We start from the raw sequence: 144,179 nt of genomic DNA on the forward strand, positions 1-144,179 counted from the left end.
AGGTTCATTCTTGGGCCAGTGAGATCACAAGCCCACCAGAAGGGAGAAACTCTGGACACACTGCCTTTAAGAACTGTAGTACTCACTGTGAGGGTCTGTAGCTTCATTCTTTTAAGTCAGTGAGGCTAATGAGTCCCCCACTTCTAGACACAGTGGAGTGGGACCTGAACAGGTTGCTACTGATTCAGGCAGCCTGCTTTTTTTTTCCTTTTATCTAGCTTCACCACATCCTGCTGGTTGCTCTGCTTTACAGAGCTGATTGGTGTGTTTACAATCCCTGAGCTAGATACAAAGTTCTCCATGTCCCCACTAGATTAGCTATACACAGAGTGTCAATTGGTGTGTTTACAAACCCTGGGCTAGACACAGTGATGACTGGTACATTCACAATCCCTTAGCTAGACATATTCTCCAAGTCCCCACCAGATTAGCTAGATAGAGTGCCAATTGGTGCATTCACAAACCCTGAGCTAGATACAGGGTGCTGATTGGTGTGTTTATAAACCTTGAGTTAGATACACAGTGCTGATTGGTGTGTTTATAATCCCTCAGCTAGGCAGAAAGATTCTCCAAGTCTCCACCAGATTCAGGAGCCCAGCTGGTTTCACCCAGTGGATCCCGCACCGGGGCTGCAGGTGGAGCTGCCTGCGAGTCCCGCGCGGTGCGCCAGCACTCCTCAGCCCTTGGGTGGTCGATTGGACTGGGCGCTGTGGAGCTGGGGGTGGCGCTTGTTGGGGAGGCTCAGGCATGGTAGGCTGCAGGTCCCGAGCCTTGCCTTGCCCCACAGGGAGGAAGCTAAGGCCTAGCGAGAAATCAAGCACAGCAACTGCTGGCCCAGGTGCTAAGCCCTTCACTGCCCGGGCCGGCTGGCCGCTCCGAGTGCGGGGCCCGCCGAGCCCAAGCCCACCCTGAACTTGCGCTGGCCCGCAAGCGCCGCGCGCAGCCCTGGTTCCCGCCTGCGCCTCTACCTCCACACCTCCCCGCAAGCTGAGGGAGCCGGTTCTGGCCCTGGCCAGCCCAGAAAGGGGCTCCCACAGTGCAGCGGCGGGCTGAAGGGCTCCTCAAGCGCTGCCGGAGTGGGCGCCAAGGCCGAGGAGGCCCCCAGAGCGAGCAAGGACTGCCAGCACGCTGTCACTTCTCAGAGCTACCAGGGCCGCTGTCCCTGCTTTGAGGTGACTGTACCTTGCAGAGTTCTCCACTGACTCAGCATAATCTCCCTCCCCTACTTTGAGGCACCCTTTCATGAGTTTCAAATGAGACCTGCTCTGAGCTTGTTGATGTCTGACAGGTGTTTTGACAAATACATCCTTCTGTTTAACTTGCTACTCTCTCCTAACACCAGAAACAATTGATGGGAACTGTAATAGATGGTGAAGTTACAGACTTCATGCTGTACTCAAAATCACACCTGCTCTCCATCACGGCACCACCGTGTCTTACTGGCTTGCTTTCCCCATTCAGAGGACTGATTACTGAAGGGGACGACGTCTCATTCTTTATGGTAAAGAGATTCCTAGTAGGTCTGTCTCACCGGTTCTCAGATGTTTAGACGTAGCCTGAACATGTAAGGATAATTTAGTTTAGGCTTAACCTGTGACTTCCATTCCAATGATGATGTCATCAATCGATTACTATCGGATTTTATTTGGGACTTGAATTTTACACAACAGCTACTATTGGTACAACAGGAAAAATAAAGTATGCCTACTCTAGATATTACTGATGTGATGAATTTAGGGAAAATAACATGTAAACAGAAAACAGACCTGTGTGACTGTCCAATTAGTATTAAAAAATGACAGCTGTGATCAAGGAAGTAAGGGGCTCACCCTGACCAGTGTGCTCACCAATTCTGCATCACTGTGATCCACATTCTTCCCGTAATAAGCAGCTTTTCCTTGGTGCCCACCCAGAGCTCTCTGCCCTACTTGGTTCCAATCCTTAATTTATGGAATTATGAATTCCATTTACTAATTTATTTAAGTCTTTCCAAATCTTTCCCCATGTCTGCACCAATCTCTTTGAAGGGATTTCTTTTCAGGGAATATTCCATATCCTGGTGACTCTCCTTCATAGACCTCAGACAAATCCATAGTTGATTCTCCACATCTGTCATTTCATTCCCTTAGAATGTGTAAAAGCAGAGGATTCTTTCCCTTTGATTACTTAAGATTTCCCTCCACATCACTCACAAATGTGTTTGTTAAGTACTAGTGTTTGTTCTTTTATACCCCCACCAAGTAACTGTGTGGCCGAGAAACTCCCTCATGTCCTTTATTTTATTTTTTTGAGATGGAGTCCTGCTCTGTCACCCAGGTTGGAGTGCAGTGGCACAATCTCGGCTCATGGCAACCTCTGCCTTCTGGGTTCAAGCGATTCTCCTGCCTCAGCTTCCAGAGTAGCTGGGATTACAGGCACCCATCACCACGCCCGGTTAATTTTTGTATTTTTAGTAGAGACGAGGTTTCACCATGTTGGTCAGGCTGGTCTCGAACTCCTAACCTCAAGTGATCCACCCCCCCTCCCCTCGGCCTCCCAAAGTGCTGGGATTACAGGTGTGAGACACTGCGTCCAGCCGCTCATGTCCTTTAAATCTTTGCTCAACTGTCACCTTCTCAGTGAGGCTTACCTTGACCTCTGCTTTAAAATTCCAACCCTCCTGCCCCCACATTCTCCATTCCCCTCTGTTCTCCTCTTGTTCATAGTACTGGTTATCTCCTCTCACAATATAGTTCAGCCTGTCTCCTGTTGGTCACCTGTGAACATCTTGTGGCCAGGGAGTTTGTGTCTTAATGTTATAGAAGGGTGCCTGATACCCAGTGTGAACTCAGTAAGTATTTGTTGAATCAATGAAGGTATAGTGTTGTTACAAGTCACATCTTTCCTCCATAAATTTGAACCCAAGTTTGATTGTAAACCTAATAAGAAATGAAAAAACATTGAGTAAAAAACCCCAGAAACATTATGTTTATTATATATAAGCAAACGCTTAAGCATTCTTTCATGTAGCAAGGGCTAAAAAAAAAAAAAAAAAAAGAATTAGCTTTTGTGAACTATACCTCCAAGGAAAAAAACTCCTTTATGATCCTTATGAAAAGAGGGCACTATGGGAAAGGAAACAAGAAATAAGAACGACTTTAAAGGGAGTGCTGGCTCTCCAGCCCACCTCCTCACTTAGGAAGGCCTCCAATCCTTCCCCAGCACATACTTCATAGAAAAGAACAGATGAAGTCATAACTACCTGATCAGTCACCACAAGAACCCCCACTTACTTGCATCCTTGTGCTCAGGCTCTGCCTTTTTTTTTTTTTTTTTTTTTTTTGAGATAGGGTCTGGCTGTGTCTCCCAGGCTGGAGTGCAGTGAAACAGTCATAGCTCATTGTAACCTTGAACTCCTGGGTTCAAGTAAATCCTCCTGCCTCAGCCTCCCAAGTAGCTAAGACTACAGGCACACCACCATGCCCAGTGAATTTTTTTTTTTATAGAGATGGGGTCTCACTATGTTGTCCAGGCTGGTCTCCAACTCCTGGCCTCAAGCAGTCCTCCCACTTTGGCCTCCCAAAGTGCTGGGATTACAGGTATGAGCCATCAGTCCTTTCAGTTACAATAAAACGATGTTTAGAGGCCCATCAAAGGCCAACCACCATTTGTGGTTTAGATCCCATCTCCTGCTCAAGGACATGAGATTCTGAAAATAGCCCCCTCTTTTCTCCCTCACAATACATTTCTACTTCTCTAATTCATTATTTGAACATCAACAGACAAATATAATATTCTCTGTCTTTAAAAAAAAAACTCTCTCTTGGCCTTGGTTCCCCTTCAGCAATAGTCTAATTTCTCCGCTCCCTGACACAGTAAAGCATCAGTATTTTACCCCTCCATTTTCTTCTCAGTCTATTCCAACTGTGCTCTTATTTTTAACACTTCATTAAAATTTGCTAGGTCTAATGGCCCTCATGTGAGCCTTTCCTCCTCTCATTCTTGAGCACTTGTTTCTCGAGGCTCACCGACATCCATGCTTCTGGTTTTCCTTCCACCTCAGTAACCCCTCCTTCTTCTCTGCTTGGCACCTAAATATAGGCCTGCTAGAATGGGCACACTGTCTACTCTCTGTGTCTACAGGTTCTGTATTCTTGGATTCAACTGACTGCAGATCAAAAATATTGGAAAATAAAAATCACAACAATAAAGATACAAATAAAAGTATATTATAACAATTTACATAGCATTGATGCTATGTTAGATATTATAAGTAATCTAGAGCTGATTTAAAGTATATGGAAGGGTGTGTGTAGGTTATGTGCAAATAGTATGTCATTTTTTTTTTTTTTTGAGATGGAGTCTCGCTCTGTCTCCCAGGCTGGAGTGCAGTGGCACCATCTTGGCTCACTGCAAGCTCCGCCTCCAGGGTTCACCCCATTCTCCTGCCTCAGCCTCCCGAGTAGCTGGGACTACAGACACCTGCCACCATGCCTGCCTAATTTTTTGTATTTTTAGTAGAGATGGGGTTTCACCGTGTTGGCCAGGATGGTCTCGATCTCCTGACCTTGTGATCGACCCGTCTCGGCCTCCCAAAGTGCTGGGATTACAGGCGTGAGCCACTGTGCCCGGCCAAATAATATGTCATTTTAAGGAACTTGAGCACCCGCAGATTTGGGTATACATTGGGGGTCTTGGAACCGGCCCCCCTCAGATACTGAGGGATAACTGTACTACATAAGGCTGGGAAACTCACCTGCTTATATTCTGTAAGAGGCCTTAGAGGACACTCCATTTACCAAAGCGATGAGAAATGCACTGGTGAGAGGGGCTGAGAAGAACATTGGTCAGCTGTGCTCTGGAGGTCTGGGCTCAGGGCAGGAGATGCCGTAATGGAACTGCACTGACAGCAGTGGGAGTAAGGATGGGAATGGAGGCCAGACGGCAACACCTAATGGTCAGCAACAATGTGGGCACACTGCTCACAATTCTGCAGGGTCAGAATAGGGGAGAGAGGCTGGGGAACGGGCAAGGGGAGTAACCTGTAGAGAGTTATGGTAATAGCTGATAAAACACCTTCCTAGAGGCAAGACAGATGGGCACCCAACGACAGCATTGTTTAGTTTGTACAATTAAATAAATCAAGAGGCCGGGCGCAGTGGCTCACGTCTGTAATCTCAGCACTTTGGGAGGCCAAGGCAGGTGGATCACGAGGTCAGGAGATCGAGACTATCCTGGCCAACATGGTGAAACTCCGTCTATACTAAAAATACAAAAATCAGCCGGGCGTGGTGGCACGTGCCTGTAGTCCCAGCTACTCGGGAGGCTGACGCAGGAGAACTGCTTGAACGTAGGAGGTGGAGGTTGCAGTGAGCTGAGATTGTGCCACTGCACTCCAGCCTGGAGACAGAGCGAGACTCCATCTCAAAAAAGAAAAAAAAGAAAAAAAGAAATCAAGAAAAACCAGGAGGCTGAGGGCAGTCATCCCAATAAAAAGTTTTGATACTGCTGTGGTCTGAATGTGTCCCCTAAAATTCACATGATAATATTATAAGAGGAGGAGCCTTTCGGAGGTGATTAAGTCTTGAAGTCAGAGCCCTCATGAATGAGATCAGCAACCATATAAAAGCTCTGGAGAGAACTAGCTAGGCCCTTTTTGCCATTCTTGATTTTTTATTATTATTAGTTTTTGAGACGGAGTCTCACTTTGTCACACAGGCTGGAGTGCAGTGGCACGATCTCAGCTCACCACAACCTCCGCCTCCCAGGTTCAAGTGATTCTTGTGCCTCAGCCTCCTGAGTAGCTGGAATTACAGGCATGCGCCACCATAGCCAGCTAATTGTTGTATTTTTAGTAGAGACGAGGTTTCACCATGTTGGCCATGCTGGTCTTGAACTCCTGACCTCAAGTGATCCACCCACCTCAGCCTCTTGAAGTGCTGGGATTACAGGCACAAGCCACTGCACCCGACCTGCCATTCTTTCTGCCATGTGAGGACACAGCATCCATCACCTCTGGTGGCCACAGCAACAAGGAAGCAGAGAGCAGCCTTTACCAGACTCCGAACCTACTGGCACCTCGATCTCAGATTTCTAAACTCTGAGACTGTGAGAAATAAATTTCTGTTCTTTTTTTGTTTGTTTGAGACAGAGTCTCACTCTGTAGCCAGGCTGGAATGCAGTGGCTCAATCTCGGCTCACTGCAACCTCTGCCTCGCTGGTTCAAGCGATTCTCCTGCCTCAGCCTCCTGAGTAGCTGGGACTACAGGCATGTGCCACCACGCCCAGCTAATTTTTGTATTTTTAGTAGAGACAGAGTTTCACCATGTTGGCTAGGATGGTCTCCATCTCTTGACCTCGTGATCTGCTTGCCTTGGCCTCCCAAAGTGCTGGGATTACAGGTGTGAGCCACTGCGCCCGTCCTAAATTTCTGTTCTTTATAAGTTACCCAGTCTGAGGTATTTTGTTACAGCAGCAGGAACGAATTTAGACAGCTCCCCTTCCTCCACTGGGCCTGACCCAATTATCAATCCCAGAACTGAAGCAGAAGTCAGGTTCCTATGACAAAGAGCCCTGAAGCACCACCACAATTGCCATTTAGTATTGAATACCACCACTACTCCCCTCCCCAGCCAAAATTAAAAATTAAAAATACAAACCAATCACATCAGTGGGGAATGGTAGAGGTGTGTGTCACCTTCAAAGGGGTGGTGGTCTGTGTTAAATCCCAGTTTAATTTGCCAGGTTGCCCCTGCAAAAACTAGATAGTTCATAGAAGATGACAGAAGAATACTAAAACTTTCCCAGGTAGCAGCCCCGATGCCTCAAGCTCAAACACAGCAGTTGATCACAGTTTGTCCTACTAACCCTTCTCTTGCATGTTCCCCAGGAAGAAGATTGATCAGAATCCTTGGAAAACATGGGGCGGGAGCAGTGACGGACTGCAAATAGGATGGAGGAAATTTGGGGATGGGGTGATGGAAATATTCTAAAACTAGATTGTGGTGATTATTGCATGACTGTATAAATTTGCTAAAAATCACTGAATTGTATACTTAAAATAGTTGAATTTTACAGCACATAAATCATCCCTCAATAAAGGGAAGAGTATATAAAATATATTTATTAGTTGTAATAACTTGTGTATTTATGTACTATAGTTTTTATGCCTCTTCTTCCAGTTACCAACACTCTTTCATTAGGGGATCAAATCCTCCCATCAAACAAGTGGAGACATGCCCAGTGGAGCAGCTTTGCTGTGAAATTTTGAAAATTGAAAACTCTTCTCCCAGCACCTTCTTTGGCCCTTGGCCCCATTTATGATAAGAATCCTCCACTGTATTATAGTGTTGAATTTTTACCATATTGTGCTCACTAGACTTTTATAAAAATATATTCTAATTGTTCTTCATGCACGTTTAACCTTGCTAAATACAGGATGATCTTTGTCCAGTTTCACACCTTACCCCCAAGGTGCAATCATAATTCATACTAACTCCCAAAGTCCTTTGCAGTTTTTTTCAGACTGGATCTGCTAGATTTGAATTATATAGGTGGCTCACTCTTACCAAGAGTTGCATTTATATAGGCGAATGTTAACAATCTTTGAAAGATAGAACATAATATACAAAACATTTATATCCTTAAACAATATTAGCACAGTCCTATAACTCTCCTTAAACTAGAGTGACTATGAACTTAGTTTCCTAAAACAGATGTTATGGAGGAGCCAGGGTTTGAATCTGAATCTTATGATTCCCTGTCGAGTGCTCTTTTTCCTATTCCATACTATCTCTCCTGCATTATAATTTAGGGAAGAATGTGCTAAGTGCCATTAAAAAGTCAGATAAAACAGACGAAAGAGGCATTTCAGATGAGGATGAGGGTGAGATCTGAATTAGATCTCAAAGGGTACAAATGTTTTAAATATGAGATACTGCATGGTGGATGTGAAGAAAGGAGAGCTTTTAGTGGGCAAGGAAAGTGCATTCCCAAAAAAGGAAACAATATGGGGAAAGGCACAGAAGTTTGGGCCCAGAGCATGGAAGGCAATGAACACTGACTATGGACTAAGAATCTGAAAACCTGTCCATAAGATATATTTAAGTGAATTATGACACATATCCATGAAATATTATACAGCCTTCAAAAATCAGAGTTATGAAGACTGGAGATATAGGAAAATAGTTATCAGAAACACTATGAGTTCAGATAACCTACTTAGGATAGTGTGTGAAAGTGCCTTATAAACTGCAAATAACAATTTTTGGAAGGTTTATCATGGGGAGTGAAAAGAGAGGAACCATGATAGCTTTAGAAAAGAAAAGGGTTGCAGGAAGGATATTTTTTAAAGGCTAGGGTAGGGTTCAATGAAGAGTTATAAAGGAAGGTGTGAGAAGATAAATGATTGCCGGAGCAAATCCTCAAGGAGATACGATGGGTCAGAGTCAAGAGGACAAGAGACCAAACAGACCAGAGGAAAAAAGAGGAAAGTGCGTAAGTCCACAGACGGGAGAGGAAACTGCGTCCCCATGCAATCTCCTGTGGCGAGAGCCAAAGCTTTACTCTGTGAAGGCAGAAGCTGTGGCTATTTCCAACTTTCACTTCTCTCTTCCGTTCCCCTACTACAAGAAGAGAGTGACACTCCCAGCCATGAGCTCCCTCAACTTACTACGCCACGGCTTATGTTTGCCCTGAACATGCCTGTCCTGATTTCAGAGGAAGAGCTGTCCCTGTCCCTAGGCTGTGCTGTGGAGCCTAGTCTCTCTTTTCTCCTCTGACATGTTGCTTCATCAATGATCCCTCTCTCTCCTTGATCTTCAGTCTCTTCCCTGATCACTTCTCAGCATATACATAACTGCTTATGAAATACCTCCACTCAAGATGCTTCACAGCTACCTCAAACTCAGGGTATCTCTCCCTACAAACCAGCTATCCCTCTTGTCTTCTCTACATCGTTCATCCAGAGCTCTTCTAGGCTTCCTAGACCCTTCTCTCTCCACTCCCACAGCTAACTAATAACCCCATCCTTTCCATTTTACCTTTGAAATCACTCCGCATGCACATCTTCCTCTTTATTTCCACTGCCACTATTTTAGTTCCTAGTCTGTTTTTCTTGACTGTATCAGTAGTTTAACTGGTACTCCTGATTCTAGCTTCACCCGCCGTCAACCTACCCTTTCTATCACTATTAGGGCAGTCTTTCAAAAATAACACCTCAACCACATCACTGCTCTACTTAAAATCTTTCAGAGCCTCTCATCAGAATAAAGTTCAAATTAATTAATTTCCTTTTTTTTTTTTTTGAGACAAGGTTCCACTCTGTTGCCCAGGCTACAGTACAGAGTGCAATTCCAGCTCACTGCAGCCTTCCCAGCCTTGACTTCCTGGTCTCAAGCGATCCTCCCGCCTCAGCCTCCCGAGTAGCTGTGACTACAGGCGTGCACCAACATGTCCAGCTAATTTTTAAAAATTTTTTGTAGAGATGAGGGTCTATGTTGCCCAGGCTGATCTCAAACTCCTAGGCTCAAGTGATCCTCCTGCCTCAACTTCTCAAAGTGTTGGAATTACAGTTGTAACCAACTGTGCCTGGACAAGTTCACATTTCTTAGCACAGCACAGAGTGCTCCTCATGATCTTCTTCATCTCTGACCCTCTGAAGAGCTTGAGTTTTCGACATTAACTGTACTTCAGGGAATGTAACTGGCATCTCAGGCCTCCATGCTCTGAGCGTGCTCTTGCTTTCCTGTTGTGTCTTGAGATACCTCATCGGCTGTGAACATCGGGCTCCCATGCCATCATTTCTGTAAAATCTTCCCTGAGGTTTTCTCACATAGTCCAGGGCCATTTCCTCCCACCATGACATCTTACATTGTTCTAGAATACTTTACTTATTTATCACCTTAGGATCTTCATTTTTCTTTGTATCCTTGGCATCTGACACAGAGCCTGTCCCAGTGCTTATTGAAAGTCATTAAATGTTTATTGAAAGAAAGACGGGCTTAAACGCTGCATCCTTGAACCACACACCAAGGCAGGCACATTCATTCTGAGACAACCTCTAGGTAAAACCCCATAGGTGTCTCATAATACACACATTGCATACAACACTTACGCACACAGTCCTGTTCGAAATGTGTTAGTGCTTCCTTTCTACCTGTTTCATCACATTTGTGTGCAGACTTCCGGGGCTGCATTAGCCATCCTTCTCCTATCATATTTTCTCCTTTTCCCTAGAAGATCCCATGAAACTAATAATAATATCTCTTTTTAAAATATGAGTAGCTTCTAAAGCTTTCAATGCTTCACTTTCTAAAATGAAACTACGCTATTAGAGCTGCAACCCACTGTGCATTTCTCATGGTTTAATTTGTCATTCTAACTTTCAGAATTTGAAAAATTAAATATTTTTGTTTCAACATTCATATAAGACCTCTCTTATGGAATTCCTCAATAAACATGACAACAATAATAATAGCTTTTATTTATTCACCACTTCCTTCAGGACCAGATATATACTCTACATATATTTTCATCTTGTATTTATCTAATTTAAGGGCAAAACTAACTTTAGTGAGATAAAATAGTTTTTCTCTTCCACCTAAGGTGTGTGTATATATATATATATTATATATATATATATTTATATATATATATTTTATATATATATATTATTTTTATTTATTTATTGTTTTTTTTTTTTTGAGACAGGGTCTCACTCTGTTGCCCAGGCTGGAGTGCAGTGGTGAGATCTCAGTTCACTGCAGTCTCTGCCTCCCGGGTTCAAGCAATTCTCTGGCCTCAGCCTCCAGAGTAGCTGGGACTACAGGCACTCACCACAATGCCCGGCTAATTTTAGTATTTTTTTTAGTAGAAACAGGGTTTCAACACGTTGGCCAGGCTGGTCTCGAACTCCTGACCTCAAGTGATCCACCTGCCTCAACCTCCCAAGGTGCTGGGATTACAGGCGTGAGCCACTGTGCCCAGCCGTAAGGCATATTTTGATCAATAGCTATACCTCCAGTCCGGTTCTGGGATTTATCAAAAGGATAATATGTATGTTATATACATTTATTTTTCTAGCGCATCTCACAAAATCAGCTATCTCTGGCTCCTTTGTTTAAATTCAGAACTAATTCCTCAAAACTATGTTAAAGTGGAAATTATAAGGGTTAGGTCTTAAGAGACCAGTCCTTTCCTTTCATCTGGGTTTTTCTGTTTTGAGACAGGGTTTCACTCTGTTGCCTAGGCTAGAGTGCGGTGTATGATCATGGCTCACTGCAGCCTCCTCCTGGGCTCAGGCCATCCTCCTGCCTTAGCAACCCCCCATCCCCACCCCCTTATACCACACTCCCCTCCCCTGCCACCCAGTAAGCTGGGACAACAAGTGCTTGCCAGCATACCTGGCTAATGTTTCTGATTTTTAGTAGAGATGAGCTCTTCCTATGTTGCCCAGGCTCTTTATTTATTTATTTATTTTATTTGAGACAGAGTCTCGCTCTGTCGCCCAGGCTGGAGTGCAGTGGCACGATCTGGGCTCACTGCAAGCTCCGCCTCCCGGGTTCACACCATTCTCCTGCCTCAGCCTCCCGAGTAGCTGGGACTACAGGCGCCCCCGCCACCACACCTGGCTAATTTTTTGTATTTTTAGTAGAGACGGGGTTTCACCATGTTAGCCAGGATGGTCTCGATCTCCTGACCTCATGATCCACCCGCCTCGGCCTCCCAAACTGCTGGGATTACAGGCATGAGCCACCGCGCCTGGCCACCCAGGCTCTTTTATCTGCGTTTTAATTCCAAAGGATTTCAGAGTTGGTGTCTTTTAAAATTTGGTTGGTATTATGAATAATCTGCCTGCCTGGACAGAAAAAGGATGTCCTGCAGAGGAAATAAAAAGTTGAAGTGAAATCCATGACTATTTTTGTGCATCATTAAAGGCCTGATAATATGGGAGTGGTATTCTGTGAGAATATTTGACAAAAAAACCACTGTATTCTTCTGTTTATGTTAAATAGAATATATTTGATTATTCACAGGAAGAAATTAGAAGAAAAGTAATCACAGCTTTGGAATGTAAGACTTTACCCTTTATACAGATTTTAATATATCATCTGCATGGATTGATTTGGCTAGCATATGTAGTAATGACTCTTCCTGGAGTGGTTGACAAAAATGATTACTGTTTAATCTTCAGGCTTGTTTAATCTAAATCATTTCTATTTTCTTTAAAAAGAGCTGGCATCTAAAACTGAAACGAAAAATGTTTCGTAAGTTTTGGGGAAAGACTAACATTCAGTGACAGAACCGCTAAACAGCCAATTTTTTATTACATATGGAGAAGGGGTGCAAAGTAAGCCTATAGATAGATGAATTCCACAGATAATACCAACACTATATTTTGTTTGTTTGTTTTGAGACAGAGTCTCACTCTGTTACCCAGGCTGCAGTGCAGTGGTACAATCTCGGCTCACTGCAAGCTCTGCCTCCCAGGTTCAAGCGATTCTCCTGCTTCTGCCTCCCAAGTAGCTGGGATTATAGACACTCACCACCATGCCCGGCTATTTTTTGTATTTTCAGTAGAGACGGGGTTTCACCATGATGGCCAGGCTAGTCTCGAACTCCTGACCTCAAGTGATCTGTCCACCTCAGCCTCCCAAAGTGCTAAGATTATATTTTTGATAGAGATGGGGTTTTGCCATGTTGTCCAGGCTGGTCTCGAACTCCTGACCTCAAGTGATCCACCCGCCTCAGCTTCCCAAAGTGTTGGGATTACAGGTGTGAGCCACCACACCTGGCCTCCAACACTATATTTTAACTGATATTTTTGTTTGTTTGTTTCAACCTTTTTCCCACTAAGGAACACCATGAAGAACAATGTGGATTGAGTTTCATCTTCCTTGGTTTGGTTGGCAATTGACAGATGTAGAAAAAGGAATAGAAGCAAGAATCTGTATAATCCAAAAGTGACTTACCAGCATGGCATAGTTAAAAATTGATAGTATTGGCTGAGTGCTGTGGCTCACGCCTGTAATCCCAGCACTTTGGGAGGCTGAGGCAGGTGGACCACCTGAGGTCAGGAGTTTGAGACCAGCCTGACCAACATGGAGAAACCCCGTCTCTACTAAAAATACAAAATTAGCTAGGTGTGGTGGTACCTGCCTGTAACCCCAGCTACTCAGGAGGCTGAGGCAGGAGAATCACTTGAACCCCGGAAGTGGAGGTTGCAGTGAGCCGAGATTGCGCCATTGCACTCCAGCCTGGGCAACAAGAGTGAAACTCCGTCTAAAAAATAAATAAATAAATAAATAACCATTGACAGTATTAAGGCACCCTCTTAGTTCAACTATGAGAAAAGCTGGGTCTCAATGGCAGCATATGGAGGCATGCCCTACTGAGTGCCCCCTCATTCCCAAAGCTATGTTACAAATAGGCCACGGCATTTATGAACATACCCATGTCCTGGAATGGGACAGAGGTGGCAGCAGCTGTGTCTGCTGTTTGGGATCACTCCAGCAAGTGTAGCATTGGTCCTGGGTCCCAAGTCTAACATTCACTCCTATTTAGTACCTTTTATGAGATAGGTACTTGAGGATATCAAAATGAATATGAGACAATTCCTGTACTCAAAGAGTTCTAGTCAAGTCAAAGGACATGCAAGCAGAGAACTGTAATGCTGTGTCATAGGTGCTATTATGTCAAAGGGTATAGTGTGGGCACATGGGAGGAAGCAAGTCAGTTCCATTTGGGAGACAGAGCAGGAAAAGCTTCAGAGAGGAGGCAGAGCTTGAGCTGACAGGCGTTTGTGAGGTGGGAACTGAGTAACTGAGAGAAAGAGTTGGGGAAGAACATACCAAGTAGGAGAAGCTGCATGAGCAATAACAGGAAAGCACAGAAATGACATACCATGCATAGAGGTAGGAAGTAGAACCATGGTTAGTAGAGGCTGAGAAGGGCAGTGAGGGGAGGATAGGGAGAAGTTGGTGAATGGATACAAAATGACAGCTAGATAGAAGGAATAAGTCCCAGTGTTCTATAACACTGCAGGGTAACTAGAGTTAACAATAATTTATTGGATATTTTCAAACAGCTAGAAGAGAGGATTTTGAATCCTCCCAACACAAAGAACTGATGAATGTCTGGAGTGATAGATTTGCTAATTACACTGATGTAATCATCACACATTGTGCACATGCATGGAAGTACTACTCTGTATCCTATAAGTGTGTGTGTGTGTGTGTGTGTATATATATATATTTTTTTGTTTGTTTGTTTTGTTTTGTTTTGTTTTTTGAGACAGAGTCTCTCTCTGTCGCCCAGGCTGGAGTGCGGTGGTAAGATCTTGGCTCACTGCAACTTCCGCCTCTTGGATTCAAGCTATTCTCCTGCCTCAGCTGCCCAAGTAACTGGGATTACAGGCACGCACCACAACATCTGGCTAATTTTCTGTATTTTTAATAGAGACAAGGTTTCCCCATGTTGGTCAGGCTGGTCTTGAACTCCTGAACTCAAGTGATCCACCCGCCTCGGCCTCCCAAAGTGCTGGGATTACAGGCGTGAGCCACCACGCCCAGCCTGTATCCTATAAATATGTACAAGTAATATGCCAACTAAAAAGAAAAGAAAAAAAATCGCTTGTTTAGAAAGCTGCAGTTGGTTAGATGTGGCCAATATGCATGATGAGAAGGAGAAAGCAGTGAATGGTAAGACTGGATAGGAGGGCCAGAGCCAGATCATAGGGGACTTTATACGCCTTGCTAAGGAGCTCAGATTTGATCCAGAATGTGATTGGGAACCACTGAAGGGCTTTATGCAACGGAGGGGCATGAAAATATTTTGCTTTTGAAAGATCACTCTGTCTACTCTATGGAGGATGGCATGAAGGGGACCAAAACTGGAGGCAGAAACAATAATTAGGAGGTGAGTGCAACAGGTCATATGAGAAACGACAGGGGCTTGAAGCAGTAGCAGTGGGGATGGAGTGAAGGGGGCCCTACAAGATTAGAGGGAGGGGTTTCCAATTATAGCACCAGCTATGACAGGAGACGGAAGAGCCCTCATCTGAGGACAGAGGGGAAGGCTAGGTTGCACAGTATGGAAATGTGACTTCAGGAACTCCTATCAAATCTTGCGTTATTGTCAAATTACATGGAAATGTAAGATTCTTTATCATGATCATCAAGGTGACCTACCATGGTCATGGACTTCGGATGATTTTCTAAGCTTTTCGATCTGTAAGAAATAGAAAGAAAATAATGTAAAAAGGAGGAAGGGGGGACTGAAATAGTGAACATGGTGAGCAAGTGTGCTATTATTTAGCATATTTTCCCCTCACTTTCAAGGAGAAATCGTCATTTAAGATAGAACTATGAGACCCTCAGAGATTAAGATCAAGCTTTTTGGTATATAACATGCAAATCGTTCTCAGTGCATTTAAATAAAAACAATGAGGCAGGTTGCGGTGGCTCACACCTGTAATCCCAGCACTTTGGGAGGCCCAGGTGGGTGGATCACTTGAGGTCAGGAGTTCAAGACCAGCCTTGCCAACATGGTGAAACCCTGTCTCTACCAAAAATACAAAGATTACCTGGGCATGGTGGCACACACCTGTAAACCCAGCTACTCACAAGGCTAAGGCAGGAGAATTGCTTGAGCCCGGGAGGTGGAGGCTGCAGTTAGCTAAGATCGCGCCATTGCACTGCAGCCTGGGTAGCAGAGTGAGACTTCATCTCAAATAAAAAAATACATAAAATAAAATAACGATGAGGCACACTCTCACTACATTTAACATTCTCATAGATTTACTTAGGATACGATTCTGACTTGAAAACTTAATGAATTTCCTTGAAAGTCATGAAGAACTAGAGGCAAAAATAAAACATCTGAGGCTATTCAGATACTCGCTTTTATATCCTTATTTCCCACTATTTCCACTACTGAAGACAACTGGCAAAAGCAATGCCATAATTTTGAGAGGCTGCAGAGTAAGCTGAAGCTTGTTTGAGTGCCGAATATACTGAGATCAATTGAGCCAATCATCACAGGCTTCACAGAGGGTGGTGGCTGAAAGCTGATGTAGGTCTGGAGTTTTCTAACAAATGTCCTCTTGGCTGGAAAGGGCTTTGAGAGCTCTTCTGCCCATCTCACCCCCTGGCTTCTAGGCCAGTCTAAATCTATATAAATGGGCCTAGACTCCATTGTGAAAATAGGCCAAATATAAGTAAACAGATGTCTGAACTGGTGAAACACATGTAAATTCATATTTAAATTTTCTTATTTTAAAATAAGCCTAGGAAAAAAATTCCATTGTTTCTCTCAGCAACTCAGAGAAGATCCATCTTCAGTATAAATTAGCATTTACTGAGCATCTGTGGTATGCCAAGGATCAGATCACATTTTTTCATTTTGGGGAAAAAGTCATAGTGAACCTATCACTTGCAAACGCTAGTTTAAATCTGCCAAGGGTTTTCTATTTTCTTTCTCTCTTTCTTTTTTTACATCTTTAATGAAATGACCTTGGAAATAATGTACATTTCCATGACACCAACACTATAGTTTTTGGGGTCACAGTAAGATACACAGAATTACATCTGTAATTAATATGACTGCCAACATGTCAAGCAGTGGTTTATCACATGGCAAACAAAATCAAGAAAGCAACCATCAAACAAAAGAGACCCGTAAGTCTGGACAAGGCAAATCCCAGGATAGCATATGAGAACAGCTGCTACTTTAGTGCAGGGTTTCTGGCGTAACCAATGATAAGGCTACCAAAGACTGTTCCAATACCAGCACCAGAACCAGCCACTCCTAATGTTGCAGTGCCTGCACCGTTACATTTCACACCAGTCTCAATGTCTCTGCTGATTGCCCTGGTTTGAAACTCCCTTTGGTTTAGCTGAGACACACCATTCTGGGCCCCATTAAATACCATAGAGCCCTCTCCAGGTCTGTATGCAACTCTACGCTGTTTAAGATAGAACTTCAGAGCGGGGGTGCAGGTGAGCTTGGCATAGGCAAACATCTTAAACTCTTCGAGGTGGTGCAGCTGGAGGACTTGGGTGACAGGAGACTTGGGCTCCTCTCCCGCTTCCTCTCCTCCTGGGAAGTGGCAGTGGCAGCGGTGGTGGCAGCAGTGGCAGCAGAGGTTGAAGGAATGGGCCTCCGATTTTCAAAACAGTTGTATTTGCAAATGGTATGGTGAACAAACATGACTTATGACAAAATCAAAATGCAACTTTAATTTTGGTCTTCCATTTCTGCTTTAAGCTTTTTGCACTCAGAGAAGCTTTTCCTTTGCCCTTCCTTGGGTGAATACACAGCAGGGCCAATGCTTCTTTTGCTTACTCTAAAGTAACAGTCTTCACTGTGAGGCATAAACAGTCTCAATTCATTAGGTATACTGTACTGTCTTAGTATTAATCAATCCTTTAATCTTCACTCAAAAGCAGGGCTTCTCCTCCCCATCTATCAGTTCAGATCTGTAGCTGATGGACACCACTGTCTTTGGAGGCCAGTTTCCTCTTTCTGCTCATTTCCCTCTCCATTTGTAGGAGGAGAGCAAAGGCCACAGGACAGCTCATACTTGGCTGGGTGGCTTCAGAGTCTCGGCTTGGCAATTGGCTAATGCTGATTCTTTCTCTTTGGAGCTTGCCGTTGCTGGGGATCTCTGTCCTGCAGTTCCCTGGACCTACGCAGAGGCATTTCTCCTCTGGGTGATCACTCAATATTCTATCAGCCCCGAAGAATCTGGCATTCTCTTCTAGTTTCTTGCTGCTTCCAGGCCTCCTTGGGCAGAGCTGAAGATAACTCAACTCTCAACTGCATGGTTCTTAAGGGATTTTCACACCCATTCTTTGTCTCAACAAGCTCAGAGAGAAAAGCTATCCAACACAGCCCCTCTGCTGAGCAGCCACAGCTTGCCTTAGTTTTCTTAGGCATGAATGAGTCACCAGTCCTCTGTGTTTCCCAACTTTTAGGGAACACGTTTCAAAGCTCTCTAGGTGATTCCCTGGAAACTCCTCATAAGGCTTTAGGTAAAAGAGGTAGAATTACCTGGGAGACAGGAACTCATGACACGACAGATTCGAAGAAATCCTTCTCCAATCTTCTCTACTCTCCATACTTTTATATCTTGGATCTGGCCAAGAGATAGGAGTCACGGAAGGGGTTCTCTGAAATCATTTATTTCGGAAACTCTGCACATGGGAAAAACTCACTCTCACTTTGGGAACTGGTAACAGTTTTATTAGCACCTAAGGAACTGGGCTAGAAAGAGTCTCATTTTAACATACTGCTGTGTTATTTTTCTTTTCTTTTCTTTTCTTGAGATGGAGTTTTTGCCCTGTTGCCCATGCTGTAGTGCAGTGGCATGATCTCAGCTCACTGCAACCTCTGCCTCCCGGGTTCAAGCGATTCTCCTGCCTCAGTCTCCCGAGTAGCTGGGATTACAGGTGCCCACCACCATGCCTGGCTAATTTTTGTATTTTTAGTAGAGACAGAGTTTCACCATGTTGGCCAGGCTAGTCTTGAACTCTTGACCTCAAGTGATTCACCCGCCTCAGTCTCCCAAAGTGCTAGGATTACAGGCATGAGCCACCGTGCCCTGCCTATACTGCTGTGTTCTTAATCAACCACACAGGGTTTGCGCATACATCTTGTAGCATCAGATGTTGAGCCTCTTCTAAAATAGCAGACTGTAAGGCTTAATGTTACTGTAAGAAAATATGGTGATAAAATACAGAGCAGGGCAAGTAGTTTTGTTGTAGACAAAAATCTTAGCCCATAATCTTTATAGTTTCTTCCTTAGAGTGACTGTACATTCCATGAAAGCAGGGAATCTGGCTTTCCATTTCAGGTTCTACAAAAAACATTAATCAAGCAACTACTTTATGCTAGGCAAAACATGAAGCACTTTCATATAATTATCTTGTTTACCTTAAATTGAAATAAGAAAAAGAGTTTTTTTAAGTATTATCTAACTATCTATCTATCTATCTATCTATCTATCTATCTATATACTTTTTTTTTGAGACAGAGTCCCACTCTGTTGCTCAGGCTGGAGTGCAGTGGCACGATCTCGGCTCACTGCAACCTCCGCCTCACAGGTTCAAGCGATCCTCCTGCCTCAGCCCCCCTAGTAGCTGGGATTACAGGCACGGGCCACCATGCCCGGCTAATTTTCGTATTTTTAGTAGAGATGGGGTTTTGCCATGTTGGCCAGGCTGGTCTCGAACTCCTGACCTCAGGTGATCCACCCACCTTGGCCTCCAAAAGTGCTGGGATTACAGGCGTGAGCCACCGCACTTGGCCATATTACCTATATTTTAAAGACATTATTAATTTAAAAAATAAAGGGAAACTTACCTTGGTTTTCTGGCTTTTTCTCTGGGCTTTCTAATTAAATCCTCTAAATGTTTATTTCTTTCTTCCAAACTGAAAGAAGAAACAATTGAATTTTATGACTAAAATTGACTTTTCTAGACCAATATTTTGTTAGATTCACTGGAGGATTTTAGTAGATAAAAATAGGTAATCTAATTATCTATATGCTATCCAACCACCTAACCATATAGAAACTTGGGATTCTTTCCTAGCAACTCAAAATTATTCTATCAGTTTTTCCCTTTATAGGTTCCAGTGGTGAAGAAGGAAAGTAGACAGTAGCAAATATGTAAAGCAGCATTCAGATATTCTCCCATTTGCTTACACAGTGGTTTACTCATACTGATCCCTCTATATGAGTAAATCCAATATGATCCTGGGGGTAACATGTTAAAAACAAAACTCCTGGCTAGACATGGTGGTTCACACCTGTAATCCCAGCACTTTGGGAGGCTGAGGCAGGCGAGTCTCTTGAGCCCAGGAGTTCGTGACTAGCCTGGGCAACATGGTGAAATTCTGTCCCTACAAAAATACAAAAATTAGCCGGGCATGGTGGCACATGCCTGTGATCCCAGCTACTTCGGAGGCTGAGCTGGGAGAATTGCTTGAGCCGAGGAGGTGGAGGTTGCAGTGAGCCAAGATCACGCCACTGCACTTCAGCCTGGGACAGAGCTAGACTCTGTCTCAAAAAAAAAAAAAAAAAAGAAAGAAAGAAAATAAAAGAAAAAAACCAAAAAACCCTGAGCTAGAAACAGCTTAACATGGGAAAATATGTGATAGCATTACAAGACTGTCACAAACCCATTTTTCCATCCAGAGAGGTTGTATGAGCTTCCTGTGGCTGCTGCAACAAATCAACACAAATTCTGTGGTTTAAAACACCATTTATTTTCTTCTGGAGGTCAGAAGTCCAAAAGAAGCTTCACCGGCCTGAAATCAAGGTGTTGGCAGGGATGTCCACCCTCTAGAAGCTCGAGAGGAGAATCCTTCACCTGGCCTCATCCAGCATCTGGAGGCCGTCCTCATTCCTGAGGGGGCTTGGCCCCACATCACACCAACTTTTCTCCCCGTTTCCACTGTCACGTTGGTTCTTTATCTTCTGTCATCAAATCTCTCTCTGCCTCCCCCCTCTTATAAGGACCCTTGTGATTGCATTTAGGGCCCAGTCAGATAATCCAAAATAATCTCCACAACTCAAGATGTAATCACATCTGCAAGGCTCTTTTGCTATATAAGGTAACGGTCACAGGTTCAAGTGATTAGAACTTGGATATCTTTGGGTCATTCCTCAGCCTACTATAAAGGATAAATAGACCTGAGAGGATATGAAATTCTACTGCAGAGGTCTAAACTCAAACGCCTGTAGAAGGGTCAGGCAGGTATGTGAAATGAGCGAAGCCAGCTAAATGGTGATTCAGACAAACCAAAGAGCATACACTCCTAGGCCCTGCCTAAAAGAAGTTGCTACTTAGCTCTTGCCAAATGTTGCCATGTGAGAATGCTGCAGCCGTGAGATCAGATCTTCTTGTTTTATTTATTTTTAAAGTTTTACTATTCAGAGACAGAGTCTCACCCTGTCATTCAGGCTGGAATATAGTGGTGCAATCACAGCTCACTACAGCCTCAAACTCCCGGGCTGAAGCAATCCTCTCATCTCAGCCTCCTGAGTAGCTAGGACTGCAGGTGCATGCCACCACACCTGACTAATTGTTTTACTATTTTGTGGAGACAAGAGTCTTGCTATGTTGCCCAAGCTGGTCTTGAACTCCTGGCCCCAAGCTATCTTCCTGCCTTAGCCTCCCAAAGTGCTGGGATTGTAGGCATGAGCCACCATGCTCAGCCTACTCTTGTTTTTAAAGAGGAGATATAAATCTAGATTTTTACGGAATTATTTTCCCTTTTCAATTTTGGCAATTAATTTTAAAAATATGTTAAATATTATATGGACAAAACACATACACCCCAGAATATAACTTGTAGATTGTCATTTTGAAAGTTATACTCTTTCTTTCAGAGATATCAGGCTTTTTTGTTTCAAAGGGATAAAGAGAAGTTGTCAAACCCAGGAACAGAAGATAATGTGAAACAGACTCTGTGTATACCAAAAGCCTGAGTCTATCATGCTTTATTATCAGAGAAATAACATGGAATAAATCTTCTGTATTTCTAGAATTGAAAAGAATGAGCCCAACTCCTGAAGGAGGGAGATACCCAAGGAAAGAAAGTGAAAAGTTTTTCCAAGTGTGCCACATATCAGCAGTGGAATATATTAACACTGCGCTCCCACGTGTAGAGCTGCGCGCAAGAAGCTATAATCTAAGCCTACCTAAATGGAGTCCTTGGTTTATTTTGGAGGAAGTCATGTCCTCCGTAGAGGCCATGGGAGAACTCTGCTGAGAGCTAGGCAAGCAAAGCAGCACCACTGAATGGAGTATAATGAGTGCTTTGATTTGCATTTAATGACATGAGTGTATTTCTTTCTTTTTTTTCTTTTAAGACAGAGTCTTGATCTGTCGCCAAGACTGGAATGCAGTGGCACAATCTCAGCTCACTGCAACCTCCGCCTCCCTGGTTCAAGTGATTCTCATGCCTCAGCTTCCCGAGTAGCTGGGATTACAGGTGTGTGCCACCATGCTTGGCTAATTTTTGTATTTTTAGTAGACATGGGATTTTGCTGTATTAACCAGTCTGGTCTCAAACTTCTGGACTCAAGTGATCCTGTCACCTTTGCCTCCCAAAGTGCTGGGATTACAGGCATCAGCCACCGCACCCAGCTGACATGAATATATTTCATGTGCTTATTTGCCATCCACATACTTTCTTGGTAGAATCTCCACTAAAATCTTCGCCCACTTTTATTGGGTTATTTGTTTTCTTATGACTGAGTTTTGAGAGTTCATTACATCTGGATAGAAGTTCTTTATTGGATACACGATTTACAAATATGTTCTTCCAGACTATGGCTTGTCTTTTGATCTGTTAACAGTGTCTTTAGAGAGCAGTTTTAGGCTGGGTGAGGTGGCTCACACCTGTAATCCCAGCACTTTGGGAGGCCGAGGTGGGTGGATCATGAGGTCAGGAGTTCAAGACTAGCCTGGCCAACATGGTGAAACCCCGTCTCTACTAAAAATAGAACCAAAAAAATTAGCCCGGTGTGGTGGCGTGCACCTGTAGTCCCAGCTACTTGAGAGGCTGAGGCAGGAGAATCACTTGAACCTGGGAGGCGGAGGTTGCAGTGAGCCAAGATTGCGCCACTGCCCTCCAGCCTGGGTGACAGAGTGAGACTCTGTCTCGAAAAAAAAAAAAAAAAAAAAGAAGAGCAGTTTTAAATTTTGATGAAGTCAAATTTAACAAAATTTTCTCTAATGAATCATGCTTTTAGTGACATGTCTAAGAAATTGTTGCCTAACCCAAAGTCATAGAAATTTTCTCATATGTGCTCTTCTAGATATTTTATGGTTTTAGCCTTTATCTTTGGGTATATTACCCATTTTGAGTTTACTTCGTATGTGGTGGAGTGTATAAATCAAAGTTAATTTTTTTGAAAATGGGCAATGATTTCAGCACCATTTGTTGAGAAGGCTATCCTTTTTCCACTTTGTTGCCTTTGTACCTTTGTCAAGAATCACTTGTCCATATATGCATGGGTCCAGGTCTGCATTCCCTGGTCTGTTCCATTGATTTTTATATTTTTACACCAATGCTACACTGTTTTGATTATTGTAGCTCTATAAAAAGTCTTAGAATCAGAGTTTCCCTCCCATTTTATCCTTCTTTATCAGAGTTCTTTCGGCTATTCTATGCCTTTTGAATTTCCATATGAGTTTAGAATCAGCTTGTTAAGTTTATTTAAAATTGGAATTGCACTGAATCAATAAATGAACTTGGGGAAAATCTTAACAAAATTGACCCATGAAAGAGATATACCTCTCCATTTATTTAACTCTTCTTTACTTTTTCTCAATGATGTTTTGTAATTTTTAGTGTATGAGTCTTTTACATACTTTTGCCAAATTTATCCTTATGTAGTTTATATTTTTGGTGCTATCAGAAATGTTTCTTAATTTCTGATTATCTGTTGCTAGTATATAAAAATACAACTTTTACATATTGGTACTGGATCCTGCAACTTTTTTTGTAGATTCCATCAGATTCTCTACATAGATGATCACGTGTCTGTGAACACATGCATTTTTGCTTCATGTCCAATTTGGATGAGTGTTATTTTTCTTGCCTGATTGTACTGGACAGAACTTCCAGTACAATGTGAATGTACTGGAATGTCTTGTTCCTGATGATGAGAAAGCATTTAGTCTATCATCATTAAGTATAATATTAGTAGGCTTTTTGTAGGTGCTCTTTGTCCTTATTGAGACAGTTCCTTTCTTTTCCTAGGTTGTTTAGGTTTTCTCATGAAGAATGATGTTGGATTTTGTCAAACGGTTTTTCTGTCTATCGAAATTATCATATGCTTTCTCTTTTTTAGTTTTTTAAATATGCTAACACTGATGGATACAATTGTTATTACACATAAAGCTGGCCCTTTTTTGCTATATAAGGTAACATTCACAGATTCTAGGGATTAGAACATGGATTTGCCATTTACTTTTACCTGCCATTTTTAGCAGTATACACTGTACCCAATTTGTAATCTTTTATCCCTCACCCCCTTCCACCCTTTCCCCCAAGTCCCCCAAAGTCCACTGTATCATTCTTTTTTTTTTCTGTCTTTGTACAATATTTTATTAAAGGTCTTTACAGAGCAACATCCAGACTCCAGAATACAGCTGCCAAGGAGATCCTGCTATGCTGTGGTGACTGAGGGCACGGCAGGAGGCTCTGGCTTCCCACCCTTCTGTTCTGAGATGGGGGTGGTGGGCAGTATCTCATCTTTGGGTTCCACGATGCTCACGTGGTCAGGCAGGGGCTTCTTAGGGCCAATCTTACCAGTTGGGTCCCAGGGCAGCATGATCTTCACCTTGATGCCCAGCACACCCTGTCTGAGCAACACATGGCGCACAGCAGTGCCAACGCAGTAGTTAACAGGGTCTCTGCTGTGGATCATCAGGCCATCCACAGACTTCATGGATTTAGCTCTCTGTCCTCAGAGTTTCCCAGACACCACGACCTCACAGCCTTTGGCCCCAGTTTCCATGATGAACCGCAACACACCACAGCAGGCCCTCCGCACAGCAAGCCCCTCCTAGGAGTTTGTAACGCAGAGACTCTGCCTGGGCAATGGCACACAGACCCCTAGTGGCCACCTTTTCAGCATAAAGTTCTACACTGCCCTCTGGAGAGCCAAACCTCTTCTGAACTACAGCAGTCAGTTCCTGAATCCGCCGGCCCTTCTCACCAAGAACATTCTGTGTTCTGGTGGCTAAGATAATGATTTCTGTCCTGGTTGGTGTAACTCGCATCTCAACTCCAGAGTAGCCATCTTCAGCCAGCTCCTGAGTAAGAAACTCATTCATTTGAGCTTAGAAGATGCCATCAGTGACAAACTTCCTCTTCTTGGAAATTTGTATGGCGATCTTGCCGCCATGCTCCACTGAAAGGAAAGGCACTGTATCATTCTTATGCCTTTCTGTCCTCATAGCTTAGCTCCCACTTATGAGTGAGAACATATGATGTTTGGTTTTCCATTCCTGAGCTACTTCACTTAGAATAATGGTCTCCAATTCCATCTAAGTTGCTGTGAATGCCATTATTTCATTCCTTTTTATGGCTGAATAGTATTCCGTGGTGTGTATATATATATATACCACAATTTCTTTATCCATTCATTGATTGATGGGCATTTGGGCTGGTTCCATATTTTTGTAATTTCAAATTGTGCTGCTATAAACATGCATGTGCAAGTATCTTTTTTGAATAATGACTTCTTCTCCTCCGGGTAGATACCCAGTAGTGGGATTTCTGGATCAAATGGTAGTTCTACTTTTAATTCTTTAAAGACTTTCCACACTGTTTCCATAGTGGTTATACTAGTTTACATTTCCACCAGCAGTGTAGAAGTGTTCCCTTTTTACCGCATCCTTGACAACATCTGTTATTTTTTGATTTTTTGATTATGGTCATTCTTGCAGGAGTAAGGTAGTATCACATTGTGGTTTTGATTTGCATTTCCCTGATCATTAGTGATGCTGAGCATTTTTTCATACGTTTGTTGGCCATTTCCATATCTTCTTTTAAGAATTGTGTATTCATGTCCTTAGGCCACTTTTTGATGGGATTGTTTTTTTCTTGTTAATTTGTTTGAGTTCCTTGTAGATTCTGTATATTAGTCCTTTGTCAGATGTACAGAGTGTGAAGATTTTCTCCCACTCTGTGGGTTGTCTGTTTACTTTGCTGATTATTGCTTTTGCTGTGCAGAAACTTTTAATTAAGTTCCACCTATTTATCAGTTTTTTAAAGAGAATATAGAATTTATTAGATATTGAATATAAAAATAAACCATCTAAATAGGGGCCCAGGGAGCTTCCTTTATTTCTGTAGGTGCCTCCAGGCCTTCCCACCCCAACCCCAATAAAAACATTTTGCATATATAATGGCTAGCAAAGACTAAAAAGGTGCAAAGCTTACAAAGACAGCAGGCACTCAGCTTAAGGAGGGTGATGACTGGGTCAGATGAGATCTTCCTGGAGGAGCCCACCATTTTCTTAGTCGCAGCACTGACAAAAATACACCCCAGCCTTCTGGACCAGGGGCTGACATTAGGGGGTCCCTGAGCAAGTGACAGGCTAGAGCTACTCGTTGGGAGGCAGACAGTCTACTCCCTCAATGCATCCTCCAACTGCTTCACTAGCAAAGCCTGCTTCTGTTCCTGCAGCACACCACAGAACTGATGCATGGCCAATTTTAGCCAGGGGAGCTCATCTGCAAAGATGAGGTGGAACCGGCCTGGCTCCTTATACATACAGGCTTTGCCACGGGATAACAACAGCTTGTTGTCCAGGAAGCAGAGAGAGGAGCTGTTGCTCTTCAAATGTACAGGGATCCAGGTACTTTTTCAAGTTGATCCAGATATAGAGGCCAGAGCTGCAGCTGTGAAAGGGGATCTCCAGTGCCTTCAGCTTGGCAGTGATGTACTTGTGAGCTTCCCACAGCCGGTAGTTATTGGTGGGCAGGTACACTTTGTCAATCCATTCTGTGTTCTGGAGCAGTTGACACAGCTTGTGCTAGGTGATGCCAGAGATACTGTGGAGGTAGCCAAAGGTGCTCACAGCAGAAGCCATCTCCTTGTGGTGGGTGTAAACAGAGCACCAAAGAGGAAGCCAGAGATGCCAAATCCTTGCTGGTGTCCCAGATCGCATGGGTCCTGTTGTCATCGGGCAGACTTTTCATGCTCAGGACACTGTGGAATGTGATGGATTCATCAAAAACACAGGCAGCATGTAAATCTCATCTATGATCACATGTAGGTTATACCTCTTGGCAAATTCCAGGTATTCCATCGCGAGTCTGAGGAGTAGATGTCACCCAGAAGATTCTGAGGGTTGATTAGCACAAGGCCTCGGACCTTTTTCCCCTCAAGCCTAGCTTTAAGCAGGGCTTCCTCTAACTTGTCCATAGCAAGGTGGAAAGGATGGGTATTTGCAACAGTGATCTCACTCTCCAGGTGGACAGGAATTAACTCAACCTTCACGTACATACAGCCAGGAGCTAAAGTCAAAGCCACTATAGAAGGGAGCAGGCGCCAGGAAGGCCTCGCTTGGGTCACACAGAACCATGGCCAGTGCAGAGAAGACAGAGCAGCAGCCATTTAGAACAACCCCATTTTCTGGATCAAGTCGGGCAGGTGCCTTGCACTAGTAGGTCAGGAACTGGGCCACTTCTTCTTGCAGGAACGGGTGCCCTCTCCAGTCAGGGTACTGCAGCAAGATGTCCTCAATGCCGTTCGTGTCACTTTCTTGCAATCTTTCAGTCATCAGATCTATGCAGAGCTTGTTCTCACTGGTGCCAAGGTTAATGAAGCTCAAGGTGTTCTTGTCCTTATGATATTTGTCTTTTTGGTAGGCACTGTAGTCCTGGAAGCTCGACTAATAGAAGACAGAGATGTCAATCCCGCAGTTGGATAGGTCACGGCTGATGAAGGCAGCTTCACAATCACTCAGTTGGGGAAGTGGATCAGGCTGCCTGGACAGTTGGGCCCCCTGCCCATATCTGACATCACACCTAGAGTCCTGGGAAGGAAGAGGCACTTGGAGCTCCAGGCCACTTATGGCCCCAGACTATAGGAGCTGGATCATCTGGCACATTAAGCGACCCAGAAGGGCTTCATGCTCACGGATGGCCTGAGTGTGCCTCCATTCTTCCAGCGGCAGGGCCCTGCCTGCTCATCAGCTGCACGAAGTACTCCCTCATGGTCTACCGCAAGTGCAGCATCATCTCAACAGCTGGGTATAGATGCTCTGGTCTCTGAGGACCTGGCCTCTCATCTGGCCAGACGGCACAGGAAGGGTGTCTGACTGATGACTCATACTCCGGGTATCTGTAGTGGCCCCTGCAGGCTGGCTGGCACCTCTGTCTCTGTTTTCACTTATCTTCTCTCCAGTCTAAAGCCTGACTGAGCAAAGTGTCCTTGATTGTCAGTGCTCAGGGACCTGCTCTGCCACCCTTCTCCTCAATGAATGTGTTAATCATTGTTTTTGTTGCATTTGCTTTTGGGTTCTTGGTCATGAAGTCTTTGCTTAAGCCAATGTCGAGAAGGGTTTTTCTGATGTTATCTTCTAGGATTTTTATGGTTTCAGGTCTTAGATTTAAGTCCTTGATCCATCTTGAGTTGATTTTTGCATAAGGTGAGAGATGAGGATCCAGTTTCATTCTTCTACATGTGTCTTGCCAATTATCCCAGCACCATTTGTTGAATAGGGTGTGCTTTCCCCACTTTATGTTTTTGTTTACTTTGTTGAAGATCAGTTGGCTGTATTTATGCCAACCCTTTTTTCATTAAAAAAGAAGCCTGGCCAACATAGTGAAACCCTGTCTCTACTAAAAATACAAAAAAATTAGCCAGGTGTGGTGGTGGGTGCCTGTAATCCCAGCTACTTGGGAGGCTGAGGCAGGAGAATCGCTTGAACCCGGGAGGTGGAGGTTGCAGTGAGCTGAGATGGCACCACTGCACTCCAGCCCAGGTGACAGTCCGAGACTCTGTCTCAAAAAAAAAAAAAAGAAAAAGAAAAGAAAAAGAACTCAAAGAAATACAATGGGATTGTGACTATAAATAAGGGCAGTACTAATGTTGTTTTTACTATATACTGAAATGCAGCTTTCTGTGGGGTTTACAAGTTTTAGGGGTAAGCAAATGTTCACCTTATTCTCTGTGATCAAGGTATAAAATCACATGGATTTTTAAAAGAATGTTCAATCCAATCAAACTTTTTGATCATTCTGTACTCAAACTATCATGAAACTTAGAAAGAAAGGTTGTGGATTTACACTGAAATTTTCTGTGATTTTTGATATGGTTTTGCATGGAAAAACATTTACAGGGGCTTCATGTGGGTGGAAATCACAGTTGCTGTGACAGGGCAGTGAGTTGTCATTTATGAATTCAGTGTTGTCTGTAGGAGATATGGCATGGAAGTATTCTTCCAGGACTCTGTTGGCATTCTGTGGATGGTGAATAGTAAATAAGTTAATGCAGAAGATTTTGATGAGTGACTTCAAAAACTGCAGATTATGATCAGGGATCATATGATGGGTAGGAATGGAATAGAAGGTCACCTTGAATAACAAGGTAGCAGGGCTTGAGAAAATGGGAAGCCAGGACGGGAAATGAACTGGAACATTTTTATAAGAGGATCCACCTCTCACCAGGATGATGTAATGATTGTGATGGGGACAAAGATAGAACAAGTCTCATTTTGTAGGCAGGTGTTCCTTCCTACAAAGGAAGGAATGGGATAGATTCATCAAAAACACAGACAGCACGTAATGTTGTTTGGAGCAGGAACTTCTACATCTGAAACAGACAGATCTGGACATAAGTGTTAGAGAGAAAGTGGTGAGAGGTGACAGCGTGCTGGCAGTCCTCACAGCCATCGCTCGCTCTCGGTGCCTCCTCTGCCTGGGCTCCCACTTTGGTGGCACTTGAGGAGCCCTTCAGCCCACCGCTGCACTGTGAGAGCCCCTTTCTGGGCTGGCCAAGGCCAGAGCCGGCTCCCTCAGCTTGCAGGGAGGTGTAGAGGGAGAGGCGCCAGCGGGAACCGGGGCTGGGTGTGGCGCTTGCAGGCCAGCTGGAGTTCCGGGTAGGCGTGGGCTCGGCGGGCCCGCACTCGGAGCAGCAGGCCAGCCCTGCCAGCCCGGGCAATGAGGGGCTTAGCACCCGGGCCAGCGGCTGCGGAGGGTGTACTGGGTCCCCCAGCAGTGCCAGCCCACCGGAGCTGCACTCGATTTCTCACCGTGCTTTAGCTGCCTTCCCGCGGGGCAGGATTCGGGACCTGCAGCCCGCCATGCCTGCGCCTCCCAACCTCTCCATGGGCTCCTGTGCGGCCCAGCCTCCCGGATGAGCGCCGCCCCCTGCTCTACAGCGCCCAGTCCCATCCACCACCCAAGGGCTGAGAAGTGCGGGCGTACGGCCCGAGACTGCAAGGCAGCTCCCCCTGAAGCCCCGGTGCCGGATCCACTGGGTGAAGCCAGCTGAGCTCCTGAGTCTGGTGGGAAGGTGGAGAACCCTTATGTCTAGCTCAGGGATTGTAAATACACTAATCAGCACTCTGTATCTAGCTCAAGGTTTGTAAACACACCAATCAGCACCCTGTGTCTAGCTCAGGGTTTGTGAATACACCAATCGACACTCTGTATCTAGCTACTCTGGTGGGGCCTTAGAGAACTTTTATGTCTAGCTCAGGGATTGTAAACACACCAATTCGCACTCTGTATCTAGCTCAAGGTTTGTAAACACACCAATCAGCACCCTGTGTGTAGCTCAGGGTTTGTGAATGCACCAATCAACACTCTGTATCTAGCTATTCTGGTGGGGCCTTGGAGAACGTTTGTGTGGACACTCTGTATCTAGCTAATCTGGTGGGGACGTGGAGAACCTTTGCGCCTAGCTCAGGGATTGTAAATGCACCAATCAGCGCCCTGTCAAAACAGGCCACTCGGCTCTACCAATCAGCAGGATGTGGGTGGGGCCAGATAAGAGAATAAAACCAGGCTGCCCAAACCAGCAGCCGTGAACGGCTGGTGTTGAAAGTTTTGTTCTTTTACTCTGCAGTTAATCTTAACTCTTGCAGCTGTTTGCTCTTTAGGTCCGTGTTGCTTTTAGGAGCTATAACATTCACTGTGAAGGTTTGCAGTTTCACTCCTGAAGTCAGTATAAGCTACTAGCTTACCAGGCGGAAGAAACAGCTCCAGACACGCTACCTTAAGAGTTGTAGCACTGATTGTTAAAGGTCTGCAGTTTCACTTCTGAGCCGGCGAGACCACTAAACCCAGGAGGAGAAATAAACTCTGAACACATCAGAACATCAGAAGGAACAAACGCCAGGCGTGCCATCTTAAGAGCTGTAATTCTCACTGCAGGGGTCCGTGGCTTCATTTTTTGAAATGCCACCAAATAACCCACCAAGTCCAGACACAATAATGGCATACTCGCATCTATATTTCAGCAAGATCACTCTGGCTGCATATATAGAGTGGGCTATTGCCAAGTAGTTTTCTTTTAGCCTTTTAGAAAAACAATGTCACTAATAGCTTTCATAGTAAACAGCTGTTTCTAACGTCTAAAGCCTGTGAACGGAAAAATTACAGGCCCGGCGCAGTGGCTCATGCTTGTAATCCTGGTACTTTGGGAGGCCGAGGCGGGCGGATCATGAGGTCAGGAGATTGAGACCATCCTGGCTGACAAACCCCGTCTCTACTAAAAATACAAAAAAGTTAGCTGGGCGTCGTGGCAGGCCCCTGTAGTCCCAGCTGCTTGGGAGGTTGAGGCAGGAGAATGGTGTGAACCTGGGACGCGGAGCTTGCAGTGAGCCGATACTGTACCACTGCACTCCAGCCTGGGTGACAGAACGAGAGTCCATCTCAAAAAAAGAAAGAAAAATTACAGTATAGCCTATGAATGCATTTGAAGAACAATACCTCAAACTCTATTAAATTTTAGCAGAATCAATAGACTAGCACCAATTTAAAAGAATATTGTTCTGATGATGTGTGTATTTCATAATTTTTTTAAAATTTTAGGTGAACCTATAAAGTGAGAGCAAGTTTATCAAGAAAGAAAGGAATAAAAGAATGGCTACTCCATAGGCAAAACAGCCTGATAATTTTTGAAGCAGTGTATACCTTTTAATGAGAGTAAAGCTAATTCACTATAATTAAACAAAAATACTGTTCTTCATGGATATAACAGACTAGATTTGATTTTTTAAAAAGTAAATCAGGGCTGGGTGCAGTGACTCACGCCTGTAATCCCAGCACTTTGGGATGCCAAGGTGGTAGGACTGATTGAGTCCAGGAGTTCAAGACCAGCCTGGGCAACACAGCGAGACCCTGTTTCTAAAATAAATAAATAAAAGTCACGCATGGTGGTGCATGCCTGTAGTCCCAGCTACTTGGGAGGCTGAGGTGGGAGGATCATTTGAGCTCAGGAGATGGAGATTGCAGTGAGCCAAGACTGCGCAACTGCACTCCGGCCTGGGCGACAGAGCCAGACCCTGTCTCAAAAAACAAAAAAGTTAGCTGGGCACGGTGGTTCACACCTGTAATCCCAGCACTTTGGGAGGCTGAGGTGAATGGGTCACTTGAGGCCAAGAGTTAGAGACCAGCCTGGCCAACACGGCAAAACCCTGTCTCTACTGAAAAAAGAAAAAAAAATAGCCAGGTGTGGTAGCGCACACCTGTGGTCCCAGCTGCTCAGGAGGCTGAGGCAGAAGAATTGCTTGAGCCTGGGAGGCAGACACTGTGCTACTGACTCCAGCCGAGATTGTGCCACTGCACTCCAGCCTGGGCAACAGAGCAAGACTCTATCTCAAAAAAAAAGAAGAAAGAAAGAAGATTCTAATAAGCAGCCACAGTTGACAATGCTTATGATAAAGCCTAAATTCAGATTCTGACCTATGGTCTCTTCTTCAACACAAATTGGATCAACCACTCAACTGAAATATACATTAGAAAAAAATTTTTTTTCACCCAAGCCCTGCAGAATATTTACATTTTTTAATTTAAAAATAACTGGGGCAATCATCATGGTGGACGGGAGGCAGGACTAGATTGCAGTTCTGACTAGGATGGACAGAGCAGTGTGTGGAGGCTCGCATCATGCATTTTAGCTCCAGATCGACTGCAAGAACAACTCAGGAATCCTGAGAGGACCCACAGAGCCTCTGAAGGAAGCGGACTGCTCCTGCAGGAGCTGGGAGACACCCCAAATACTGTGAGGGCCCAAACTGCAGAAGTGGGAAAGGGAGACCCTCTGCTCCCAAACACACACCCCAACTGAAGAAAATGAAGGTCTAGTTTGCGAGAAGTTTCCGACCTTACCTGGAGCTGAGTCAATTTAGAGAACCAAGCAAAATACAGGGGTAGAGGAAGCAGCGGGAAAGGCCCTGGGAGCTCGCTGGGTCCCCAAGCAGGCCCTTCCTGCCTGGCCCCACAGGGATCCAAAGCAGGGGGTTGTGGGGGGCGGTGGGGGAACTTTGTAACAATTTGAATTGAGCAAGAAGCCTCCTGGCCAGAATGTGGGGGAGGGTGGGAAATCTATCTGGTTTGCAGACTCCACAGGAGGGAGAATAACCAAAGCCCTGTTCTTTCACAGCTGGGAGGCAGGTAGCCTGGGGCAAGTTCTCAAGCCCTGCTCACCCACTGCCTGGAAACAGACTGTAAAAGGGGGCATGGTGAGAGTGAGACAGGCCCTTTGGATTGTGTGGGAGTTGGGTGAGGCCCGTGACTGCAGGCTTTCCCCCACTTCCCGAACAACCTGCATGACTCAGCAGACGCAGCCATAATCCTCCTAGGTACACAACTCCAGTGACCTAGGAATCTCAACCCCATCCCCCACAGCAGCTGCAGCAAGACCTGCCCAAGGAGAGTCTGAGCTCAGACACACCAAGCCCTGCCCCTACCTGATGGGCCTTCCCTATCCACCCCTGGTAGCTGAAGACAAAGGGCATATATTCTTGGGAGTTCTAGGGCCCTGCTCACCACCGGTTCCTTTTCTCTCCATACTACACAGCTGATGCTCTCTGGAAAGTGCCACCTCCCCGCAGGAGGCCAACCAGTACAAAAATAAAACATTAAACCACCCAAGAACCCTCACAGAGTCCATTTCACCCCTCTGCCACGTCCACGGGAACAGGTGCTGATATCCACAGCTGATATCCATAGACAGTTCACATCACAGGACTCTGTGCAGACAACCCCCAGTACCAGCCTGGTGCCAGGTAGACTTGCTGGGTGGCTAGACCCCAAAGAAAGGTAACAATCACTGCAGCTCGGCCCATAGGAAGCCACATCCCCAGGAAAAGAGGAAGAGCACCCCATCAAGGGAACACCCCATGGGACAAAAGAATCTAAACAACAGCCTTGGACCTTCCCTCTGACAAAGCCTACCCAAATGAAAAGGAACCAGAAAACCAACTCTGGTAATATGACAAAACAAGGCTCTTTAACATCCCCCAAAATCACACTAGTTCACCAGCTATGGATCCAAACCAAGAAGAAATCCCTGATTTACCTGAAAAAGAATTCAGGAGGTTAGTTATTAAGCTAATCAGGGAGGCACCAGAGAAAGGTGAAGTCCAATTCAAGGAAATCCAAAAAATGATACAAGAAGTGAAGGGAGAAATATTCAAGGAAATAGATAGCATAAAGAAAAAAATAAAAACTTCAGGAAACATTGGACACACTTATAGAAATGCAAAATGCTCTGGAAAGTCTCAGCAATAGAATTGAACAAGTAGAAGAAAGAAATTCAGAGCTAGAAGACAAGGTCTTTGAATTAACCCAATCCAACAAAGACAAAGAAAAAAGAAAAAGAAAATATGAACAAAGCCTCCAAGAAGTCTGGGATATGTTAAACGACCAAACCCGAGAATAATCAGTGTTCCTGAGGAAGAAGAGAAATCTAAAAGTATGGAAAACATATTTGGGGAATAATCGAGGAAAACTTCCCTGGCCTTGCAAGAGACCTCAACATCCAAATACAAGAAGCACAAAAAACACCTGGGAAATTCATTGCAAAAAGATCGTCGCCTAGGTACATTGTCATCAGGTTATCTAAAGTTAAGATGAAAGAAAGAATCTTAAGAGCTGTGAGACAGAAGCACCAGGTAACCTATAAAGGAAACCTATCAGATTAATAGCAGATTTCTCAGCAGAAACCCTACAAGCTAGAAGGGATTGGGGCCCTATCTTCAGCCTCCTCAACCAAAACAATTATCAGCTAGGAATTTTGTATGTAGCCAAACTAAGCATTATATACGAAGGAAAGATACAGTCTTTTTCAGACAAACAAATGCTGAGAGAATTCCCCACTACCAAGCCACCACTACAAGAACTGCTAAAAGGAGCTCTAAATCTTGAAACAAATCCTGGAAACACATCAAAACAGAACTTCTCTAAAGCATAAATCACACAGGACCTATAAAACAAAAATACAATTTAAAAAACAAAAACAAAAAAACCAAGGTACACATGCAACAAATAGCATGATGAAAGCAATGGTACCTCACATCTTAATACTAACATTGAATATAAATGGCCTAAATGCCCCACTTAAAAGATACAGAACTGCAGAATGGATAAGAACTCACTGGCCAGGTGCAGTGGCTCACGCCTGTAATCCCAGCACTTTTGGAGGCCAAGGCGGGTGGACCACCTAAGGTCAGGAGTTTGAGACCAGCCTGGCCAACATGGTGAAACCCCAACTTTACTAAAAATACAAAATTAGCCAGGTGTGGTGGTGCACACCTGTAATCCCAGCTACTCAGGAGGCTGAGGCAGGAGAATCGCTTGAGCCCGGGGGCCAAGGTTGCAGTGGGCCAAGATCTCACTGTTGCACTCCAGCCTGGGTGACAAGAGTGAAACACTTGTCTCAAAAAAAAAAAAAAAAAAACAGAAAGAAAGAAAAAAAGAACTCACCAACCATCTGCTGCCTTCAGGAGACTTACCTAACACATAAGAACTCACATAAAGTAAAGGGGTGGAAAAAGGCATTTCAGGGGTGGAAAAAGGCATTTCATGCAAGTGGACACCAAAAGCGAGCAGGGGTAGCTATTCTTATATCAGACAAAACAAACTTTAAAGCAACAGCAGTTAAAAGAGACAAAGAGGGACATTATATGGTAAAAAGCCTCGTCCAACAGGAAAATATCACAATCCTAAACATATATGCACCTAACACTAGAGCTCCCAAATTTATAAAACAATTACTAATAGACCTAAGAAATGAGATAGATGGTAACACAATAATACTTGGGGGCTGGCTTCAATACTCCACTGACAGCACTAGGCAGGTCATCAGGACAGAAAGTCAACAAAGAAACAATGGAGTTAAACTATACCTTGGAACAAATGGACTTAACAGATATATACAGAACATTTCATCCAAGAACTGCAGAATACACATTCTATTCAACAACACATGGAATTTTCTCCAATAGACCATATCATAGGCCATAAAACGAGCCTCAATAAATTTAAGAAAACTGAAATTATATCAAGCACTCTCTCAGACCACAGTGGAATAAAACTGGAAGTCAACTCCAAAAGGAACCTTCAAAACCATGCAAATACATGGAAATTAAATAACCTGCTCCTGAATGAGCATTGGGTCAAAAATGAAATCAAGAAGGAAATTTTAAAATCCTTTGAACTCAACTACAATAATGACAGAACCTATCAAAACCTCTGGAATACAGCAAAGGCGGCAATAAGAGGAAAGTTTATAGCCCTAAACAACTACATCAAAAAGACGGAAAGAGCACCAACTGACAGTCTAAGGTTACACCTCAAGGAAGTAGAGAAACAAGAACAAACCAAACTCAAACCCAGCAGAAGAAAGGAAATAACCAATATCAGAGCAGAACTAAATTAAATTGAAACAAAAAATACAATACAAAGATAAATGAAACAAAAACCTGGTTCTTTGAAAAGATAAATAAAATTGGTAGATCATTTATTTATTAGATAAATTGATAGATCATTGATAAATATAATTGAAGACTAACCAAGAAAAGGAGAGAAAATCTAAATAACCTCATTAAGAAATGAAATAGCAGATATTACAACTGACACCACTGAAATACAGAAGATCATTCAATGCTGCTATGAACATCTTTACACATATAAACTAGAAAACCTACAAGAGATGGATAAATTCCTGGAAAAATACAACCTTCCTAGCTTAAATCAGGAAGAATTAGATACCCTGAACAGACCAACAACAAGTAGCAAGACTGAAATGGTAATTAAACAATTACCAACAAAAAAAGTCCAGGACCAGATGGATTCACAGCAGAATTCTACCAGACATTCAAAGAAGAATTGGTAGCAATCCTTTTGACACTATTCCACAAGGTAGAGAAAGAGAAAACCCTCCATAATTCATTCTATGAAGCCAGCATCACCCTAATACCAAAACCAGGAAAGAACACAAATCAAAAAAGAAAACTACCCTAAAACTTAAAGTATAATAAAAATAAAATAAAATAAAATAAGATCACAGCATTTTGGAATAGAAAAAAAAAAACTACAGACTGATATCCCTGATGAACACAGACGCTAAACTCCTTAACAAAATACTAGCTAACTGAGTCCAACAACATATCAAAAAGATAATCCACTATGATCAACTGGGTTTCACACCAGGGATTCAGGGGTGGTTTAACATATGCAAGTCAATAAATGTGATACACTACATAAAAAGGATTTAAAACAAAAATCATATGATCTTCTCAATAGATTCAGAAAAAGCATTTGACAAAATCTAACATCCCTTTATGATTACAATTCTCAGCAAAACTGGCATACAAGGGACATACCTCAATGTAATAAAAGCCATCTATGACAAACCCACAGCCAACATAATACTGAATGGGGAAAAGTTGAAAGCATTCCCTCTGAGAACTGGAACAAGACAAGGATGCCCACTCTCACCACTCCTCTTCAACATAGTACTGGAAGTCCTAGCCAGAGCAGTCAGACAAGAGAAATAAATAAGGGGCATCCAAATTGGCAAAGAGGAAGTCAAACTGTCACTGTTGGCTGAAGACATGATCATTTATCTTGAAAACCCTAATGACTCCTCCCAAAAGCTCCTAGAACTGATAAACAAATTCAGCAATGTTTCCTGATACAAGATAAATGTACACAAATCAGTAGCTCTTCTATACACCAACAGCGACCAAGTGGAGAATCAAATCAAGAACTCAAGCCTTTTTACAATAGCTGCAAAAAACAACAACAACAACAAAACAAAACAAAACAAAACAAAACTAACCAAAGAGTCGAAAGACCTCTACAGGGAAAATTACAAAACACTGCTGAAAGAAACCATAGATGACACAAACAAATAGAAACACATCCCATGCTCATGGATGGGTAGAATCAATATTGTGAAAATGACCATACTGCCAAAAGCAATCTACAAATGCAATACAATCCCCATCAAAACACTACCATCATTCTTCACAGAATTAGAAAAAACAATTCTAAAATTCATATGGAACCAAAAGAGAGCCTGCATAGCCAAAGCAAGACTAAGCAAAAAGAATAAATCTAGGCATCACACTACCTGATTTCAAACTATACTATAAGGCTATAGTCACCAAAACAGCATGGTTCTGGTATAAAAATAGGCACATAGACCAATGGAACAGAATAGAGAACCCAGAAATAAATGCAAATACTTATAGCCAACTGATCTTTGACAAAGCAAACAAAAACATAAAGTGGGGAAAGGACACCCTTTTCAACAAATCGTGCTGGGATAACTGGTTAGCTGCATCTAGGAGAATAAAACTGGATCTTCATCTCTCACCTTTTACCAAAGTCAACTCAAGATGGATTAAGGACTTAAATCTAAGTGCTGAAACTATAAAAATTCTAGAAGATAACATTGGAAAAAACTCTTCTAGATATTGGCTTAGGCAAGGATTTCATGACCAAGAACCCAAAAGTAAATGCAATAAAAACATAGATAAATAGTTGAGACTTAAACTAAAGAGCTTTTGCATGGCAAAAGGAATAGTCAGCAGAGTCAACAGACAACCCACAGAGTGGGAGAAAATCTTCGCACTCTATACATCTGACAAAGGACAAATATCCAGAATCTACAAGGAACTCAAACAAATCAGTAAGAAAAAAAATAATCCCATCAAAAAGTGGGCTAAGGACATGAATAGACAATTCTCAAAAGAAGACATACAAGTGGCCAACAAACATATGACAAAATGCTCAACATCACTAATGATCAGAGAAATGCAAATCAAAACTACAATGCGATACCACCTTACTCCTGCAAGAATGGCCATAATAAAAAAATCAAAAAACAGTAGATGTTGGCATGGATGCAGTGATCAGGGAACACTTCTACACTGCTGGTGGGAATGTAAACTAGAATGTAAACAGCCACTATGGAAAACAGTGTGGAGATTCCTTAAAGAGCTAAAAGTAGAACTATCATTTGATCCAGCAACCCCAATACTGGGTATCTACCCAGAGGAACATAAGTTATTATATGAAAAAGATACTTGAACACACATGTTTGTAGCATCACAACTCAAAATTGCAAAATCATGGAAGCAACCCAAATGCCCATCAATCAAAGAGTGGATAAAGAAACTGTTATTATATATATGTACACACACACACACACACACATATGATGGAATACTACTCATCCATAAAAAGGAATGAATTAATGGCATTTGCAGTGACCTCGATGAGACTGGAGACTATTATTCTAAGTGAAGGAACTCAGGAATGGAAAACCAAACATCGTATGTTCTCACTGATATGTGGGAGCTAAGCTATGAGGACACAAAGGCGTAAGAATGATATAATGGACTCTGGGGACTTGTGGGGAAGTGTGGAAGGGGGACGAGGGATAAAAGACTATAAATATGGTGCAGTGTATACTGACTGGGTGATGGGTGCACCAAAATCTCACAAATCACCACTAAGGAACTTATCTAACCAAATATCACCTGTACCCCAATAACCTACGGAAAAAAACAAAAAATAAAATAAAATAAAAATAAAAATAACTGAGGCAAAGCAATATCAGCAAAATGATAGTTTGATATTATTTTTAAATATTAGTTTTTTAATTTTGATATTTCATTGGCCTATGATCATTGAACATTGGCTGAATTTCCTAGGTTATAAGCTGAAGAGGAATCAAATTTTACATTTCCTGAGTATACAACATCCTCTCCCCTGTTCAAATTTAAAACTTGCCTGCATTAGTTTGAAAAAATGGAAAAACTGTTTGACATTTGTTCTGCTTAGAAACAATTGTGAAAACCAAATGCAAACTTTCTAAGATACAAATGCATGCACTTTTAATTATTTTGGGTGAGGCAGGCTTATAGAAAGCTCATATTTTGGGGGCGCTGTCTCTATAAAATTAGACCTTTTGTTAAGCTCCAGTGATAGCCAGCACAGCATAAATGAAATTGGGGGAAGGATGGAAGAAGCAGCATATTAGAAACAAGTATAATGAATAAATAAGAACTATGCAGAGTTTAGGAGCACAAATTTTGCAGTGTTTCATGCTGAATCCCATTCTCATGAGTTTATTTCCTTCTTGATATATGTATGAATATGTTTAATTTGGTGTGCATTCAATATCTTTTTGTGAGTAATTTCTAAGCACTACAAGATTTTACTTGAATACTACGATAATGTCCTCTAAAATTGCTGAATGTTTCTTAGTAATTCCTTCATCACCCCTTTAAATCAAAGGGAGCTCTGAGAAAGGAAGATGAAAATCTGGTTGCTTAACTGTTGAAGTAGTCCAGACATTAAGCAGTCTACCTATATTAATAAAGAATGAACTTAATTAATAAAACTGCACATTTTTCTTCTTTCTAGGAGTCTGAAAAAAAGAATTTAGAATCCAGAGAATAAGGTATTAGTAAATATTGACAAAATTAAGGATTCGTTTTTTCAACTTACTGTGCAATCTGGGAGTGGGATATTGCAAGCCTTTGGTCAGCACATTCAATGATTTCTTCATATGACGTAACCTTGAAAAAAATAAGCTAAACCAATTATTTTTCATTCTAGAATTTTTATTTTTTTCTTTTTTATGACTAAAGTTGAAGTTTAATTATCTGACTATTAATGAAAGTTTCATAATAGGCAAAACACCTTCCTTACATTTTGAAATCAGGAACATGAAAGAAAAGAATTATAACATGCCCATTAGTCATGCAGAAAACGTGAAGTACCAAAAAACGGACAACAGTAATGAGTCAACTATAATCTAGTTGTCTTCCAAATAAGTACTGTATGCATCAACTAGGGATTATAGTTCATTCGATTAAAGTTAATGCAGTTTTAATAAGGTAAACTGGAACACTAAGTTGGCAAGATTTAGAATTATCCTGAAAGTGAAGTAGCAATACTAAGATTTTAAATTGCCAACAGCAGAATGGATAGACACACACAACAATCTTTGATAGCTTTCAGCTAAAAGGATAATGGGGGTGTTTTATAATGTCATTATGAAGTAAAAGGGATCAATATAAATGTGCTACATCATCCCACAGACCCTTTTTAGCTCTAAAATTCTATTAATATTTGGCATAGTTTTTAAAAGGCACAAATATTTCTGTAAGGCAGTTTGTACCAGGCCGGGAACAGTGTCTCAGGTCTGCAATCCCAGGATTTTGGGAGGCCGAGGCAGAAGTATTGCTTGAGACCAGGAGGTTGAGACCAGCCTATGCAACATAGTGAGACCATGTCTCTACAAAAATTTTTAAAAATTAGCCAGGAATGGTGGCACATGCCTATAATCCCAGCTACTCATGAGACTGAGGCAAGGAGGCTTGCTTGAGCCCAGGGGGTTGAGGCTGTAGTTAGCACTGCACTGTACTTCGGCCTGGGTGACAGAGTGAGATCTTGTCTCAAAATACAAAAGAAAAAAAAATGTCTACCTTCTTTATTAAGTTGCCTAAATGTCTTTGATACTTGTCATTTTCTTCAATGAGTCTGTTGCAGTGGTTTTCTTTTGACTCTAGGAGATGTCCCAGTTTTGTGATCTATGGAGAAATATCAGTAAACATACTAATCTGGAACCTGCCAGGAAAGCTATATATGGATGCCGAGAACAAATGAGAAAACTGAGCAATACTTTATTCCAATATTCTTCTAAACCAAGTTGTACCGTAGGTGAAGCATGAGAGGCTATGAACCAGATAATGGTTAGACTGCACTTAGAACAGATAAACAAAAATTATAATGGGGTTTTACCTTTCCTCTTTATACTATAAAACAGCATTACAAATAACAGAACACCTATTGGTACATACAAATATTTATCAGCCCCAAATCTTCCTTATCGTCTTTCCATATATAGCCAATGGGTAGACATATTTGACTCTATATGAAGTAAAGCACTGATTTTTCAGGTTTGAGAAATACTCTCCCTTGCATAGTTTTCAGGTTTGAGAAATACTCTCCCTTGCATAAATGACTGCAAGTTTTTAAAAAGGTTCAGCTTAATGTATTTCATTTTCTGACCTATGGTCCAATTTTTATTTGCAAGAAAGCCATTAAAAATGAAAAATTATGTGACATCTAAAATTAATTATCAGGAAATGGTATTCACAAGTTCCCCTAACAGTTACCTTAATTTTCAAAGCAATTATAGAAGAAAAACTATAAACATGAAATAACAATGTTAAATGACTTTTAATCATCTAATGTTTTATTATTTATTTATTTATTTGAGATGGAGTCTCTGTCGCCAAGGTTGGAGTACAGTGGCACGATCTCAGCTCACTGCAACCTCTACCTCCCAGGTTCAAGCAATTCTCCTGCCTCAGCCTCCTGAGTAGATGGGATTACAGGTGTGCACCACCACGCCTAGCTAATTTTTGTATTTTTAGTAGAGATGGGGTTTCACCATGTTGGCCAGGCTGGTCTTGAACTCCTGAGCTCAGGTGATCCGCCCCCCTTGGCCTCCCAAAGTGCTGAGATTACAGGTGTGAGCCACCGCGCCCAGCCTAATGTTTCAAATATACTTACATGTCTGTAGTGAAGAACCCTAGAGGAATCAATAACAGAGCAAATTTGCAGCAGAAATAGCAACTTTCTTTCTCTTATATGAATAAATTAATGAGGACAATATCAAATCAGTGGTCCCACTTCTCCAACAACATATATTATTTAAGGTACTTAATCTAGTTGTTATTACCTCAATTTAACAGTTGGAACAAAAGTGAAGAGAATTTAAAAGACTTTTGAAGTAGAAAATGCTAGAATCCCTATTTCTCAGCTATTAATGTTAGGCTCTTTTCATCCCATCTCCTCACTACGTCCTGGAGGGGGGTTCCACTCTGCTTCATGACACTTGACTGAAGCAATGTGGAATTCCTTCTCAATTTCTCTTTTTCATTATAGATTTCATGGCACACTTTGAATTCTTTAATAGCTTTCAAGATCAAAATAACAACCCTTTTAAGTCTGCAGATTGATTTTTTTTAAATTTGCTAACCTCAGATTAAATAAAGAATAGCAAAAGCTTCCTTACAGAATAATATTTATTTTAAAGATAAAGGAATTGCTCTGCAGAAGCCAGGTTTTTAGATTATCATGAAAAGAAATACAACATTTTGAGTTTCTGCTAACGTACAAATTTTAACTGCTTTAAGGGCATAAGTGACACACGATTAATAACACATATTTAAAGTGTATGGTTTGGTAAATTTTTGTTGTTGTTGTTTGTTTTTATATTTGTTTTTGTTTTTGAGATGGAGTATCGCTTTGTCACCCAGGCTGGAGTGCAGTGGTGCAATCTCTGCTCACTGCAACCTCTGCCTCCAGGGTTCAAGTGATTCTCCTGCCTCAGCCTCCCTAGTAGCAGGGACTACAGGTGCATGCCACCACACCTGGCTAGTTTTCGTAGTTTTAGTAGAGACGGGGTTTCGCCATGTTGGCCACACTGCGGTTAGGTAAGTTTTTATATATATATATGCCTCCAAAACCATCACCATCATCAAGATAATGAGTCTGCCCATCAACCTCCACAACCAAAGTTTCTTCTTGCCACTCAGCAATCCCTCCCTCCTGCCCATCTGCCCTCCTTGACCTCCACACTCTCTGCCAGTCCCAGGCAAACACTGATCCACTTTCTGTCATCATAGATTACTTTGTATATTCTAGAATGTTATATAATGGAACCAACAGTATTTACTCTTTTTTTGTCTAGTTCTTTTCACTTGGTATAATTATTTTGAGGTTCTTCTATGTTGCACGTGTTTCAGTAGTTCATCCCTTTTTTATGACTGAGGAGTATTTTCATTGAATGAATATATACAATGTATTTACCCATTCACCTGTAGACAGACATTTGGGTTGCTTTCTGATTTGGGCTATTTATTATAAATAAAGCTACAAAGACCTCATACATATTTGTATGAACATATGCTTTCATTTCTCTTGGGTAAATATCTAGGAGTAGGCCAGGCACAGTGTCTCATGCCTGTACTCCCAGTGCTTTGGGAGACGGAGGCGGGAGGATTGCTTGAGCTCAGGAGTTTGAGGCTGGCTTAGGCAACATAGCAAGACTCCAGCTCTACAAAAAAAAAATTTTTTAATTAGCTAGGGCTGGTGATGTGCACCTGTAGTCCCAGATATTCTGGAGGCTGAGGTTGGAGGCCACAGTGAGCCAAGATTGCACCACTACACTTCAGCCTGGGTGACACAGCAAGTGATACCCTGTAAACAATAACCAAAAAAAACTGGGAGTAGAATAATGGTAGGTGTGTGTTTAACTTTTAAAGCCATCACCAAAATGTTTTCCAAAATGGTTGTACAATTTTACATCCCAACCAGCAGCGAATGAGAGTTGCATTTGCTCCACATTCTCTCCAAGCCTTAGTATAGTCAGTCTTTTTAATTTTAGACATTCTAAAACGGGTGAGTGGTATTCTCTGTGGTTTTAATTTGCATCTTTATTTTTTTTTAAACGGAGTTTCGCTCTTGTTGCCCAGGCTGGAGTGCAATGGCACAATCTTGGCTCACTGCAACCTCCACCTCCCAGGTTCAAGTGATTCTCATGCCTTGGCCTCCCAAGTAGCTGGGATTACAGGCATGTGCCACCATGCCCGGCTAATTTTGTATTTTTTAGTAGAGATGGGATTTCACCATGTTGGTCAGGCTGGTCTCAAACTCCTGACCTCAGGTGATTCACCCACCTCGGCCTCCCAAAGTGCTGGGATTACAGGTGTGAGCCACCTTGCCTGGCCTAATTTGTATCTTAATGATGTTAAGTATCTTTCCCACCTCTTCAGCACCTCCTTTCCTGAGTGGCCTGCCCATGTGTACTGCAGCACAGAGCACAGACACAGACCCACAGAAGTTGTGATGGGCCTCACTGACTGCCTTGAAGATGTAGGCTCTAAGGGCAGGGGTGAGTTAGGCAGAGGCTGAACACACATGTTGGGTCATGTTCACAGCAACAGACATTTGACATAGCAGAGGAGGAAGTCCTTTTGGAGAGCTGCTCCCCGGGCAGTGTGGACTACAGCCAGTGAGAGGCAGAGAAGCCAAGATGAGGTTCACTCAGTCCAGGTGGCACTGCTCAGTCATGAGCCCTCCAAAGATATCCTGGGTTTGGTCCTCTCTGTATCCCAAATTTGTGGACACAGTTCCAAGTTAATAATATATTAACTTGCTTCAATATATTATGAGGCACTGAAATCCAAATCACTAAAAAACTGAAATCACACATCTTGTATTCACTTTCTGTCGCTGCTGCAACAAATTACCACAAACTTAGTGGCTTCACACAACACAAAGTGATTATCTTATAGTTCTGTAGGTGGGAAGTCTGGCACAGGTCTCACTGGGCTAAAGTCAAAGTGTCAACAGGGCTGCGCTCCTTTCTGGAGGCCTTAGGGGAGACTTTCCAGCTTCTAAAGGCTGCCCACATCTTTGGCTTAGGTCCCCTCTCTTCATCTTCAGAGCCAGCAAGTGTTGTAGCTTTGAATATTCTTTAGTAGTCACATCTCCCTCTGACATGTCTGGGAAAGGTCCTCTACTTTTAAGAACTCATGATTATTGGACCCACCCTGACAATCCAGGATAACGTACCCCTGAATCTCAAGGCCCTTGATTTAATCACATCTGCAAAGTCCATTCTGCCATGTTCTGGGGACTAGGGTGTGGGAATCTTTGGGGGTGCCATTATCCTGCTACCACACACCTGTTATGAGGGTTACTGAGGCCCTCTATGATTTGAGGGGCAGGTGGCCTGGCCATAAGGTTAAGCCAGGGTATTTAGCTCTATCTAGATCATAATTCAAGGTTTCCTAAGAGGCTTTTACTTGCATTAACACACTTTCCTCATATAGGGTTGTCTTACACTCTGGTAGTGTCAACTTAGAGGGAAAGTATGTCAAGGTAGACATAACATTCACCATGAACAGTGGATAAATCAGCCATCATTATTAATAGCCTTGCAGATTGAGATATGGGAAGAAGATTGGCTGATTGAGTTTCCAATTCTCTACACAAAGGTTTTGAGGTTGTGTACATACAATACAATATAAACCTGGTTGGGAGAGATGGCTCACAGCTGTAATCCCAATACTTTCGGAGGCCAAGGCGGGCGAATCACCTGAGGTCAGGAGTTCAAGACTAGCCTGTCTAACATGATGAAACCCCATCTCTACTAAAAAATACCAAAAAATTAGCCAGGTGGGGTAGTGCACGCCTGTATTCTCAGCTACTTGGGAGGCTGAGGCAGGAGAATCACTTGAACCCGGGAGGTGGAGGTTGCAGTGAGCCGAGATCACGCCAGTGCACTCCAGCCTGGGTGACAGAGCAAGACTCTGTCTCAAAAAACAAACAAACAAATACAATATCAATCAGAAACTAAACATTAAGCCAGAATATATAGAGCAGGTGAGGAACAACATGCAGATATGAAGATAGCTAAGACCTACACTCCAGTGTCATATTTGCTAATAAACTTCTTCGTAGCTAAAACGAAATGGAAATCTGGTGAGTTACATAAATAATGACAAATCTGGTTGTCATTATTTATGTGATGAAAATATACCTGCTTCTAAAAGAGAAACTTGTCCTAGTGGGCCCGAGATCTCTAAGGAAGTTCTCATCCAAGTGAAACAACCATGTCTCTGTAGCAAATGAGAAGGATGTTTCCTAGGATTGTTGAGAGTCTAACACCAAAGCACAACTCAGTAAAAGCAATTCTGCAAGGGCCAAGAAAGTATGTTCCAAGCAGCAGCTTTCACATCATGAACATGATTCAGGTTATGACTCTTTATTAAGTGGTAAAATGAATTTATAACCAACATAAAAAATGAAATGGAATAGAACAGAACAGAATTTTAAAACTCGATGTTTTAGCTGTGTGTGTGTGCATATAAGTATTCCATCAAGATGTAAAATGTATTTTTTCTAACCTGAGGATTACTACTAGAGGAACAAAAGAACTGCAAAGATAATCCTTCAGAGATACAAGAGCTCTCAAGCTCTTGCTAGGAGCTGGTCAGGAAACAGATTGATGTGATATCCTTTAGCAAGGATCTGTAGTGCAAATATTGTTTCCCACCCTTGCTTTAGAATGGAAATTAGGAAAATCAGAACCAGGAAGGTGAGGGATAGAGTCAGAGTATCAGAAGGACTACTGTAAAATGCCAGGATGCTTGAGAGAACAAGAAAACAGCTGATAAGGTTGACATCTATGTAAACTAAGAATGTAAGATTCCATCTGGCTGGACAGCCCTCCCACCTGTGTGACCCAAGTTTTAGTGATGACCCTAGTCTCTTCCTTAGGAGGCTGGTCAGTGGCAGAGAGGCCAGCAAACTATAAAGTATACTCAAGGTAACACCGTGCCAAATCCAGATACAGGTGGGTCCCTTTCGTCATTCAAGTGGACCACAAGATACTGGGCTTTGATTGTTTTCTTTTGGCTCACTTGGAAAATTTTTCCTAAAGCAGTAATTTTTTACTTTGCCTGTTCCTTTCTTATTCTTGTGACTTCTTTACAATTTAACAAGCTGTTAATTTTAAAGGCTACCAAAATAATAAATTAGGTAAATGTTTTACGTAATATATGATTGCCATATTGAAGTGGTATGTTTTAGGACAGATTTTGATTTTTAAATTTTAACTACTCCATAATACTGGTTAGAGATATCTTATTTGTATTAAAAGTTATCTATTTTACTGAAGATGGGATCTAGGAGGAACTTACTATGAGCCTCTTTGAACTCTGAACATCAATACCATTAAGTGGACTTTTGCCTTGTTCCCAGTGATCAAATCCCTGACTGTATCAGTGTCTTCCTGGACCAGGAGACATTTTACACTTGACAGTTAAACACCCAGGATGCTTGAGCCAGCAGGAAGGCAAAGCTGAAGTCAAGGACCCTGTCTCAGGATGGAGGAGACCAGGCTGTGAATGGAGCAGATGGCAGGGTCAGAACTGTGAAGAGGAGCCAACGGCAAGGGGTCAGAAGGACATGAGAGAAGCACACGACAATGTGCCAAGGGAAGCATGAGCATCACCCTGCACTCCAGCGGCCACACCTTGCTGGCCCAGAGTTCCTTAGAGAATGAGGTGTGAATCTTCTGGAGTACATTCTGCACTACCAAAAAATAAAAACAAAATCCTTTTTATCTTGAAAATTTTCATGCAAGTCTAAAGAATAACATAATGAACCTCCATGTTTCCATCCCATAACTTCAACAATTATCAACATTTTCCATTACTGTTTTATCTTTCTCCAACCCTGCCCCTACACCTACTATGCCACCTTTTTGTTCTCCTGGAGTACTTTAAAGCAAACCTTGCCATCATATTAATTCACTCATAAATACTTTTCAAAATGTAGTACTAACAGGCTGGGCATGGTGGCTCACACCTGTAATCCCAGTACTTCCCAGAGACTTTGAGAGGCAGGTGGATCGCCTAAGCTCAGGAGTTCGTGACTAGCCTAGCCAACACGGAAAAACCCTGTCTCTACTAAAAATACAAAAAATTAGCTGGGTGTGGTGGTGGGTGCTTGTAATCCCAGCTACTTAGGAGGCTGAGGCAGGAGAATCGCTTGAACCCTGGGGGCGGAGGTTGCAGTGAGCCAAGATCGTGCCACTGCACTTCAGCCTGGCGACAGAGCAAGGATCCGTCTCTAAAAACAAACAAACAAATGTAATACTAACAGATAAGGGCTTTTAAAAACAAAATGATACCACTATCACATCTATTAAAATCAACAATAAAATTTCTTAATATTATCTAATATGCTGAATTCAATTTTCTATTATCTCACAAATGTCTTTTTATAGTGGTTGGTTGAGTTTCATACACCGCCTCTGGCTGATTTGTCCTCTAAGTCTCTAGCCTCTCTTAGTCTATAACAGTTATTCCCTCTCCTTCCCTTCTCTCATGCCAATTATTTATTTATTAGAGTTCTCCACATTCAGGATTTGTCATTATGGTGTGATCAAGTACATTTCTTTACCCACTGTAGTTCCTGTCTGCTGGTAGTTAGGTCTAGAAGCTAGCTTTTGGATTCAGCAGTTTTGGTAAGAAGCCTTGTGGAGGGTGTTGTGTGCTTCCTCTGCACCATGTCAAGGGGCAGGGGTCTGCCTGTCTCACCGTTAGTGGGGTTGAGATTTATCAGTGTGTTCAAGTATTGGTCAATATGACTCATTCATTAAAAACTCCTTATTAATCTTGAACCTAAAGGTTTTAGCAGCCATTATGATAACTGCTTACATTCCTTAATTTATTCAGGAGTGCAAAATATAATTTTCTAAACTTATCTTTTCTTCAGCTTTTAATAGCTTACATTCTTCAATAAAGAACTCTCCCTCATCAATTATTTGGATACTCTGAGATAGGGTTTGTACATCAAAGCCTATAGTGCATTTTAAAGGTGTGTCTGACACTCTGCCATTTGTGACCTTGTTCCCATTCCAGCTCCCACTGCTGGGAACACTACTGTTTACTCTCATCATCTTTGTATCACCAGGGCCTGAAGCATAGGTACTGCTAATGGACAACAGAATGTATTGAGTGCTGTCCTCTTAGCTCCCTATGCCCAAATTTTACCGGTCTTTAAGACCCAACTGCCATCTCCTTCACAACCTGCACTTAGAAATAATCTCTTCCAGTCCTCGGACAAGTATCCACTCTGTTAGATGCCAGCCATTGTACCTCTTCTCTAAAAACTTTCCCTTTCCTTCTGATAAACAGTTATTTATGTATCTTATCTTCTTTTCTAGATTCCTTAGTACCAGGGTTTATGTTTTGTTTCGCTTTCTAGCTCCTTAGTGATTAGCTTATTTAATCTTTTCTGGGAAGTCAATAATAATTACTGGTTTTTTGTTTGTTTGTTTGTTTGTTTTTGAGACAGAGTCTTACTCTGTCACTCAGGCTGGAGTGTAGTAGCGTGATCTCAGCTCACTGCAACCTCCGCCCTCTGAGTTCAAGCGATTCTCCTGCCTCAGCCTCCCGAGTAGCTGGGATTACAGGTGCCTGCCACCGCGCCCGGCTAATTTTTTGTATTTTTAGTAGAGACGGGGTTTCACCATCTTGGCCAGGGTGGTCTTGAACTCCAGATCTCATGATCCACCCGCCTCAGCCTCCCAAAGTGCTTGGATTACAGGCATGAGCCACCGCGCCTGGTCAATAATTACTTCTTATGAAAAAAAAAAATTACAAAAGAGGAAAGCTTTGAACCTTCACGTTATTAGACACTTTTCTATTAAAGGTGAATTGTATGTAATGAATTTAGCATAGAATGCTGCTTTTTAATCACTTAAAAAATATGATGGTAGACTTAGCTAATTAACTCCTATAAAAATTCATTATGTTAATTAGTCATTTTCATTTTAGTGAGATCCAACTGAATTCCTAAATTGCTCTATAAGTATCTAGATTCTAAGATCACATTTTCATTTTCTTCTAACATATTTTTCCTATTTTATCTGCCTTTATCTTTACAATACCATCTAAAGTACATTATGAGTGTTATTGCCTGAAGCATACCTTAACCATGGCTGTTGTACACAGCTATTACTGCAGCATATGCAACAGTATTAGTGTACTTCATCTACTGTGAAAAAACAGCACTTTTTAAATTTCTGCATTTGGAAGGAAACAAATTTGATTAATCTTAACAGAAACGAGGTAGGACAATATTTAAAATTTCAAAACCCCAAAATGCAAACTTCGATTCTATATTATTGTGGGTAAATAATAATGCCATGATGCCAGTGTGTGACCCTTTTTATAAGCCAGTTTTTTGAAGGATGATAACTTCTTAAACTTGCTAGTAAAATAATGTTGTGTATAAAAATAATAGCAAGGTAAAAAAAGGTATTTCTTACCAAGAAATCAAGCTCCTCATTTAGACTGTGGTACTTATCCAGTTTGGCTCCCAGAAGGGTAGGTACATCTCTGATACTCTTGGCTTCATCTGAATCACAGTCTATGACCTGAGATTAAATATATTTGTTCTCACTTTCAATCATTTCATACTCCTTGGAATACCTGACAATAAATACTTTATTAGTTTAAAAATCAAAGAGATTATCAGTGGCTGGAATAATAAAAGTGCAGAACTTAGAACTAGAAGTACTTCAACAAATTTACCAAAAGAACATAAATACCTGAAATTGTATATTTTTATGTTAAAGATAGTACATAGTAAATATTAAGCTCACCTTAATAGCATGATCTTGAAATGCTTTTTCCTTAGCAATTAACTCTCTAAAGGTTGTGATTCTATCTTTATGTTTCAGTAGCTAAGAAAAGGAAAACATTCTGTATTTTAGAGAGAAAATACAACTACGCTCTAATATTTATAATAAAATAATCAAACCGGGCCGGGCGTAGTGGCTCATGCCTATAATCCCAGCACTTTGGGATGCTGAGGCGGGTGGATCACCTCAGGTCAGGAGTTCAAGACCAGCCTGATTAATATGGTGAAACCCTGTCTCTCCTAAAAATACCAAAATTATCCGGGCATGGTGGCTGGCACCTGTAATCCCAGCCACTCAGGAGACTCAGGCAGGAGAATTGCTTGAACCTGGGAGGCGGAGGTTGCAGTGAGCCGAGATGGCGCCATTGCACTCCAGCCTGGGCGACAGAGCAAGACTCTGTCTCAAAAAAAAAAAAAAAAAAAAAAATCAAACCATGCAGTCTAACAGTCTTCAAAAAGCATACAAAAAATATGTTTTTATAGCTCTTGTGAGGAAAAGAATTCACACAGCAGGTCCAAGACTGCTAGGCTTAGAGAGGCCTGCTGGCAAGGCTGCCCCATGACTGGCATTTGGAAAGTTGGACTGCAGGAAGTTTTCCACCATTCTCTTATGTAAATGGCTTATGGTGCTTAACCTACTTGCCCAAAGCATGGGCATCTACTTTCCTTCCAGGGGTCTGGAAAGAAAGCTGAGCATCTACTTTCCTTCCAGGGGTCTGGAATTTTGGTACGCACTAGGCAGAGGGTGCTTATGTGAACAGCTCCTGATAAAAACCTGGGGCACTGGGTCTCTAAGAAGCCTCACTGGTAGATGACACTTCCACGCCTGTGGTTGCAACTCATTGCTGGGGGAATGAAACGCATCCCGTGTGACTCCATGAGGACTCTTGGAAGCCTGAGTTTTGCTTTCTCTAGACGATGATCCTGTGCCTTTCCCTCGGCTGATTTTGCATTGTATCCTTTGCTGTGGTAAGTCATAGCTGTGAGGACGACTCACAGTCCTTCAGCTAATCATCAAACCTGGGGGTGGTCTTGGGCTCTCCAAGGAGTTATCCTAACATACGATTGTTGTTACAGTCAGGCTATTACAATTTTTCCTTAAAGAAAAAAATTAGCCAAATCTGGGCGTAATTTATAATCATTTCTTATTTATTCCTTCAGTATAATAATAATCTTAATATCCAAAATTCAAACTGATTAGTGAAGTGTGGTGTGCAAAATATTTTTTATTCTTTATTGCAAACATTTTCCAATATTTAAAATAGAAAAAACTTTAATGAATCCCATGTAACTATCATTCAGCTTCAATAATTAACAGCTAATGGTCAATGTCATTATATCCTCAATCACTGCCCTCTTCCCTCCATCCCCCTTCACTGAATCAAACTGCAGCCATCATATCACCTGTCAATACTTCAGTAATTACACAGAAAAAACTAACCAAAAGAACATAAATATCTGAAAGAAATATTTGGGGGATTTTTTTTTTTTTTTGCTGTTATTGTTTATTTGTTTTGAGACAGTGTTTTGAGACTTGCCTCACCACAGCTTCGACCTTTCTGGGCTCAGGTGATCCTCGCACTTCAGCCTCCGGAATAGCTGGGACACAGGTGTGTGCCACCACGCCTGGCTAATTTTTGTATTTTTTGTAGAGATGGAGTTTCCCCATGTTTCCCAGGCTGGTCTCAAACTCCTGGGCTCAGGCCATCCGCCTTCCTCAGCCTCCCAAAATGCTGGGATTACAGGCATAAGCAACTGTGCCCAGCCTGAAATTGTATTTTTGTAACAACCTCAGTTGGGCTTATTTTTGAAGGCTGTTTAGAGGAGTAGAGGCCAGCCGTTTCTCTGCATGACTGTGCTCATACTTTGGTCCTGTCCTCTACAGGCTGGCTAGCAGGCAGAGAGATTCTTCAGGATACCCGCAACACGTCAGTTCAGATAAGTGTTACAGAATGAATTTGTTATGATCCAAGATTCCAGGTTTGAATATGTTTTGATTCCTTTAGCCAGATAAAATTGTCATGTCTGCATTCCTCTCAGATTCAAAATGGTACAATTTGACATCCTGTTATCACCTTCCTTATTTAATTCTCTTCATTTTATCCTTCAATCTGTATACTACCACACCTAGAAAAGAGTACTTGAGGCCGGGTGCAGTGGCTCACGCCCGTAATCCCAGCACTTTAGGAGGCCAAGGCAGGTGGATCACCTGAGGTCAGGAGTTCAATGGCTGCATTTCATTAAATTCGGCCTGGTCAACATGGTGAAGCCCCGTCTCTACTAAAAATACAAAAAATTAGCTGGACGTGGCAGCACACGCCTGTAATCCCAGCTACTTGGGAGGCTGAGGCAGAAGAATCACTTGAACCTGGGAGGCGGAGGCTGCAGTGAGCCAAGATCATGCCACTGCACTCCAGCCTGAGCAACAGAGCAAGACTCTGTCCCAAAAAAAAAAAAAAAAAAAAAAAAAAATTAAAGAAAAGAGTAACTAAAGACAATCCAAGAACCTCTGCCCTCACCCTTCAGCCACCTGAGAAATAAAATTATTTTCAATGTTTCTGTTATTCCAAAGGATGAAGTTTGAAATCACTATAGGAAAGTCAAAATAAACAACCCTTCAGGAATCAGTAGTGCCGTGCAAAAATGAAAAAATTTATCATACTAAATTTTTTGTAGGTGAATGAGATTTTCCCATACAGACAAACAATAAAACAAGTCAAATGTTGAACATTTTATCTCTTTAGTGAGGGGCACAGTAAAACTAATCTGGTCCCCCAAAATAATTTTTAAAATGATTCCAACTTTAAGAGTTACTTCTTCACTACCTTTTAACTATTTTTCACTAAAAATAATAAAATTTTTAGAAGAAGAATAAATATAGTACCTCTTTATCTAAAGTTTTCTTTTTAAGATGGAGGCTCTTCAGTTTTTGCAGCATTATATCACTGACCTTCTCACTCTCTTTGAAATGTTCAGCATCAGAATTGATGATGTCCTAAGGGTAAGAGTTTCAGAAGCTAGATGAAAAAGTTTTTACTAAAGCTAAAATGAGGCCAAAACTATGCATATGAAACAAAAACAAATCTCCTTTCAATAAGTAAGCAAATCAAAAGAGGTAAAATCATATTGAACTCCATTCCTCAATTACTTATCAGAAGGCATCTAATAAAGGGTTAGTACAGAAAGATTTCATTTTTTTTAATTTTATTTATTTTTTTTTTTGAGATAGAGTTTTGCTCTTTCGCCTAGGCTGGAGTGCAGTGGCGCGATCTCTGCTCACTGCAACCTCTCCCCCCAGGTTCAAGCTATTCTCCTGCCTCAGCCTCCCAAGTAGATGGGATTATAGGCACCGGCCACCATGCCCAGCTAATTTTTGTATTTTTAGTAGAGATGGGGTTTCACTATGTTGGCCAGGCTGGTCTCGAACTCCTGACCTCAGGTGATCTGCCCGCCTCGGCCTCCCAAATTGCTGGGATTACAGGCGTGAGCCACCGCACCTGGCCGTGCATGTCCCTTAATTGTTTTTTTCATTAAATGCAGTGCTTATAAGCTCCCAGGACAGAAGCATCATTTCCCCATCTTAAAGATAAGGAAACTGAAATGGAAGTTAGGTTACTTGGTCAAGTTACACAGCCAAGGAAATGATAAGCCAGCATCTGAACTCATCTGACAGCAACTTCACTTTTCATTCTACTAATGTACACAACTCTACACTGCCCTTCCCCGACTCCTAACCAAACGTGGTATTTTAGATTGGGCAAACAGCTCATTAATGTGAACAGTCATTAATCACTAGGCGCAGACTGACCAGAGCACAAGACTACTGATCTGGGAGGGCATAGCTGAAACATGGGAAGTACTTAATAAAGGGTTCTTTTTATCTTATTACATCTTATCTATCTCTACGCTTGTGAGCATTAGGTGTTCAAGAAAGATAAGCAGAAAGAAGACATGGGGCGAAGAAGGGTTGGATGGATGGCTTAGGGGTCTGTATTTTATCTTCAATTCTTCATTTTCTTCTTCCACAACTTAATTCCTTTTATTGCCTCTCTTTTAGTCCAACCCCAGTATTTATTCCTCCCCTACTAAAATATCTAATATATATGTTTTATTACCTGGCATGTGAGAAGTCCCACCAGCAGAGCCAGAAGACTGTGCATTTTGGAGGCCAGCTGAGAAGCTCTTTTTATATCTGCAGGATTCAGCCTCTCTTCTTCACAAGGTGAGCAATCCGGGAGCAGATTAGAATGTGTCATTTTTGTATCCTACATGCATGTAATTCAGATTTGTCAAAATAATGAAGAACCTGAAATATCTTTTAAGTAAAATGCTGAATAAAATGGCACTCTTAAAAACCTTGGGCGATAGTTCTCAAACTTTTTCATCTTAGGATCCCTTCAGAAATTAAAACTGAGAATATTTTAAAATATTTGTTTACTAATTCTTTTAAAGTAGCAATAACTCCATTATGTAGAAGCATAAATAACTATTTATTTATTTATTTTTGAGCCAGGGTCTCACTGTCACACAGGCTGGAGTGCAGTAGTGTGAACACGGCTCACTGCAGCCTCAAATGCCTAGGCTCACACAATCCTCCCACCTCAGTCTCCCCAGTAGCTGAAACCACAGGTGCATGCCACCACACTCGGCTAATTTTTCAAATTTTTTGTAGAGATGGGGGTCTCACCATGTTGCCCAGGCTGGTCTTGAACTACTGGGCTCAAGCAATGTTCTTGCCTTAGCCTCCCAAGTGCTCGGATTGCAAGTGTGAACCACTGTGCCAAACCAATAACAATTTTTTAAAAAAACAATTACCACATTTTTTGAAACAAAAAATTTGTGAAAAGAATGGCACTGCTTTGCATTTTTTGCAAATATTTTTAATGCTGGCTTAATTGAAGATAGCTGGATTCTCATATTTGCTTCACAGATTCCATCAGCCATGAGAGCAATTACATCATCACACATCGTGTAGCTTCTGGAAAACTCCACTGTACACTTGTGAAAAATTAGAGTAAAAAGGGCAATAATGTCTTAATATTACTATAAAAATACTTTTGACTTCACAGATACTCCCAGACCATATTTGGAGTAAACAGAACTAGAGTTCATGAAAAGCAAAACTATAAGCAGAGTAAGTATGAATTCAGAGTGTTAGAGAAATTGATTAATCAAAATAAAATAAGGAACTTGAAGAAAATTATATACTATGCTAAATTTCTGTACAATTAAACTAATTCAGTCAGAGCTTACCAATTTAAAATTCATCATGATTTGCTTAGGAGCTCAAGTTAAGGTGGCTTAGGTCAGTGGTTCTCAAAGTGTGGTCCCAGGACCAGCAGCATCAACAACAACTGGGATCTTGCTAGAAATGCACGTTCTCAGGCCCCACCCCAGAATTACTGAATCAGAAACTCTAGGGTAGGGCCAGCAATCTGTGTTTTAACAAGCGTTTCAGGGAATTTTGAAGAATGTTCAAGTTTGAAAATCACTGGCTTAGATAATCCTTTTTTCTTAGATCTTAGATTTTTTTTTTAAATTTAGGAAAAGAATATTTTCCTAAGAATCCTTAAAAACAGTAAAATCATTTACTTGTAAAGAATACTTAAAATGATTACAGATTCATAAAAGAGGGCCCACTAAGGACATCTTAAGGTAACATCAGCTCAGTTCAAGTTATTAAAACAAATATAAACACAGCCAGGTGCGGTGGCTCATGCTTGTAATCCCAGCACTTTGGGAGGCCGAGGAGGGTGGATCACCTGAGATTGGGAGTTTGAGACCAGGCTGGCCAACATGGTGAAACACTGTCTCTACTAAAAATACAAAAAAATTAGCTGGGCATGGTGGTGTGTGCCTATATAATCCCAGCTACTTGGGAGGCTGAGGCAGGAGAATTGCTTGAACCCGGGAGGCAGAGGTTGCAGTGAGAGGAGTTCACACCACTGCACTCCAGCCTGGGCGACAGAGCAAGACTCTGTCTTAATAGATAAATAAATAAAACAAATACAAAAAATAAACACACATTTTTCTAGTTCATATTAGCCTTCTTTCTAAGTAATCAGTTAATAAGATTTTACTATACATACTTTAAGGCACGCCTACACAACTGAAATAGATGTGCTCTATCTTGTGAAAATTATCACTTCCAGAATGTGTTTCCAGGTTCTTCGCTGCCAAAAAAGCCTTTTGAACTACATATAATAAAAGATTACAGCTTCTCCAAACATATTGATATGGTTCTGATGCTGTTCTTAAATGTATAAAACTAGTATATGATATAAGTTTGTTTTGCCTTGTAAACCAAACATGCAATTGTATTATTTTGTTTTGTTGAATAGGATTGAGAGACAACTTAGAAAATCTTTTCTCAAAGGAACCCTGGGGTTGGGCGCAGTGTCTCACACCTGTAATTCCAGCACTTTGGGAGGCTGAGGCAGGTGGATCACTTGAGGTCATGAATTCGAGACCAGCCTGGCCAACACGGTGAAACCCCATCTCTACTAAAAATACAAAATTAGCTGGGCATGGTGGCGCACGCCTGTAATCCCAGTTACTCAGGAGGCTGAGGCAAGATAATCACTTGAACCTGGGAGGCAGAGGTTGCAGTGAGCCAAGATCGTGTCACTGCACTCCAGCCTGGGCGACAGAGCAATACTGTCTCAAAAAAAAAAAAAAAAGTAACTGCTGGAAGATGCTTTTGATGACTGGCAATGAGTACCCACAAAATTCCCAGGTTAATGGCCACCTCTACTAAAAGAACCACAAGAAGGCAGGAATAGCTGTTCTTTGAATATTCATGAACCAAAAGAAACTTCTCCAAACCTGTGGTGTATTTTCCTTTCCATATCTGTTTTTCTTTTTTCTTTTTTTCTTTTTTTGAGACAGAATCTTGCTCTGTCACCCAAGCTGGAGTGCACTGGCACAATCATAGCTCACTGCAGCTTCAAACTCCTGAGCTCAAGTAATTCCCCCATCTCAGCCTCCCGAACAGATAGGACTATAGGCGCACACCACCATGCATGACAGATTGGCTGCTTTAAAAAATGTTTTGTAGAGATGGGGTCTCACTATGTTGCCTAGGCTGGTGTCAAACTCCTAGCCTCAAGAGATCCTCCTGCCTCAGCCTCCCAAAGTGCCGAGATCTGTTTCTTTCTTTAGTAATTCTTTCTGCAAACAAATATAAGTGCCACGTCTAAATATGCATCACCAGACCACTAGAAACTCTTGAAATTCCGCATTAGAGATTTAGAATGTGTATCAATACCTTGGTAATATCTGACTTCAAGACTTCCTTTAATTGATCCTTTAACTGAGCTGTCTCAAATTTAGGGACATAATTTTGCTCTTCACTCCTTGCAACCTGCTGTTTAAGTTTTGCATTCTCATTTTTTACTTCGTTGATTTGCTGCTGAAGTTTTATATTCTTCGTTCTTTCATTTTCAGACATAAATTGCAAATTTCTAACTTGAGTGAGCAATTTCTCAAGTCTAGATTTCAGTTTCTGTCTTTCTTCCAGGTTTTCCTTTTCAAGTTTCTGGAATTCCTCCTGTAAAGACAAGAACTCTTGTTCTTGGGCCTCTTTTTCCCGTTTCAACAAGTCCAAAGCAGAAGCTGTGGCCTTTTCCAGTTCTTTTTTGAGTTGTTGTTGTCTCTCTACCTCTTCTTTCTTGCTTAAGGTTTTGTCCATCTCTAAATACTGACTTACAGATTTATTTTTTTGTTGCATTTCAGTCATGTACCTTTCCTGTAAATGTACGTAATTAGCCTTGATCTTCTTAAATTGAAGCTGTAACATTTCCTTGTCATTCCTGGATTCCTGAAGATGTTTTTGGGTGTTAGCTAAAACCTCTTCCAAATTCTGCAATGTCTTTTTAGTTTCATTCTTCTCTAGGATTATTTTGTATTTGTCTTCAATTAATTCTTCAACATTCTCCTTTAGCTTATTGATGACATCAATGAACACTTGCTGTTTGGTAATCTTCATCTGTAGTTCTTTAACCCTCTTCTCTAAATACAGGTTACTACACTGGAGTTCTTGGATTCGCACTTCCTGCTTTCTGTTAGTATGTTTTAATTTCTGCAAGACTTCATTTAAAGCCATGTCCTCTTGAACAGGTTGTAAGCTTTCAGCACTTTGCTCCCAGTCAGGCATCTCACAGTTCTCCCGACATGCTTCACTCCTCCAGGAAATGCCTGCCGAAGACCAAGTTGAGACAATTTCTGGCCTCTCCACACCCTCTGCTGTGACTTCCTTTTCGTAACTGACGGACATCTCAGGAATCTCCCCAGAATTCTGTATTTCTTTTGAAGGAACTGCAGTCTGTAAATTATAGTAAACAAAGTAAGTGTGAACGAGTAGAAAGATAATGAGCTTTCAAGTCAGATAGGGCTGGCCTTGAATTCTATTAGTAGATCCCCTGTTTGGCTTTCTCCGCTATAAAGTAACAATAGTATCTACTTCCAATAATAATGCCTACTAACAAAAGTTAATACCTATGTATTAATTGCTAAATGTTTGTACAGCACCTAACAGCACAGCAGGGCACAGGCGGTAGGTATATGACAGATATACATCCCATTTACTTTGACAAAAGGAAAATTAAACTTTCATCCTCTTACCATTTTCTATTATGCAAACTTCTCTGCACACATATAAGATGCTTTGACTTCAAATAAATTCAGACAAATAAATGTATCAATTACCTTACAGACTGCAAGTTCTCTCTTTTTTTTTTTTACATGTTATTACTGGGCCAAAAGTTTGGATTTTTAGGGGGGAAAGGTCTCTTTTGAATATTTTTTACTCCACATTTAGACCATTATCTCATTATTCTGTGACTCTCAGGAACATTAGAATGGCAGAAGAACATGCCTCATGATTGACTTTATGCTGCCGATACAGGTTTCGAGGAGGTTATAAAAAGACAGTAGACCGGGCGAGGTAGCTCACGCCTGTAATCCCAGCACTTGGGAGACTGAGGTGGGTGGATCACCTGAGGTCAGGAGTTTGAGACCGGCCTGGCCAACATGATAAAACCCCATCTCTGCCCAAAATACAAAAATTAGCCAGGCATGGTGGCACATGCTTATAATCCCAGCTACTTGGGAAGCTGAGTGAGGCAGCAGAATCACTTGAACGCAGGAGGTGGAAGTTGCAGTGAGCTGAGATCACACTACTGCACTCCAGCCTGGGCGACAGAGCGAGACTCTGTCTCAAAAAATAATAATAATAAAATAAACAAATAAAAATAAAAAAAGACAGTAAATTGTGGTAAGAAATGGTGAAATGAATATGACATTAAAAACCCAGGGCCGGGTGCAGTGGCTCATGCTTGTAATCCCAGTACTTCGGGAGGCTGAGGCGGGTGGATCAGGAGGTCAGGAGATCAAGACCATCCTGGCCAACATGGTGAAACCCCATCTCTACTAAAAATACAAAAATTAGCTGCGTGTGGCGGTGTGCACCTGTAGTCCCAGCTACTCGGGAGGCTGAGGTAGGAGAATTCCTTGAACCCTGGAGGTGGAGGCTGCAGTGAAGCGAGATCGCGCCACTGCACTCCAGCCTGGGCGACAGAGCGAGACTCTGTCTCAAAAAAACAAAAAACAAACAAACAAAAAAAACAAAAACAAAACCCAGGCCAGGCACAGTGGCTCATACCTGTAATCCCAACACTTTGGGAGCCTAAGGTGAGAGGATTCCTTGAGACCAGGAGTTGGAGACCAGTTTGGGTAACATAGTGATACCCTATCTCTTCAAAAAAATATTTTAAAAATCAGTCAGGTGTGGTGGCATGTGCCTGTAGTCTTAGCTCCTTGGGAAGCTGAGGCAGGAGGATTTCTTGTGGGCCATGATCACACTGCTCTCCAATCTGAGTAACAGAGCAAGACACCTTGTATCTAAAATAAATAAATAAATAAAAACCCAGTAAAAGGTATCTGTAGTGGTGTGCTGTATAATTCTCTGGAATTTAGAGACAAGGACTTCTGTATTTTGTTTTTTGAGCTCATCGTTCTGCAGAACCTTGTATCTTAATGGTTTTTCATTGTTCTGGGATAAAGATAACTATCATTACTGAGACCTACAAGGCCCTGATATCTTGCTCTTGATATCTGCTATGCTTTAAATGCATCCCCTAAAGTTAATGTGCCGGAAGCTTAATCCCCAATGCAACAGTGTTGGAAGACGGGGCCTAGTAAGAGGTGAATAAAAATGACTAAATGTTGTTTTCACAGGAGTGTGTTAGTTATCACAAGTGGATTTGTTACAAAAGTGAGTTCGGGGGCTGGGAGTGGTGGCTCACACCTGTAATCCCAGCACTTTGGGAGGCTGAGGCAGGTGGATCACAATGTCAGGAGATTGAGACCATCCTGGCTAACACTGTGAAACCCCGTCTCTACTAAAAATACAAAAAATTAGCTGGGCGTGGTGGCACACACCTGTAATCCCAGCTACTGGGAAGGGTGAAGCAGGAGAATCTCTTGAACCTGGGAGGCGGAGGTTGCAGTGAGCCAAGATGGTGCCACTGCACTGCAGCCTGGGTGACAGAGTGAGACTCCATCTCAAAATAAATAAATAAATAAATAAATAAAATAAAAGTTAGTTTGGCCTCCACTTGCTCCCTCGATCTCACCCTCTTTTGCCCCTCCACCTCCCACCATGAAATGACAGCACAGAGACCCTCGAGTGATGCTGGCACCATGGACCTAGCCTCCAGAACTGTGAGCCAGATAAATTGTTATTCATTATAAATTGCCCAGTCTGTGATATAGTTGCAGCAGGATGAAATGAACTAAAGCAGTATCTGACCCACACCACCTCTCTGTCTTCATCTGCTATACCCCTCCTCCTTCCTCCAACTCTGATCTTCCTGGACTCAGGGCTTCCTTCAGGTCCTAGTAGGTACCATGCTTCCTGTGGCCACAGGGTTTGCAGACGTTCTTCCTTCTGTATGGAAGGCTCTCCTACCCATAGCTGCCTAATTAACTCCTACCCATCCTTTAGAGCTCAGCTCAATGATCACTTCTTCAGGGATGCCTTCCCCAGACTCCCTGATCAGGGTAGTGTCCTTATCATAGACGCCCAACCTACTTACATTTGCAGCACTTATCATAGTTGCAAGTTTATATGTAACTTGATATAGCATCATAGCATAAATAGTAACTTTATATAACATGCTCTACATATACTTTATATGTAACTTTATTCACCTAACTTATTGATCTTATTATAGTTGCAAGTTCACATTTATTTGTGTGATTGATTAATGACTACCTCCTCTAGTAGGATGTTGTCTTCATGAGGACAAGAACTACATCTTTTTGTCTATTTTCTAACCATCACCTAATGTGTAGTACAGACCTGCCATGTAATAGATGCCTAAAAGTATCTATTGACTGAATGAAAAATGGCTAAATGCAATGAAAAGAGGAAAGAACAATCTTGCGAAACCCTATTTAAGCTGATTTTTAAAATGTTGTTTTCCAGAAATCAACATGGACAAATAAAGTTCTTTTAAATGCTGTCATCTACTTTCAAAAAAATGAAAATGCTCATACTTGTAAATAAGACATTATAGTCATAGTGTTTCCCATCAAACTCACATTGGAAAGGTATTATTGGCCAGGTGTGGTAGCTCACACCTGTAATCCCAGCACTTTGGGAGGCCAAGGCGGGTGGATCATTTGAAGTCAGCAGTTCAAGACCAGCCTGGCCAACATGGTGAAAACCCGTCTCTACTAAAAATACAAAAAAAATTAGCCAGGTGTGGTGGCACACGCTTATAATCCCAGCTACTCAGGAGGCTGCAGCAGGACAATCGCTTGAATCCAGGAAGCGGGGGTTGCGGTGAGCCAAGATCATGCCACTGCACTCCAGCCTGGGCAACAGAGTGAGACTCCGTATCAAAAACAAAACAAGACAACAAACAAAGAGAAAAGGTATTACTTATACTATTCTTGAATTTTATCTATTTTCCCATACCACTTCCTAGTATTTTTAATTTTTTTGTTCAGAAAGTACACAGAATATATACTGTCGGTATCTTCAGTGCTCTTAGGATACTACATGTGTGCTCGGAATCAATAAACCAAATGATAAACTAATATTTTCACTTTAGTAGAAAAAATAGTATGTTTTGCTTGTCAGTAGAATTCCAATATGACAGAGAAATCTTGTTTTTCTTGAAAAATGAATTAGTGCCTCTGCACTCCTTCCTCTTCTTAACCTTTCCATCAGTGTAAACTTTGCTACTTCCAGCCATTTTGATTCAACAAATATAAAAGCTTATTATATTCAGACTGCTCTGTCTACACAGTAGCCATTCTTTTGTTTCTTTACTTCTCTAATAAACTTGTTTGTGGTGAAAAAAATTATAGTAAAAAAAGCTTATTATATTCAAGGAACCATATAGACGCTGTGGTGCATAAGAGGGTGAGTAAGACAGTCCTGATCCTTAGAGAAATTACCATTTGGTAGAGCTAATCCTCAAGTATGGACTTGATTTTACTAGAAAAATTTATTTCTGAATTGGCTAAGATCTCAGAATGCATTTTCCCCAGAGAAGCAAAGTCCCCCATGCTAACTAGGTGATTTAACACTACTTGGAAAAGTCTCAGATTATATATATATATATACAATTTTTTAAACGCATCCTTTAATACTCCACAGGCTTTACTGACCATCACAATCGTACCTCCTCTGCTTTATAATTAACTCTCAGATGAACTAGGTTAGAACTATTCTCTTTACCAAATGGTTTTACAATATTATTGTGTACACTTTCCTTACATAAGAAGCTTGGAGGTTGGCTAGGGTTGAGGGCAGATTCCTTGGCAATACTTTTGGCCAGTGACTTTTCTGTAAATTTCAGCGTCTCTCCACTGCAGTGGATTGGAGGCGGGCTTCTAGGAGGAGGCTGTCTAACATACTCGTGACCAAGTTGGTCTGTATTTGCAGAAACACTAGTTTCCATTGGATTTTCTTCCTTAAATGAGTCTTGCTTTATATTGTTGTCTTTTGCATAATTATAGACTTGACTTTGAAATTCTGGCTTCTCCGTCATTTCATCATCAAATGCTTCTACCCAGTGAAATTTGCAAACGGTTTCAAATTGTCTCAACGAAGATATGCTGATGGTGTCAACTGGCTGAATTAGTGCATTCGTTGAGTAATTTTCAATGTTGTTATCTCATAAGAAAGAGAAAGAAGGAAATAAAAACGAGTAGACCATGAACTTGGATGGTAACAGTTATATTTATATTTATCAAATAAACTGCTGTAGCCACTTAAAAATTATATATTATTTCAACCTTATTTACTGTGTGAATTTTAGCATGGTTTTTTGCTAGCAAACAAAACAAAACTTTTTACATGGGGGAAAGAAGTCCCCAAATGACTGCTAGGAAAAAGTGTGTTATATGTAATTCTGGTCAAATAAAATTACAATAAATTTCAAGAGATCTTCAAAATTCTTTTGTTGTACTGTAATTTTAAGATGTTTTAAATTATACAATGTTTCAAAAGGACAAGGATAGTATAATAGAAAACACATATAAACTTGCTTAATCTCACAAAAATCCCATGATGTCAGTACTGTTATTATCCCTATTTTACAGATAAGGAAACTGAAGTGTAAGAGATGTTAAAGTCACTTGTCCAAAGTCACAGAGCTGCTAAGCAGTGCTGCTGAGATTCTAGACTACTACTTCTAAATGCTATGCTATACTATTTTTCAATATGACAAATTATGCAGATGTAATGTTTTTTAAAATCAGGAGCAAATAAGAAAACAGAATGTTACAAATTATTGATCCCTTTTATCTAACTTTCCTCCTCCCCAGAGATAACCAGTGTACTGAAGCCCATATGTATTCATTCTTCCCATTCCCATTTTACTTTTACTACTGATTTATGTATCCTAAATAATAAAATCAACATAATCTTCCCAAAGAATAAAGTTCCCAGATTTCCTCATTTTGTGACACCCTTAATGTCTCAGTACTTTTTTTCACAGTACCTCTGGACCAAAAGGAATACTTAAGTTCCATTTAGTAAATAATTAAGTTCAAACTAGTATTTGTCCTAAGTTATTAGCTGTTTGAAAATACACATAAACTAAAAGAAAAATATAATATTTTATTCTTAAACAACCACACTTTACTACTTGGATGTACACTGTTAGGCACCGTACAGTGGTTAGAGCTTAGGCATGGATTCCTCAAACCATGGAATCAGATTGGAGACCACCACTCTCACTTCCTATTCCACAATGATTTTCATATGGGACTTGCTTTTTATTATAGCAACCTCCAAAAACCTACCTTTACAAATAAGACATCATAGGAAGGACTATAGTATGGGTTTACAGTGAAAACTACAGCTAACAGATTGTGGGGGTCTGATAGATGTCCAGTGTCACTGTTTCCCTCAAACTCCAAAATACCCTGCAACACTTCAGGTGAGTGATTAATATATAGTATTGTTTTATGTGCTTTTATATTTTACATAAATAGCATCTCACTCTATCTATAGCCATATAAAAGTCTTGGACGCAGTGGTTTACACCTGTAATCCTAGCACTTTGGGAGGCTGAGGTGGGTGGATCACCTGAAGTCAGGAATTCGAGACCAGCCTGGTCAACATGGTGAAACCCCGTATCTACTAAAAATACAAAACTTAGTGGGGCGTGGTGGTGCACATCTGTAATCCCAGCTACTCAGGAGGCTCAGGCAGGAGAACCACTTGAACCTGGGAGGCAGAGGTTGCAGTGAGCCAAGATCATGCCACTGCACTCCAGCGTGGGTGACAGTGCAAGACTCCGTCTCAAAAAAAAAAAAAAAAAAAGTCTTTATTTCACACAAAATTTTGCTTCTGAGGCTTAGCCACATAAATACATATATATGTAGTTCCTAAAGATTACACTTTATTCCTTTTTTGTTGGCTATTTAAGTTGCTTCTAATTTTGCCCTTAAAAACAGCACTGCAGGGAACATGTTTCCTTCTATGCCAATGTAAAAACTTTTGGCTAGGCTCTGGGGATACACCTAGAAGTGAAATTGCTGGATTATAGAAAATACATATCTTCAACTTTACTAGATATTGCAAAATTACTCTCCAAAGTGTACCAATTAATGCTTCTACCAGTAGCCTCTGGGTTCCTTTGCTCTACACATCTCTCCAAAACATGTCAAATTCATATGCATGAAATGGTATTTTACTGTGACCTTCTTAATGTACATCCTTTCATGTATTTAATGGTCTTACAGGTTTCTTTTTCTGTGATCTTCTTGTTGCATACTGTTATGGGCTCAATTGTGTGCCCCCAAAAATTCATATGCTGAAGCTCTAACCCCTAGTACCTTAAAATATGACTCTTATTTGCAAACAGGGCCTTTAAAACAGTAACTGAGCTTAAAAGAGGTCACAAGGGTAGGCCCTAATCCAGTATGACTGGTGTCCTTATAAGAGGAGGAAGAGACAGCAGCAAGGCGTACACAAAGACAAAAGGCCATGTGAGACACTGCAAGAAGCTGGCCATCTACAAGCCAGGGAGGGAGGCTTCAGGAGAAAGCAACCGTGCTGGCACCTTGATCTTGGACTGCCAGCCTCTAAGAATGAGAAAATTAATTTCTGTTGTTTACACTACCCAGTTTATGGTGTTTTGTTATGGCAGCCCTAGTAAACTACTAATACCTATACTTTGCCTGTTTTTCTATTACGTGCCTTTTTTTTTTTTTTGAGACAGAGTCTCTGTCACCCAGGCAGGAGTGCTGTGGCACGATCTCGGCTCATTGCAACCTCCACCTCCTGGGTTCAAGCAATTCTCATGCCTCAGCCTCCCAAGTAGCTGGTAATACAAGTGTGCACCACCATGCCCGGCTAATTTTTGTATTTTTAGTAGAGATGGGATTCCACCATGTTGGCCAGGCTGGTCTTGAACTCCTGACCTCATGTGATCTGCCCACCTCAGCCTCCCAAAGTGCTGGGATTACAAGTGTGAGCCACTGTGCCCGGCCTGAATTATGTGCCTTTTTCTTTTCTTTTTTTTTTTGAGACGGAGTCTCACTCTGTCCCCCAGGCTGGAGTGCAGTGGCGCAATCTCGGCTCACTGCGAGCTCTGCCTCCTGGTTCACGCCATTCTCCTTTCTCAGCCTCCCAAGTAGCTGGGACTACAGGCGCCCACCAACACACCCAGCTAATTTTTGTATTTTTAGTAGAGACGGGGTTTCACCGTGTTAGCCAGGATTGTCTCAATCTCCTGATCTCGTGATCCGCCCATCTTGGCCTTCCAAAGTGCTGGGATTACAGGCGTGAGCCACCATGCCCAGCCATTATGTGCCTTTTTCTAAGTGACTTGTAGTTCTTTATTTTAGATACCAAATCTTTGTCAATTATACATATTGCATGTATCTTCACTCCGTGCTTTTTACTTTATTATACTTTGGCCATACAGACGTTTTCTTAATGTAGTCAATGCATTGATTACGGATTGCATTTCTCCTGTCTTTTTTTTGAGACGGAGTCTCACTCTGTCACCCAAGCTGGAGTCAGTGGCACGATCTCGGCTCACTGCAACCTTCGCCTCCTGGATTCAAGTGATTCTCCTGAGTCAGCCTCCTGAGTAGCGGGGACTACAGGCACGCACCACTATGCCCAGCTAATTTTTGTATTTTTAGTAGAGGCGGGGTTTCACCATATTGGCCAGGCTGGGTTCAAACTCCTGACCTCCTGATCCACTTGCCTCGGCCTCCCAAAGTGCTGGGATTACAGGCATGAGCTACCGTGCCCAGCCCTGCATTTCTCATGTCTTAAGAAATCTTAGGCTGGGCGTGGTGACTCATGCCTGTAATCCCAGCACTTTGGGAGGCTGAGGCCGGCAGATCACAAGGTCAGGGGTTCAAGACCAGCCTGGCCTACATGGTGAAACCCTGTTTCTACAAAAATACAAAAAAACTAGCCGTACATAGTGGCAGGTGGCTGTAGTCTCATTACTCAGGAGGCCGAGGCAGGAGAATAGTTTGAACCCAGAAGGCGGAGGTTGCAGTGAGCCGAGATCACTCCACTGCACTCCATCCTGGGTGACAGAGCGAGACTCCATCTCAAAAAAAAAAAAAAGAAAAAGAAATCTTTTCTGTTGTCACAAAGGCATTTGATATGGTTTGGCTCTGTGTTCCCACCCAAATCTCATCTCCAATTGTAATCCCCACGTATTGAGGGAGGGACCTGGTGGGAGGCAATTAAATCATGGGGACGGTTTTCCCCATGCTGTTCTTGTGATAGTGAGTTCTTACAAGATCTGATGGTTTCAAAGTGTTTGGCAGTTCCCCTGCCCCTCCTGTCGTCATTTAAGACATGCCTTGCTTCCTGTTTGTCTTGTGCCGTGATTCTGTTTCCTGAGGCCTCCCCAGTCATGTGGAACTGTGATCCAATTAAACCTCTTTTCTTTATAAATTATCCAGTCTCAAGTAGTTCTTTATGGCAGTGTGAAAACAGACTAATACAGCATTTTCTACACTTCTTTTATAAGTTAGAACTTTGCAGTTCACATGTAGGCCTTTACCCATGTGGACTTTATTTTGTATTTGGTGTGAGGTAAGGTTCTAATCATTTTCTGCATTGAGAGAGCCAACCGTTCCAGCACAACCAAATGAACTCCCCCACTGGTTTATAATGACACCTCTATCAAATACCAGGTGTCCTCATATATAAATGGGTCTACTTTTGGACTTTGTCTTTTATTTATCCCACTGGTTTGTTACCCTTCTGCCTATAATACATTGTTATAATTACTATAACTAATAACTCTTGTTATCTAGCAGGGTAAGTCTCCACATCTTCTTTTTCAAAATTGTATTGGGTATTTCTTTTAACTTTTTCACTTCTGAATGGGGATGTTAGGATTAAGGTAGGATACATGAAGTTGCATTAATCAATAGACTTCAGGAAAACTGACATCTTTATAATCTGAACATGAAACATTTAATTATTTTTTATGGCCTCCAGGAAAGTTTTATAATGTTTTTTAATGGAAATCTTACACTTTTTGTTAGATTTATTCTTAGGTACCTTAGTTTGTGCTGCTACTGATAATAGTAAGTTTTTAAGAATTACTGTTTTACATTTGTTGTTGCTAGTGCATTGAATGCTATTGGTTTTTTAATATTAATTTTATATCTAGCTTTCTTCTAAACTTTCTTATTAGTTTTAATAGCTCATCTGTAGGTGCTTATGACTTTTCTATGTAGAAAAGTACATATTTGCAAATAATGATAATTACTTCTCTTCCTTTCTAATCCTTATAGCACTTATTGTCGCTCAGGCTGGAGTGCAGTGGCGCCATCTCGGCTCACTGCAAGCTCCACCTCCTGGGTTCATGCCATTCTCCTGCCTCAGCCTCCTGAGTAGCTGGGACTACAGGCACCCACCATCATGCCCGGCTAATTTTTTGTATTTTTAGTAGAGACGGGGTTTCACCGTGTTAGCCAGGATGGTCTCGATCTCCTGACCTCGTGATCCGCCTGCCTCAGCAGCGCTTATTTTTCTTACACCTGCATGTATTAAATTCCATAATTTCAATAAGCCTTGTCGAATCTTTTCATTTTAGTATTATTTACAAGTATTAAAAATAAAGACATTTGTATACAGCATTTAGATTTACTTTAATAAACATGATCAGTGTAGGGCCCGGTGTGGTGGCTCATACCTGTAATCCCAATACTTTGGGACACCGAGGCAGGAGACTCACTTGAGCCCAGGAATTTGAGACCAGCCTGGACAGCATAGTGAGATCCATTTCAAAAACAAAACCAAAAACATGATCAATGTATCTCATTATATGATTAAATCCTAAATAGCTTTCATCTGTCAATTTAGGATTAGAATAACAGATTTGGGGTTACATCAACACACAGCTCTCTTTTTTTTTTTTTGAGACAAGGTCTCACTGTGGTTGCCCATGCTGCAGTGCAGTGGCGTGATCTCGGCTCACTGCAGTCTCAGCCTCCCGCGCTCAGGTAATTCTCCCACCCAGGCCTCCAAAGTGGACCACGATGCCTGGCTAATTTTTTGTATTTTTAGTAGAGACGGGGTTTCGTCCTATTGCCCAATCTGATCTTAAACTAGTGGACTCAAGCAATCCTTCTGCCTTGGCCTCCCAAAGAGCTGGGATTACAGGTGTGAGCCACTGTACCTGGTGTTTTTTGTTTGTTTTGGTTTTTTTTGAGATGGAGTTTCGCTCTTGTTGCCCAGGCTGGAGCGCAATGGTGCGATCTCGGCTCACAGCAACCTCCACCTCCTGGGTTCAAGGGAGTCTCCTGCCTAAGCCTCCCAAGTAGCTGGGATTACAGGCATGCACCACCACACTCAGCTAATTTTGTATTTTTACTAGAGACGGGGTTTCTCCATGTTGGTCAGGCTGGTCTTGAACTCCCGACCTCAGGTGATCCACTTGCCTCGGCCTCCCAAAGTGCTGGGATTACAGGCGTGAGCCATCGTGCCTGGCCCCCCCTTTTTTTTTTTAAGAGACAGGTTCTACTTCTGTCGCCCACTGGAGTGCAGTGACATGATCATAGCTCATAACAGCCTTGGACTTCCTGGCTCAAGCAATCCTCCCGCCTTGGCCTTACAAAGCACTGGTATTATAGATATGATCCACCACACCCAACCTCAATACACATTTAAGGATACTTGTATAGTAGAAAATTTTTGTGTCTGAGTCTGAGACTTGATCACGGCTCATTCATTTAAAGCTACACAATCCTGGGCAAGTTACTCTGAGCCTTATTTTCCTTATCTGTAAAATGAAGATAAAAACAGCCCTTACTTTAATTTTTTAAAATCCTATTTCAATAAGATTTTTTGTGGATTAAGTGTGATGATGTATATAAAGTGCTTAGCACAAAACCCGGCTATTGTTACTATCACGGAACACAAAAAAAAGTTTCTCTCTTTTGCATATTGCTAACAAGTAGATACTTACCATTTAACAAATTGTCTAGTGTGCCATAAGCATCTTCACAAAGTGTGGATTCATACTCATTTTCCCTTTCAAAATTCTTTATTTCATTCTGTATTAATAAAAAAGGCATCAATACTTCAAGCAAACATCACAAGCTTCTTCTAAAGGTATTTGCACATTGTTACATAATTCTGCTATTAGAATATTTCATTACATAGGTAGAATGTGCTTTCTAGTATCTTTCCCCAGCATGTATTTGGCTCCCTTTTAGTAAAACTATGCTAACAGAGTCCCAATATTAAACAACAATGTAACAAATAGCTTGCTATTTTAATATTTTGGTTTTTTGGTAAGTCAAATCATGTGACTATAAACTTAGGGATATGTGATAGCATATTTATGTATTGATAATTATTTGATGTTTATTAAATCTAGTCTAAACAGCGTTAACATGGTTGTTATTTCAGTCTTTTAACACTGAAGATATATAAAACAGGCATATATCTTCGATGTATTTTTATAAATTCCTATTTAGTGGAATCAGATGTCACTGACTATCAAACGTTTAGCACAACACTCATGAAGATATTGGGACATTACAATCTTTTATTTTTTAATAAAGGGAGCTAGGCATTTTCATGAAGACAGGAAAGTTGTCATTTACATGCAGGGTGCTGTCAATGTCATTATGAATGACAACTGAATCATTTGCATGCTGATGTAAGTGGAAGATGCATTAGACTAGAAGTCAGGTTCCTTGGGCTCTTGTCCTGCCTCTGACTGAATTGGTCATGTCCCCTGGCTGCACTCCTGGCTAGAAAGGATCAGTTTTAACACAGTGTGTAAAAATGTACCTTGCTCTCTCGCATAGGCTGGAGTGCAGTGGCGCGATCTTGGCTCCCTGTAACCTCTACCTCCCAGGTTCAAGTGATTCTCCTGTCTCAGCCTCCAGAGTAGCTGGGATTACAGGTGCTCGCTTCCATGCCTGGCTAATTTTTATATTTTTAGCAGAGATGGGGTCTCACCATGTTGCCCAGGCTGGTCAAAATGTATCTTACGCTAGTGAAACTGGGAAAACCAGATCCTGTATTCCCCTCCTTTATGTGTCCACCGAATATTGTTTTATTGTTCCTTATAGTTTTGAAAAAATTTTCATATGGAAGACAATGTGAATTCTGAATACATCTGAGCCTCCTGGAACTTATAAGCAATGCACACCTGAGGCAAGTCACAAGTGGTGCCGGTGGTTTCCATACAGATTGGAGAATGTGAAAGCATTACACCTTGAGAAAGATTGCTGACATTCATGGTATCCGATTCTGACACGCTTTCTACTTTTTCATGAGAAGTATCCACTTCAAAATGTACAGGATCTGAAGGCGATGACCAAAATTTTTGATAGTCCTTGTTCATAACTGTTGAACAATGGAAGACTTCTTTAAAAAAAAAATGTGTCTATTAGTAGGTACAAACAAAAAGTTTTTTCCCTATCCCTCTTCTCATTAAGAAAGTAGCAGAGTTCACTGCCCTTATTTGAAATGTCATTGTCAAGTTATTAGAAAAATTAAAAATTTTAGTCTGAGTATACCGTAATTTGGTATGGTAGTAAATACTGATTTGGAGAAAAACAAACAGTATTGGCTACTATCCAATAACTCCCTAGAAGGCTTTGGACCTAGAAGTGAAGGGATCGCTATGTTATTTAATCAAGGATATTTACAAAATATTATCAGAGACCTATTAGTTTCCACAAAATCCTGGATTTTTATTTACTTGATACCTTCCACTTGAACACCTCACTACCAAGTCAAACCCAGCATTGTAACTCAGTTTTCCCTCCTCACTTTCCTATACTGCGCCTATTCCCTCAGGTACATGTGTTTGAAAACTGGACTTGTCTTGGCATCCCTCTACCTCGTCATGCATGGCTATTCAGATACCAAGTCCCGTCCATGTCTCCTTTAAAAATGTCTTTCAGGGCCGAGCGCGGTGGCTCACGCCTGTAATCCCAGCACTGTGGGAGGCCGACGCGGGCGGATCACGAGGTCAGGAGATCGAGATCATCCTGGCTAACACGGTGAAACCCCATCTCTACTAAAAATACAAAAAAAAAAAAAAAATTAGCTGGGCGCGGTGGCGTACGCCTGTAGTCCCAGCTACTCTGGAGGCTGAGGGAGGAGAATGGCGTGAACCCCGGAGGCAGAGCTTGCAGTGAGCCGAGATGGCCCACTGCACTCCAGCGTGGGTGACAGAGCAAGACTCCATCTCAAAAAAAAAAAAAAAAAAAGTATTTCAGTAACCTGAACCTGTGCTTTCTTTCCATCCCATGTTGCCACACTGGTCCATATTCTCCTGACTTCCTCAGGCCTGTCCAGAGCTCCAGAGCTGAGAGTGGAAAGGATGGCCACTCACATTGAGTCTATAAATTCTTCTTGTCCTTCCAGGCCATCCATAGCCTGGAGTGACATTACCTACCCAGTACTCCCCTGCTCTACTCAGATCAGGCTCATTTCCCTGCAGACAGATAATGTTCCTTACGAATTAAGCTTCAGTCATCTGCCCTGGCACGTGCTTCTCTCCTAAAACCTTCCCATCTACCCATTCATCTATTTTCAAAATTCCTACAATGTCTTCAGTCTCTAAATCTCTATCTTACAATTCAGCACTTGGTGATTTCGTTTACTGTTTCAGAGCTTCACCACTGTTTCAAGGGTGTTAGTGTTTGTGTTTACAGATCATAAATGTCTTGAGAGGAGCATACTTAGGGCTTTCCGATATCCCCTACTGCAAATGGATCAGTGCTGTCTACACAGCAAATATTGATTGAATAAAACCTGCATTCCAATGACTTGTTTCTATCAAGCTCTTTCAATTTATAGTCATTACTCATCTGCCTGGATTCTTTTATTGAATTTCTGAATGAATAGTTTATTGAAAATTAGTTGTTTTCAAACCTATGTCATCACTTGGTAAAATATAAAAAAGTAAGCCAAGCAGACTAGTCAGGATCAGTGAAAGGCCCAACTTTATGCTCACTTTTCCCTTGTCTTTCAAATAATGCTGCCTGGATTGTGGTGAGATCTGAAAAATTCTTGCTTTGTTTTCCCAATGCAAAAAAGCGCAAAGGCCTTGTTTCTTAGTTTTCTTGTTTGTGAACCCAGCACTTCCAATTACATTTCTACAACTTTGTTCATCCCTCATGTGGCACTGCACAATCTGCCAGTTTACCTTTTTAATTTAAAGTTAGGCTATTTTTTCCATCTTTCATTTGTCCTTACAGGTTTATGTTGGATTTTTAACATATTTATCAAATGTTTGAATAGATGTTCCAGAGACATTCTAAAGCTGTTTTAAGATAGGAGTTAAAAGAGGTGTCACGGGAGTTACTCGCAAAAACTATAGTTTTGTTTAAAAGCTTTTTCAGTTGTAAGACAAACTTTACCTTTTTAAAAAGCACTTATGTCATTCATTTTTCACCTCAAAACGAGACACCAAACTTTTTAAGACACAAAAGTGTGCTTACTTCCAGGATCCATAGTTTCTTGGACCCACGCTACGGACCTGGCGTTCCCTCCCTCTGCACCGGGTTTTGTGGGAGGGAGAACGCTTTCCAACCTCCTCCACCAAGGACTCTCACAAACTCGCAATCGGGCTCCCGGAGTGCTGGAACGCCCCTGTGTGACGTCCGCCCGCGCCGGGGTATCTCCGCAGAGACAGGTGCAGCCCGCGAGGCCCGAGCGACCCTACTGTGGGTGCGGTGTCTTCCCAGACAGTGGTGAAGTTAGGAGGGTATGACCCCCTAGGCCGAACAGCCTGTGGGCTAGCTGGCGCCTCCTGCCGCAGTAAACACAAAGTGGGGTACAGAAACGAAAACTCCGGGAAGAAACGGCCAGCACGGGCCTCGCCGGGCCGGCTACTCAACACGCCTTCCTGAGAGCACAGAACATCCACAGGCCTATACAGCGCGCCATCCAGAGAGCTCCGGACTCCCAGCTCGGCGCAGGGGCGGGACTTCCGCTCAAGTCAGACTTCCGGGCGAGGCGGTGAGGGGCTTCCGGTTGGGGTGGCAGGGTGTTGGATCTGTTGGTCCCGTTTTCCTGTCGCACGTGGTGGCCACTGTTGGCTTCTGAATGGTTTGCAAGGCGGATATCCACGCCAAGGCCGTTGGATCGGCCGTGGGTACATCCGTCTGAGCTGTTCCTTTCCATCGCAGAGCGGCGGCCTCCAGCGGCGCTCTCCAGTCATGGACTACCGGCGGCTTCTCATGAGCCGGGTGGTCCCCGGGCAATTCGACGACGCGGACTCCTCTGACAGGTAGGCGGCCATACAGTGCCCTGGCTCTGGTTACTGCTCTCTCCTTGTCCGCCCCCTTGGGGCGTGGACTCTTGTTTGCGGTTTAGAGGGAGACTAGTGGTTCATCACTCAGCGTCTCTCTTGACAACCCTTTGCCTGTTTCTGCATCCCAGCTGGGTCTTTCTCCCAGTTCACGCGGCAGAGTTAAGTGAAAGCTACTTGTCAAGGGAGTCTGCGGTTCTCAGGTCGGTTAGCGTCACTGGGAGGCAGAGTTGGGGATAGCGATTAGGAAACATGGGTTTTTGCGTTTTAACCACATTTAGCGTTCAACAAATACTTACTAAGCACTTAATATGTACCACGTTCTGTCCTGGGCGCCGGAGGTAACAAGAAGAACCAACTTCCTGCTGTCATGGAACTTTACCTTCTACGTGAAAGAGAGGGCACACCATTTAAAAACCAAATAATGATGTAGACTATGCAAATCGTTTGATATACCAAGTGGTGACTGAATGGGTAGGGAAAGGTTAAGTCCAGATTTGAATGACAAGGAGCTAATCCTGGCAAGAGCAGAGGGAAGAGCATTTCACACAGAAGGGACAGCAAGAGCAAAGGCCCCGAGGCCAGAGTGCCTAGAGCACAGTGGAGGTAGTTGAGAAGATTGGTAGGGTGATAGAGAAGTAAGAAGGGGGGCCAGATCATGGAGACCTTTACAAGTGATGGTGAAAAGTTCAGATATTAATGTGGGTCTTATGGAAAGCCATAGGAGGGATTTTAGCAGAAGAATGACATTATTTGATTGGTGATTTAAAGGAATCGTTCTTCTAGGTAGATGATGTTCATGGAGGGTGGGAGTGGAACAGAGAGACCAGTTCAAAAATAATAAGGTAATCAGATTCAAAGATGGTGGGGACTAGAGCTCAGATCCTAAAGATATGTCTTGGAGGTAGAAGTGGCAGGGTTTGGTGGTAGACTGGACGTGGGGTCTGGGGAAAGAGGGATGAAGGATAACTCCTGCCTAAAAGCAAAATGAAACATATTGGAGTTATTTTGGAATTCCAAGAAAACAGTTTGTACTTTATGTTTACAGTAAGAATTCATTACATGCGGATTTTGTTAATTATTGGGGATGTTTTCAATAAATATATGTATGTTGAGTGCTTTCTGTGAGTCAGATCTAGTCTTAGGTGGTAGGGAGGCATTGGTAAATACCATCCTGAATGACACAGAGCTTGCACCCTAGCAGGGGAAACCGATATTATTAAATAATTAGACTATTTGTATTGGAATTGGGTAAGTAGTACAAAGGAGAAGTGGGTGAAAAATAGGGAAGACTTCCTTGAGCAAGTGATAGTGAGCTGATACTTGATGGATGAGTAGGGGTTAGCCAGAGAAAGAGGAAAGGCATTCCAGTTTTATGGTTACAGAGAAGTGTACAAAAAGCTTTAGAGAAGAAAAGCAGCAGAAGAAACACAGCCAGCATAGCTAGTGGGTAGTTAATGGTAATGAGAGGGCACTAATTTACCATCCACCCCAGGGTATTGTAAGGATACACCAGTGATTTTCCATTGGGGAAGATGTTGCCATCCCGACTTCTACCCAGGGGACTTTTGGCAATTTCTGGAGACGTTTTTATATGTCACAGCTGGGGGTGGTGGTGCATTAGTGGCATCTAGTAAATAGAGGCCAGAGATATGCTGCTAAAAATCCTAGAATGCAGAAGACAGTCCCCCACAACGAAGAATTATCTGGCAAAGTTACAACTTTAACATGCCACTCTAGGCAATTATATATCAATCTGTGGAGCATGTGTATGAAGTCCTGGTAAATAGCAAGTGTTTGATGATTGTCTGTTTTCTTCCTCCACATGTCCACGGGGAACCCTCAGAGCCATGGCTAATTAATAAATTGGGGTTGATAATCTGAATTTACTTAAACTCGTCTGTTTTTCAGCTGGTATCTCATATTATCAGCTGCTTTTTAATGGTTTCTGTCCTTTTCTGTACATGAGAGGTAAAAACTGAGTCCTCTGTTGAATTTGGCCTGCAGACATGTTTTGTTTGGTATGCACAATTATTTGTAAAAATTGGCTATGCCAGTGAAGGGATAGATTTTACACAGAAATCCAGACTTACAGCTTCACTTGAAAAATTAAGATCTGGTAACACTAGGCCTGAATTCTAATATGGCAAAAAAAAAAAAAAAAAGCCCTTACTGGTTGTGGTCCCTTTACCTTGGACCTCTTCTCCCAGTTTGCCAGTCCCCACTTCTATTGTGCAGCCTACTTCTCTCATTTGTAGTGCCTGGCCCCTGTAGTCACCATTTCTTCCCGTCATGAACAGGGATGATTTGGATTTCTTTGTGGAACACAAATCTTGATGTAACTTCTTTTATTGCAAAGTGTTATCGAGTTCAAAGTAAGACTTCCTTAGACTTATTCCCAAATTTTTTGTCAGTAAGCTTTTTTTTTTTTAATTACAATTTTTTTTAGAGACAGGGTTGCCCAAGCTGGAGTACAGTGGCACGATCATGACTCACTGCAGCCGTAAACTCCTGGGCTCAAGCAATCCTATGGCCTCAGCCTCCCGAGTAGCTGGGATCAAAGGTGTGAGCCGCTGCACCAGCCTTTTTTCCCCCTTTCTTTTTTCTTGTTTTACAGAAAGATTTTCCTAGAGATTTTCTAAAGCAGCTCTGTGAATGATTTTCCTAGAGTCAAGTCTGGTATACTGGTCTGAGTTGTTTATTCAGCAGAGAAAATAACAATATAATTTCTAACTTCAACAAGGCAGAAGCAGATTTAACTTGATGTGCTTCTTGAATAGTAGGCTTTGGGCATGGAGAATGAGCAAACAACTGCAACAGAACTGGAAAACAGGAGAACATGGTTTTAAGGAGATGGAGCTTATCGGAAGGTGTATTTTATGTAAATACATAATCTTTTAGATTTATCAATATTTTAATATCTTACATCATAAATATGTGAGATCAGTTAGGGTATGTGGAAATATTGTTATGAAATAATAAAACATTGTTATTTCTAGTGAAAACAGAGACTTGAAGACAGTCAAAGAGAAGGATGACATTCTGTTTGAAGACCTTCAAGACAATGTGAATGAGAATGGTGAAGGTGAAATAGAAGATGAGGAGGAGGAGGGTTATGATGATGATGATGATGACTGGGACTGGGATGAAGGAGTTGGAAAACTCACCAAGGGTTATGTCTGGAATGGAGGAAGCAACCCACAGGTATTTTATGAAGGATCCTGCACATCTTTATGTAGTCTGCTTATGTCTACTTTTTTAAAAGGCTGTTTTGTGATTCTGAAATTGAATAACTAAAAGATTTTCTTCATGTTATATTGTCCTGTAGCCTCAGCCTTTACTGATTTTCACTTTTCATCCTTTCTGTATTTCTGATAATTTCCTGGGTGTGGATTCTTTCCAGAATCTGTAAATTTAAAAAGAGTTATAAAGATTGTGAGCTTAAAATCTTCATGGGAAAGGGCATGGATTGGCAGTTTACTACAAATAGTTAAGAAACATGGTAAAAAAGTTCAGCCTCATTGGTAATTAAAGAAATGCAGATTAAATTTGTAGAGATGCCGTTTTTTCACCTGTGAAACTGTTAAAGGCAAAACATATCATTGATGGTCAAGTAAATAGGTGCACTTACTTGTAGGATAAGCTGGTATGTGATAAAAACTTTAAAAGCTTCAAAATACTTTGACTTAGCGAGTCTGTGAGTGTGCCAAGACTTAGTTACAAGAATGATCCTCCAGGATTGTTTATGGTAGAGGAACATTGGAAGCAACCTTGAACTGGATTAAAACTTTTCTGGGACTGATTCGCACAATGAGGCATTATACAGCCATAAAAGATGTTGTAATGGAAGACTGTATTAATGAGATAGGAATATGTTTGTGATTATTTACCATGTACAAAAAAAAAGTTACCAAACCACGTACAGCTGCTGCTCATACTGGAAGTACCAAGTGTGTTAGGAGTTTGTAAGGCCATAGGATTAACATGGTGCATCTTCCTGGAGCATAATCCAGCAGTCTTCCTTTGACCATTAAAATGGCTATATCGGCTGGGCGCAGTGGCTCATGCCTCTAATCCCAGCACTTTGGGAGGCCGAGCTGGGCGGATCACCTGAGGTCAGGAGTTTGAGACCAGCCTGGCCAACATGGCGAAACCCTGTCTCTACTAAAAACACAAAAATTAGCCGGGCGTGGTGGTGGGCGCCTGTACTCCCAGCTACTCGGGAGGCTGAGGCTGGAGAATCACCTGAACCCAGGAGGCGGAGGTTGCAGTGAGCCAAGATCACGCCACTGCAGTCCAGCCTGAGCAACAGAGCGAGACTCTGTCTGTAAAAAACAACAACAATAAAATGGCTATATCATGGACCAGAATGTATGCATTTTAAAATAACCACATTGTGAGTGACAACAAATTTCACATTTTTATATCGTCTTGTTCTGGTGACTCCTTCATTGATTCGTAATGAGGCTTTGAGCAATTTCATTATTGAAGTTTGCGCATAGCACCAGTGTAAGTGCTAAGCCTCGTACTTAATATTTCCCTCTCTTGAGACATTGGGCCCAAAATGAAATTCTGAACCAGCTTAATGCTGTTCTTAGCTCTTTATTATATACTTTGGGGGTAAATGAATATTCTCAAATTTTAAGTCTATAAACCAGTCAAATTAGAAAACTACACTTAATTTTAATGTGTTACTTATAATAAGAGGAATCATAGAGAAGTTAAAAAAACGGATTATGCAGACTCTTTTAGTCAGTAATTTTAACCTTCTGTTTCAAATGCTCTTTAAAAATTTTTTTGAGCCAATTTGATTGACTCTTACCTTTCCTTAAGATACTCCTCTAAGTATTGATGCTTTAATAGCTAAGTATGAACTAAGGAAATGTGATGATGAATCTTAGGTTTGTTTTTACAACTAGTGCCTTAGACTCTGGAATTCCCTTCTAGGCAAATCGACAGACCTCCGACAGCAGTTCAGCCAAAATGTCTACTCCCGCAGACAAGGTCTTACGGAAATTTGAGAATAAAATTAATTTAGGTGAGTTTACAAAATACATCACTGGGCTAAGAGGACATTTTTCAAAAACCATGGAGTGTTGTATAATTTTATTAGATCAAGAAATGAAGGCTGGCCGTGGTGGCTCACGCCTGTAATCCCAGCACTTTGGGAGGCTGAAGTGGGTGGATCACCTGAGGTCAGGAGTTTGAGACCAGCCTGACCAACATAGTGAAACCCTATCTCTACTAAAAATACAAAATTAGCTGGGCATGGTGGCACATGCCTGTAATCCCAGCTACTTGGGAGGCTGAGGCAGGAGAATCCCTTGAACCTGGGAGGTGGAGGTTGTGATGAGCCAAGATTGCGCCATTGCACTCCAACCTGGACAATAAGGGCAAAATTCCATCTCAAAAAAAAAAAAAAAAGAAAAAAGAAATGAATGTATTCAAGTGTTACTAACTCAATAATGTTTAGAGAAAATAAAAATCGTAGTAATTTAAAAACATAACTTTAGGAAAAGACTTAAGCTTATGCTATTTTGGTTGTTTTCCCACTTGCCATAGGAATGTAATGTTACAAAAACCCATTTAAGTATTGTCTGTTCTGTTTTAGGTTTTTTTTTTTTTTTTGAGGCAGGGTCTCACTCTGTCACCCAGGCTAGAGTGCAGTGGCACAATCTTGGCTCACTCCAACCTTGATTTCTGGGGTTCAGACAATCCTCCAACCTTAGCCTCCCAAGTAGCTAGGACCACAGGTGCACACCACCACACCCGGCTAATTTGTATTTTCTGTAGAGACGGGGTTTCTCCATGTTGACCAGGCTGGTTTTGAACTCCTGAGCTCAAGTGATCTGCCCGCCTCGGCCTCCCAAAATGTTGGGATTACAGGTGTGAGCCACTGCGCCTAGCCTGTTTTAGATTTTGTAATAGGGTTATCTCATAGTAGGATGTTGAAAATACTAGAGTATTGAATATAGTTACATACGGTTTCACTAGAGGTTTTTTGTGTAGGTGTTAATTATTTAGTGACCTGTTCGATGTCAGGCATCAGAATGTTAATTTGAATCATCACCTCATAGAAAATGTAAGAGGGATGGAGGGAAGGAAGGAAGGCCATCTTTCTATTCTTACGGATCTTCACTCTAAACCTAACACAGTGTTTCTCATGTAAGCTGTCAATACATGCTAAATTAATATAAGTATTTTAGGGCCTTCTTTGCCTATCATAGACTTATAACTTGAAGTGAAACAAGTTTTGAGAATTAAACTTGAAATTCAGGCAGTTATATTAGTTATATTAGTCATGTGGAGTACTAGCAAGTGTCTGAAATTTATTATGCAAATTATTATCTTTGAAGAATTTCTGCATCTAGAATTCTGTGGCTCAAATATTATAGTGATGAAAGTGACACTTATGAAGGAAACACAGTTTAGTGCCTACTTTTAAAAACATTACATTGTTTTCATTACTAAACTGTATTCTATTTACAATAAAACATTTAGAAAGTATAGAAGAGAAGGAAGAGGGGAGAGATACCCTGTTCAGCAACTCTGTTAATGTCTTTTCGTCTTACATATTGTTTACATTGTGGGTTTCTTGTATTTTAGATAAGCTAAATGTTACTGATTCCATCATAAATAAAGTCACCGAAAAGTCTAGACAAAAGGAAGCAGATATGTAAGTAATATTTTAATAATATGCATGGGTGATAAGGACTAATCTGAATTAAGCAGCACCTTGATCATAATTCTTTTATAGAGGATGTTCATTTGTATACTTAAACCAATCATTATTTTGGGTGTGTGTGTGTGTGTGTGTGTGTGTGTGTGTGTGTGTGTGTGTGTGTGTGTGTGTGTTTTCCTTAGCTTAAATTAGGATAACCTATGCCTTTGTGAATTAAATATATTAATGAATCTTGGCTGGGTGTGGTGGCTCACGCCTGTAATCCCATCACTTCAGAAGGCCGAGCTGTGGGGATCACTTGAGGCCAGGAGTTTGAGACCAGCCTGGCCAACATGGTGAAACCACGTCTGTACAAAAAATACAAAAATTAGCCAGACATGGTGGTGCACGCATGTAATCCCAGCTACTCAGGAGGCTGAGGCATGAGAATCTCTTGAACCTGGGAGGTGGAGGTTGCAGTGAGCCAAGATCGTGCCACTGCACTCCAGCCTGGGCCACAGAGCGAGACTCCGTCTCAAAAATAAATACATAAAATAAAAATTAATGAATTTTAAGAAATACATGGTAAAACTATAATCTCATGAAATTTACAAATGTGTTCTCATGAGGGGAACAGTGTTTGTAGATTTCAGTTTAAACTAAAATGTGCAAAAATGTTCCCTTAAAATTTATTAAGAATTATTCTTTCCCATGAAGTATTTTTAAAAATTTAAGGGAAGACTATGAACTAATGATATAACTGAGAACTGTTTCTGTTTACACTTGTTCTCAAAGCCAGTTGTTTAAGATCTGAGTAACTTCTCTTATATGCTAATAACTCTAAAGTATTATCACTATATTATAGAAAACGACACTAAGATCATACAACTAACTGTGAGAATTGAACTTAAAAGCCAGCTTTCTTCCAATTTATTGCTATGTCCAAGAGGTATCAGCTTTTTGAGATACACCATAGTTATTTGTTATTTCACTGGTATCTGTTCGAATCTTTGTGTTTAAACCTTTATTAGTTTAGGTTAGTGTGCTAGGTGGAGTCACTCAGTATATAAGCAGAAGCAAATCAGAGCCTGCATTTGAATACTGTCTTGAAACGATTTTAAAAAACAAAAAAACTGCCAGGTGCGGTGGCTCATGCCTGTAATCCCAGCACTTTGGGAGGCAGAGGTGGGCGGATCACAAGGTCAGGAGATCGAGCCCATCTTGGCTAACAAGGTGAAATCCTGTCTCTACTAAAAATACAAAAAATTAGCCAGGCTTGGCAGCGGGCGCCTGTAGTCCCAGCTACTCGGGAGGCTGAGGCAGGAGAATGGCATGAACCCGGGAGGCAGAGCTTGCAGTGAGCCGAGATCGTGCCACTGCACTCCAGCCTGGGCGACACAGCGAGACTCCATCTCAAAACAAACATACAAAAACAAAAAAACTTGTGTCTTCTTAGAAAATGCCTCTAAACAGAAAGCCTTGTAAATGACTAACTCTATGTGGAGGCTGGGGCAGGAGGAATACTTGAGCCCAGGAGTCTATGCCTAGCCTGGGCAACATAGTAAGATGCTGTCTCTTTAAAAAAAAAAAAGAAGACAAGACTTTAATTGTGTGCTAACAGAATCATTAAAGATGTGAAGGACAGTACAAATATACTCAATGTTTTCTCTTTTTCAGCATAGTTCACTTTACCCTGGCGGCTCTTTGATGCTTCTGAAATAGGAATAGATTTTTCTTTTTACTGTATACGTACTCCTTTTGCCAAAATACAGAATTGAATTTTGGTATTCAGGGGAAATGAAGAAAGTTTCACTGAGTAATGAAAAATCTACAATCATATCATAAAATCTGTTATTTAGAGAAACTACCTACTTAGGAATTTTCATGAAATTATCTACATTTAGAAGATTTTGGCTTCTCACTGAATTTTGAATGTGTCAACCCTACGTTTTTGTTTTTGGTTAGGTATCGCATCAAAGATAAGGCAGACAGAGCAACTGTAGAACAGGTACAATTTAAATGTGTTGCAAACTCTTCTTTTAATTAGCATTTCTTTTCTCTTTGAATTGTAGTTTGCTTTTATCCTTTCTGCTTAATGCTAATGTTACCTAAAATTACTCCTATATAAAATTATTCCTTTTTATAGTTTCGAGTTTAGAGACCTACATCTTGCTTTTATAGGACTATTGGATGAATTAGAGTCATGGTCCTTCAGTGGCCTTGCAGAGCCACCATGCGATGCTTTCCCTTCTTGGAGAGATTATCAGACCAGCAATCTTTTAGAAAAGGTCCGTAGGAATTTTGTGAGCTTTCCCAGAAGATAGGTAGGGTATCTGCCACAAAGGAGGAAGTGTGGGTGTAAAAGAGAGAGGGGCAGATAATGTCTTCAAATTTCCAGTTAGGAATCCTTTGTTTAGAAATTATGCTTGTTTTATTCTTTCTGTTCAAGAATGGGGAAAAATTGGCCCCTAATTTTCCCACATTCCGAAGAATGTGATTGGATATTAGCCTTGGCCCAGATTTTTGATGTGAAGAAAGTGATAAAAAGAGTCAGAACATTTGCCTCTGCCACCTACCACTCCTCTCCACCACCTCCACCCATATACACAAACACATGTTCTGAATTCCACCATTAGACAGAAGCCGGGTCTGGGTTCTGTGTCTTCATTGTCCCCTAGTTCATTTTGTGATTTATTTCTGTAATTGAAAACAAAGTATGATTCACCTCGGAAAAATGAGATAGCCTTAAGTTTCAAAGACCCTAAATAACTTTAGGGTTATTTTTGGCAGGAAATTCTTTTTCTCTTTCAAAATTATTTTTGAATGATAGAGTACATAGCTGGAGTCTTCAGCTGTCTATATAAAATATGTGCTTGTGTGTAAATTTATCATTTCTCTTTCGCTGTTTTGTTCTTAAGCCATTTGGTTTGTTACTTCTTCCTATGCCCCTTACTTGTCTAACTGCCAACTTCACAGAAGCACAGTTCTGTACCTAGAGGCCCATACTCAGCCAGCTGACTTCCCCTCTTTGCTTACCTGTGCAGTAGAGAAGGAATGGAAACTAGTGCCTTTTCATTCTTCTCTAGTTGCAATGGTCGTGATTTGGTTTTTAGTCCTATAGTCTTCCCAGGTGGTTTTGTTTATATTAACCTTAGGTTTGTGGTGTGACCCCAGCCACTTCGTTGAAGGTGGACCCTAAAGTATAGTTGAGTTTGGCTAGTTTATAATACCGTCTCACCCCGTGGGGGCTAGAGGGCCTGCCTGAGCCACAAGGAGTTATTGGTTGGTATCCTTAGAAATTGCATACAAATATTTGGCTGCTTTAGTTTCAGAGATAAACAAGAACAGCCTTTAAATTCACTGCCTTCTGTTTGTTAGAGAAGACTTTGAAATCCATTTTACTCAAGATTGATTACTCTGGCTTGAAGGAAATGCTTACCATGATTTACTCATCTATAATGGCAGGGGTCTGCAGACTCTTGAAAGGGCCGACTAATAAATATGTGTGAGCATTGTGGCTCACATATAGTTTCTGTTGATTTTTTTTCAAAGCAATCCTTTAAAAGTGTAAAACCCATTCTTAACTTGCAAGCTAAGGAAAAACAAGCTGTGGTCTGATTTGGTCCATGGGCCGGAGAGTGCTGACCCCTGATTTACAGCTGCCTGTCCACGACGGTAGCCACTGGGCACTTGAGATGTGGCCAGTCTGAATTGAGATGTGCTTTAAATGCAAAAGACACCGGAGTTTGGAGTCTTAGTGTCAAAAACAAGGATTATCTCACTGATGACTTTTTATATTGATACAGGTTGAAATGATAGCGTTTTAGATATTTTGAGTTAAATAAAATATATTAAGATAATTTCACCTGATTCTGTTTACTTTCAGTGTAGTAACTAGAACAATGTAATAGTATTTATGTAGTTTGCATTATATTTCTATTAGCTAATAGCCTAGAGTTCTGTTTCTCTTGAACTTGGTTGCCTTTGATTTCCATGACTGGATGAACTTGTTAGTTGGTTTTGCCTTTGGTTCCTTTGGCCTTTACCTGACATTTTACTGATTAACAATTAGAGTGAATAAAAGCACCAAATAGTGACTCTCATTTAGTCAACCAGGATAGCGTTGTACAGTTAAGCTCTGCTGTTTATTGATTGTCACAGGTTTTAATGAGGAAAATTTGGTACCGTCTTTTGGAACTTTTTAATTTTTGCATTTCTTTTTAGGTGTTGGATCCCAGAACAAGAATGATTTTATTCAAGATGTTGACTAGAGGAATCATAACAGAGATAAATGGCTGCATTAGCACAGGAAAAGAAGTGAGCTCTTCTTTGGATGATTGGATATTTAATTTTCTTATTTCAGATACCAGATGAAACTGGCACTTAGAACTATATTATGCCTTTAAGAAGAAAGAAAAACAAAGCCATACACATTAATATTCATGGTTAGAGAGGAAGTTGTACATATAACTACGCCCTTTTCACTACCGCTGCTGCATTGGATCATTGAGTCTAACTAGTTGTGCCCCGTAGTGAGTGAGATGGTCAGATTATTACAGGCCTGAGTTCTAATAAATTACTCATGGGGCCAGGGGTTTATGGTTATGTTTCTATGAGTCAGCAAGTCTTATTTTTTTCTTTACCTACGGGTATACTGCCTTCTGTTTGTTAGAGAAGACTCTGAAATCCTTTTGACTCAAAATTGACTACTCCGGCTTGAAGGAAACTCTTACTGTGATTTACTCAGCTATAATGGCAGGGGTCTGCAGGCTCTTGAAAGGGCCAGCTAATAAATATATGTGAGTGTTGTGGCTCAATATAGTTTCTGTTTTTTTTTTTTTTTAAGCAGTTATTTAAAAGTGTAAAACCCATTCTGCTGGAAGCAATTCTCAGTAAAATTCAACTTATAAATCACTGGATTTTTAAATTTTTTTTAAACAGAGTTTTTTTTTGTTTTTTTTTTTGAGACAGTCTCTCAGGCTAGAGTGTGGTGGCATGTTCTCAGCTCACTGCAACCTCTGCCTCTCGGATACAAGCAATTTTCCTGCCTCAGCCTCCCGAATAGCTGGGACTACAGGCGTGCACCACCACACCCAGCTAATTTTTGTATTTGTAGTAGAGGCAGGGTTTTGCCATGTTGACCAGGCTGGTCTCAAATTTTTGGCCTGAAGTGATTCACCCGCCTTGGCCTCCCAAAGTGCTACTATTACAGGCATGAGCCTCCACGCCTTGCCTAAATCACTGGATTTAAGAATGTCTTTAATTATTTTGCATATACTTGAGATATAAAAAAGTTTGAAACCACTTCTCCCCTATATTTAAATTGGATTTTACTGTACAGTCTTGCATTGCTTAATGAAGGGAATACTTTCTGAGAAATGCATCATTAGGCAAATTTGTCATTATGCGAAGAACATTATAGAGCATACTCATACAAACCTAGATAGTATAGCCTACTGCACTCTCAGGCTATATGGTAGCTCCCAATGTGTACAACAGGTTTCTGTACTGAATACTGTAGCAATTGTAACACAATGGTAAATATTTATCTATCTAAACATAGGAAAAGTACAGTAAAAATACCTGTTATAGTCTTACGGGATCACCTCATATATGCGGTCTGTCACCTGTCAGTAACTAAAACGTTATGTGGCACGTGACTGTATTTGTATATTGGAGCTATGTTTACTGTCCTTTTGATGTAATGTTTTATATTTTAATTCACATATTCAAAAGACAGTGGTATTCCTTATGCATGTTATTTCAGTTCACTTGACTTTTGAGGTTAGAATCAAATAGATTGAAAAAGTAGTTATTTAACATAAATTTCATTTTCTTTGTTTTTGACTTAAAATAGGCTAATGTGTACCATGCTAGCACAGCAAATGGAGAGAGCAGAGCAATCAAAATTTATAAAACTTCTATTTTGGTGTTCAAAGATCGGGATAAATATGTAAGTGGAGAATTCAGGTAAGTTCAGATTTTTCCCTCCAGTTGGTTTAATTTCTCTTTCCTAAAACATTAAAACAATAATGGAATGATTGAAATAATAAACATTTTTCTTATTCAAGATTTCGTCATGGCTATTGTAAAGGAAACCCTAGGAAAATGGTGAAAACTTGGGCAGAAAAAGAAATGAGGAACTTAATCAGGTGACTCTCTGGGATGTGTGTATGTCTGTCCTATGCCCTATACATGAACATCAGCCCTTCCTCCCAGCAGATCCCAGTGTGGTTCTGCCCAAATGTAGGGACTTGTTAGGGCCTTTATTTCTATTAGGTCTGCTGAAGTAAGCAGAAGAAACACATTTCTGGACAAATAGAGATTGTTTCCTATTCTGTTGTTTTCTATTCTGAGAATCCTTTACAAAAGAATACTGCCACAATTCATATTTATTCCACAAAGCTAGATCATTTGGAAGGCCTTGTAAGCCGTTGAAAATGTTTAGAATTTATATTGAGGATAATAAGGAACTGCTAAAAGATTTTAATCAGGAAAGTGACACAATCAGATGGTTATAATGGTCTGTCGTGTTTTCGTAGGTATTGGAGTTTTCGACTAATCTTGTTAGGTTGTGAACTCTGTTTATCATAGTTTCCTTTTCTTAGTCCAGTTTTGGACACTTTTTTAATATTCTTTGTTTGCACTAACACCTTTTTATCAGGTAAAGGCCTCATCTAGTTGAGATCAAGTTTCCTGAAAATTATGGAGTTTTTAAAAATGTCTTATAACTTTTTATATGGTGTACACAGGTGACACATTGGATAGTGTAGTATTGAGCAAGTACTACTCGTTTTGAAAGTCTTGTGTTCAACAAGACATTAGGTGTGAGTCCCAACTATTTTTATTAAGCATTTTTCAGGCTAATCAACACAAAAGATACTTGTGGACCTATCTCCTCTATTTCCTCCATTGTAAGATGCACATTTTTTTCAGTTTAACATCTATGGAATTGCTTTGGGTATTACAGGTTATGGGATGTAATAGTTGAATTGCTAGTGTTTTATCATTCTCGGTGGTACATAATGGTGCCACTTAAAATTATCTTAGAGTTTATGAAATATTATAATACACTTGAGAGGCCTTGGTGCTATTTCTTAACAGCAATATTAATCTTGGGACCAGCAGTTGTAATTTATTTAGATGCCTTTTCAACTTTTCAGTTGTCCTTTTATTTGTTATAATATCACAGGCTAAACACAGCAGAGATACCATGTCCAGAACCAATAATGCTAAGAAGTCATGTTCTTGTCATGAGTTTCATCGGTAAAGATGACATGTAAGTACGTGGAAGGGCTAATAATTGCATTCTCAGAACTGTATTTTTAAGTTCTTTGAGTTTATCCACTATATGAATATTTCCCATTTGAATAACTTCTTTTATTAATCTTTCCCACTGTATTAGTGAATAAGTGTTATCAATGTATTCTACCTTTTCAAGTCTGAAAATGCTTCAGAATGAGGAGCAAGTTAGTCCTGTGTTGGAGGGTGGTCTTATACAGTGTGTTGGGAAAGCATCTATTTGCCGGTACCTTCTTGGTTTATGTGCATTGAGACAGATTGTCCCACATACAGCTCACATGATGAGTTGTAGAAGAGAAGGGCATGTAACAGTATAGTAAGAAGCGAGAAAACTTGTTCTTGGTCATTTTATCTTAGTTCTTTTCATTCAAGGCCTGCACCACTCTTGAAAAATGTCCAGTTATCAGAATCCAAGGCTCGGGAGTTGTACTTGCAGGTCATTCAGTACATGAGAAGAATGTATCAGGATGCCAGACTCGTCCATGCAGATCTCAGTGAATTTAACATGCTGTGAGTGTATTTGGTCTCTTAAGAACTGCCTGTCAGTTGTTTCGTGTCCTTTAAAATGATAAACAAAATCCCAGTCCAAGAAGTCACACTAACTTCTGAAGTTTTATTGTTGATTTCCAAACGGTATGAGATAGGATTCCTTTTTTCAGTGACCTTAGTCACCGAATTGACTGCTTGGATCATTAACAGTGAATGGATTTTGGAAATTTTCCCAGTTCCATCTGTTAGTCAAGATTGCCTCATCTTATCTACCTTGGTGATTTTGTGAGCTACTTCCCTTGCTTTTACGAGTAGAATTTATTTTAAACAAAAGACATGGTAAAGTAGTACCATCCCACAGCTTCTGTGTCTCTGGCCCATAGGTACCACGGTGGAGGAGTGTATATCATTGACGTGTCTCAGTCTGTGGAGCACGACCACCCACATGCCTTGGAGTTCTTGAGAAAGGATTGCGCCAACGTCAACGGTGAGTAGAAACGGCAATTTTCGAAACAGCTCATTGGTCTGTTTTGGTTTTGTACTCAGTTAAGCTGTTGGCATAAGATTTTCTCACTAAATTGTTGGGTGCAGTGACGCTTAAGCCATTTGCTGGGAGATGGTATGTAATTTTATCTCCTTGTTTCTCTATAAGGTAGTTGGAATAATAATATTTTTCCTCATAAAAGCTGTCATTAACGTTTTTCCTTCTGACAGATTTCTTTATGAAGCACGGTGTTGCTGTCATGACTGTGCGGGAGCTCTTTGAATTTGTCACAGATCCATCCATTACACATGAGAACATGGATGCTTATCTCTCAAAGGTAAGATGGGGAGAGGAAGGAGGAATAGGAAATAGCAGTACAGGTGCAGTATCTCTTATCTCAAGTGCTTGGGACCAGAGGTGTTTTGGATTTTGGATTTTTTCCAGTTTTGAAATATTTGCCTTGTACTTACCCTAGTTGAGCATCCGAAATATCAAAATCCAAAATCCTCACTGCTCCATTTCACATTTCATTTGAGCATAATGTTGGTGCTGAAAAAGTTTTGGATTTTGGAGTATTTCAGATTTTTGATTTTTGGATTTGGGATGCTAACCAGTAATTGCATTTGCTTGACACTTCTGAGGGACCCAGATTGCATAGTGTAGTTTATTCATTTTGACAGCTTCCTGAGACCTTTTCCTTCCTACTTATCAGATGAAGAATCAAAAATACAGCACAACAGCCAATGATAAAGCCAGGTTTTTTTTTTTTTTTCTTTTTTTTCTTCTGAGTCAACTTGATATGCAAGCTTTTTACTTCAATTATCTGGCAAGATTACATAGACTGTCAAAGTTTGTGAAAGTTTAGTAAGAAAAGTGTCAGTTTTTTGGTCATTAATTCTTTTCCCTTGTTTCTCAGGGGCCTTTCTCTTTTTTTCTTTTCTTTCTTTTTCTTTTTTCTTTTCTTTCTTCTTTTTTTTTTTTTTTTTCTTTTTTGAGACAGGATCCCACTCTGTCATGCAGGCTGGAGCATAGTGGCGCAATCTTGGTTCACTGCAACCTCTGCTCCTCAGGGTCAAGTGATCCTCCCAGCTCAGTCTCTGAGTAGCTAGGACCACAGGCACACGCCACCACACCTAGCTAATTTTTGTATTCTTTGTAGAGACAGGGTTTCATCATGTTGCCCAGGCTAGTCTTGAAATCTTGGCCTCAAGTGACCCACCTGCCTCAGCCTCCCAAAGTGCTGGGATTACAGGTGTGAGCCACGCCGCCTGGCCTCAGAGACCTTTCTGAATATAGAATTTTTTAGAATTCTGGTAAAAGACATAATATAAAATTTAATGCTTTAACCATTTGAATGTATGGTTCAGTGGCATTAAGTACATTCACATTGTGGTACAAACTATCACCATTGTGTATCTCCATACCTGTTACATCATCCCAGACTGATATTCTGTACCCATTAAGTAACAACTTCCCATCCCCTGGCAATCACCATTCTACTTTCTGTCTTTGTGAATTCACCTACTCTAGGTACCTCTTATAAGTGGAATCATATAGTATTTGTCTTTTTGTGTCTGGCTTATTTCACTTAGTATGATGTCTTCAAGATTCATCCATGTTGTAGCATGTGACAGGATATCTTCTTCTTTTTTTGTTTGAGACAGGGTCTCACTCTGTCACCAGGCTAGAGTGCAGTGGCGTGATCTTGGCTCACTGCAACCTCCGCCTTCGGGTTCAAGCGATTCTACCACCCTGGCCTCCCTGAGTAGCTGGGAGTACAGGTGCGAGCCACTACACCCGGCTAATTTGGGTATTTTTTGGTAGAGACAGGGTTTCACCATGTTGGCCAGGCTGGTCTCCAACTCCTGGTCTTAAGTGACCCGCCTGCCTCGGCGTCCCGAAGTGCTGGGATTACAGACATGAGTCACCACGCCTGGCCTAGGATTTCTTCTTTTAAGGCTGAATAATGGTCCAGTGTATGTATATACTATATTTTGTTTATCCATTCACCTGTGGATGGACATACGGGTTGCTTATACCTTCTGGCTATTCTGAATAATGCTGCTATGAACATGATGTATAAATATCTCTTCAAGATGCTGCTTTCAGTTCTTTCAAATATACACCCAGAAGTAGAATTGCTGGATCAAATGGTATTTCTATTTTCAAGTTTCTGAGGAACCCACTATACTGTTTACTATAGTGGCTGCACCATTTTACATTACCACCAACAGTGCACAAGGGTTTTAATCGCTCCACATCCTCACCAGCACTTACTAATATCCATACCCTCACCAACACCTATTATTTTGTTTTTTGTTTTGTTTTGACAATGAGAGACCCCCTAATGAGTGTGAGGTGTATGTTATTATGGTTTTGGTTTGTGTTTCCCTGATTACTAGTGATGTTGAGCATCTTTTCATGTGCTTCTTGCCCATTTATATATTTTCTTTGGAGAAATGTCTTTTTTTTTTTTTTTAAGAGACAGGGTCTCTCTGTTACCCAGTCTGAAGTACAGTGGTACAATCCTGGCTCACTACAGTCTCAACCTTCTAGACTCAAGCAGTTCTCCTGCCTCAGCTGCTTCAGCCTGCTGAGACTATAGGTGCAGACCATGACACCCAGCCAATTTTTTTTTTTCTTTTTCATTTTGTTGGGACAGGGTCTCACTGTGTTTTCCAGTCTGGTCTTAGACTCCTGGGCTTAAGCACTCCTTCTGTCTCGGCCTCTCAAAGTTCTGGGGTTGCAGGCATGAGCCACAGTGTCCAGCCCCATGTCTTTTTTTTAATCAGGTTTGGTTTTTTTTGTTGAGTTGTTTGTATTTTCTGGATATGTCAGATACATGATTTGCAAATGTTTATTCCCATTCTGTGACTTGTCTTTTCACTCTGTTGATTGCAAGCTTTGATGCACAGAAGTTTTAAATTTCGATGTGATCCAGTTTATCTATTTTTATTTTTTTCTCTGAATCATAGAGTTTTGAACACATGGCATTTATGCCCCTACACAGGTTTTCAGGTTTGTTTGTTTTTGAGATGGAGTCTCGTTCTGTTGCCCAGGCTGGAGTGCAGTGGCACAATCTCAGCTCACTGTAACCTCCACCTCCTGGATTCAAGTGATTCTCCCACCTCAGCCTCCTGAATAGCTGGGATTATGGGCACCTGCCATCATGCCCAGCTAATTTTTGTATTTTTGTAGAGATAAGGTTTCACCATGTTGGCCATGGCCAGTCTCGAACTCCTGACCTCAGGAGATCCGCCTGCCTCAGCCTCCCAAAGTGCTGGGATTACAGGCATAAGTCGCCTTGCCTGGCCAGGTCTTCAGGTTTTATCCTGTCCTTTCCTCTTTTTCCATTTCCTTGCAATACCTTCCCGTTTCTGCCTTTGCTCAACTTTGCTCCGCCTGGTGAACTTTAAAGCTCCGGTTAGAAAGCTCTCTGGAGGGGGATTTCAGCAGAAATTGTTTTCATAGGTGTAGTCTCCTACAACTATAATAGAATTAGTCACACTGTGTCACTTATTATACTAAGTCCTTAATTCTGTCACCCTCAATTATGAACTTTTATGGAACAGGAGTTTTCTCTATTGCCAAGTACTCAATATCTGGCCCATAGTAGGCAATCACATCTGTTAATGGAATAAATAAGTGTGTCATTTTTATTCCTCAACTTTTTAACTTAGCACTGACTTTCTTTTTCTTTTTCTTTTTCTTTTTTTAAATGGAGTTTCCCTCTTGTTGCCCAGGCTGGAGTGCAGTGGGGCAATCTCGGCTCACTGCAACCTTTGCTTCCTGGGTTCAAGCGATTCTCCTGCCTCAGCCTCCCAAGTAGCTGGGATTACAGGCATGCGCCCCCATGCCCAGCTAATTTTGTATTTTTAGCAGAGATGGGGTTTCTCCATGTTGGTGAGGCTGGCCTTGAACTCCTGACCTCAGGTGATCCATCCACCTCGGCCTCCCAAAGTGCTGGGATCATAGGTGTGAGCCACCGCGCCCGGCCTCTTTATTTATTTTTTTTGACGGAGTTTCGCTCTTGTCACCCAGGCTGGAGTGCAGTGTGCAATTTCGGCTCACTGCAATCTCCGCCTCCCAGGTTAAAGCAGTTCTTCTGCCTCAGCCTCCCCAGTACCTGGGATTACAGGCACCCAGTAGCTGGGATTACAGGAGCCCACCACCACTCCTGACTAATTGTGTGTGTGTGTGTGTGTGTGTGTGTGGTTTTTTTTTTTTTTTTTTTTTGAGATGGAGTCTGGCTCTCTCACCCATGCTGGAGTACAGTGGCACGATCTCGGCTCGCCACAACCTCTACCTCCCGGGTTCAAGTGATTCTCCTGCCTCAGCCTCCCAAGTAACTGAGATTTCAGGTGCATGTTAGCATGCCTGGCTAATTTTTGTGTTTTTAGTAGAGACGGGTTTTCACCATGTTGGCTAGGCTGGTCTGGAACTCCTGATCTCATGATCCACCCGCCTCAGCCTCCCAAAGTGCTGGGATTACAGACGTGAGCCTCAGCCTCCCAAAGTGCTGGGATTACAGGCGTGAGCCTCAGCCTCCCAAAGTGCTGGGATTACAGGCGTGAGCCTCAGCCTCCCAAAGTGCTGGGATTACAGGCATGAGCCTGTGATTAGACCGCACCTGGCCTAATTTTTGTATTTTTAGTAGAGACGGAGTTTCCCCATATTGCCCAGGCTGGTCACAAACTCCTGATCTCAGGTGATCTGCCGGCCTCACCTCCCAAAGTGCTGGGATTAGAGGCGTGAGCCACTGTGCCTGGGTCAGCACTGATTTTCGTGTCTAAACTCAAAAAAAAAAAAAAAAAACCCTCTGCTCCCACTATTTTTTCCTTTCTTCTATATAGAGAAGAGAACACTCAGTTTTACAAACCAAAAGAACCCTTTGGAATCTTTGTCACCCTCGTTTCAGTCATTGTTTGCTCAGAGAGCTTTCTTTGGTGGTTTATACTGCAGCAGCAATAGAGCTGTATGTTCAAGATTTACAGCCAGCCTTTGCAATTCCCTTCGCCGACTGCTCAGGATTTAAGGAATGGTTCTTTCTTTCTTTAGGTCTCTGTATTCCTTTAGTAAATGGTAAAGCATTTACTAAATGCAAAAGCTAATTATTTAAATTTAGTAAAAGTAGCATAACTTTTGAAAAAGGGGGGCTAGGGATCCCCCTAGGCTAGAAGAGTTTGATTTATTGTTACTTTTGGGTTGATGGCAGCCTTTTTGGTGAGGTCTGTGCTGGAAAGCTAACTTGTACCATTAGACCTCACTAAATGCTTTCCTAAGTGTGAGGAGGCGATACTTAAAAAGATTGGAACAAATTTATACCAAAACTGGGACATGGATGTGCCTTCTGCAGTTTAAATATAAAAGAAAGTCATTTTTGTTTTCTTTCCAAGGCCATGGAAATAGCATCTCAAAGGACCAAGGAAGAAAGGTCTAGCCAAGATCATGTGGATGAAGAGGTAGGATTTATTATCTATTCACAGCCTTTGGAAACACTTGTGTTTTGAGGGTTTTTTTTTTTTATGTTGCTAGAGCATAAACTTGATTTAAATAGATAAGCAGCTTTTTCAAATGATGGTAATATTTCCTTAAGATATATTATAGTAAATGATTTAAGTGAGCCAAGTTGGATAGTTTACATTTCACTGTATTGGTCCACTCAGCAACCTGTTAGCCCATTGTCCTAGATGGAGAAACTTTTTAAAGAGCCTGTTAGGATATAGGCATCAAGAAGGAAAAGCCTGTTTTTATTTGCAAATGTGAGTTTTTAAATGACTTAAATATTGATTCTAGAAATGTTATAGATTTTAAATATTATGCTTTGATAAGAATGAGTCAGGGTGTTTTTTTGTGAAGGAGCCATAGTAGGCTTTTAAAAAAAATTCTCACAACTCTTAATGGTTGACTATGAGATGCCCTGTGTTTGTCGGCAGCTCTCCACCTTTTTCACTCTAGCAGCTGGGTATGTTTCGTAAGGCATAGCCAGGCAGCGCTTGCCAACTGTAATTCCGCCCCTTTCCCTCCTGCTCAGAAAAGCTTTTTGGAACAAAAATGAAGGAGAAGTGTTATTCTAAGGATAATCTTGAATCAGCTCTAATGTTTTTTTCCCTTCCTTAAAATAAGTCATATGCAAAATTTAGTGTTCTGTCATTAGTAGTGTTACTTTTGGGACACCACATCACAGATGGGATACCCCAGTGTGTGCAGACAGCTTAGCCAAGCATCAGTGTTGGGGATGAATGAATATATAGATTCCCCTGTAACCTGATGGAGGAGTATGCTGTGTGAATGTGAGAAGTGTATGAATAACAGTTTTGATTTTGCTTTTCCTCTCTGTTAGGTGTTTAAGCGAGCATATATTCCTAGAACCTTGAATGAAGTGAAAAATTATGAGAGGGATATGGACATAATTATGAAATTGAAGGAAGAGGACATGGCCATGAATGCTCAACAAGATAATGTAAGTAGCTTGGTTTGTATATAGCAAGCAGCTCTTCAAAAGTAGTAGGGGACTGTCCCAAACCTATCTGGGCCTTTTAAGTTCCCCTAATCTTGAATATTGGCTTCTGAGCTAGTGAAATGACTAACTCTATCTGTGTTAACTTGTGTGCACATTGAACGCAAAGGGAATTATTTGGAATTTATGAGAGGAGGTAACACATTTGAATGAATCCAACAAGCTGTAATTGTAGAAACAAGATTCAGATAGAAGTCTAGGCTATTAATGGTTATTATATTAGGTCCATTAACATATATTTCTTTAACATACATCATTCCGGAACAATTTCTTTTTGGTGAAGGGTCAGATAGTAAATATTTTAGGCTTTGCAAGCCAAGAAACAAAATTGAGGTGATTACGTAGGTCCTTATGTAACAAGAGAGAAAAAAATTCACCCTCAATTTTTATTCGTGAAATTAGAAATACTTTAATAATAGTTGAATACACTTTTGTGTAATACAAGTATACTAAAGAAGAGTGGAATTATTTGATGTGGGGCAGATAATATTTCGCTTAATTGGGGCTCAAAGTTTGTGTTTGCTATCTTCAAATTGACTGCAAATGTTTATCTGTAAAAACTACCAGGTAGGCTGGGCGCAGTGGCTCACACCTGTAATCCCAGCCCTTTGGGAGGCCAAGGTGGGCGGATCACTTGAGGTCAGGAGTTCGAGACCAACCTGGCCAATATGGTGAAACCCTGTCTCTACTAAAAATACAAAAATTAGCCAGGCATGGTGGCGTGCTCCTGTAATCCAAGCTATTGGGGAGGCTGAGGCACAAGAATCACTTGAACCCGGGAGGCGGAGGCTGCAGTGAGCTGAGATGCGCCATTGGACTGTAGCCTAGGCTATAGAGCGGGACTCTGTCTCAAAAAACAAAAAAAGGCCCAGTACGGAGGCTCACACCTGTAATCTCAGCACTTTGGGAGGCCGAGGTGGGTGGATCACCTGAAGTCAGGAGTTCGAGACCAGCCTGGCCAACATGGTGAAACCTCGTCTCTACTAAAAATACAAAAATTAGCTGGGCATCGTGGCAGGCACCTGTAATCCCTGCTACTCAGGAGGCTGAGGCAGGAGAATCTCCTGAACCCCAAGTGGTGGAGGTTACAGTGAGCCAAGATCGCGCCACTGCACTCCAGCCTAGGCGACAAAGCAAGACTCCGTCTCAAAAAAAAAAAAAAAAAAAAACAACTACCAGGTGGCTGGTTGGATTTGGCCAGTAGATCTGGTAGACAGAAATAATATCAATATTATAAACTTCCTGTGTTACAGTGAGATTAATTTTAGATACCTTTTTATAATCATAGGAGATATTATTTAACCCACATTGTTCTTAATAGTGCAATATGCATATTTCATTGTCTAGTTTTATGTTGATCCTTATTTTTTTTTTTTCCTTTTGGTTATAAGATTCTATACCAGACTGTTACAGGATTGAAGAAAGATTTGTCAGGAGTTCAGAAGGTATGAAGAACATGTGTTACTGTTTGTTTATGTGAAAAAACAGTTTTAAAGGATATAAACTCTAGTCATACTGTTTTTTATTATTATTTAATATTATTAGAACTAAATGTTATTTTATATTGTTAAAATGTTATAATTGCTTTCAAAGTCTGTGGACATCTTCAGAAATGCCATTTTTGTGTTCTTTCTAAACACAGCACTGTAATTTGGAAATTAATTTATTTTTCTTTCTGTCTCTGAATTGTTCAGTGATTGCAGGTGAGGTATTTATCTTTTTGTATCCTGGTCATCATTTGTGGAGTTCTTAATGATAGCCATTGTGCTTCTTGATGGTTTTACAACCAGCTTAGGAGAACTTTGGAATGTGGTCTCCTACCAGGGTATTACTTGTTAAAGAACAATCTCATGATTTCAGCAAGTCCTGCTGTGCTGGATTCCTGTAATGTTCTTTCTTCTTAAAACAATCTTGTTTTGTTTTATGTTTTAGAAGGGCAGGGATTAAGTAATTCTAACTTAGGCAGTCATAAAAGCAGTCTTTATTTTTTTAAATCTTCCTAATTGAAGACTTAAATAAAAGATCACAGTTTGCTTTCTTAAAATGATGTCTTTTCTGTGGAAAGAATTGAATTAGGGGAATTCTGGTATTTTGCATTTCTGAGTTATAATAACAGGTGTCATAAGGAAGTTATGCTTTGGATTCCAGAGCATGAAGATTTTATTGCAGCAAGCTAGAAAATCTTGTTGTACGATTGACTTCTAAAGATCTGTTTTTTTCTTATAAAAAGGAAACCTCACTCTTAGAAAGTGCTAGGACGCGCTGTATTAGACAACTGCTAAATTTCAGGAAGTAATGAAAATTTCTCTTCTTCGAATATTGTTTTCCCTCCCAATTGGATTAGTTTATTGCTAGAAATGTGGTTCACAGGAAAACAGCTGTGAAGTTATCCATATAAATCTTTATTTTCTACCTCTATGTATATTTTGCCTCTTTCCCAATCCCAACTAAATGCTCCTGATTAGCTGAAAGAAGGAGAACAGCTCTGTTGTTGGTCTAGGTCACGCAGTAAAGCCCTGGTTCCTTCATTTGAGTATGTTCTGGAGCCTTACTTGGAGTGGCTACTTTCATGTTTCCCTCCTGATGTTCATTCTGATGTTTTGATGTTTCAGTACAGGATGTTAGTTTTTAACATATATTTGCGAGCCTAAAATCTGAATTCTGGCATTAACACATTTAACAACAACACATAACTTGGTTTATGTGTTGTTTAGAATAACATGGTTCTTTAATAATTTCAAGGTCCCTGCACTCCTAGAAAATCAAGTGGAGGAAAGGACTTGTTCTGATTCAGAAGATATTGGAAGCTCTGAGTGCTCTGACACAGACTCTGAAGAGCAGGGAGACCATGCCCGCCCCAAGAAACACACCACGGACCCTGACATTGATAAAAAAGTAAGCAATGAAATACCTTCCCCTTTTCTTTAGCGTGGGAGCACAGCTGCTCTTATTTCTCTTTGCTCAAGGATCTAGCTAGATTATGATGGCTGAAAACATTATTGAAAAGTACCTCTAATTACAGTTTTAATACCTAAGTGTGAACTTGACTTTTGGTGGTAACATTATCTTGAGATTGGGCTGCTCATCGGAGCACCTTGGGCATTGTCTAGAGAGAGCACGCACTAAATTCAGTACATTTCACATGAAGTACAAGTGATGTTAGAGTTGACCCAGGGTAAATACTGAAGAGCCATTTCAGGGGGATTGATAGCCCAGCTTGATGTTTCTGGAATCTGAAAGACCATATAATAGTCCCCCCATCCATGCTTTCACTTTCTACTGCTTCAGTTCCCTGCAGTCAGCCTTGGTTTGCAAATATTAAATGGAAAATTCCAGAAGTAAACAATTTATAAGTTTTAAATTGCTCACTGTCCTAAGTAGTGTGATGAAATTCATGCTGTCCTCCACCATCCTGCCTGGAATGTGAATCATCACGTGGTCCAGCGTCTTCACACTGTCGACACTCCCCACCCGTTAGTTACTTAGTAGCCTTCTGGGCTATTAGTTCAGCTGCTGTGATGTTGTGCTTGTGTGCAAGTAACCCTTACTTTGCTTAATAACGACTGTAAATCACAGGAGTAGTGATGTTGGAATTTCAGGTATGCTTTAGAGAAGCCATAAAATGCTTCCTTAAAGTGGAAAGGTGACCATTCTTGACTTAACAAGGAACTCATGCCTGTAATCCTAGCACTTTGGGAGGCCAAGGAGGGCGGATCACTCCAGACCAGTCTGGGCAACAGAGTGATGCCCCGTCTCTATTAAAACATTGGTGATGAGCATCCGTAGTCCCAAATACTTGGGAGGCTAAGGCAAGAGGATCCCTTGAGCCCAGAAGTTTGAGGTTCTAGTGAGCTGATCATGCCACTGCACGCCAGCCTGGGTGACAGAGTGAGATTCTGTCTCAAAAAAATAAATAAGAAAAGGAAAAGAATCGTATGCTGAAGTTGCTGGTAAGAATCTTTTATCCGTGACATTGTGGAGAAGGAAAAAGATGTTTGTGCTGGTTTTGCTGTCTCACCCCAAACTGCAAAACTTAGGACCATAGCATGTGATAAGTGCTTAATTAAGATGGAAAAGGCATGAAATTTGTGGGTGAAAGACGTAAACAAAAACATCTTCCAGTTGACGGCACCATGTTGCACCAGAAAGCACTGAGCCTATACGAAGGTTTCAAAGGTTTCAGCAAGGGTTCCCCTGAAATGAGTGACACCAGGCCACTTACTGTAAGGAATAGTTACACAGATTCAGGAATAGGTTTGGACTAAAAAATAGAAAAATTACCAGAGAGGCTGCATCTGCCAATGAAGAAGCTACTGTCACATGAGTATGATACTGTGGGATATTTGGAGAGAGAGACCACATTCAAATAACTTTTACTATAGTATATTGTTACCATTCTATTATTAGTTATTATCTCTTACTGTGCCTAATTTATAAATTAAACCTCATCATAGGTACGTATGCATAGGAAGAAGCATAGTATATATAGGGTTTGGCACTATCCACAGTTTTAAGCATCCACTGGGAGTCTTGGAACATATCCCCCATGGATAAGAAGGGACTCTTGTATTTCTTTAATCCCTAGCCATAGACATAAGAGACACTGCTGACTGAATGCTATGTAACTATTATTATTCCATCTTAGTCCAATCCTTTAAACCTTATACGATGTGGGTCCCAAGACTTCTGAGGGACATACTCAGCTGCTAGCATATTTTCTCATATGTCTACTAGAAACCCATATTTTGTCTCTTTCCAATGTCTATTTCTGTTAGAATATGGAACTTGTAAAGAAAAGTATTTGCAAACATTTAATAACATTCTTAGGGATATTTCTGTTTGGCTGTCTTCACATTTCTATTAAGGAAGCTCAGCTGGGCGTGGTGGCTCATGCCTGTAATCCCAGCACTTTGGGAGGCCGAGGCAGGTGGATCACGAGGTCAGGAGATCGAGACCATCCTGGCTAACATGGTGAAACCCTGTCTCTACTAAAAATACAAAAAATTAGCCAGGCGTGGTGGCAGGCGCCTGTAGTCCCAGCTCCTTGGGAGGCTGAGGCAGGAGAATGGCGTGAACCCAGGAGGTGGAGCTTGCAGTGAGCTGAGATCACGCCACTGCATGCCAGCCTGGGCGACAGAGACTCCGTCTCAAAAAAAAAAAAAGAGGAAGCTCAAGGCCGGTTATGGTGGCTCATGCCTGTAGTCTCAGCTACTGGGGAGGTTGAGGCAAGAGGATTGCTTGAGCCCAGGAGCTTGAGGCTGCAGTGCACAATGGTCATGCTACTGCCCTCCTGCCTGGGTGACAGAGTGAGTCCCTGTCTCTAAAAAGAAAAAGCTCAAAGACAGTTTTCACCCCAAGTTCCTCCACCAACCCATAATCATTTTCTTTTCTTTTCTTTACATTACACTCACTTTTATTCTTCTATGTGTGTATTTTATTTAGTTATAATCATAATAAGAATACTCCAGGTGGGTGCAGTGGCTCATGCCTGTAATCTCAGCATTTTGGGAGATCAAGGTGGGTGGATCACTTGAGCCCAGGAGGTCGAGACCAGCCTGTGCAATCTGGCGAAGCCCCATCTCTACCAAAAAATACCCCAAAAAAACCTAGCCAGGTGTGGTGGTGCACACCTGTTGTCCCAGCTACCCAGGAGGCTGAGGTGGGAGGATTGCTTGAGCCCAGGAGGTGGAGGCTGAAGTGAACCATGGTCACGCCACTGACTCCAGCCTGGGCGACAGAGCAAGGCCCTGTCTGAAAAACAAAACAAAACAAAAAACAAAAACAAAAAATGCATACTCCAAATGAATGAAAGTTGGCTTTTTTGTTTGTTTTTTACAGGAAAGAAAAAAGATAGTCAAGGAAGCCCAGAGAGAGAAAAGAAAAAACAAAATTCCTAAACATGTGAAAAAAAGAAAGGAGAAGACAGCCAAGACGAAAAAAGGCAAATAGAATGAGAACCATATTATGTACAGTCATTTTCATCAGTTCCTTTTCTCGCCTGAACTCTAAGCTGCATCTGGAAGATGGCTTATTGGTTTTAACCAGATTGTCATCGTGGCACTGTCTGTGAAGATGGATTCAAATGTTTTCATGTAACTATGTAAAAAGCTCTAAGCTCTAGAGTCTAGGTCCAGTCACTGACTCTGTCTGGTGTTGACAGAGGATTTATTTAAGCTATTATTTTAATAAAGAACTTTGTACATTTTTATTTTTATATTTTTTTCTCTTACAAATATGTTTTTGGAAGCATGATAAATGTTTAAATGTAGTCAACATCTGTAACTCTTACATGAGTGTCCAGAGGCACTCATGGGAAAATTGGTTTTGCTTTCTTTGTACACACCAGAGACCCATCTGAGGTCATCTGATTATAAGGCCATGTTTATAAAGGGAATTTCACCCACAGTTCAGCTGGCTATTGATTTAATCGTTCACTGCAACTCTGCCTTTGTGTGTATTGGTGATCATTTGTAATGCTCTTACACTTAGTCTTTAATGTTCTTTTTGGAGTTAGGACCTCTCAGTTCATAAAGTTTTTTACATTCAATCATTTGGCATATTCATTCATTCATCAAAAATGTGAGTATTTTAGTTGCTGGGGATACAGCAGAAAACAAACTAGACAAAAATTACTACCTTTGAGTAGTTTACATTTTGATGGGAAGATAAGACATTAACCAAAGTAAGTAAAAAGCAGTGTATCAGCAGGTGATAAATTCTATGGAGAGAAATAATGCAGAGATGAGAGGGCGCCTATAGATGAAGGAGTTTGCAGTTTAAAATAGGGTTCTTGGAAAGGCCTTACTGAGGGCTGATATTTGAGCAAATACTTGAAGAAGGTGAATTGTTTGCATAACAAGAAGGAAGAACATGCCAGGCAGAACAACCAGCAGTTGCAAAGCCCTGAGGCAGGAGTGTACGTGACATCTTCCAGAAACAGGGCTGAGACATCATCATCAAGGGAGAAAGTAGTAGATGCAATCAGATAGTGTACGGCTGTGGGAGGGTTTTGGCAGGGGAGTGATATGATCTGACTTCTGTTTTAAAAGGATTACTCTGGCCTCTGTGGAGAATTGATCAGGAAGCAAGGGTGGGAGACCAGTGGGTATGTTCATTGAAGTAAACCCAAGCAAGAGACGCTGATGGCTTGGTATAGGATGGTGGCAAACGAGAGAAGTGGTTGCACATTCTAAGGGAAGAGATGAGATTGCGTGGAGTGAAGGGTGACTTCAGGGTTTCTGACCTGAGCAGCAACTGAAATGACTGGAGTTGCCACTTACTGTGATGGGAAAGACTGTGGACGGGAGCAGGTTTGGGGAGGGTAGGAGGGTGAGATAAAATAAAACCTTACATCGCAACATAGTACAGATACTAAAAGAAATTACCAATTTAATTTTTTTAATGATATACTTTATGTTGGAAGTGACTATTGTAGTCATTGCATTTAGAAATAATTTCTATAAATCAACCCCTAGTTTTCACTTAAACTGAAGCTTGCCCCTGCTTATTTGACAGTGGGTTATAGGGGGAAATCATTTGAGCTCTTTATGTTTATTTTGACTTTAAAGTTCAAAATATGAAATATAATTTCAATGAAACACAAAAATAATCCCTCTAAAATAGTCTACAGTTAGCACAACAAAAGAAAAAGCAAAAGCAGATATCAATCCTGCACACATTTGGGGAGTTTATCTTCAGGATCTTCTAACTCTTGTGTTTGTTTTGGTCTTACTCTCTGACATGGTATGTTTGCATTAGGAGGTCAAGCTGCTCACTGCTGTCTTTTGCTGAATCTCATGCAGTTTCCAAGCTTGGAATCAGTGCCACTTGGCCAGATGTAGCAATAGCCAGATTGTGGGGCAGTTCATTCTCTTACATTGCTGCTGGGAGGAAGTGACTTGTAAAACATCAAGAGTTGGTAATGAAGATTCTAACCTGAGAAAAGCTTTTCTGATACCCCTCTTGCTCATGTGGCTGTATCCTTGTTTGGATTCTGGGTCATAAGGCTGTGGCTGGTTAATAGCCACTCATCGTATTCTTGCCAACCTTGTCTGAAATTATCATCCTCATCAGAAGGCTTAGAAGGAGCCTAATCTTAGGCAAACAACTAGCAGGGCTGCTTGCTGACTTGATAACAATTGAGTTTTGATTGTTTGGCAGGTTTTAGTGTTAACGGATTATTGGTTGTACAGTTACTTTCTATTTGGAAAGGTGAAGTTTGGGTCTCTTGGCCCAAAGCTGGGGACATTATTTTGGTGGTTGTAGATATATCTGATTTCATGTTTTGTTGTTTTTCTCATCCATCAAAATAATGCAGATGTTTCTAAAAGTTTACTATGAGAAATCTGGGTAACTTCTTTGAAGCACAAAATTACAGCTCTTTCCTATGCTGCTGTCACTCTTATTCTTCCTTTGATAAACCTGTTCAGGAATAGAATGTTTCTCAGCCTGAAAGTACCACCATTTCTTTTTGTTTGTTTGTTTGTTTGTTTTGAGATGGAGTCTCGCTCTGTCGCCCAGGCTGGAGCACAGTGGTGAGATCTTGCCTCACTGCAACCTTCACCTCCCAGGTTCAAGTGATTCTCCTGCCTCAGCCTCCCAAGTAGCTGGGATTACAGGTGCCCGCCACCACACCTGGCTAATTTTTGTATTTTTAGTAGAGACAGAGTTTCACCATGTTAGCCAGGCCGGTCTCGAACTCCTGACCTTAGGTAATCCGCCCACCTCGTCTCCCAAAGTGCCGGGATTACAGGCGTGAGCCATCACTCCCAGCCAGCACCACCATTTGAATGTGGTCTTTTAGTGAAGAAATGAGAACGGTGGCAGCTCTTTGCCCAGGTCTGGTCAAGTATCAATCCATGGTTCTTGGCTAACATCAAGTTTTCTTCAGCTTTATCGCTAACTTGATGAAGACAGACCTAAGATGTTGAAAAACTTTATAGCTTGGTACTAAGAGTTGTTTGAGATCTTTCCTTTTCATGAGTATTCTGTTTAATTCTGTGCTAGCAGCTTGTTTCTTGGCTGTGGGCCCATCCTGTTTTGTGACTGATTTCATTAACCTTTTGGCTCAGAAAAGGAAGAGATTAAAGTTCCTCCAGATGCAGGTAAAAATGAAATTTAAGGACATCTCAAATGTCAGGCTCTGAATGCTATCTCTAAAAAATCCTTTTCATTTTCAAAAGCTTGATATGCTGTCTAATTTCTAGTGGTCTATACACATCGTAAATAAAGACCTTGACTGTTCAGAGCTTTACTTTGATTTCTGAGGTTTACTTTTTTGATGGAAGAGCTAAAAGGATTGGCAGCGTGAGCAGATTCTCCTCAAGTATAGTTTCCCATGAAGATTTCAAGCACAGGGATCAAAACCAAGAACTCTCCACATTCTGTCTCCTAAATGGGATTAGGGTGTCACATTCCCTGCATTTTGGTTGGAGTATTTAACTTTCATATCCTTTGGGTTTGTGTTGCCTTGGACATGAAGGCTTTTAACTGTTTCAAGGGAAACCATAATATTGGTATGAAATCATTAAAGCCAGTTTTGTAAGGAAAGAAGTACTATCTTGCATCTATGCCTTCCAGAGATCTTAGTCCCAGTTGATAGTGTTGCAGAAGGTGGTGCAGGGTCTCAGACCCTGACACCATTAAGAAGGCAAATGCTGTAACCATTGTGGAAGAAATAGTAGCACCTCCCTCATAGATTATTGTGAAGGATGCTGAGAAGAGCTGGTGGGAAAGTTTGCAATGGTTGGATCAGGCTGATAGTACCCGAACCCATTGCTTTGTCATTGAAAGCGGAGCAGCCAGCCCCATAGGTGCTCCTGTTGTGATGTAAAAGGAAGTACACAGAAACATTTGTAAAATACCTCACCTGCCCCTAAAAACGTTGAACCTGAACTATGTGGCCACTAGATGTAACTAGCAGTTTACGGGAAACACAGGACGCAGGAACAGGATAAATGATCCTATGAGGACACAACCAAATCTGGAATAAGGGAGAGTCCATAAGGAAAAAAAAAAAAATGGAAGGCAGGGCACTGTGGCTCATGCCTATAATCCCAGCACTTTGGGAGGCCAGGGCGAGCAGATCACGAGGTCAGGAATTCAAGACCAGCCTGGTCAACATAGTGAAACCCCGTCTCTACTAAAAATACAAAAATTAGCTGGGCATGATGGCACATGCCTGTAATCCCAGCTACTTGGGAGGCTGAGGCAGGAGAATCGCTTAAACCTGAGAGGTGGAGGTTGCAGTGAGCGGAGATCGCACCACTGCACTCCAGTTTGGGCAACAGAGTGAGACTTCATCTCAAAAAAAAAAAAGAAAGCACAAGTGGTTTCAGACCACATATCCCAATGCTGGGTACTGCATTTGGATCCTGATGAAATCAAACCAATTGTAAAAAAAATTGGGATGGTTTTTTAAAAAAAAGGAAAGTTAAAATGAAATATGTATTAGATGGTAGTAAGGAATTGTTCATCTTATTACATATGATAGTGACATTGTGGTTACATTTTTAAAAATGTGTTCCCTCCAAGTATCTACTGAGTCTTAATGAATAGGATGTCTGGGATTGCTTTAAAATACTCCACCCTGTCTCTAAAGAAAAGTGGCAGTAGATGAAGCAAGATTTGCAGAATGTTAATAATTGCTAAAGCTGGGTAATGGATATGTGGGGATTCATAATACTGTTCTATTTTTGTATATAAAAATTTCTCTAAGAAAAAGGTTTTTTAAAACAATTTTTAAGAGCGTCTCACTGTCTTGCCCTGGCTGGAGTGCAGTGGCACCTTCTTAGCTCACTGCAGCCTCGACCTCCTGGGCTCAAGTGATCTTCCTGCCTCAGCCTCCCTCGACCGTCTGGGCTCAAGCAGTCCTCCTGCCTCGGCCTCCCAAAGTGCTGGGATTACATCCACCACACCCAGCCAATAAAATGTTTTCTAAAAATGTGTTTAAGTATATTGAGCACTCAACATGGCTTATCACATAGTAGTGCTATATTATACAAGTGTCTATGTATTTGTTATTTTACTTACTACTTTTAAGTAACTTCTTTTGCCTAGGCATCAGGTTAAACCATGTGAGCTAAGAAGATAGGTCTAGGCAGAATTATAATGCCAGTACTCACCTAGCTTGGTGTCATGAAATGCCCTTTTGGTTCTGAAATTTAGATTCTATTAGTGGATGCAGTAAGATAACTTGTATATTGAACAAATGCAGATAGAATTCATTTTGCCAACCTGATCCTTGTTTTAAAAGACAATATCAGCCAGGCGCGGTGGCTCATACCTGTAATCCCAGCACTTTGGGAGGCTGAGGAAGGTGGATCAGCTGAGGTCAGGAGTTCAAGACCAGCCTGGACAACATGGCAAAACCCTGTCTCTACTAAAAATACAAAAATTAGCCGGGAGTGGTGGTGTGCACCTGTAATCCCAGCTACTCGGGAGGCTGAGGCAGGAGAATCGCTTGAACCTGGGAGGCAGAGGTTGCAGTGAGCCAAGATCGTACCACTGCACTCCAGCCTGGGCGACAGAGTGAAACTCTGTCTCAAAAAAAAAAAAAAAAAAAAGAGGCAATACCACTTCTGTGAGACCTGTTCAAACCACTCTATTTGAAATTGCCATCCTGCCTGCTTCCCAAAGGCCCCATGTGCCTTGTCAGCTCACTTGCATTATTCTTCTATAGCTCTTCTAACAACCTAAACTCACATGTTGAATTTACTTATTCATACCGTGTCTCTTTCCTCGCCTTCCACCTCGGCCTATAGTGTAAGCTCCGCAAATGCAGGGATATCTGTCTTTGTTTTGTTTTGTATCCCTGCTCCTAGCATGGTGCCTGAAACATAGTCAATGCCCAATAAATACTTAACTGAATAATATGTTGTGTTTCCTAAACAAAGATCAGGCTATTCCATCCATGGATCACACCCCTCACGTTCATAAAAATGAAAATAAGGAGTCGACATGGGTTGATCTGCACCTTCTAGTCACACCCTCCCTGTGACCAGCGGCCATGTTTTCCAATGGCAGCCGGAGTCGGGTCTGTGGGCTCAGGTGCTACACCCTGCAGCAGAGCCTGTTTTGTCATTGACCCTTGGTGCGGAAGGCACTCAAGCCAATGGAACTGATTAGACTAAGATTAAATTAGACTAAGATAATCGAGGAATGTTGCTATTTTAATCTTGACCATGTGAGACCATTTGACTATCATCCAAAGGGCTCAGCCAAAAAAAGATTACCTAATGAGTTAATCCCAAATCATCACAATATGTGAGAAAATGGGGCCGGGCATGGTGGCTCCCAGCACTTTGGGAGGCCAAGGCAGGTGGATCACCTGAGGTCAGGAGTTCAAGACCAGCCTCGCCAACATGGTGAAACCCTGTCTCTACAAAAATACAAAAATTAGCCGGACGTGGTGGCAGGTGCCTGTAATCCCAGCTATTCAGGAGGCTGAGGTGGGAGAATCGCTTGAATCCAGGAGGCAGAGGTTGCAGTGAGCCAAGATCATGCCATTGTACTCCAGCCTGGGCAACAGAGCGAGACAATGTCTCAAAAAAAAAAGAAAAGAAAATAGGAAAATGGGAAGCTTTATGAAATCAAGACGTGTGTTCACACGTCATCATCTCTCCCCAAATGTTATAGCTGATAAATTTAAAGAGCTTTTGATTCCAAGAGATGGCCCTGAGTTTAAACAAGACCTCGGCCTACTTGACAGCCTGACAAATTCCCACAGTGACACTGCCATGATCCTTTCCTCCAACAGGTTGTGAAATAGTGCCCCAGCCCCATGGGACTGGTGTGATTGTTAGTGGGTACTCAGTCTTGCCCAATCTGATTTTTCCTTAAATAGTACCAATATGACAGCAATGTTGGGAGGTTGTCTCCGGCTGCCTCTGCATGTAAATATTGTCAACCTTGCTCAAGGGAAATGGGGTTGCCGACTTTAGTCCAAGATCCCTCTCTTGGCTATTACTGGCAACCTGCCATGGAACTGGGCAAGCCTCTTTCCTTTCGGGGGAAATTGCTCATCTGTAAATTGAGGGAATTGGGTTATCTAGTCCAACTTGGTCTAGATGGTCATAACATTTCATCTTTAAAATTTTGTTATTAAAAAAAAACAAAACAAATGATTTGGAACAGCCAGGTTGGAATTACAAATCCTAAAAGGACTTGTTCATTAAAAATAAAATGGCCAGGCGCAGTGGCTCATGCCTGTAATCCCAGCACTTTGAGAGGCAGAGGCGGGCGGATCACGAGGTCAAGAGATTGATACCATCCTGGCTAACACGGTGAAACCCCGTCTGTACTAAAAATACAAAAAATTAGCCGGGCGTGGTGGCGGATGTCTGCAGTCCCAGCTACTTGGGAGGCTGAGAGAGGAGAATAGCATGAATCCAGGAGGCAGAGCTTGCAGTGAGCCGAGATCGTGCCACTGCACTCCAGCCTGGGTGACAGAGCCAGACTCCATCTCAAAAAATAAATAGATAAATAATAAATAATAAATAAAATAAATGGGTTGAAAGTGTTGATGATCACACAGGTCAGGTATGCCTTTTCTATGAATCATAATCTCATAAGGCAACTTTTTACCCTGTGCTATTTTAATTTTTCGATAGGAATTGTTCATTGGCTTTGCAATAATGTTTGCTCCTCTAGAGGGAGGTGTGCTCTTGGGTTCCGATTATTAGCTTGTACTCAAGCAAGCGGAGGACAGGCTGCTGAGGGCCAGAACTGTAGACTGTGCAGGACAGCAGGCATTCCCCTCAAAGAAGGATTACATCAACAGACCCTGGTGATAGTGGGGGCATGTTTGGTGGCTTTTTTTTTTTTTTTGAGACAAAGTCGCTCTTGTCTCCCAGGCTGGAGTGCAAAGGCACGATCTCGGTTCACTGCAACCTCTGCCTCCCGGGTTCAAGCGATTCTCTTTCCTGTCTCCCCAGTAGCTGAGATTACAGGCGCCTGCCACCACGCCCAACTAATTTTTGTATTTTTAGTAGAGACGGGGCTTCACAATGTTGGCCAGGCTGTTCTCAACATTGTGTTCCCAATACAGTGTTGGCCAGGCTGACCTCAGGTGATCCGCCCGACTCAGCCTCCTAAAGTGCTAGTGAGAGGTGACAGCGTGCTGGCAGCCTTCACTCGTTCTGGGCACCTCTTCTGCCTGGGCTCCCACTTTGGCGGCACTTCAGGAGCCCTTCAGCCCGCCGCTGCACTGTGGGAGCCCCTTCCTGAGCTGGCCAAGGCCGAAGCCGGCTCCCTCAGCTTGCCGGGAGGTGTGGAGAGAGAAGCACAGACGGGAACTGGGGCTGTGCGCGGCGCTTGCGGGCCAGCGCGAGTTCCGGGTGGGTGTGGGCTCCACGGGCCCCGCACTCGGAGCGGCCAGCTGGCCCCGCCCGCCCCGGGCAGTGAGGGGCTTAGCACCTGTGCCAGCAGCTGCTGTGTTCGACTTCGCGCCGGGCCTTCACTGCCTCCCCGCGAGGCAGGCCTCGGGACCTGCGGCCCACCATGCCTGAGCCACCCCCCAATCCCGGGCTTCTGCGCGGCCTGAGCCTCCCGACGAGTACCGCCCCCTGCTCCACAGCGCCCAGTCCCATCAACCATCCAAGGGCTGAGGAGCGCGGGCGCACGGCGCAGGACTGACAAGCAGCTCCACCTGCGGCCCCAGTGCGAGATCCACTGGGTGAAGCCAGCTGGGCTCCTGAGTCTGGGGGGGGGACTTGGAGAATCTTTATGTTTAGCTAAGGGATTGTAAATACACCAATCAGCACTCTGTCTCTAGCTCAAGGTTTGTAAACACACCAATCAGCACCCTGTGCCTAGCTCATGGTTTGTGAACGCACCAATGGACACTGTATTTAGCTACTCTGGTAGGGACTTGGAGAACCTTTATGTCTAGCTAAGGGATTGTAAATACACCAATCAGCACTCTGTATCTAGCTTAAGGTTTGTAAACACACCAATCAGCACCCTGTGTTTAGCTCAGGGTTTGTGAATGCACCAATTGACACTGTATCTAGCTACTCTGGCAGGGACTTGGAGAAGCTTTAAGTCTAGCCAAGGGATTGTAAATGCACCAATCGGCACTCTGTATCTAGCTGAAGGTTTGTAAATGCAACAATCAGCACTCTGTGTCTAGCTCAGGGTTTGTAAATACACCAGTGGACACTCTGTATCCAGCTAACCTAGTAGGGAGGTGGATAACTTTTGTGTCTAGCTCAGGGATTGTAAACGCACCAATCAGCACCCCGTCAAAACGGACAATCAGCTCTCTGTAAAACAGACCAATCGGCTCTCTGTAAAATGGACCAATCAGCAGGATGCGGGTAGGGCTAGATAAGAGAATAAAAGCAGGCTGCCTGAGTCAGCAGCGGCAACTTGCTTAGGTCTTGTTTCCACAGTGTGGAAGCTTTGTTCTTTCACTATTTGCAATAAATTTTTGTCAGTGCTCAGTGTTTGGGTCTGCATTGTGTTTGTTAAGCTGTAACGCTCACTTTGAGAGTGTGCTGCTTCGCTCTTATAAGTCAGGGTAGATTCTGAACCCCCCAGGAAGAACAGACAACTTCAGTACGCGTAGACCTTAGTAGACCTGTACCACTTAGCACGAAGATCTATAGGTTCATTTCGGAGCTAGCGAGACTACTGAACCTCTAGGAAGAAAAAACTTGCAACGCATCTAAAATGCCAGAAAGAACTAGCTACGGACACGCCACGTTTCAGAACTGTGACACTGAACGCGAGAGTCTGCGGCTTCGTTAAGTCAGACCAAAAACACCCCAATTCTGGACACACTAGGATTAGAAGCGTGAGTCCCCACACCTGGCCTGTTTAGTGGCTGGTTTTGAAATTAATCCTCACTGAAGAACGCCTAAGGAACTAGTCAGTAACATTTTTCAGAAGTTGTTCATCCAATCAGGATTTGGCTTACTTTAAAATAAGCTGGGTTTGGTGACACACTAATCCCAGCGCTTTTGGAAGTTGAGGCGGTCGGATCACTTGAGATCAGGCGTTTCAGATCAGCCTAACATGTAATCCTGTCTCTACTAAAAATACAAAATTAGCCCGGTGTGGTGGCACGTGCCTGTAATCCCAGCTACTTGGGGAGGCTGAGGGGGATCGCTTGAAACCAGGAGGTGCAGATGGCAATAAGCCGAGATCTCACCACTGCACTCCAGCCTGGGCAGTAAGAGTGAAACTCTGTCTCAAAAAATAAGTAAAAAGCACGCTTTAACAAAAGAATAACAATAACAAAAATAGACGTTTAAAGGGCCTTAGATTGCGAGGGTGAATGCTGATGAATTTGCTGAGGCTCACGTCATCTTTCTGGGCCTCAGCTTTCTCGTGTAAAATAACATTGAACTGACAAAACATCTGACAGGTCTAGAGCTGCCCTCTTCAGCAGGGAGTCAGGAGCCACATGTGACTACTGAGCGTTTGCATGTGGCTAGTTTGGATTGTAAGTGTGAAATACGTACTGGGTTATGAAGATAGTATGACATATATAATGTATAGAATAATTTTTAAATGTTGGGTACATGTTGAAATGGTAATATTTTGCATATATTGGGTCAAATATTTACATTAATTTCACCCACCTTTTGGTAGGATAGGAAATTTAAATTCCGTTAGTGGATATGTGATACATAGGATAAAACAATATACAAAGGAAGGAACTTTCCCCCAGAATCTAAGTTAAACTTCACATAAGATACTTTTTTAGCTGGATGCTGTGGTTCACACCTGTAATCCCAACACTTTGGGAGGCCGAGGATCTCTTGAGACAAAGAGTTCAAGACCAGCCTGGGTAACAGAGAGAGACACCACTTCTACCAAAAATTTACAAATTAGCTGGGTGTGGTGGTGAATGCCTGTAGTCCCAGCTACTTAGGAGGCTGAGGTGAGAGGATCGTTTGAGCCCAGGAGGTTGAGGTTTCGTGAGCAGTGATCGCACCACTGCACTCCAGCCTGGGCGACAGAGTGAGATCTGGTCTCACACACACAAAGATTCTTTAAAATTTCATATTCAGGAATATTAATTCTGAAGAACAAAAACAAAAAGTTAAAATTGCCATTCCAATTGGTTTAAATACAGTTGCTAGTAATACAGAGTATGGGGGAAAATGAGACTTCTTAAGAATAAATAAAAGGAGACGTAAAATACTTGTTTTTTTCCCCAACAATATTTTGTTAGCTTATAAGTTTGTTCCTCAAACTTTTCTACCAAAGATGGAAGAACATCACTGAGCTACTTCTACTCAACCTCCAAGTGTGACATTTCTTTCAAATCTCTTGTTTGAGCTTGAAAAAAAGTCCATGTGAATTTTTCATTTCTTTTCATACTAAATTCCTGTTAAATTGTTTTAATTTATTTTTAAAATTGGCTGGGCACAGTGGCTCACGCCTGTAATCCCAGCACTTTGGGAGGCTGAGGTGGGTGGATCATAAGGTCAGGAGTTCAAGACCAGCCTGGCCAACATGGTGAAACCCCATCTCTACTAAAAAATACAAAAATTAGCTGGGCGTGGTGGCAGGCGCCTGTAGTCCCAGCTACTTGGGAGGCTGAGGCAGAAGACTTGCTTGAACCTGGGAGGTGGAGGTTGCAGTGAGCCAAGATCATGCCACTGCACCCCAGCCTGGGCGACAGAGTGAGACTCCATCTCAAAAAAAAAAAAATTGATACATATCAGATGTACATATTTTTTGGGTACATGTGATAATTTGATACATTCATATAGTCAAATCAAGGCAATTGGGATATTTATCACCTTAAATCTTTATCTTAGACCAGGTGCAGTGGCTCATGCCTGTAATCCCAGCACTTTGGGAGGCTGAGGCGGGCGGCTCACTAGAGGTCAGGAGTTCAAGACCAGCCTAGCTAACATGGTGAAACCCCATCTCTACTAAAAATACAAAAAAAAAAAAAAAAAAAAATTGGCCGGGCACAGTGGTGCACACCTGTAATCCCAGCTACTCGGGAGGCTGAGGCAAGAGAATTGCTTGAACCCAGGAGGTGGAGGTTGCACTGAGCCTAGGTCATGCCACTGTACTCTAGCCAGGGGAACAGAGCGAGACTCTGCCTCAAAAAAAAAAAAAATTATATTTTCTTTACCCTAGGAACATTTGAATTATTCTAGCTGATTTTGAAATATACAATCAATTAACATTAACTATAGTAACCCTACTGATCTATCAGCACCACGTCTTATTTCTTCTATCAGCTTAAAACAAAATTCATGTGAATTTTTCACTCCAGTTCATAATAAATTTCTGTTATGTTTGAAGTTTTAAACTCACATCAAGTAATGATGCTGCAGAAAGTAGTTCCCCACGTTTAACCTGTAGTTTTCTTGTGGCACATCAGGATGACCATAATTGTATTGTACGTTTTGTTGCTCCTAAAAAGAGTATGGCAAGATTTTTGTCAATTGGAGGACAATGGTATCCATTATATTGCAGTTAGGATTAAATGAGATATAATGCAGGCATGTCATTTAGCACACAGTACACTTTAATAAAAATAAATACTAGTTACTTTTCTCATTTGGTTCCTAATAGGTGCCATTCCATATAAAGTGAAGGATAACGGCTACAGCATTTTTTCTTAGACTTGGACAATGTTGAATGTACTACAGAATCATACTTTAAGGTATGTGCATGGAGGCTGCTACAGGACATATAGGTACCCATTCATTTACAGTTTGTTGTTGTTGTTGTTGTTGTTGTTTTGTTGTTGTTTTGAGATGGAATCTCACTCTTGTTGTCCAGGCTGGAGTGCAATGGTGCAATCTCGGCTCACTGCAACCTCTGCCTCCCAGGTTCAAGCAATCCTCCTGCCTCAGCCTCCCAGGTAGCTGGGATTACAGGCATGTGCCACCACGCCCAGCTAATTTTTTTGTATTTTTCGTAGAGACGGGGTTTCACCATGTTAGCCAGGCTGGTCTCGAACTCCTGACCTCAGGTGATCCACCCACCTCAGCCTCCCAAAGTGCTGGGATTGCAGGTGTGAGTCACCGCGCCCGGCCTACAGTTTCGTTAATACTTATGCAGGTGTTAGTAGGCAGTCATGTGCTGTAATTGAAAAGTCCCAGATTTGAGTTAAGAGAACCTGATTCTAGCCCAGGATCTGCTACTCCTTTTTAATTTTTTAAAAATAATGTATACCTTGCCTATTAATACTTTTTAAGACCAGATACAGTGGCTCACACCTGTAATCGCAGCACTTTGGGAGGCTGAGGCAAAAGGGTTGCTTGAGCTCAGGAGTTCGAAACCAGCCTAGGTAACATAGAAGACCTCATCTCTATTAAAATAAAACTAAAAAAAAATTAGCCAGGCATGGTGGCACGCAACTATGGTCCCAGCTATTCAGAGGCTATGGTGGGAGGATCACTTGAGTCTGGGAGGTTGAGGCTGCAGTGAGCCGTGACGATGCTCCAGCCTGGGTGAATGAGACGCTGTTTCAAAAAAAAAAAGAAAAGAATAAAAAGAAAAACAACACAACCCAAACACCAAAAAACAGAAAGAATTTTTAACTAGTCTTCGTTAAGCAACATTCTCAATACTATCAGTAAAAAGATCAAAGCCATTTAGAGGAAGGGAGAAGGTATTATAGCCAAAGCAAAATAGGCTGCCATAGCTGGTGCCTCGCTGAATTTCCTGAGTTGTTGAGCACAGGGTCAGTGAGCTTGGGGAAGTCATTGGACATTTCCCACCTGGCCTGGGTCCGCCCATCTCCACAGTGCAGTGGTTGGATGCCGCCTCCTGCAGTATTGACTAACTGGGCGAACGTGGGCAAATCCAACTTTCTGAACATACTCCCTTATCTGAAATGAGGACGGTGTGGAAGGTGAATGTGCTGCCAGTGAAAGCTCAGAGCTTGACGCTAGGAAGCACTCAATTAATGCTGGCTTCCCCTACGAATTCTCAGAGTCTAATACAAATTCACTTGCGGTGTCATTCTGTCGTTCTGTTACCCTCTTCCAAAATGAGGAAGTGAGTGTTCTTGGACGAACAGGCTCCTTTGGATTTAAAATCACCACTCCAGAGTAAAGTGGTCTTTCCATCCTTAGCACAGCCCGTGGAGGAGGAAGGAGGATCACTGTGGAAATCGTCCTCACCTCCCACGCGGCTCCTGGGAATATGTCTCAAGAGCAGATGAGGGCCTTGACCTCAATGGCAGATCAGTTCACCCTACATTGTAAATGGCTCATACGTGTAGAGCAAACGGTGATGGGTGGAGGGCAGTGGAAGGGGCGTGGTGGGAAGTCCAGAGAGAAGTCCAGAAAAGAGAGGATGGAGAAATCCAAAAGCCAAACTTACTGACTTCACAGTTTTACCTGGGCCAGCCCTGCCCTGGCCTAAGCCAGGGGGAGGAGCTGGTTCGCTTTCAGGGCCTCCTCATCGCGTCAGGAAGCCACGCCCCATTTGGGACATGGGACCACAGTGCACAGCTTGTGGGCTCAGGTGGAGCTGGGACCGGAGCTGCGGCCCACACCGGGCAGCCTGAGTCCCATAGGGCGGGACAGCAGGGCGGGGGCTGTGGCACCAGCCGAGCTCCCGACCCTGCGCCACTTGAGACCCCAGATTTCCTCTGGCATGTAAGCCAAGTGGTCATTTGGATTCTGGAGGAGAGCCAGGTTGTTGTTTTGGGTGCTTATGTTTGTTTTGTTCGTTTGTTTTCTGTTTGTGGCAGCCTCATGGAGCATCTAGTTGCTCAGCTTGGTGCAGTATGGAAAGCCCGGAGCTGCGGCTTTGTTGGAAAGCCAGATCCGGTTAGGATCTCTTTAGTAGCCTCTTTGCTGCGGTGGTTTCCAAGCAAGTACACCTGTGCTTGCTGCCTTCAGTCTGTGGCCGGGAAAGAAAGTGTCTTGACCACAGAATCAGTGGGCAGTCCTGAGGCATTGCTGGATTGCTCTCCCAGCATCTCTCTAAAATACCGTGACCTTGGGAGTGGTTCTGAGTCCTGGGGTGGCCGAGTGGGCTTATATGCTTCTGCCTCTGGAGGCAGGGGATGGGGAACAAAGAGAAGATTCTCTGGGGACGGCTTTCCAGAGTGAGAGGCAAAGTTTCCAGAGGTGTCACAGAGACAAAAATCCAGCCTTCTGACTAGATGGGCTTGCTGCAGACAAGGCAGTTCTGGAAACAAACAAAAAACTTCAAATAGGTTAACAATGGGAAAATATTTTTGCAATGAAGAAAAAACAAGCCCCTATGAGAAGGCAGGTCCAGAAAAGATCGCTGCATGATTGTATTTTGGATTTGAAATTTCAGCTGCTTCTATCTTCAAGCCAAAGGGAGCCCCACCCCCAGCCTCAGCGGGCTCTCCCTGGTCTAGGGAGGGCCACACCAAAGAGGCCTCACCCCTTTTGGTGTGGGCTTTGTGCCAGCCACTGTCAGCATCCCAGCAAGCACAGCATTTGTTTCCTAGAACTATGTGTTTTGAAGGGGAGAAAGATTATATTCGGCACATTATGGGGGCTTTGGATCCTGCGGGTGGACGCTGGGTGCAGGTAGGGCTGGCTGCTGTGGGACGCCAAGTGCTGCCCACTGGAGCTGCAGGGGTGTGAAGGCAGCGCATGCACCGCCTGTGCTAGATGGAAAACGAAGTGTCTGCAAATACTAACAGATATGAAAGAAGGCTGCTCAGCGTGTGGAGACAGGGGTGGGTGCTGGAGCCATCGGAACCCTGTGGCTTTTAGGAATGTGGATGGCCAGTGCTTGCAGATGTTCACAGAGTGGAAACTATGGATGGACCAAGAGGCCAGACCTCACAGCTTGGGTTGCCCCTGGGAGGGCAGGTGAGAATCAGGCAGCTCTTGGGTTTGATGGCCCGGACCCTTGAAGGGCTGCTGTTAGTGTTTCTGTCTCTTCCTCAGTTAACACCTGGAAGCAGGACAAGGAAGGCCCAGAGGAGCTCCTTTGGAAGTTTGCCAGCATAGGGGCAGGACTGTCATCTGATCTGTGGAAATGGGATCCACTTTCTGTTGGCCTATTAGGGCCTTTCTCTGTCACACATAATTTCAAGAAGAGGAGGGGAAATTGAAAAGTGGTAGCCTTGACTGTCAGCATCCTGCCCTAGTTTGGAAGTCAACAGTCTGTCCTTCTCCGGGAGTGGCCAGTGCTGCTCTGGGGCTGCTTCCTGCACCCCACAAGCTGCAGAACTGCAAAGCCTCTCAGCCTCCCATGAGTCTGGTCTGATTATTTTTTTTGAGAGAGTCTCGTTCTGTCGCCCAGGCTTGAGTGCAGTGGTGCTGTCTCGGCTCATTGCAACCTCCACCTCCCAGGTTCAAGTGATTCTCGTGCCCCAGCCTCCCGGGTAGCTGAGATTACAGGTGCGCACCACCACGCCTGGCTAATTTTTTGTGTTTTTAGTAGAGATGGGGTTTCACCACGTTGCCCAGGCTGGTCTTGAACTCCTGAGCTCAGACAATCCACCTGCCTTGGCCTCCCAAAGTGCTAGGATTACAGGCATGAGCCACCACGCCCAGCCTGATTTTTCTTTCTTTTTTTTTTTTTTTAAGTAGAAAATGTGAACAGCAGAATGAAATGCCACCCAGTTAACCCATGTATGCCAGAGGTTGCAAATTTTTTTTTTTGTGAAAAATCAGACCTTAGCGATGACCTTGAGCAGCAGAGTATAAATAACTCCCATAAGCTTAGCATTCCGATAATGGAACACTAGGCATAAATGGGCTAATGACCTCTTTCCTTCCTTGGGCTCTTTTTATGTAGCTTTTATGCTGCCGTTTTTTTTTTTGTTGTTGTTGTTTGTTTTTTTTTTTTTGAGTCTTACTTTGTCACCCAAGCTGGAATGCAGTAGTGCAAACATGGCTTACTACAGCCTCAACTTCCCAGGCACAAGAGATCTTCTCACTTCAGCCCCCTAAATAGCAGGACTACAGGGGCACACCACCACACCCAGCTAATTTTTTTTTTTTTTTTTTTGGTAGAGATGGGGTTTTGCCATGTTGTCCAGGCTGTTCTCAAACTCTAGAGCTCAAGCAATTTGTCCACCTTAGCCTTCCAAAGTGCTGGGATTACAGGCATGAGCCACCGCGCCTGGCCTCACGCTGCATTCATAAAGAGCCTTTTACCACACGGAGTCTGATTGGAGGTTGCAATAGAGGTTTGAAAGCTAGGAGTAAATGTTTACGTTAAACATAGACTTATGTGGCTTAGATTCTTTTCCCAACATCCCATCCTCCTATCAAAATAAAATAAAACTTCTTCCCCAGCAAGTAGAAAGTTGATGAAAATCAAAAAAACCATATAGTTCATTCACTGTATTATTTTTCTAAATTGAATATTATTCTAAGCCTATCAACAGAATGCTATTGGGGAATATACAAGGGTTATATGTTATCTCCTATCCTTAATGTTGCTGTTTCTTATGCAATAACACACACGTGGACACACACACACTCACATGTTCACACTCACACACAAATGATTTGGAAAGAATGTGAGGTTTAAGTGCTAAATTGTGTGGCCCAGAGGTACATGCTGTAGATGTACAGAGAAAGGAGCAAATTGCATGGATTGGAGTGGTTGGGTGGGACTGGTAGGACCAGAACCAGACTGAGGGATGGATAGGTTTGGGTGGGGAGTGGGAGGGTGAAAAGCTGAGCTACATGCCAGAGGTAGATGACAGAGAACCTGCTCTGCCTGGATGGAAGAGTGCACCAATCGGTGTGCTTCTGGTTGCAAGTAACAGTAAACCCTGACTTGCACCGAGATTATCACCAGAAATATCCCAGAACTAAAATATGAAGATAAGACAGTTTTCAGGGCCACAAAGAGGTGAAAAAAACCCGAGAAGATGGTAAGATAATCAGATTTCCACATCTGTGACACCCCTCCCCTCGTTCTACCTGGCAGCAAGTGTGTGGAAAATTTCCCCCCAACTCACTGTTTCTACACTGGTGTAAGTAAGATCAAGGTCAACAAACAGCTCCCCTACCATCTTGGGTTCCCCGGCAGGAGATCCGTTCCTTCCTTAACCCACAGGAAGCATAGCGAGTACCTAAAGGGAGAAATATCTCTGAGAACAGGCAGAGACAAAGAGAGGAGGCAGGACTACCATCCCCACCCTGGAAATTCTGTTCTGTAACTCAACCAAAGGAGGCACCAAGTCAGAGTGACTATTTAGCAGTACCACACTGTAGGGCGTTCAGCTCACAGGTCCCCTGGGCACAAACTCCTAGCCAGGAAGGGCAGCATACTGATCAGTTACTAGAGTCAAAGTGAACCTGGGCTTTAAGGTGCCACCCAGAGCCGAAAAGGGGGCAGTGGCCTAGCAGTGAATAACTTCTAAGCAAATATATTCAATAAAAACCCAAACAAGCTAGAGAAGACTGGAATACATAATGTTGCGATGCAAAGACAGACGTACATCCAGAAGAAACAACGGCAAACAGGGAACAACAATCCTCCCAAATGGACAAACCAAGGAACCAGTAACTGACCCCAACAGGATGGTGATATGTGAGCTCTCTGACCAATAAGTCAAATAGTAGTTTTAAGGAAACTCAGTGATCTCCAAGATAATACAGAAAAGCAATTCAGAAATTCATCAGAGAAATTTAACAAAGAGATTGAAATAACAACAACAAACAAAATCAAACAGAAATATTGGAACTAAGAAATACATTTGCTGAATTAAAATATTCATTAGAGGCTCTCAACAGCAGAATGGATCAAGTTGAGCCAAGAATCAGTGAGCTAAAGACAGGTTATTTGAAAACACACAATTGGAGGACAAAATAGAATAAAAAGCAATCAAGAGGCCGGGTGCAGTGGCTCATGCCTGTAATCCTAGCAATTTGGGAGGCCAAGGTGGGCAGATCACCTGAGGTCAGGAGTTCGAGACCATCCTGTCTAACATGGTAAAACCCTGTCTCTACTAAAAATGCAAAAAAAATTAGCTGGGCATGGTGGCACGCGCCTGTAGTTCCATTTACTCCGGAGGCTGAGGCAGAAGAATCGCTTGAACCCAGGAGGCAGAGGTTGCAGTGAGCCGAGATCATGCCACTGCACTCCGGCCTGGGTGACAGAGTGAGACTCTGTCTCAAAAAAAAAAAAGAAAAAAAGACTCCAGGGTATTTGGGCAGACAGCTCCTGTCATCTATCTGTCTCTGCCTTCTGCATTATCTCCACTCTCTTCCAAAGTGCAGATTCCTCCCTTTCCTAATTAAAGAGTATGCTTGATAGCTTTTCCCACACGTTGCCCATCATTTCCTCTCTGCTTTTTTTTTTTTTTTTTTGGAGACAGGTCTCACTCTGTTACTCAGTCTGGAGTGCAGCAGCATGATCTTGGCTCATCACAACCTCCGCCTCCTGGGTTCAAGCAATTCTCCTACCTCAGCCTCCCGAGTAGCTGGGACTACAGGTGTGCACCACCGTGCCTGGCTAATTTTTGTATTTTTAGTAGAGATGGGGTGTCACCATGTTGGTCAGGCTGGTCTCGAACTCCTGACCTCAGGTGATCCACCTGCCTCAGCCTCCCAAAGTGCTGGGATTACAGGCGTGAGCCACTGGACCCGGCCTATGGTGCTGTGTCCTTACAGTTCTAGAGACAGCCTCTGGTTCAGAGGAGAAAGAAAGGTCTGGTTCTACAGAGTTTCTCAATCTTGTTCTATGAGCTACTTCTTTGAGAAACAGCTTGAGCTACAGGTGTGTGTCTGTAAGCTGTTGAGACGGGCAGCTGCATGAACAGAAAGGGTGTGGGCCACTCAGATAAGGGTGACTATGAGATAAAGAAATGACAGGTCTCGGGGCTGAGTGTGGTGGCTCATACCTGTAATCCCAGCACTTTGGGAGGCCAAGGTGGGAGGATCACTTGAGCCTAGGAGTTCGAGACCAGCCTAGGAGTTCAAAACATAGTGTGACCCCCATCTCTACAAATTTTTTTTTAAATTAGCTGGCATGGTGGCACAAGCTTACAGTTCAGCTACTAGTGAAGATGAGGGGGAAAGATTGCTTGAGCCAGGGAGATACAGGCTGCCATGAGCCAAGATCGCATCAGTGCACTCCAGCGTGGGAGACAAAGTGAGACTGTCTCAAAAAGAAAAAAAAAAGAAGAAAACGAAAGAAAGAAAGAAAAGAAAAAAGAAGAAAATAAAGGAAAGAAACAAAAGAAAAGAAAAAAGAAGATAAAGGAAAGAAAGAGAGAAAGGAAAGGAAAGGGATGGGACGGGGAGGGGAGAAGAGGGGAGGGGAGGAAAGAAAAAAGAAAAGAAAAGGACAGACAGCCACAATATGACTGAGAGAGGGTAGATTTTGAGCAGATGTCTGAGCTAGGAAAAACCGTGAGGAGAGGAGACAATAAACTCCAAACCCAGTTTAAGATGGAAGTCTGGCTGGGTGTGGTGGCTCACATCCATAATCCCAGCAGTTTGGGAGGTCGAGGTGGGCAGATAACCTGAGGTCAGGAGTTCGAGACCAGCCTGACTAACATGGAGAAGCCCTGTCTCTACTGAAAATACAAAATTAGCCGGGCATGGTGGTGCGTACCTGTAATCCCAGCTACTCGGGAGGCTGAGGCAGGAGAATCACTTGAACCTGGGAGGCAGAGGCTGCAGTAAGCAAAGATTGTGCCATTGCACTCTAGCCTGGGCAACAAAAGCAAAACTCCGTCTCAAAAAATAAATAAATAAATAAATAAAAAGGAAGTCTTGAGAATAATCTGCTCATTTAAAGAAAAAAGAAAAAGGGAGGGGGTGGACTTTAGTTCCATATGTGTTGTGGCCTGGCTGTGAATGTGCTATGGGTTTCCACAATAAAGGCCTGGCCAAGGATTCATCATGCCCCAAATCCTAGATGAGAAACTTTCATAAGTCAGAGGGTCAGGCCCTTCTGACTCTCAGATTCTGAAAATTAGTTTTTACCTTGATTTGGACAAGAAGATTTATTGGGTGGGGGGTTTTCCTACAAATTTGAAAACTTCTAAAAGCCATTTGAATTTTACATCTATATTGAAATATGGGAAACTGGCCTTTGTAAAGATGTTTTTCACTTCTTTTTATTTTTTATTTTTTTCCCGAGACAGAGTCTTGCTCTGTCACTCAGGCTGGAGTGCAGTGGTGTGATCTTGGCTCACTGCAACCTCCGCCTCCTGGGTTTAAGCAATTCTCCTGCCTCAGCCTCCAGAGTAGCTGGGATTAGAGGTGTGTGTCACCATGCCTGGCTAATTTTTTTTTTGTATTTTTAGTAGAGACAGGATTTCACCATGTTGGCCTGGCTGGTCTTGAACTCCTGACCTCATAATCCACCCACCTTGGCCTCCTAAAATGCTAGGATTACAGGCATGAGCCACCATGCCCGGCCTTGTTTTTCACTTCTATAAAAAGCATTGATAGAAAGGATGCATACTTTCATGATTTAAACTTCCTATGAATGTCTCATGTAATTAATATCATTGCTTCAAAGATGAGTTGTGAATTTCTTATGGAAATTAAATAACTCTACCTGTTTTGGATGAGAAATTTCATTCATTTTAGTGTTAGCCTACTATAATGATAGCCAGGGGATTCTGTTCCTTTATTGTGAAAAAAAGGTCTAAACTTTATATTAATAAGTTACTTGAGTTTAGAATAAACATTTTTTCCACTTGCAAAAACATCCAATATTGCCATTTCACTTTTTGTCAAATGTATATGTATGTACTTATTTTTCTTTTTTAAGAAGTTTGAGACAGGGTCTCACTCTGTCACCCAGGCTGGGGTACAGTGGCTCGACCTCAGCTCACTACAACCTCTGCCTCCTGGGCTCAATCAATCTTCCCACATCAGCCTCGTAGGTAGGTGAGACTACAGGTGCACGCCACCACATCCACTTAATTTTTGTATTTTTTGTAGAGATGGGGTCTCACTGTGTTGCTCAGGCTGGTCTCAAACTTCTGGGCTCAAGCCATCTGCCTGCCTTGGCCTCCCAAGTGCTAGGATTACAGACATGAACCACCATGCCACGCCGCCCTTATTTTTCAAAGTCAATCAAATTATTAAGTTAAAAAAAACCACTTCCCCTATACCCACTTCCCCTATACCCACTTCCCCAATTTCTCCTTTGCTAGTGTCAGTTATGTTCTTTTAACTGATTATTTTGGTATTTACCTGGATAAATTTAATTAACAAGCTTGTATTGCTTTATTTTTCAGTTTAAAACATTAGTTATTTTCTTCTATGAAAGTTGAAGATTTAGTTCTTCATTCTCCACATATTTTCACTTCTGTCCTCTTGCCTGTCATCCCCAGTTATGTTTTAACTTTTATTACTTTTTGTTAGACACGGAGTCTCCCTATGCTGCCCAGAGCGGATTTGAACTCCAGGGTTCAAGCCATCCTTCTGCCTCAGTCTCCCGGGTAGCTTGGAGTTTTCACATCAATTTCCATTATTTGTGTCAGTGTGACTATCTGTGTTCAGAGCCAATCTTGTAATATTGCAACTACTTTTTTCTTTTGTGCTTAGCTATTAAGTTTCCCCCAAATTAACAACTGTCCTTTTTTTAAAAAAATTGTCTACTTTTCTGTCTGCTGTGGCTAATTCAATTCCAAACTTTCTGCTCATTGTCTGGGTCCTGTCCCAATAGGTTCATTTTCATCATATATCCTCCCAGTTTGGTCTCCATGCAGACCCTCCGGGCTCGTTGCTCCCATGCTGGTGTCCAGCAATCATCTGGCAGGCCCCTTTTCCCGTCACACGGGGATTCTCTTCATCTCTCCACCATCAAGTCTCCAGTTCCTTGCCTTATTTTTCATCTCCTTGTCATTTTACTCTGGGAGATTTCCAATTTTACCTTGAACTTTTCATTTCTATTATATTTTTAATTTCCAATAGATCTTTCTTTGTTCTCTTGAATGCTACTTTAAAAAAACTCATTGTGGGCCGGGCGCGGTGGCTCACGCCTGTCATCCCAGCACTTTGGGAGGTTGAGGTGGGCGGATCACGAGGTCAGGAGATCGAGACCATCCCTGGCCAACATGGTGAAACCCCATCTCTACTAAAAATAAAACAATTAGCCTGGCGTGGTGGCGCGTGCCTGTAATCCCAGCTACTCCGGAGGCTGAGGCAGGAGAATCACTTGAACCTGGGAGGCGGAGGTTGCAGTGAGCTGAGATCACGCCACAGCACTCCAGCCTGGCGACAGAGCGAGACTCCGTCTCAAAACAAAACAAAAAACCAAACCAAAACAAAAAACCTCATTGCATTCTTCTTTTATGAATACACTCTCTTTTCTCTATATTGCTGTCATCTGGCTTTAAAAACATGCTGTCCTGACTTGGTTTTGAGTCTCTAGCTAGAGACAGGTCAGTTTCCCTTATTAATACTCGAGGGGTTTTGGAAGTTATCTTTTCTCTGCAGTGTCCCATTTCCCCAAGTTGCTTTTCCCCCTTCCTTGGGTCTCCTTGATATTAGAGACTTTGGTGGTATGCTGCTGCATTATTTAGGGTGTAAACATTCACACCACCCTCCCCACTGACTCTCGGGTCCTCCCCCGCAGCTGTGCCCCTGGTCCCCAGTGCAGAGACCTCCTTTTTTCTCTCCTGAAAATACATCTGTCCCCAGGTTTGTGCTGCAGTGGGAAAGGGCCCGTCCAGGAGTCCGGGAGGGATCCTGGAATTTAAAAGCATCTTTAACAGCTCCTCCTCAGAAACCCAGTCACACTTCCTTCCCCGCTAGTGAGAGATGCCAGCCTGCTGGCGGCCCCCGCTCGCTCTTGGCAGCTCCTCGGCCTCGACGCCCACTCTGGCCGTGCTTGAGGAGACCTTCAGCCTACCGCTGCACTGTGGGATCCCTTCCAGGGATGGCCGAGGCCGGAGCCGGCTCCCTCGGCTTGCGGGGAGGTGTGGAGAGACAGGCACGGGCGGTAACCGGGGCTGCGCGCGGCGCTTGCGGGCCAGAGCGAGTTCTGGGTGGGCTTGGGCTCGGCGGGCCCCGCCGGCCCAGGCAGTGAGGAGCTTAGCACTTGGGCCAACAACGGCTGTGCTCGATTTCTTGCCAGGCCTTCGCTGCTTCCCCATGGGGCAGGGCTCGGGACCTGCAGCCCGCCATGCCTGAGCCCCCCGCCCCAACCCCGCCCTGGGCTCCTGTGCAGCCCGTCTCCTGAGCCTCCCGGACGAGCGCCGCCCCCTACTTCACAGCACAGGGTCCCATTGACCGCCCAAAGGACTAAACAGTGCGGGTCTACGGGCGGGACTGACAGACAGCTCCACCTGCAGCCCCAGTGGGGGATCCACCGGGTGAAGCCACCTGGGCTCACTGAGTCTGGTGGGGACTCGGAGAATCTTTATGTCTAGCTAAGGGGTTGTAAATACACCAATCAGCACTCTGTATCTAGCTCAAAGTTTGTAAACACACCAATCAACACCCTCTGTCTAGCTCTGGGTTTGGAGATGCACCAATCGGCACTCTGTATCTAGCTAATCTGGTGGGGACTTGGAGAACCTTTATATCTAGCTAAGGGATTGTGAATACACCAATCGGCACTCTGTATGTAGCTGAAGGTTTGTAAATGCACCAATCAGCACCCTGCATCCAGCTCAACGTTTGTAAATGCACCAATCGGCGTTCTGTGTCTAGCTGATCTGGTGGGGACTTGGAGAACTTTTATATCTAGCTAAGGGATTGTGAATACACCAATCGGCACTCTGTATGTAGCTGAAGGTTTGTAAATGCACCAATCAGCACCCTGCGTCCAGCTCAACGTTTGTAAATGCACCAATCGGCGTTCTGTGTCTAGCTGATCTGGTGGGGACTTGGAGAACCTTTATATCTAGCTAAGGGATTGTGAATACACCAGTCGGCACTCTGTATGTAGCTGAGGGTTTGTAAATGCACCAATCGGCACCCTGCGTCCAGCTCAAGGTTTGTAAATGCAGCAATCGGCGTTCTGTCTCTAGCTGATCTGGTGGGGACTTGGAGAACCTTTATGTCTAGCTAAGGGATTGTGAATGCACCAGTCGGCACTCTGTATCTAGCTCAAAGTTTGTAAATGCACCAATCAGCACTCTGTGTCTAGCTCAGGGTTTGTAAATACACCAATTAACACTCTGCATCTAGTTAATTTAGTGGGGACGTGGAGAACTTTTGTGTCTAGCTCCGGGATTGTAAACGCACCAATCGGCACCCTGTCAAAACGGACCAATCAGCTCTCTGTAAAACAGACCAATCGGCTCTCTGTAAAATGGACCAATCAGCAGGATGTGGGTGGGGCCAGATAAGAGAATTAAAAGCAGGCTGCCGGAGCTAGCTCCGGTAATTTGTTTAGCTTGTTTTGTATCTTGTGAGAAGTTGGGGCGCGCGCGCGCGCGCTTTGGGTGCAGACTGCTTTTGGGAGTTCTAGTGGTTTATTTGCGGAAGTCTGTAGGTTTTTTTTCCTGAACCTGTTGTGGGCTACGCAGCCCTTCAAAAAGAACAAGGAACTTCAGATGTGGCACCTTAAGTATTGTGACATTAACTGTGAGGGCCTGCGGCTTTATTCCCGAGCTAGTGAGACAACGAACTCTGGGCAACGCTGTGTTTAACAGCTGTAACACTCAGTGTACAACTAAAACACTGTTACAGTCTGCAACTTCGTTCTTGAAATTAGTGAGACCAAGAACCCGCTAATTCTGGACACACTAGTTCTCAGGGTTACCAGGTGCTGTCTCTTTACGAGAGGCTGAGGCTTTTTGGCTGCTAGCTTTTCTCCTCTATCTAGCATTCGGCTTTTCTGAGGTTAGTTACTTGCCCTACCGCTAACGTTTGTCTTGTACTTTTTTCCGCAGTTTTAAGCTCTCTATTCTTGTGGGTGGTTTTGTTTTGGTAATTCAGAGAAAATGAGGTGTGTGCATTTGTTACCTATCTTTCCCCTGAACTACAGTTGAGTGGTGTGTTACTTCTGAACTACATAGTAACAATTTGTAGTTCAGGTTACAGGACTCTGAAAACATGACTAGAAATCTTATTTCATTGGTGTGTGCTCTTAAATTCAAAACTAAATGCCTCATTCTTTCGTGTCTATATTCTCAAAATCTTGTCAGGCCAAGGAAGGTAAAGGAGAAAGTAGCATCAGTCATCGATAGCTTTTCCTATGCAATCTCTCATTGATGAAGCTTTAAAGGTCGTACAGGTCCTCACTTCATGACAATGATAAAAGGAATCACAAGAGGGCAGGTTTACTTGGTGAGCAGGAGGATTGGAAGCATTTTCTCTCGACATTGTTTGGAATTGCCAGCCCATGATAAAAGCAGAGAGAGTTTTGATCAATCGGTTGTGAGACAGGTTCTCACTCTGTCACCCAGAACAGAGTGCAGTGGTGAGATCTCGACTCACTGCAGCCTCAGCCTCACAGGCTCAACCGATCCTCCCAGCTCAGCCTCCCGAGTAGCTGGGACTATAGGCATGTGCTACTTATCCCTGAATAATTTTTTTTAATGTTTTGTAGAGACGGGGTCTCTGTATGTTATCCAGGCTGGTCTCGAACACCTGGACTCAAGTAATCCTCCTGCCTTGGCCTTCCAAAGTGTTGGGATTACAGGCATGAGCCACTGCGCCTGGCTTGGTTTATTATTGTTTTTTAAATCTCCTTTGTCTGCATCTGTCTGGTGGTTTTAGTTGAAGATCTTGGGACAAACAGGCTCATAGCAATGATAGGGAGGTTTTAGATTTTAGGCAGAAAATGGAAAGTTTCTGGGATTTCAGAAATTTTCAAACTTCAGAAACTGTAACAGTTGTTTGTAGCTCTTTATATTATTCCATCTTTATAAAATTCCATATGTGGAAATAATGTGTGTTCTCATATTTAACTCCATCCAGTCATGCATTTAGTGCATATTCATTGAGGACCAATTACGTGCCAGTGTTGCTGAACAGGGGAAGGACGCAACGCTATTAAGACTTCCCAGCCGGGCGCAGTGATGCATGCCTGTAATCCCAGCACTTTGGGAGGCCAAGGCGGGTGGATCAGTTGAGGTCAGGAGTTGGAGACCAGCCTGACCAACATGGTGAAACCCCATCTCTACTAAATACAAAAAATTAGCCGGGTGTGGTGGACATGCCTGTAATCCCAGCTACCTGGGAGGCTGAGGCAGGAGAATCTCTTGAACCCGGGAGGCAGAGGTTGCAGTGAGCTGAGATTGTGCTATTGCACTCCAGCCTGGGCAACAAGAGCGAAACACTGTCCAAAAAAAAAAAGGCCGGGCGCGGTGGCTCATGCCTGTAATCCCAGCACTTTGGGAGGCCGAGGCGGGCAGATCATAAGGTCAGGAGATCGAGACCATCCTGGCTAACACGGTGAAAACCCGTCTCTACTAAAAATACAAAAAAAAAAAAAAAAAATACTAGCTGGGCGTGATGGCAGGCACCTGTAGTCCCAGCTCTTAGGGAGGCTGAGGCAGGAGAATGGCGTCAACCCGGGAGGCGGAGCTTGCAGTCAGCCGAGATTGTGCCACTGCACTCCAGCCTGGGCGACGGAGTGAGACTCCGTCTCAAAAAAAAAAGAAAAGAAAAGACTTCCCCTGGGGAGTGTCTGTAATCTAGCTAGAGAGATATCTTTTTATTTACTTTGTTTCTTTCTTTATTTTTGAGAGGGAGTCTCACTCTGTCACCCAGGCTGGAGTGCAATGGCACGATCTGGGCTTACTGCAACCTCCGCCTCCCGGGTGCAAGCAATTCTCCTGCCTCAGCCTCCCCAGTATCTGGGATCACAGGCACATGCCACCATGCCCTGCTAATTTTTGTATTTTTAGTAGAGAGACAGGTTTCTCCGTGTTGGCCAGGCAGGTCTCGAACTCCTTCCTGACCTCAAGTGATCCACCCCCCTTGGTCTCCCAAAGTGCTGGGATTACAGGCATGAGACACCATGTCCGGCCGAGAGACATCTTAAAAACTGCAATACAGGGACAGCGTGATGAGAGGTACAGCAGAAGTTTTCTTGACTATGAGCTACAAAAGAAGCCCAAAGGAGGATGGAATTGATCTTGCCTGGGGGCATCAGGGAAGCCTTCGGTTGGAGAGGACATCAGATAGCACAACAGCTCATGCAGACAGTGGGGAGATGAAATCATTCAGTGTGTCTGAAGAGTAGGATATGTGGTGGGGAAGGGGCCTTTGAAGGGATCTGAAGATGATTCTTCAGGCAAGGAATTTTCAAAATCCACTCCACAGCAGGAATAACCTAAGACTCCCTGGAGATCCTGACTCAGCCCTTCTTGGGCCCTCGGAATCTCTGTTTTTTTTAAAGCTCCCAGATGTATCAATCAGACTTAGAAATCACTGCTCTGGGCAGTACGATTCCACTTTAGGAATTTAAGTAGGGGAGAACATAATCAGATTGGCATTTTAGCAATATCCCTTCAACCAAAATGTGGAAATTGGACTGAGAGAGAGAATGGAGGCAGGGAAGCCCCATGGGAAGCTTGTGAGAAAGTGGGGACAGGAGCCAAGGCCATGGGAGCTGGGGTGGAAAGGACAAGACCCGGCAGCACACGGTGGTTGTGTAGCTGTAGAGAGGGGAGCAGAGTCGTCACATGGCGCCCAGGTTTCGACTGGGACAGTAACTGGGTAGGCAGTGGTCAAGATGGGAAATCAGTGGAGGGTCAGAACTGGAGACAAAATGAGATCCTTTGGGAAACAATGAGTCTGAGCTATCAGCGGGCAGATGTGGGAATGGATGTGACGATTTGAGGTCCCCCTTACGGGGGTGCTACTGGACATCATGGGAATAAGTGAGTCACCCAGACAGAGGGTGACGAGTCAGAAGGGAAGACAACGACGCTGTCAACCTTCAAGGTAGGTAGGACCGTGAGCATGGGGGTGGGTGGGAGAAGGTGGTAGGGTCAGAAAACTGGCAAGGAGGAGAGTTGGGAGGAAAAGGAAAACACGGTGTCCCCAAACTGGGGAGGAGGACAGCCTTAAAGAAGAAGGGTGTGGTCACCCAGGCCCACTGCCCTTCCTGAAAGCCACCTCCCACCCTGCACGGCACCTCCTGGGAGCAGGCAGCTGCAGCCCCGAGGGAAAGGCGAGGGGAGCAAAACTGAGGATCTCCCTCAATTATTTTTAATCTCTTTGCAGATTTCGTCAGTGCTCAGCAGCATTTTCTCCCAGAAACAAAAGCAGGAGGGTGCTGGGGGCCTGGGTGTGGCTCCGGGAGCCCTAATTGCTGAGTGAGACACTCCTCGGTCCTCTGGTGTCCTGGAGAACAAGTTGGGGGAGCCGCCCGCCCCACCCTGCAGGAAGAGGCCAACTCAGAGCTGTGCATTACTTTGTACATTTCTTCTGATTTTTCTTCTTATTTTTTGAAGCATATGCAGTGCTCAGAGATCATTTTAGACACTGCAAGAAGACAAAGATACCTAAAGAAGAAAAATGAGTTTTTCTCCCTCATTCTGGGCTCCCCACTGCTTATATTTTAAGTTTAAAGGAGACATTATACACACATTAAAGAGATTCATGGAGGCCCTTATTACTGGGTGAAATATATTCTGTAAGCCAGCCGTCCCCAGCCTTTTTGGCACCAGGAAGCGGTTTGGTGGAAGGCAGTTTTTCCATGGGTGGGAGGGTGGGGATGGTTTCAGGATGAAACCACCACCCCAGATCATCAGGCATTAGTTAGACTCTCATAAGGAGCACGCAACCTAGATCCCTCACACGCGCAGTTCACAATAGGGCTTGTGCTCCTGAGACTAATGCCACCGCTGTTCTGACAGGAGGTGGAGCTCCGGCGGTAATGCTTGTTCACCCTACGATCACCTGCTGTGCGGCCTAGTTCCTAACAGGCCACACAGATACTGGTCAACGGCCGGGGGCTGCGGACCCCTGCTGTAAGCCTTTTCTTCTTCAGCCAGCAAGATTTAGTGTTGTTCATCCGAAGAGCTCAATTCTTATTATGGACACAAATGCATTGATCTAACCAGCAGCCCTGGGAAGTGAGAAAGACTAATTACCCCAGGTTGTAGTTATTTCTTGGATGGATGGCTTTGGATGGATAGCCGGGTGCTGTGAGTACATTCATTCACTATTCATTCAGCAGGTATTTTTATTGACTGCCTACTCTGTACAAATTAGTGGGGATGAAACTATGCCCTGCCCACAGGAACATGTCCAGCTGGGGAACAAGACGGAACATGCATGCAAAGGTTTAGGAACACTGCAAACAAGGCTACCTGCCGTCGTTCCTGGCCAAAGGAAACAGAACGGAAGAGCCTCTGTTCCCCAGAAGTGGTCACTTAGGGTTGCCCTGATCTGGGAAGGTTCTGTGCGGAGGTGGCCTCGTGAGGTGCGCTGTGGCACACAGACCTGTCACCAGTGGAGGGTGTCCAGGTTCTTGGCATCTTGAGCAAAGAATTGGACAAAACGCACAAAGCAAGGAAGAAATGAAGGGGGTTTATTGAAAATGAAAGTACACTCAGGCCGGGCGCTGTGGCTCAAGCCTGTAATCCCAGCACTTTGGGAGGCTGAGGCGGGCAGATCACAAGATCAGAAGATCGAGACCATCCTGGCTAACACGGTGAAACCCTGTCTCTACTAAAAATACAAAAAAAAAAAAAAAAAAAAAAAAATTAGCCGGGCGTGGTGGCGGGTGCCTGTAGTCCCAGCTACTCGGGAGGCTGAGGCAGGAGAATGGTGTGAACCCGGGAGGCAGAGCTTGCAGTGAGCTGAGATTGTGCCACTGCACTCCAGCCTGGGCGACACAGCAAGACTCCATCTCAAAAAAAAAAAGTACACTCGACAGCGTGGGAGCGGGCCTGAGCATAGGGGCTCAAAGGCCCCGTTACAGAATTTTTGGGAGTTTAAATACCCTGTAGAGGACTTGGGGTATGCCCTATGTAAATGAAGAGGTTGAAGTAATGTTCCAAAGTCATTTACTAGGGAGAGGATATTTTCTGTCATAGCGGAAGTGTGAATTGGCCTTATGTTCCCTGCCTCGAGACCCTATTTTCCTGCCTCAGACCTTGGTCACTCGCTGGCTCTCTGTGTCCTTTTCAGACCTCCAATATCTATTCCTAAATAACACAGTTGTTAGAAAGTGCTTGGCAAGTGTAACTGAAGTTGCCTTTCTCTGTCCAACCCCCAACTCTGCTCTCCAGCCCCCAGCCCCATACCACTTCTCACAGGGGTCACAGCTGCCTGATTCCCGGTGGGCCGCCCTCATGAGCTGTCTCATTGTAAAGTCTGCCTCCTGGTACATAGTGAGGACTTTGTAAATGTTTGTTGAATGAGGAAATGAGCCTTCTAGACAGAGAGTAGAGAGTGTGGGGCTAGCATGCGCTTGTAGTGTTCAGATGAAAGGGAGTCAGCCTGTTGGGTTGGAGTCAGGTGTGTGTGGGAGGACGGTGGAAAGATAGCCAGGGTCTTGTCTGTCCACACACGAGGCTGAGAATTGGGACTTTGTCCTGTTGGTACCAGAGAGTCACAGAATGTTCTGGAGCAGGGGATTGACAGGGCAATGTGGGGGGAAGGTCAGCTTGCGCCGCTGTGTAGGGTGGACTGGACTGGGTTAGATGAGAGGAGGAGAGGCCAATTAGGACTGTCCCAGTAGTGCAGGGGAGATGACACTGCCGCTCCCAAAGCAAAAGATGCAGGTTAAAAAAATGTGTCTATTTTCCATTAAAGAATATTTTAGCCACTGGCTGGGCACGGTGACACACGTCTGTAATCCTAGAACTTTGGGAGGCCGAGGCGGGTGGATCGCTTGAGGCCAGGAGTTTGAGGCCAGCCTGGCCAACATGACGAAACCCCGTCTCTACTAAAAATACAAAAATTAGCCGGGTGTGGTGGTGGGTGCCTGTAATCCCAGCTAATTGGGAGGCTGAGGCAGGAGAATTGCTTGAACCCTCGAGGCGGAGGTTTCAGTGAGCTGATATTGTGCCATTGCACTCCAGCCTGGGTGACAAGAGCGATACTCTGTCTCAAAAAATATATATAAAATAAAAATAAAAACAAAAAATAAAAAAAATATTTTAGCCACTGATAGGGCAATGATATGTAAAATTTATTTTTTTGTTAGTTTTTTTTTCTTTTGAGACAGGATCTTGCTCTGTTGCCCAGGCTGAAGTGCAGTGGCACCATCACGGCTCACTGCAGCCTCAATTGTGTGATCCTTCCACCTTAGCCTCCTAAGTAGATGGGATCACAGGCACGCACCACCATGTCCAGCTAACTTTTTAATTATTTATAGAGACAAGGTCTCACTATATTGGCCAGGCTGGTCTCCAACTTCTGGTCTTAAGCAATCCTCCTGCCTTGGCCTCCCAAAGTGTTGGGATTACAAGTATGAGCCGCCACGCCCAGCTACCATGTATAATTTTAAAACCCACATGAGTTTCATTTAGGCCATAGTAGAATGGCCTCATATTCTGAACAGGAACTGATCTGAAACTGACCTTTCACTCCTAAGGATGCCTTTCTTATAAATTCGGCCTTCTCTCCCCCTGTGAGTGGAATTCTCTCTGGAAATCAGATGGCAATGAAAGACTGGGAGCCCTTATCTTTTGTGTTATTGATTTGGTTTTGTTTACTCTGACTCCCAGGAGAGACTCCCAGCGGGGATTCCTCGGGAGGGCTCACGTATGTGCATGTGTATGTGTGTGTTGTGTGTCTGCACATGTGTGTGACTTTTTCTAGATCTCCTCCAGATTTTTTTTTCTTTGTTTGTTTTTTTTTGAGACGGAGTCTCCCTCTGTTGGCTAGGCTGGAGTGTAGTGGTACGATCTTCGCTCACTGTAACCTCCGCCTCCCGGGTTCAAGTGATTCTCCTGCCTCAGTCTCCTGAGTAGCTGGGATTACAGGTGTGCACCACCACACCCGGCTAATTTTTGTATTTTTAGTAGAGGCGGGGTTTCACCATGTTGGTCAGGCTGGTCTTGAACTCTTGACCTTGTGATCCGCCCACCTCGGCCTCTCAAAGTGCTGGGATTACAGGCATGAGCCACTGCGCCCGGCAGCTCCTCCAGAACTTATCTGGAGCTAAACATTGTCCAGTTGCTGCTGACCCTAATCTCTGTTAAGAGAGTCTTGGTTCTCCACTCGCAGTGCTCCACTTGACCAGCTTCAACTAGTCTTAAAAAAAAAAAAGCGAGATTGAATTTCTTGGCGCTCAGTAAGCCAGGGCTTGAAAAATACCACAGCTTCACACTTCCCTCAGACTGGGGACAGGACAGGTTTCAACAAACCTCTTGGCCTACAGGCAAAGAGCTCATGGCAAAAATGACTGTTTAAATAAAGCTTGGGTGGGCCAGCTTTTTAATTTTTTCCAGGATGACTTAATTTGGCAATGATGATTGTGCATGTTGGCAAACAGACGGGAGAATGAAAAAATGCATAGTAAAGGTGTTCTGTAGGAGGGAGAGGAGAGAAGTTCTGGGAGAGAGAAGGGGCATCTGAGGACAGCAACAGCAGCAGCAGCAGCAGAAGGAGAAAGGAAAAGATGAGAAGACCCGAGGAGGGTGGGTGAGAGGTGTATGGAACAGGAAAGAAAAGATTTGCCTTAAGTGAAACTTTGACTCTTTGCTTTCTTTTTTTTTTTTTTTTTTTTTGAGATGGAGTTGTGCTTTGTCACCAAGGCTGGAGTGCAGTGGCGCGATCTCGGCTCACTGCAACCTCCACCTCGTGGTTTCATGCAATTCTCCTGCCTCAGCCTCCCGAGTAGCCGGGATTACAGGCATGCGCCACCACGCCCGGCTAATTTTTGTATTTTTAGTAGAGACAGGGTTTCACTGTGTTGGCCAGGCTGGTCTTGAACTGACCTCAAGTAACCCACCCACCTCAGCCTCCCAAAGTGCTGGTATTACAGGTGTTAGCCACCGCGCCCAGCCAACTTGGACTCTTCATAGCTAGACCAGCATGTATTTTAAATGTGTTTTAAAATGTATATAGAAGAGATCCATCATGTGGCAGTAATGCCACCCAATTCTTGTTTTGAGTATTAGGATATCTTGGAATGGATGTGGATCAAAATTTTGCATTTCTGAAACATTATTCTCCCTTTTTTGTTTTTGAGACTGAGTCTTGCTCTGTCACCAGGCTGGAGTGCAATGGCACAATCTCAGTCACTGCAACCTCCGCCTCCTGGGTTCGAGTGATTCTCCTGCCTTAGCCTCCCGAGCAGCTGGGGTTACAGGTGCATGCCTGTAACAGGTGTTACACCTGGCTAATATTTGTACTTTTAGCACAGACAGGGTTTCACCATGTTGGCCAGGCTGGTCTCGAACTCCTGACCTTAAATGATCTGCCTCAGCCTCCCAAAGTGCTGTGAATATAGGCATGAGCCACCATGCCTGGCTGAAACATTATTCTCGATAGCTGAAAAGTAGAAACAACTCAGATGTCCATCAGCTAATAAGTGGATGTGGGTATGCAAACAACAGATTATTATTATTCAGCTTTAAAAATGAGTAAGTTCTTTTGCAACATGCAACAACATAGCTGAATCTTGAAAACATTATGCTGAGTGAAAGAAGCCAGCCACAAAAGATGACATATTGTATGATTCTCTTTTTAAGAAATGTCCAGAATGGGCAAATCCATAGATACAGAGGACAAATTGGTGGTTGCCAGGGACTAGAGGGAAGAGGGAATGGGAAGTGACTGCTAAAGGGTTTACAGTTTCCGTTTGGGGTGATGGAAATGTTCTGGAATTACGCAGTGATGATAGTTGTACACCTGTGTCTGTACCTAAAAATCACTGAACTGTACACTTTAAAGGGGTAAATTTTATGTTATGTGACTATCTCAACTTTTTAAAATGTTGTGTTTGTGTGACTATACTTTTCAACTTTGCCCCTACTCATTTTATTTGTATTTTTTTCTTCCTAGAAATAGTATTACAGCCACATGATTCAAAATTCAATATATAAAAGGATATAAAGTGAAAATTCTTTCTCCCATCCTCGTCATTCCCCAGCTACTCAAAAAGTAAGCAATATTACCAGTTTCTTGTGTGACTTTCACAGATTTTGTGCACACAAGCAAATAAGTACAAACAAATATTCTTCCCTTGCTCTTTTTTAAATAAATAGTGACATTCACCTGGTTCTGTACCTTGCTTATTTCACTAGCCAACACATTTGGTTGAAACCTTGTTCATATCAGTGCATGTAGATCTCTGCCATTTGTCCAAACATATGCCTTTGGATTACATGTGTCATTTGTTTAATTGGCCCACTCTTCTTCTTCTTCTTCTTTTTTTTTTTTTTTTTTTTTGAGACAGGATATCTCTCTGTCGGCTAGGCTGGAGTGTAGTGGTGTGATCATCATGGCTCACTGTGGCCTCAAACTCCTACTATGGACAGGAGACAGGGAAATACTGGGTAGAAGAGGACAGTTCCCCAGCAAAGGCCCCACCCTCAAGCCTGGATACCCATGGCCCTAAATGGGAACAGGCATTTCTGTTTTTGCACCCCAAAAGTTGACTTTTGGCCGACATGCTCCCTATCCTGTACCCATATAAACCCCAAATTCCAGGCTCCAGAGAGAGACAAGGAGATGGGGAGACAAGCAGATGAACAGCAGAACAATGCAGCAGAGAAAGAGAGAAGAGAAGGAACGTCTGAACGTCGAGAGGAGTTCGGCTGCTGGACGGCCAAACTCCAGGGGAAGATCATCTTCCCACTCCATTCCCCCTCCAGCTCCCCATCCATCCCACTGACAGCCACTTCCAGCACTCAATAAAAGCCCCACATTTATCCTTCAAGTCCATGTGTGATCCAATTCTTCTGGGATGCTAAACAAGAACCTGGGATACAGAAAGCTGTCACACTGGCCCTCTGCCCTTGCAGAAAGGCAGAGGGGCCCTGAGCTGGTTGATACTTAAGCTGTCTGTGGATGGCAGAACTAAAAGAGCATTGGGACACTGGGGTTGCAGGCACCCCCCCCCCCCCACCCGCAAGACACTACTGCAGGGCTGGAGCCCAAAGTGCTCGCTGTGGCTCGTGCCCCTGCCCATCTGCATGCTTCCCCTCCTGCAAGAAGTTTGAGCTTGCAGTGGGCGGTCAGAGAGCTGCACCCCTGTCACATGCCCTGTGAGGGGGGGCCAGGGAACTCTCCCGTTTACCTCCCAGGCTCAGGTGATCCTCCTATCTCAGACTCTCAAGTGGCTGGGACCACTGGCACATGCCACAATGCCTGGCTAATTTTTTAAAAATTATCTGTAGAGACTGGGGTCTCCCTGTTGCCCAGGCTGGTCTCTAACTTCCGAGTTCGAGTGATCCTCCTGCCTCGGTCTCCCAAAGTGCTGGGATTACAGGTGTGAGCCACCAAGCCCAGCTTAACTGGCCCAGTCTTGATGGAAATTTGGTTCTTTCCAATCCTTTCAGACTTCAGTGAATAATTTCCTTCATACATGATTTCACCCATACAGGAGGTTATCTGTAGGCTTAAATTCTTAGAAGTGGGATTGTGATTAAGGGGTATGTGCACTTGTAGTTTTGGTGGATATTTTCTAGTCTGCTTTCACAGATATAGGCGTGGGTTTACACTCCCACCAGCAATGGATGAATGCTCCTGCCCCCAGATACTGTCAATATGTTGTTAACATTTTCACCCTGCCAAACTAAATGATGAATAAATGTGTCTCAGTTGGGGCGTTTTAACTTTGTCTTTTCTTTTTTTTTTTTCTTTTGAGACAGAGTCTCCCTCTGTCACTCAGGCTGGAGTACAGTGGTGCGATCTTGGCTCACTGCAACCTCCACCTCCTGGGTTCTAGTGATTCTCTGCCTCAGCCTCCCAAGTGGCTGGGACTACAGGTGCACACCACCACACCCAGCCAATTTTTGTATTTTTTGTGGAGACGGGGTTTCGCCATGTTGGCCAGGCTGGTCTAGAACTCCTGGGCTCAAGTGATCTGCCCACCTCGGCCTCCCAAAGTGCTGGGATTACAGGCGTGAGCCACCTCACCTGGCCATTAACTTGGCGTGTTATTGTTATGAGAGAAGTTGACAGATTTTCTGATGTGAAGAGCCTTTTCTATGAGCTATCTTTGCTCATTATTTTATTGAGTTTGTTCAGTTTCTTATTAATTTTCAGGAGCCCTTGTATGTCTTTGTCTGTGATAGGGATTTGGAAGATAAGTTTTCCAAGGATCTTTAAAAAAAAAATTTTTTTTTAAGAGGTTGGATTGATTGATTTTTTTCTTCTGTGGTTTCTAGGAATCTTACTTACAAATAATTTTGGTTGCACGCAGTGGCTCACACCTGTAAATGCAGCACTGTGGGAGGCTGCTGTGGGTGGATCACTTGAGCCCAGGAGTTCAAGACAAGCTTGGGCAACATAGTGAAACCCCATCTCTACAAAAAATTAGCTGGGTGTGGTGGCACACACCTGTAATCCCAGCTACTCAAGAGGCTAAGGCATGAGAATTGCTTGAACCCAGGAGGTGGAGGCTGCAGTGAGCCATGAGCACCACTGCACTCCAGCCTGGGCAACAGAGCAAGACTCTGTCTCAAAAAAAAAAAAAAATTCCTTGCCTTTTAATTTTCAAATATTAACCAGTATTTAATAATTGTGTGTTTGTGATCCCCAGACGCTTGTTCTCTCTGTGTGTTCTTTGGAGCATTTCATTAAGTCTTTGATTTAATAGCTTTATCCTACAAGACCTTCTGATATGTTCCCAATTTTTTCTATAAAGAAGACTACCATCCACTAATTTTTTTCTGATTCCCTCCTGCTCTTGAAATCAAGCATCTAAGTATCTCACCAGACTTGGCCTAAGGCATAATTCCAGGGCTGGTGGTTTGGATACCAGCCTCACTGATGGCTCTGTTTGTCCCCCCACCTTCAGCACTGTCAGCGTTAGCACCTCCTCCTCCCCTGTTTTCCCTCCCTCTTCTCTCTTAGCATGAGAAAGAAACTGGTCCCTGTGGGGTCTGCATATTGTTTGATACTCTTTTCTTTAATAGGTGGAGCTTAATTCCCCTTGTGTTTGGCTTGGACTTGGTGACTGACTGCCAATGAGTAGAGTATGCAGAAGTGAGGATGTGTGGCTTCCCAGACCAGGTCACGGAGGCATTGGAGCTTCCTCGCTCTCTCAAACCACTTGTTCTGGGGTAAGTCAGCTGCCACTTTGTGAGGACACTCAAGCAGCCTTATGAGGTTCACATGTGAGGAACTGAGGCCTCCTGCCTGTAGCCATTAGCACTGAGCCATCTCGGAAGTAGGTCCTCCAGCCCTAGCCAAGCTTTCAGATGACAGCAGCCCTGGTTGATTCTTGACTGCAACCTCATGAATGACCCTGAACCAGAACTGCTTAGACAAGCCATTCTCAACTTCCTGATCCACAGGAATCGTGTGAGCTAAAAAGTGTTTATTGTTGTTTCAAGCTGTTCGGTTTTGGGGTAATTTGTTATACAGCAATAGAACAACACAGTATCTGTAGAAATTACAGCTGGGATGAATCTCAATCACTCAAAGCCCTTGTGCCTCTGGCATCGCCCACGGTTGGGTGCAAATGTGCCTGGAGTATAGCAGTACCCCAAATCTCTTCTTTCGGGCTGGGCATGGTGGCTCATGCCTGTAATCCCAGCACCTTGGGAGGCCAAGGCAGGCGGATCACCTGAGGTCAGAAGTTGGAGGCTAGCCTGGCCAACATGGCAAAACCCCGTCTCTACTAAAAATACAAAAATTAGCTGGGAGTGGTGGCGGGTGCCTGTAATCCCAGCTGCGCAGCAGGCTGAGGCAGGAGAATCGCTTGAACCGGGAAGTGGAGGTTGCAGTGAGCCAGAATCGCGCCATTGCACTCCAGCCTGGGCGACAAGAGCAAAACTCTGTCTCAAAAAACTTTTTTAAAAAAATTATTTTTTTTTTTTTGGTGGCAGGGTCTCGCTCTGTCACCCAGGCTGGATGACAGGCTCACTGTAGCCTCCCTTGACCTCCCAGGCTCAAGTAATCCTCCCACCTCAGCCTCCCGAGTAGCTGGCACTACACGCATGCACAACCACACCTGGCTAATTTTTGTATTTTTTGTAGAGACAAGGTTTCGCTATGTTCCCCAGGCTGGTCTCCAATTCCTGAGCTCAAGGAGTCCATCCTCCTTGACTTCCCAAAGTGCTGGGATTATAAGTATGAGCCACTGCATCCAACCACTCCTAATTTTGAGAGGTGACAGCGTGCTGGCAGTCCTCACAGCCCTCGCTCGCTCTCAGCGCCTCGGTCTTGGCGCCCACTCTGGCAGTGCTTGAGGAGCCCTTCGGCCCGCCGCTGCACTGTGGCAGCCCCTTTCTGGGCTGGCCAAGGCCGGAGCCAGCACCCTCAGCTTGTGGGGAAGTGTGGAGGGAGAGGCGCGGGCGGGAACTGGGGCTGCGGGGCGCTTGCGGGCCAGCGCGAGTTCCGGGTGGGCGTGAGTTCGGCGGGCCCCTCACTCAGAGCGACCAGCTGGCCCCGCCGGCCCGGGGCAGTGAGGGGTTTAGCACCTGGGCCAGCAGCTGCTGTGCTCAATTTCTCGCTGGGCTTTAGCTGCCTCCCCACGGGGCAGGGCTCGGAACCTGCAGCCCGGCATGCCTGAGCCTCCCCCGACCCCGCCGTGAACTCCTACGCCGCTGGAGCCTGCCCTATGAGCGTCGCTCCCTGTTCCACAGCGCCCAGTCCCATCGACCGCCCAAAAGCTGAGGAGTGCGGACACACGGTGCGGGACTAGCAGGCAGCTCCCCCTGCGCCCCAGGTGCGGGATGTGCTGGGTGAAGGCAGCTGGGCGCCTGAGTCTGGTGGGAACTTGGAGAAACTTTATGTCTAGCTAGGGGGTTGTAAATACACCAATCAGCACCCTGTCTAGCTCAGGGTTTGTGGATGCACCAATAGGCACTCTGTATCTAGCTAATCTGGTGGGGACCTGAAGAATCTTTATGTCTAGCTATAGGATTGTGAATACACCAATCGGCACCCTGTATCTAGCTCAAGGTTTGTAAATGCACCAATCAGTGCTCTGTGTCTAGCTGATCTGGTGGTGACTTGGAGAACCTTTATGTCTAGCTAAGGGATTGTGAATGCACCAATCGGCACTCTGTATCCAGCTCAAGGTTTGTGACTACACCAATCGGCACTCTGTATCTAGCTCAAGGTTTGGCAATGCACCAATCAGCGCTCTGTGTCTAGCTGATCTGGTGGGGACTTGGAGAACCTTTATGTCTAGCCAAGGGATTGTGAATGCACCAATCGGCACTCTGTATCCAGCTCAAGGTTTGTGAATACACCAATTGACATTCTGTACTAGCTAATTTAGTAGGGACATGGAGAACTTTTGTGTCTAGCTCAGGGATTGTAAACGCACCAATCAGCACCCTGTCAAAAATGGACCAATCGGGTCTCTGTAAAACAGACCAATTGGCTCTCTGTAAAATGGACCAATCAGCAGGATGTGGGTGGGGCCAGATAAGAGAATAAAAGCAGGCTGCCCAAGCTAGTAGTTACGACCCTTTTGAATTAGTTTGCAAATAATGGAAGGGGGTGTGTTTTGTGTTAGGGGCTGACGCTGGTTGGTGTATATTTTTGTGTTACCTTTGTGAGTTATAACACTCACTGCAAAAGTCGGTAGCTTCACTTTTGAAGCCAGCGAGAGTATGAAACCACCAGGAGGAATGAACAACTCTGGATACACTGTATTAATAGCTGTAACATTGGTAGGGTCTTTAGGTTTGTTCTTGCGTGTTTTGCTAGAAGGAGGAAGTTGAGCACATCCATCCATCAGAAGGAACAAATTCGGGACATACCACTTTAAGAACTGTAAGAGTCATCGTGAGGGTCCATGGTCTTGTTCTTGAAGGCAGTGGGACCAAGAACCTGCTAATTCCAGACCCAATTTTAAAGTTCTGATGAGGCTACTTGAGTAGTAGTGATAAAAATGGAAGCCAAGTACTGGTTAGAAGAGGGAGGTTCCGTGCTTAGTAACGCCCCAGCCTCAATCCTGGGTGGCTGTTTCTCAATGAGGACAGGCATTCCTGTTATGTCTAAAAGGTGTCTTTTGGCTTGCCACACCCCCTATTCTGTACCTATATAAATCCTAAATGCCAGGCTCCTGAAGCAGACAAGGAGATAAGCAAATGGCAGCATGGCATAGCAGAACGAAGAGAAAGTGCATGTAAATGCTGAGAGGAGTTAGGCTGGGGATGGTCGGAGGAGAGATTGGCTGTTGGGCGGCCAAATTCCACAGGAAGATCATTGTTCCGTCCTGTCCTTCCACCTCTCAATCCATCCCACTGAG

General features: G+C 42.8%; 2 protein-coding genes and 2 pseudogenes across 3 annotated transcripts; 1 reads left to right on the plus strand and 3 right to left on the minus strand.

Annotated features, from left to right (window-relative positions):
- Positions 1-12,015: 12,015 nt before the first annotated feature.
- Positions 12,016-74,964, minus strand: CAGE1 (cancer antigen 1). Its single transcript, XM_019029338.4, has 14 exons — positions 74,761-74,964; positions 72,456-72,673; positions 71,259-71,346; positions 64,059-64,468; positions 58,547-59,602; positions 55,395-55,544; positions 54,164-54,274; positions 51,242-51,322; positions 50,906-51,013; positions 41,472-41,576; positions 40,489-40,559; positions 19,342-19,410; positions 15,168-15,207; positions 12,016-12,226 (listed from the first exon to the last, which is right to left on the minus strand). The coding sequence occupies exons 1-14, from the start codon at positions 74,771-74,773 to the stop codon at positions 12,221-12,223; spliced, it is 2,526 nt and encodes an 841-aa protein (XP_018884883.3). The 5' UTR covers positions 74,774-74,964; the 3' UTR covers positions 12,016-12,220.
- On the minus strand, positions 24,149-26,017 carry LOC101151552 (small ribosomal subunit protein uS3-like; annotated as a pseudogene).
- LOC101149846 (probable inactive 1-aminocyclopropane-1-carboxylate synthase-like protein 2) lies at positions 26,132-27,842 on the minus strand (annotated as a pseudogene).
- A 1-nt stretch (position 74,965) lies between the features above and the next one.
- RIOK1 (RIO kinase 1) lies at positions 74,966-103,575 on the plus strand. 2 transcript variants are annotated; one of them, XM_031012615.3, is made up of 17 exons: positions 74,966-75,551; positions 78,572-78,776; positions 80,520-80,610; positions 82,179-82,248; positions 84,199-84,241; positions 86,458-86,550; positions 88,091-88,203; positions 88,305-88,385; positions 89,426-89,512; positions 89,908-90,045; positions 90,408-90,511; positions 90,739-90,845; positions 95,905-95,970; positions 96,852-96,971; positions 98,420-98,473; positions 99,771-99,923; positions 102,867-103,575. In XM_031012615.3, exons 1-17 carry the CDS (start codon positions 75,481-75,483, stop codon positions 102,975-102,977), a joined length of 1,707 nt encoding a protein of 568 aa, XP_030868475.2. In that variant the 5' UTR covers positions 74,966-75,480; the 3' UTR covers positions 102,978-103,575. The 2 variants fall into 2 exon arrangements, with proteins under 2 accessions (XP_030868475.2, XP_030868476.2); XM_031012616.3 differs by lacking the exon at positions 74,966-75,551 and adding an exon at positions 78,367-78,453.
- Positions 103,576-144,179: the final 40,604 nt, after the last annotated feature.

Source organism: Gorilla gorilla, chromosome 5, assembly GCF_029281585.2.
Source record: "Gorilla gorilla gorilla isolate KB3781 chromosome 5, NHGRI_mGorGor1-v2.1_pri, whole genome shotgun sequence".
NCBI classification, from domain to species: Eukaryota; Metazoa; Chordata; class Mammalia; order Primates; family Hominidae; genus Gorilla; species Gorilla gorilla.

Excerpts from the sequence above, each read along its gene's own strand:
- RIOK1 (XM_031012615.3), top strand. The coding sequence starts at position 75,481 with ATGGACTACCGGCGGCTTCTCATGAGCCGGGTGGTCCCCGGGCAATTC. Across the intron at positions 88,204-88,304 it reads TATGTAAGTGGAGAATTCAG|ATTTCGTCATGGCTATTGTA; the intron begins GTAAGTTCAGAT and ends TTCTTATTCAAG. Across the intron at positions 90,846-95,904 it reads TGGATGCTTATCTCTCAAAG|GCCATGGAAATAGCATCTCA; the intron begins GTAAGATGGGGA and ends TTTCTTTCCAAG.
- CAGE1 (XM_019029338.4), bottom strand. Across the intron at positions 51,323-54,163 it reads AGAAAACTTTAGATAAAGAG|CTACTGAAACATAAAGATAG; the intron begins GTACTATATTTA and ends TCCTTTTCTTAG. Across the intron at positions 15,208-19,341 it reads GAAAAAGCCAGAAAACCAAG|ATCGAAAAGCTTAGAAAATC; the intron begins GTAAGTTTCCCT and ends TATTTCTTACAG.